At 43.0% G+C, this 126,334-nt stretch overlaps 2 protein-coding genes across 4 annotated transcripts; one reads left to right on the top strand and one right to left on the bottom strand.

The window, feature by feature from the left end:
- Positions 1-25,679: 25,679 nt before the first annotated feature.
- On the bottom strand, positions 25,680-29,878 carry LOC118113297 (prostaglandin reductase 3). Its single transcript, XM_035162841.2, has 2 exons — positions 29,262-29,878; positions 25,680-26,744 (listed from the first exon to the last, which is right to left on the bottom strand). Exons 1-2 carry the CDS (start codon positions 29,555-29,557, stop codon positions 25,814-25,816), a joined length of 1,227 nt encoding a protein of 408 aa, XP_035018732.1. The 5' UTR covers positions 29,558-29,878; the 3' UTR covers positions 25,680-25,813.
- On the top strand, positions 28,907-66,455 carry LOC118113296 (teashirt homolog 1). Of its 3 annotated transcripts, none has more exons than XM_035162839.2 (3): positions 28,907-29,056; positions 31,214-31,786; positions 61,620-66,455. In XM_035162839.2, exons 2-3 carry the CDS (start codon positions 31,747-31,749, stop codon positions 65,153-65,155), a joined length of 3,576 nt encoding a protein of 1,191 aa, XP_035018730.1. In that variant the 5' UTR covers positions 28,907-29,056; positions 31,214-31,746; the 3' UTR covers positions 65,156-66,455. The 3 variants fall into 3 exon arrangements, with proteins under 3 accessions (XP_035018730.1, XP_035018729.1, XP_035018731.1); XM_035162838.2 differs by lacking the exon at positions 28,907-29,056 and adding an exon at positions 30,548-30,999; XM_035162840.2 differs by lacking the exons at positions 28,907-29,056; positions 31,214-31,786 and adding an exon at positions 58,670-59,148.
- The last annotated feature ends 59,879 nt before the right edge of the window (positions 66,456-126,334 follow it).

Genomic DNA, 126,334 nt, shown 5'->3' with positions numbered 1-126,334 from the left:
CTGTGACAAAGTGGAAACTGTGCCACCGTAGTCCTTGCTCCACCCGATCACACATGTAGCGCTAAACTGAAAAAGAAAACTCTCTCTTCTTTGAAACACGTGCTTTTTTTTTTTCTATATAACTCTAGGTGAGAGCAAAGGAGAGGCTCTGATTAAGGCAGCGTATAGTAAAGAGAATCTACGGTGTCGCCCACCTTTGGGGCCTTCCTTAAGTGGCCTTAAATAAGATAATAAGGGCGATGGGCAGAAAAAGGAGGACTTTGTCTGCTGGCATTAGTGCGATGGCCGTGTTAGTGGTGATATCTTTGAGGGGGGATAGTGTGCCAGTAATGAGACAGGGTTGCCTTCCCTTGCCGGCCTAATTAATCCTACATTTTCATAGCGTATAATCACTGCCCACAGTGCAGCCTTCTACTGGCCACAGAAGAGAGATGTCGGAGGAGTCTCTATCTGTTGCCCTATCTTTCTCTCTCCTCCCGCTCTATCTTTCCCTCTCCTCCTTCTTTCCCTCTGCAATTTATTACACTGGTATCCAGAGTGAAGTGAAACCTCCCAGTATGGACCTATCTGTCATCTCTACATTATCAGGGAAACACACTGCCTACCATATTGTGCTACAAGGGGCTCCGGCAAATTACTATTTTTATGGGACATGATAAAGGAAATGCTGTCTTGGTGTTTAAGATTGTCGGCCGTGTGTTTTGATCGTGGCGCTGGCCAGCGCTGTTACAACTGATGGATAATGCAATGATTGATTACAGTCTCGTAAAAATGTGCTTGTAAAGGGTTAAAATTCAATACGATTTTTAAATGTAATAGGAAAATAACACCTTCAATTTTTGTTCTAATACTTCTCTATTTATTAGAAAGTGAGAAAGAGAAATAAATGTCAATATATGCACAGTGATAGAAGAATGTACAGATGCACTCTTCATAGAGATTAATGCATGACAGTGATTGTTTTCCATTTCGGCTGTAGCCCGCGGACGGTGAAATCAGGGAGGGCCGCGGCGTCTCGCTGTTCGGCTGCACTGAACCCATGTTGCAGAACGATCCCTGAGATGATAAAGAGAGGAAAGTGAAAAGTCACATCCTGTCACATCTCATGATCTCCCTCCCTGAAAAGTGAGGCCCGCATGGCCTTGAGGGTGACATCCGCCATATACCAACACGGCACAACACAGTGAACGAGGGCGGTAGAGAAACGGAGGGGATGGATGGTATGGAGGAGAGAGAGAGAGAGAGAGAGAGAGAGAGAGAGAGAGAGAGAGAGAGAGAGGAAGAGAGAGAGAGAGAGAGAGAGAGAGAGAGAGAGAGAGAGAGAGAGAGAGAGAGAGGGAGAGAGAGAGAGAGAGAGAGAGAGAGAGAGAGAGAGGAAGAGGGGTGGAGCATATGGAGGAAAAGAGAGTGGATGATTTAATGGTAAATAAGCCTGTGTAGAAGCAACTGATCCCGTCGCTCCTTGTCTCTCTGAAATCCTTCTTTCCTCTCTCTCTCTCTCTCCCTCTATTTCATCTCTCTCTCTCTCTCTCTCTCTCTCTCTCTCTCTCTCTCTCTCTCTCTCTCTCTCTCTCCCTCTCAATTGCTGTCGGTGTGAGACAGATACCCCAACCTCAAAGTGACAGGCTCTCAAACGACTGGGCGAGGAAACCAAGCATTAATTAAGTCATTGCCGGACTGTAATTTCCTTGAGAAGGGAAAAAATGCATGAGAAAAGGTTACTGAGACCTTTTCTGTGTCAAAATTACCATTCGTCATGAATATTAATGCACCTAATGAAGACAACCTTTGCTTCATCAAGAATGTTCTGGAGCAGGGTGCCACGCTGATAGACTCTCCCTGGCTGTTTTTCTCCTTCAGTCAGGAGGAGAAACTGGCACACACACACACACGCGCTCTCACACACACACACACACACACACACACACACACACACACACACACACACACACACACTCTGAGCTTCACCCGTCTGAGTCACCCGCATGCATCTTTCTCTTTATGTGGAGCAGCGCATCCTTTCAAATCAAAGGCGCCATATTTGACCAAACGTGCAATTTAGGAGAGAACAGAGCGGAGACACTAAAGCGATGTTGTAAGTCATGTATTCAAATTAAAGTTTTGTAATCATGTACATATTATTCTGTTTGTGTTGAGGGTAAAATGCAAACCCAAAGGCAAGAGTGTATATAATATGATTTATGTAGAACATGTGTTTTATCATTTAATATTTTATTACTTTATAATGATTTGTCTTTGGGGTAAAGAATGGGAAATGGAAAATAAACCTAAAGATGCTCTCCAGTTGCATATTGGGAGTTGTAGTTTCCAGCGGTTTTAAACATTAAACTAAACTTATTTTATATGGCAATATATATTTTATATATATATATATATATATATATTTTATATATATATATATATATATGATTAGATTATCATTTAATTAGAGGCAGTTCTGTCTGTTACTTTACCTGTTCAGTGCTTTGGTTTACCATCAATTCCTCATTCCCATCAGTCACTTTAAACTAAGCTAGTGAATATGCTAAATACGATGTAAACATCATTTTCAGCATATTAGCATGCTGATGTTAACATTTCGCTGAAAGTACCACTGTACCTACACAAAGTAAAAGAAAAAAAACTGCTATTATTGTAGTAAACTCTTACGTCACAATGGAGAAAATAAATAAGCTGGTTCATTTTGTTCATTCTGTCGCCACTGTAATATTACTATGGTGTCACTATCAGCTGAATCAACTTTAAGTGCAACACTAGTTTGAATGCAACAAATGAACGTCCTCATTGTTTAAACATTACATAATCGGAGGTTATAGGAGACCAGTAAAGCTTTGGCTTCTTCTATTGTTTAATTCTGTCTCCACTTCCTGTAATTGGTCCCAGAGTCAGGACTATGCTGTTATGTTATGTGTTACGCTGATGTTGTTATTTCATTGTGAGCCAAATGTAAATATGACTAACATGACTTGCTGACTGACACACTCTGTCCCAGACACTGTTTTTAGAGAGATCAAAGCTTTTCTGTACTGGTTTACAGGAACCAGGAACAGATAACATCAGATTTAAATAAGAAACTGTCAGGGAATGAAACTTTAAAGATTCCTCTGAATATGAGTTCACCTGAAATAACCAGGCAGGAAACAATGAAATTAGCCATACATACACACACATACACACACAGACATGCACACGCACACGCACACGCACACACACACACACACACACACACACACACACACACACACACACACACACACACACACACACACACACACACACACACACACACCGTAGTCGCCACTACTCAGCCTCCATTTTTGCTCTCCTTACTCCTCAACGTCTCCCGCTCCCCTTGACACATACCTCTCATTAATTCAGGCCTGTCACGTTGACACACACACACACACACGGACACACACACGGACACACACACACACACACACAGACACGGACACACACGGACACACACATACACACTCATGGTATCTCAGCAGAGGGTGACAGCTCGCTGTTGAGTGACAGCAGCTCTGTCTGTCTGCTACAGGAAGATCTTCTGCTGCCAACAGTTTTGTAAAGTAACCCTCGACTGTCACTGCGAGAGAGGGAAGGGTCATCTATTCATATGTCTGCCTCTTCAAACCGCAAATAGCTTTCAGTGATGTCTTCCCTCATCCATTATTAACTGCTTTTGAATTAATGACAGTCTTTTATTTTGCACACGTAACTCTGGTGTGGTTGTTTGGCATTGACTCATCCATTGGGTAGCAACCCCACTCAGATCTTTTGATCATGAGTTGAAAATTAATGTTTAAAGAGAATTCCAGGATTCCTGCAAACTAACACACAGATGGAGTTTATTGTTTTAAATGTTCACATTGACTTGTTTGATTACTTGCCCTCAAAGCTTTGAGGGCCCAGATTGTATAAAGGGTCAGTTAATTCATGTCATGTTAAACAAAGCAGAGGGATGAGAAAATAAAAATATTGTTCCCAAATCTTGGAAGTGTCAACAGAAATGTATTTCCTCGTTGTTTTTTAGAGATGTGTTCAGGGCCGTGGTTTCATTGGATCTAATGATCAAGAAAAGACCCAGGAACAGTACTTAAAGTCTCTATGTGATCAGTTTACCTTTGGTTGTTAACCAGTGTATCTAAATGAGGACAGTGGAACATGGACTTGACGTGTAAGAAAACTTTGAAAACTAGACCATGTTCTTCTTCATCACCCTGGACATGGTTGACTTGAGCTGTGTCATCTTGGCAGACTCGACCAAGTACTCGTTCGTACTTGTGCTTCCTATGAGATCAAGTGTCACAGTAATGGGTCAGGTTTCACATGAATGGCCGTTTCACAGGCACTCCTCCTCACACCGAGTGTGTGAACCAGCAGTTTCATTTCAGTGTCACTAAGGAAGATTCTTGAGAATTACCTTCACATCTCATGGGGTCAGATTTAGATAAAACTTGTCCCAGAGACACTTGAACTTGACTCAGACAAAATGTTCTCTTTATCCAAGAGCTGGTCATATTTTGTTGCTTGGACACATTTCCTACGCTCCAGCTTCAGGTCTTTTCCTCACACTAACGCCGCTTAAGCTTCCTCTGCTCTTAGATTTTTTCTCGTATACTTGGATTTTTTGTGTTTGTCAAAATTCCCCAACCAATAAATTGCGAAGGTGCCGTCAGAACTTCAATAAGTCCTTTTCTCACACTGAGCTATCAGGCTTGTGAATAAAGATAAGAAACAAAACTCGTGAAAATAGCAAATAGGACTGGTTAGTTAAACAATATCAATTATTATTGCAATATCATTTTCATGAATAGCAATATAACTAAAGCTCAATATATAGATATGATCCTCATGCATAATGCAAAGTGAGGATGTATAACACATAACTGATTTACCTCAGAAGTGTAAAATGTGTAGCTGTTTATGTCGTGTTTGTCGTTCTCTGCTCATAAAGACGAATTCAAAACCACAACCTCACTCAAGAAAAATATCTTTAAACTTAGAATAAATAACAATGTAACATTAATCGTGATAATTAGCACTATTGACTGATATGATATTTATCTTGATATCATTTTGTCCATATTGCCCAGCCCTAATAGCAAATATCATATCAACACCACTTCTTTAAAGTCAATTGTAAATACAGTGGATAACAAGCCAGAGAGAAAAAAAACCACCACCAAACAATACAAAGCACCCAGAAGTGAAAGGTACACTGCCAATTATTTTCACATGTTTTCTTCTCCATTTGTTCCTTTAAGGAGCCCTCTTTATTTGGTGACCTTTGTGCTCATGATGTGGATTTGGACTGAGTTCAAATTTTACCAGTAGGACCGTGGAGGATCTCTGGCATCCCCTCGGTGAGGAGAATAAAACTGTGTAGTAAGAAGTTCTGCCAAGGAAGCCTGTAGCTTGAGGGCTCAGAGACTCACAAGACAGACAAGAACGTACAGTAAACGGGTCCAGCAAACGTCAGAAACACTGTTTTTTTTCCTATCATTTGATCTGTTCCGCATCAGTCTAAGAGAAGAAAATAATTGGTCGTTTAGAGGCACAAAAAGAAAGTTTGCCTTTGTTCTGAATCTGCATAAGAGTCACCACCATACATTATCATGAATAATACATCCATATCTCCTCCATAGCCACGGGTGGTAGGGATTAGATAAAGCGCCATAAATAAGCTTCAAAGCTCGCTGTATGCCGTTTTGTTACACCTCGCCATAGAGGCCTTTCCTTTAATCACAAACTTAGCCTTAGCTGGTGGGGCCCTTTTGTTGCGATTGTGCTGGTGTCGCTATTAGTGCGGGGCGGCCCCGTCTGTACACACGTATTCATTTACCTAATTAACACGGAACTCACACTGGGAGTCAAATGAAAGCTACCGTAGGGGAGTCACAGAGAACAAAGCCTGGCGAGGAAACCCAGCTTCTTACTGGTGCCCGCCACCAGAATCGCAGGGGACGAAAAGAAATGACACCCGGATATGGCTTTGGTTATGTGGTTTATCTGAATGATGAATAGACACTGCAGACGGAAAACTAAGTCTGTCTTTCAATCAGTTGTGGTACAAATGATGCAGATGGGTGACAAATTAAAAGAAAAAGCTGAGAAATGAGCAGGAGACAGGATGAAAATGACCCCATCACAGCCACCAGATCTCTGGCTGTTGTTGGAAGCCTGTGAGAGATTTTGGACTGAGTTGTTCGGCAGTACCACCATCAAAACACCAAATGAGAGAATATCTTGTAAGAAAAAAGTGTTACATCCCTCCAGTAGTTTCAGAGACCTTTAGAAACAATGCCAAGGTGCACTGAAGTTGTTAGTGATACTGTTTTCTGTAATACTACACTTCAACCAAAACTTCCACAAAAAATGTCAGAAGGTCACCAACTTACTTTGCTTCATCTCGACAAGCGGACCATTTTCCCTGATCAGTCAAAATCGTGTGCATGGCTGCCCTGTGTGTGGTGAATGCGTGACATTGTGGATGTAGTTGAAAGCTGTGGCTGGGCCAGGAAAAAATATCAGCGCTGGTCCAGGCTGCCTGGTCTCCAGATCTGTGAAATCCTAATTACACAAATTGTCAAATTAGCACTTCCTTAGAAAACGGCAGCTAAAAATATAGAATATAATAAGTTAGCCAGTGGTCCTGAGTTCTGGAGATACATGCTCCTGGAACTATTTTTGTTATAGCTCAGTTCAACATTCAATACAATAACTTAATCTCAGTGGGAAATACGCATAATTAACAACATACTTTTGGTGACATTTCCAAACGTGCTTAAAATGTGCTTGACAGTTGGATGGAACCAACTTGTGTCTCTATCTGTGTTTACGTCTCTGTTCTTTGCCTCTTCCCCTCTGAGGTGCAGCACTCATCGTCTTGTGTTAATTTAAAGAGTTGAATTTCTTTAAAGACTTATTATCTTTAATTAACTCAGTAAGATAGATACTCATTCTATCAGCCTCTTATCTCCGCCTTGTTCTCTGTCAGGTTATTTTCACAGCTTATCACCAACTGCAGTGTAATAACATGAACTCCCTGACGTGCATTATGGGAAAAGTTATTGTAATTTGGATTTCCCAAATTTTTTTTTCTAATGAACATTAACACAGGTTTTTCTCTGCAGTTCTTTACACAAACTAAATCTTTGTTTTTCCTTCAGTCAAAAAGGCTATATGATCCTGAGGTGACATTTTTAACAGTATATAATCCAGATGTTATTATTTGGCGTATGGAGCCATTTGACAGACAGATTTTCTGTGGCAGCTGTTTGACACAAGAGATGAAATGTAAATCAATGTTTTCTAGTCAGTCAAAGTGACAGATTGGACAATAGGGAAACTTGCCATCGGAATTACAAATAAGCTACATGAAGAATTTAGAAACTTTGCTTTTCAATTATTTCAGGTGAAGGGCCTCCCATAGCCAGTAGGGTTGATGGTACGAGTCAAAATCTAAAAAATGTACTTGATTTACTGTCCAATTAAAGCCCTTCAGTTATTTTTTCCTTCAGACGTTTTTCTTAAAACACAGATACAAATACATACATTCAGGGAAGATTTGTATTTTGTTTTGTATTTACATTTACATAGAATTCAATGTAACTTAACATTCAAGACCATTAAGCAACTAAGTAATCCAGTGAAAAAAAGCTATAATTTCCTGTTATATTAATTCATGGATTACAACTTTTATTTTATGGTTACTTTTCAATAACAGTCATTTAGTGTATTTTCATTGATTTTTAAACTTAATTTAGAAAAAACTAAATATTACATTAGATTTCTCTGAAATATATATTTTAAAGTGTTCTTACACATACAATTGCCTTTTTTTCCCCAAAACTTGATTCTACTTTCTGTGTTTTACTTTTATTATTATTATGCATTTCAATCCTTCATTCAAAAGATAGAATAAAAGCCTGAGAGGGAATAAGTCCTGGTAGAACTGGTTACATTTGATTGATGTTTACTACCTATAATAACGTGTAGCAGGAAGACATTGATTTGTTTCCACAGGTTAGAAAAATTGGGAACCTCCGCCATAGATAACAGGTGTTATTTAATGTAATTGTATTAATTGTTTGTATTATTAATCTTAATAGTAAATATATAATCAAAAAAGAGGCATTTCTTAGACGGAATTGTCACCGATTTTCCTGCAATAATACACTTTAATGTGATCCAATATAAGAACATAACAAACCACTTTACATTATAACATCTCCTTCTCTAAGCTAACTAAATTCTAAAATAGTAAATCTGATGACCTGAGAGTTTTAATGTGATATAATACAGGCACCGTGGAGCAGCTCAGCAAAATATTGAACCAAAGAAAATAAGACACATTACAAATACAGGTTAACAAAGTCAACGTGCATATGCACCATCGATATCAACAGAGCTCTCCTGTTTTTACTGTAAACAGTGTGTATTACATCATGCATTAAGTGGTGAACACATGTTGTTCGGAGATTAATTATGAGGAGTTGGATGTTGCATCAGCAGCCGACTATCACCTGAGCAGAGTTGTTTGGCCTCAGTCAGTTGGCAGCTACACTTCTTTCTTCTATGTCTTCCCCGTAGTCAGCTACCCATCAGCCCCCGGCAAATTAGACGAGGGAGCCAGAAAACATGTTACCACCCAAATACACAGTGACAACAAATCTGGGATCGCAGTAATAAACTCTGATCTATCAGGAAGAGTGAGGGATGAAGGATCCGGGCTGGTCAGAGAGCTGCAGCACACTGAGAGGAGACATGAGGGAGATGAGTGATGTGTGACACCCAGAGGCCGCCTGCAACAGAGAGAGGCCCGACAGACGATCCACCGTACTGCAGCTTCCTACAGCAGCCACCTGTGGAGGAGCTGCTCCAATGACGTAGAGGAACAAAGCGAACTGTACGACGACAGCAAACAGTTGGGACGTTAAGAGAAGACATGATGCCTGTGGAAGAGGAGAGAGAAGAATGTGTGAGAGACGGCACAGGGGACGGACAGACACAGGGACAGACAGAGAGAGCTAAACGTGAAGGCCATTTCATGTAATGTGGATTTCAGTGAACCTGGAGTCGCCTCTCACCAGCGACCTGACCTCCTCTGACTTGGATGATCCTTGTTGCCATGGAGACTGGCAAAACAAGTGTGACACTCTGATGCTTCACCCCTCTGTGTCTGAGTGATGAAAATGAATGTGGCCCCAGGATCAACACGCAGCCATATTGGCAAGAAATCAATACTTTTCCCCTCTGTCTTGCATCGGTCCAGCAAGCTGTAACATATCAATCCATATGTGCGCACACTGTACACTAATCCTCCCTGTTAGTGTGTGTGTGTGTGTGTGTGTGTGTGTGTGTGTGTGTGCAGGCAAGGGAAAAGAAAAATGTTGCATTGAACAAAAGCTGCCCCGTGTGTTTGAACTGCTCCATTAAAACAATCTTTGTTTTTGATACAGAGAAGGAGAAAAAGAGCGAGCTGACTGACCACAGACTGGATGTCAGTCTAAGATGGAGGGTTTTTGTTGTTTTGTTGTGCTTTTCTTCAAATTCTGATTCTCATTACTGTGCCGAGCCTCAAGCAGTGAGGGGGGAAAAAACGCAACCAGTGCAACTGTGCCTGAGCCCAGGGGCCCCCAGGAGCCACGGGGGGTCCCTACTTTGATGGAGGCCTGAGCATCATTAGAACAGATAGCAAGATGGGGTCAGAAGCGCACTGCTACCAATGCACCGCTTCTGCAAACTCCTAGCAGCGCTCTTCACTGACAAACGCAGACACCAAAATGTGTTTCCATCCAGATTTTTCTATGTGACTCTTGATGCATCAGGAAAATATCACAAAACTGTTTTCAAACTTACTGAAGGTGGAAATAAAGAAAAGATGTGCAGCTATCCTCATATGCACCGTACCAGAACAGCCTGATAGATAGATAGACAGATAGATAGATAGATAGATAGATAGATAGATAGATAGACAGATAGATAGATAGATAGATAGATAGATAGATAGATAGATAGATAGATAGATAGATAGATGGATAGATAGATAGATAGATAGATAGACAGATAGATAGATAGATAGATAGATAGATAGATAGATAGATAGATGAACAGATAGACAGATAGATAGATAGATAGATAGAAGATAGATAGATAGATAGACAGATAGATAGATAGATAGATAGATAGATAGATAGATAGACAGATAGACAGATAGATAGATAGATAGATAGATAGATAGATAGATCAGATAGACAGATAGATAGATAGACAGATAGACAGATAGATAGATAGATAGATACGTTAACAGAAAGCTGAAATTAATTATGTAACCCATTGCAGTTCACTCCAAAAGTTCACTGTTCATGAAAGAATTAATGTGAGCTAGCGCTTCCTTTATGGGCATAATAAAAATTATACTGTTGTACTTAAATTTTTTAATAAAGTGACTGAGAACATTTAGGGAGACTGGCATATGTTAATAAGACTGAGACGACCAGGCTGTCCAAACAGCGTTGTGGGGGAAGAGTCCTGCTCTAAACCATCCCTGGTCCTCAAAGGTCAACCATATTTTTATAATAGCAGCCCTATGGCCGACTCTAAATCTGTCCTCGGAATATGGAGGCCGACCAATGAGAAGGTGTGGGAGATAAAGTGTGGTACCTGCGTGAGGCATGGTTACGACACACTCTTTATACCTGGGCGGGGAAGAATGATGGGACTTTATGTTTTATGGGCTGATTAAAGTAAAATTCTGTCAAGTGAGGAAGTTTGGGGCTGTAGCATTTGTTAGCTTCAGTCTTTGTGCCTGTAAGAATATATATGACCAATATGTGTTTTTACAGGCCAATAATAATATCCTGCATTAAAGAGAGGCTATGAAACGTTTTGTGACAGGGGTCACTGTTGCCAAAGGACACAAGTAAAGGTCCTTGCACACCAAGTCCGTATCTTCCAAAAAACTTGTCACGCACAAACCTTGCACACTGACTGATGCACTTTATCTTTTCTATTCCCCCCGAAAATTCGCAGTGGTAGATAAAATGGAGGGGAGCATACAATCCAAAGAGGCCGTCAGGAACAAGGAGAAATTCAACTTCTGATCAAGGATCTGCAAAATTATCCCGATCACTACCAAGTCTATTTCAGGATGTCAGCAGTCCAGTTTGATGCTCAACTAGCAAAACTGGGAGCGCACATTCAAACGAAGGAAACACATTTCTGTGATCCACTTGATCCTGAACAGTGGCTGGCAGCATGTCTATAAGGACACACACACCCACAGAGAAACACAAACAGACAAACACTCGCACTATGCCTGTATGTTATCAGCCTTTATCAGCGCAACTGAAAACATCATGAAATATGTGCTCAGATGACTCTCTGGGACGCCTTGGACTGATCTGAAAAATGAAGCAAATCAAACATGTTCCTAAAACGAATAGAAGTTTTGGAGTCAGTGTGTAAATGTTATTGATACAACTTAAGGTCCTATTTATTTTTAAACATGCAACAATGTGAAATACAAGTCAGGAACTCATTACCCTGATTATTCGAATAAATGCACTAGAAGTGGGCAGTTTTGGGGTGAAAATTCAGGAAGAATTTTACAGTCACATGTTCCATACAACATCCAACTATATGTGAGGAAACATTTGGTGCTCGTTCAAGCCGCGTCCAACAACACTGAGCTCTGAATCCTCGCCTCTATGCCACCTCCTGCTTTCACACCTTCACATGCTAATCCTGCATTAGCATTCAGTTGTAATGGGGATTTTTAATGTTTTAATATGAGTTTATATTCATTGAATGTGGACTTATGTTGACTCAAGTCAAGTTATCCAGTTTCAGCCCATTTGCTACTGTTCATAACATGAGGTTAAGTTGCAGTCTTGATTATTAACATATTCTCTCGTTTCTTTCCCAAGCTCTTTTCGAACTAAAAGACTATCATTGTATGTATAAATGGTGTTTGTATTATTTTAATTTGTCTTGGCTCCAACCAAATGAACCAAACTCCAGGTGTGAACTCACCCAATGTCAATCACATTGTTCATTTAAGTAATACATTTCTCCAGCGTATGTGTGTATGAGAGTATATGTTGGGTGTTGATGTCCGAGCTGCGATCTCTGAAGGGTTGTCTGCTGTGTGTGTGTGTGTGTGTGTGTGTGTGTGTGTGTGTGTGTGTGTGTGTGTGTGTGTGTGTGTGTGTGTGTGTGTGTGTGTGTGTGTGTGTGTGTGTGTGTGTCTGTGTGCTCCCTGGCGGTGATGAGACCCTGTCTCTGACACGATGCTGCTCTGTTAAGGTCAAGCCCTACAGAATGTCAGGGATGATGACACGCACTGAAAGGTTTCATCTAATCCCTCCATTTCCCCTTTTCCCCTCCTTCCCTCCAATATGTCTCCCCCACCTCCATCTCAGGCCCGCTCCCTCACAAGACAAGACAGACATATACAGGCCTTCACCTACAGTCTGCATCAAGACTCTTTGTGGGTGTGTTTGTCTCTGTGTCTGTGTCTGTGTGTGTGTGTGTGTGTGTGTGCACGTAAACAGCATCAAACTGTGCCATCCCGCTAGTAAGGCCAAATCAGAAACGCCCGAGGCCACTGTCTCTGTGTCTGCATGCTTGGCCTGGTCTGTGCAACCCACTGTCAAACATCTCTGCTCCAGTCTCCACTGGCTGCACATTTACTCATACTCAGGTGACACTTAAAAGCTTTAATGTCTTGGTACTTACAGCCAAATACAACAGCAGAGTAACCAGTGGACATTTCCCCACATGCGTGTTCAGAGCGATCTGTATTACGCCACGATAAAGATTATAAAAGCTTTTGTATTCATTCTTTTATCAGCCTTAATTTAACCAGGTTTGTCCGATTGAGATTAAAAGTCTCTTTTGCCAAGAATAGCAGCAACACAGTTTCAACAGGAACAGCAATGAACAGAGAAACACATTAATAACATTAGATCTGGATCATATAAAATACTTGCACAAATAAAACCTGGACTCAAGAGATTTACCAGAGCTTTAATCTCGTTGAAAATCCGTCTGTAACTTATTCCATGCATTAGGTCCCGAAAATTATTTTTTAAAATCTTTTCTCCGTATTCAGTTTGGACTTTGGAAACAACAAGTTGCAAAATGTCCTTAGAATGAAGATTAATAGACGACTATCACAATCCCAGTTTAAAAGAGACGATAAATAGGAAGGGATTTAGCCCAGAATATATGAACACAAACCAGTGGGTTCACAATGGTGATAAGAGAATGGAAATTTGTAATGTATCTCAGTGCCACATGATAAACGCCATCCAGCATGTGAAGACCATGAGCTGAGGCATTCATACACAACACATCTCTGTAATCAAGAGCAGGTCAAACTAATTTCTGTTTCACACAGGAAGAAAAGCAGGATCTTTTTCTGTAGTAAAATCCTTTGTAGAAAACTGAATGTGCCTTAAAAGACAGTCAGAGGTGTGTTTTTTAAGTGTTTTCTGATATAACAACAGACAATTAGTCGACTACTTGCACTACCTCTATAGAAACACACTTGTATATGCACAATGTGTTTGGTTTTAGGCTAAAATGGTTTCTTATACAACCTAGGGTTATGTTACGCTAGGTATTTAAAAGAAGATCACAACTCCAATTGTTGATCCATTTCAGTTTTCAGAGAAGAAATATTTAAAGTCCTGATTTTAACTTTTATATTTAAAAAGTTGATATTGTAAATTTATGTCAAAATCTTTGCTGTGCTACATCAGGCAGGAGAACGAGCTCCATGTGTCTGTGCCATCACAACAATCATGAAAGACCTGAGAACAGGGAGACATGAGGAATCCTGAGTGGTTCTGTATAAATGTACAAAGTCTAATTCCTCCTCTGTTCACCTTTACAAACAAAGCCTCTCGACAATCTTAGGTTGCATGTGAGAGCAAATCTAATTCTGTTATTTCTAAATAGCGTCAGATGAATTCAATTAAGCTGCCATGAAAAAGAATGTTATTTACACCTTATGAGATTACCTGGACTTAATTTCCTAGGGTTTTAAATAATTGACAAACAGCATGTACATACTTAACTAAGCCTCATATTATGCGCACAGTTGAACATGTCATCAGTTAATCTTAATGCTTTTTTACTCCTCCATTTTCTCTCATTTCCCCCTCTTTCCTCCGCTCGGGTTACTTATTAAATTACCAGTCATTCCATGATCAAACAACAAGCCTTTTCCATGGAGCTCACTGGATGACGGCAGAGGTCTCCTCAGCATCTGGTGAGATGCCTGGTTTGGTGCACATGAGCACATGAAGCCGGGCTAATTGTGATATTACAGTTTCTGCGAATGGTTTTGTGTGTAAGGTTTGATATTACGACTTGTAAGCAGAAGTAACAAATGCTGGAGTCAAGATGCCTGGCTTCCCCTGCACCTTCTCAAACTGTCACTTATCCTCTCACCTCTGTGGATTGGGTCTGGAACAGTGGAGGAACAGTGGAGATGGAGAGAGCTGAGGGAAAGGGGGGGGGTAAAGGATTATATAAAGAAGAAGCAGCACTTGACGGTAACTGGTTGAGATTAGCGCCTTAGGGGTACAGCAGTGGCTGTGATTTTGATACTGCGCCCCCAGCTAAACGCTGAAGGCCGCCTTGCCTAGAGGAATCTGCCTTCACCCACAGGCAGTAAAAGATTGTTTTCTTACCAGCAACTCCTCCTCCTCCTCCTCTTTCTCCTCTTTCTCCTCCACCCCACAGACACCTGTCATCTCCAATGTCAAAACTCGGCACAGAAAGGAAAAGACAATGCAAAGAATAAACAACTGAAACATGCTTTTTTTAAAGGCACACTCTGCATACAGATCTGAGGGTGAGGCCCGGGCTTCACCTGCAGCAGCATGAGCCAAATATATTCAAAGTCACGACAAACAGGGGTCTGCTGGTTACTCAGGACATAGTGTGATAGTAAAACAATGAAATGCTTGGTTATAAGCATGGGTTATCTACTAAATTATCACCTAAAACCACATATGATAACTGTTTAATGTCCTGATAATAATTGTATTTTTTAATAATTTGCGTGATTCTTGATCGCAAACACTTTTGAGTCTGAATTCATTGTGTTATATTTTTTATAAATCCTGATCATTATTGGCAGCAAATGAAAAGTAGAAGCATGTAATTATAAATAAAATGGAAAAAATTACATATTAAATTTCTTTTATTTTTATCTTGATCTATGACAACTTTCCTACATTATTCAGATGATTTCTACACTTTTGACAAAATCCACAGGTGCAATTGCTATAATATCAAATTTGTAGAGAATAAAATTTCACATTTAGATCCAGTGCAAGAATAAAATGAATAAAGATATTGTTATCACCCTAACAATAATGTAGTGACTGATGGCTCGGCTTTATCATGAAAAAGTTGCAGTGGATCTGAGCGGGCTCCTTATTTCTCTAATTACCACACAGAATGATTCTGAGGTAAATACCTGTTGTTTGGTTTGTGTGATAAATTAAAGAAAAAGGTCTAAAGAAATCATCTATTTATATTATATAATCAGACTGGATTACTAGTTTGTGGAAAAGAGATGTGGGTTAGAAGTGGAACCAGGCTATTGTGAAATCTAAATAATATTTGCAGGTATGTTTTGTTTTACTTTTTCCTTTAAAGATGAATTAAAATCAACCGGATCTAATTCTTAGGTAAGTAAATATTTGTTCTCATCAAATTAATTGTGAATGACCTCTGCTGCCCCGAGCAAAACCCAGTTACCTGAGCGGTGAGACACGGGGGGTCCTGGTGTGGGGTGGCCCTTGTCGTCCATGTAGTTAAGCAGAAGTATGAGATGACGTGACACTGGCAGGCCTGCCAGGCGGTGTTGTCGCAGCCAATGGGGGGCAGAGGACACAATGGAGAGGAATGGCTGCTACATGCCATCAGACTCACAGCCATAAAACACACACACCCACACCCACACACACACACCGCCACGTTTTCATCTGCCCTGTTTTTCCTCTATTTTAATTCCTTCTGTTTGTTTGTTTGTTTGTCGACCTTGCCGTGTCAGCTGACCTTCCTCCATCCAGGACCCTGAAGAGAGTGGGGAAAGAGAGAGAGAGAGCGAGAGAGAGAGAGAGAGAGAGAGAGAGAGAGAGAGAGAGAGAGAGAGAGAGAGAAGCAACAACTGACATTTCTGTACAGAGAAGGAACAAACAGCACATACAAAACACCCCCCACCACTCCCCTCAGACAAATTTACTCAAAAACTATGTGTGTGTGTGTCTTCTTGAACGTCCGAGGTTGTCCGGCTCTCGGCCACCATTGCCAAAGAAGTGTCAACGGTGTCGTGACAACTTCAGCGACTGCCGTGCGATGGGTGACCCTCGGCTGGCAGAGGGGGGGCACCGAATCCCCCACCCACCCCGGATCCTGACAGATGTCATATACCTCCTCCATGGGCACCTTCTGTTTCCTGTTCACCTTTCTCCATCCTGCAGCGTTCGGGCTCCTGTCTCCACGTCGTCAGAGCGCACACACACACACACACACACACACACACACACACACACACACACACACACACACACACACACACACACACACACACACACACACACACACACACACACACACATACAGACACAGACATACAAAGGGAGGGAGATAGGCAGAGAAGGAGAGACATAAACTTGACCCACATGGGTTTTTAAACACCAATATTTTGGCATCGACTGTGTTCAGACCGTTTGTTTCTGAATCTTTATATTAGCCTCATACATTAGTTTAATTCTCACCCTCTGTTTGCACTGACTCCATCAATTTATGCATTGTGTTTAAATACTGTCTGCTCAACTTAAAAGGCGAACGTGCTCTCTGGCATTCATATCGCCTTCTCCGAGGATGTTTCCTGTTATTTACCAAAGGCTTTTCTCTGAGAACAGTTGGTATTTTAGTCTTTGCACACCCCACTCAAAACCTGTTTGCACAGATTTTCTCCATCATCCCTCAGAGCACAGTTTGACAGAAACACTTCAACAAAATGAGATTCTGCCTCGTTACATAGTCTCATACTGTTACATCAAAAGTGTCACCAGCCCACTCCGCGAATAACAAGTCTAACAAACCAAAAAGCCTGGCAATATTAGATTTCCATAAACCTTCTGCTGGCTGCCTTCTCGTAGGGATTGTGTATCATCCACTCAAAACGCTCTCCTAGATGGAAATGTGCAGACTAAATCTGATCATGGCGCTAGATAATGTTCACTTCTCACTACTGCAACACAGACTTGGGTAGGAAACGGAGGGGATCCTGTGACTAACCCATCAATCACGCTGACGTTGCACTCGAGTGATGGATATTCTAATTTCACTTTTATATACAGGTGCACAGGATGGATGGATGGCGATTAATGGACGGGCAAGGTTGTTTCCGCAAAACAAAGAGAGACGGAGCGCTGCCTTCGGCGTCGCCACCGACGGCAGGGAGCTACATTTCAGTGTTCTTCACGACGATACGTCACATTTGGGACTTGATTCCCTGTAAACATGTGAAGACAAAATATACGTCCTGAGGTGACAAAGGTGTTGCTAACACAACAATTGTCTTAACTCTACAGGGACCTACAACAGGTTCTGCAGTCACTCCTGTGACAGCCGTCGACACCCTCACCTCTCCCCCTTTTCACACAACCTGTTTCTCGCATTCTGTCACTGCGATCACCTCCATAATTATTCCTTAACTTTCACCCGCAGCCTCAGACTTAGACTGTGATTCATTTAAAAAAGCATCATCCTCCTCAGGCCAGCTCCTCTGACACGCCGTGCTTCTCTGTCAAACTCTTCAAAGTCGGAGTTGTGCCTTTTGATGAAATCTTCTGACATATCAGTGCTGCAGGCTTGTATCTCTGAAGATGTCTCTTCGACAATCTCTTATCCTTTCAAGCAATTCAATGTGTTTTCTTCTTTTTGTTCGGATTTTAAGCAAACACCTCTTTTCATATCGGACCGTCTGTTTAACCCTTCTCTTCTCTGACACCGCACACACCGAGTTGGAGGTTGGAAGGTTTGACTGCAACTAATGACCCAAGTCACTGCTGACATGAAGTAAACTAATAGGAAGAAGTATACAAATGAGTGTGAGTTCTTAAGCTTTTTTTTCAAAGGCTGTTTTAAAAAATATATTTTTCAACAGCAAATACTGTTGAAAGTTATTTTCCTCTGAGCAGAGAGGCCCAAGCTACTGTGTTTTTACTGCATTTATTTCTGAACATGCACTGATTTACTGTGGCTATTTTGCCAACTATTTACCCAGTGATTTCCAGGCTTTCGCTTCACAGCTGACATTGAACATGGGCGCCGATAAACCATCCAGCGCTCCAGACTTTTCCTCGGACTTAACAATCCCGCCTGAGATCTCTGTTCCACCTCCGTCCTTCTCCCTCTCTCTCTATCTCACTTTATCTCTCACTCTCCATCCCTCCCTCCCTGTCCGAAGCTGTCCTCCCAGCCATCTGTCATGTGATGTTTATGGGCCCTTTTGCTTTTGTGTCCTGATGACCACTGTCACAGAGAGCTACCCATTACCGATGCGGCCTGATGAACGATGTTACCCAGACGCATCGCTGACACCCCAGTGTCCTTGGCCGCAGAGACGCTGCCTCGCCAGCCAGCTCAGGCCAGTAAAGAATGAGGACAGGGGGGACCTGGGGGAGCTGGACTGAGGACCTGTCCGTCATCCCTCCGACAGGAAGCTCATATTCCCCCCCCCCCTCCCTCCCGCCGCCGTCTTCCCTCTCCTTTTCTTATCCAGCCAATGGAAACATGGGGCCGGTAAGCATGGCGATGGCGATGATGTTGTCATTAATCCTGAGGTAGTGAATAGTGCCCTTGCCTTTCACCTGAATATATATCTACATCTGAACAGACACAGTGAGGGACCCTTGCTCCCCTCCAGAGGCCACGGAAGGTGCCCTAAAGGGTTAATGTAGGTAGAAAGAGATGATGAATGCTGCCGAGTGTGATTTTATCTGTCAAATAGAAACGTTAGTGCTTGTTTTCATCTTTAATTCAACACGTTTGCTGGTGGTACAGACAACAAGAATACAGTTTTATTAGACTGTATCTGTATAGTTTGAGCCTACAGTGGTAAATAAATGCTGATAATACGATCTTTTAATTTGTGGTGAAATTGAACTGGGCCCCCTGCAAATGATTGTCTGTTTAATATTGTTACCACGGTTTGATGTAACTGCCTGGACATTTCCTGCCAGTTAATCATTTATTGATTTACATATTTAAAGATGTCCAGATGTCTGGTTTAAAATCAGGCTAAATTTGAAGGTTTCATGCAGTATGATTATATTTTACATGAAGAGCTTCAAATAGAAATATACAAATTCTGTTGAAACACCTTTCTTACACTTTTCGGCAGATGCTTTTATCTTCACTTTCAAATTATAAATATTTGTTTTTACTTAATTTCATTAGTTATGTTTTCATCTGTGTTTAAATGGTTTACTGTAATTTAACGGGATTACACAAAAACTCACCAGGGAAGTGAAAGGATTATTATGGTGAAAGGATGTGTTATGGATCAAGAAAGAGCCCATTCAATTTTTGTGCAGACCCGGATCAGGGGTCAGAACCAGGTTTCTTTTTTTTTTTACTTTCTATAACATTGCATTTTTTACATTTCCTTTGAGAATAGTTCATGGATCCTGATGAAAACATCAGGCATGTTTAGGGGACCGATATATGATCTAAATAAAACTCCAGATCTAATGAATTTAAATGTAGTTTCATAAGGGTTCTGTTGGGCCTTGGTGGATGCTCCGAGTGCCCTTCTACTTTGAAAATAAACATTTGTTCACAAAAACAACCAAACTTTGGGAGCTGCTGACCAAAGCATCTAGAAACCTTTCAGTTTTTAAACTAATTTAGCCCAGTTTTAATAAAAACCTGCAGAATTTGACCCTTTGTGGATATTTTCTGAACAGATATTTTCTCCTCTGTAAAAAAATATCTGTCCACACAACCTTCATTTTACGAAATATATCCGTCCAGGCGAGAACATAAATTCAAACGTTCTAACAAGCATGCTCGGTCTATATAGCCGCCATTGTTGTTGTGGTTTCTGGTGCATGCTCATTACACAAAGCAACATGCATAAAGTAAACTGAGATGTTATTGTTTTCCAAGCACGTACACATGAATAAAGACGAAGTGGAGTATTTTAAAAATCTACACATAGGAAGACGTTTGTAAAAAAAATCTCTGTTTTAGTGACTTAAAACACTGTTCATGTGTGGGAGGCCCAAACACAGAGGGAAAAGTTTGTTTGGCAAAATATCTGCATTAGCATGGACAGGGTGTTTGTTTAACATATAAGCAGCTCTACAATAGAGTTACTACATTATAACGGCCAACATTCTTGTGTCATACAAGAAATCCAATGAAAACAAATGATGTGTCAAAGTCACCTGATATTTAAGGTGTATTTATTGATTCACTACGCCAACCAATGCCTAGAGTAACAAACAAGAGCACATTCCACTTTCAAAACTGGCGGTCGCTGTTGGTAGCAGCACAGTGAATTAAATCATTTGGTCTACAAAGCTAACGATAACTATTAAAGTCAAATAGGTATTAATACATCCTTTCATCCACCATTCACTCTTCTGATGATTCCTTTAGTGCCGATTGAAGCCAAATAAAACCTGGGAATGAATACCGACTGTATTGTTTCCCATTGCAGAGAAAAGCCTGATGGTTGTTTTTGACGAGTGGAAAAAACACTTTCATAGCTTAACCTGCAGCCTTTCCTCAGAATGGATGTTTTCAATGTGGCTTCATTTGCTTGACACAAGTAATTTAAATCGTTCAAAACACAAACTACTTGTGTTCATTCACCTTTACTGGTTGACGCCACGCTCAAATACTACATGTTTGGTGGACTGCCGCATGATATTCTCAGCTTGATGAAACTACTGAGGTGAGTCTCACATTTGATCCAGTTATAGTTGAGTAATATGAACTTGTCACCATAGGAACAGGGGTTACATGACCTTTGCAACGCTCCGGTGCTTAAAACAAATAGCTCTGCACCTCTGGAGGTTAGACGGATAATATGAAACCAAACAGATGACGCTTACAAAAGAAAACAACAGGAAAGATAATCCTCGCACAATAGTGTTAACATAATGCGAACAATCTGTTGGACTAAATAAAAATCTCATTTATTCGACGAGGCCCTCTCTGCTTTTGTGTCGTCCTCCCTCCCTCTCTCCCTCCTCTGTCTCCCTGTGAACATCTTTACTGGCCGCTGAAGCCGCTGATGAATTCTTAAGCAGATCAACTGATAATTGTATTTCATAACTGTCAGTTGTGCGAAGGCTGCCAGTGTGCCCAGGAGCTATTTGTGTCTCAGTGTGTCCTCCACACACCTTCCTTCCCTCCCCCCACTCTGTCCAACGCTCCCCAATCACCAGGGATGTGCTTACTGTCTCCAGCCCCCCGAATTACTCAATCAGGAGGACACGTTTACAGATGACACCTTTATTACAATTAATCAGGGGAACTTGATTAAGAAAGTTATTCCACCCCTTCATTGAGACTTATACAAGTGGTGCTGCCGCATATTGTAATTTATGTCCCACTGAGCTCTTGTGCTGCTGATAGACAGAAAAACCGACAGATTGCCAGCCATACTGAGACACATGTCGATGCTTCTGTGTGTGTGTGTGTGTGTGTGTGTGTGTGTGTGTGTGTGTGTGTGTGTGTGTGTGTGTGTGTGTGTGTGTGTGAGGGTGGACGTGCGCGTGCTTGCATTCCCCTAAGCACGTCTACGAATCGGGAAGCACGTGCACGGCCGCAAACAAACACATTCCCCCGTCATTCTGTCATGCACAACTCAGGTTTCGTAAAGAGTTTAATAAATGACTTTAATTGGCTGTAGAGATGTGTCCGCTAAAGGAGGCTTGGATATTCCATTTCCCTTTCTTCTTGTCTCTTTCTTTCACTCTCACCCTCTTCAACACACACACACACACACACACACACACACACACACACACACACACACACACACACACACACACACACACACACACACACTCCCTGAATGAAGCCATCTCTTTACCTTTACTCACAGTTCCTGGGTCTGCTGTGGCTAATTAGTTGAGTGGGGTTTTAGGTTTGGTAATTAGGCGGAGGTAGGAGTGACGGGGGCTCGGGGAGTCTGGGAGTTGAGGGGGTCTGACTGACTTGCACAGAGAGAAACTGGACTGTCTGGATCCTGGCAGCACCAAGCAGCCAGCCAGTGTCCCTTAGGCGCCTGGAGGTAGACTACCATCCCACACTATGAGGATGATGTCTTTGTTATGTGCCACATGTTCCAGCATGGGGGAAACTGTGGGAAAAAAAGAGGGTTTAGTGAAGAAAAAAAAAAGAGACACCTTTGAGAATTTCTCTGCAATGAATGTCAACATGCAACAATGAAGACCAGCGCTAAGCGGCTGTCTTGGATCCAAGTTTGAAATGGATTGGAGGGCTAAAACAAGTTGTAATGTCCTAAACCAGTAAGGTAGAGACGAAGAAAGAATTATAAAGTGAGAGTAACGTGCACAGCAGCATCACTGTGGCCACAAAAAACAGGAGGAGACATACATCACATCAGAAAATTACAATGAATATTAGTATTAGGGTCAGTGATTTCTTGAATAAAGTTGTATTATTACGAGAATAAAGTTGGAATAAAGAAGAAAGTCGTAATATTTGAGATTAAGTCATTTTTTATTTTGTTTTAGGAAATAAGGAGCAAAGTTTCACTCCTTCTGGAACCAGGCTCATTGTTTCTTGAGAAAAACAACCCCTCGAATATCACACAGATGTAACCAATGATAACATCACAGTCGACTACTCCAACATTTCCTCCTCCAAAAAAAAGACAATTCCCCTCAAGTCTTTGTGGTTCTTTCTTCCGAGTTGACAGTGTCTTACACAATCTGTTCAAAGTCCTGATACTATATTAATGTGGAGCTGATGTGCCAAAATATTAATTTTACGTTAGCGCTCCACGTTCTTTATTGTATCTTCTTGATAAGTAGCTTAAATTATAACTTTGTTTTTGTAATATTACAATTTTATTTATTACAACTATATTCTCAAAATCTCTGATCTTTTGTTCCTTATATTTAATTCCCTTTTCTATTTTCAGTTTGCTAACATTTGCAGCATTAGCCACCACAAGCTACTGGTTGTAAAAGACCACTGCTGTAGCGGCAGAGCCCATGAATGTGCTGAATTGACAGTTAGTATTATTATTAAGCTTTTCATTGAAAGTTCTTCTGTCAAAGGTAAATCTCACTTTGAGGTACACTGCTGGCAAAATAAATCAAACATCAGAAAAATCGGTTTCTGAGAATAAAAAGCAGCACGTTAACTATTTTTCCTCATGAAGAACCATATTTTGCAGCCAGTTTACAGCAGTTGTTATAACCTAAGCCCGGTATTTATTTCATTAACTCAAATCAGTTCAATAGGGTAAATTTAGTTTACCTTACATTACTTGCATATGAGCAGTAAAATAAGAGTGACACTTTGCTTAATTCCGCCATTGAACAATTATTTCGGCAGTTTCACCCTCACAAAGTCTGCAAATGTGTCTCTGGAAGACCTTGTCTATCTTTAATGTCTTGTTTACGCTGCACAGATACAGGTCGCTTCAATACGTTGCCAGTTAGCAGCCTCCGACTGCTACACAATCCAATTAAATAAAGAGTGTTGTCTCTCCAGGTTGCTGTGTTCTTTTAATTGGGGCTGTGACTGCTCAATAATCAGCGGAGGAACAGGTAGGCCCTGGAGGACACCGAGACGAGGCCTCTCCTGTTAATTGAAGGGATGCTGAAGCTGGCCTCCTCCTCCTCCTCCTCCTCCTCCTCCTCCTCGCCGCGCAACATGGATGCACACGGCACTCAAGCATTCTAAATTCATCTAAACATCCACCTCTCTCACCTCTTGTGCACCTGGCATGTAAGAACTTGCTTTTGCAGCTTAACCCAGGTTGAGCAAACAGAAGTGTGACAGAGTTTGATGCCACGATTTAAAGATCTCCTTTCTTCATTCGGGGATATAGACTCGATACATTTCTCACTGGTCACGTCTCAGTTTTAATTATAGATTTAAAACAGCGTGGTTTCAATAAAAATATAATAAGAATAATTTACAGACATTAACTTTTAATTGCATAGATTGAAACATTTTATTAAAATTGGCCATTTTAGTTAACATAAGCAGGTTTAAAGTATTTAGTAAATTACGGTAATTAAAATACATGGACAGCTGGGAACAAACTGGGCAGCCAGAGATTTCTTTTTCAGTATCAACCAATAAAAAAAGCTTTAACATACATAATTAATAGCTAATAATCACAATGATTAAATGCAGGACTACATTTAAAAAAAAGGCCACTGTCTATGTTGAAGACTTCTGTTCTGACTTCTCCACTACAGACTCAAAACTGTCCCGGTGTGTTTCTGATTTCCTGCACCGTCTGGTGAAGGTAGCAGCTTTGCATGCTGGGGTCACACCTGTAATGTATTTCACACTGGGTTATATTTCGAGTGACCACCTGGATGAGGAAATAACATGTTCACAGTGCATGAGGACATACACCCCTCCCTGCCAGGTAGGAACAGGTGTTTGTTGTAGACAACACACACTACAGTCATACAACATGGACTGCATCAATACATCTCATGTTTATTTCTTATTGTTTTAAGGGAACGGGGTTGCTTTATGTCATTCAGCTTTTAAAAAATCAATCCTGTGAGATCTGGGAAACTTTTCACAGATGGAAACTTTGAAAGTTGCTAAAACCACTTCTCGCCTGAGTCTCATCTTTTTTTTCCTGACAATGATAATCTTCAGGTTATGTATTATCTAAACTTCCTGAGGTGCGTTGCACTGTTTTGTTTCTCGTTTCCGAAACTAAATCAAAGACAAAAAACGGAAATGACAAAAAAATATGTCAAAGAGCATTCCACAACGCATTCACTACAGGGGATTTCTTTTTCTCACGGTGAGGAAAAGTAATGGCATTTTTCTCGTCCAACTCCTGGTTAGCTGGACTAATTTTTTTTTTCTTATATATTATGTGCAGCTCTGGGGCATGTGAATGAAAAGATTGATTGTGTGAATGCCGATTCTGTCAGCCACAAACAGGCAATGAAATACCAAGCACACCTGGAGCAGCATTTACTTTTGACAGCCACATACCAATGTGAGCCCCTCCCATTAGAAAAACAATGAAGTCCATCATAAAACATTTATAGGAGATAAAGTGCCGACAGTGCTAAAAGCGAGAACATTGCGGCAGCAGGTCTAAAATTATTTCAGAGGTGGACTTCTTCAAGAGGGCGAGGGCGCAGGATTAGGATACACGATAAATATTAAGTTCTTGATCAAATTACAGATGTTTGTTTCTAAGATTATATCTAAATGTTTGTGTAATATTATCATCAATACTGAGTTATTAGTTAATCTTCTAATTTTTTAAATACCAAATCCATGGAAATTGTAAATTAGGGATGACTTTTTTTGGACACTTCACAACATGAGATATAAGATAAAAATAGACCATAAAGTTGGATGTAGCTTTATTTTAAATGCCATTTCAATCATCTTACAAAAATAATTAACCTGTGTTAAAAATAATTAAAGTCATAAATCACAGTAATCAAGTATGGTTTCATTGGTGCACTAACAATCTGGGAAATCACAGCTTGCTATTACTAACAGCAGGCGGTGCCACTTCCACCACGACTTTGCCCAGGTTTTTCCCAGAATACATGTAGTCCATGGCCCGGAAGACTGACTCTAAGCCTACAAACCTCCCCCCCTCTGCCTGATCCCCATAATCCACTTCACACACTAACTTCCCATTGGCAAACATCTGCATCATGCTACTCAGAGCCTCCCTGTAGTCGCTGTAGAAGTGGGGCAGGAAGAAGCCCCGCATGCTGGCCGACTTCTGCAGCAGCTTGACCGGCAGTGTTCCTCCTCTGAACTGTGGGATACCCGATGGCGTCTGGTACCCAGAGATGAAGCCGATCACTATGAGCCGACCCTTGTTGGCCAAAGTGTTCACGGCGACTTCTAAAACACTTCCTCCAACTGACTCATACACCACGTTTACACCTTTTGGGTACTCTTTCCGAAGCGTCTTGGCGAGGTCTTCTGTGGTGTAGTTGATCGGCCTGTTACAGCCGAGGGACTTCAGAAAGCCGGCTTTCTCGTTGGACGAACAGGTCCCAATCACGTGGCAACCGGCCTGTTTGGCAAACTGCACAGCAAACTGCCCGGTGCCTCCTGCAGCTGCGGTGACCAGGACCGTCTCACCTTCGGCCAGGTCGCCCAGACGTTTCATAGCGATGTAGGCTGTGGCACCGCTGACCAGCAGGGTGAGGAACTCTGGCTTCACTGCAGGGACGGGCACGCACTCCTTGGCAGGTACCACCGTGTACTCAGCAAAGGCACCACTGCGGAAATAGGCCACGTTGTCTCCAATGGTGTAACGGGAGCTGGCGCTAAGGCCGAGGCCGACAACCTCACCGATACCCTCGAAACCGGCATCGAAAGGAGGCTTCAGCGAGGGGTCGTAACGGCCCGCCGAGTAATTAATATCACTGGCATTGATTCCCACAAAACTAAAGACAAACAGAGAAAACAACAACAGTTGTGGATTAAAAGGTGAGAAGATAAAACAGTTTACTGAGGAAGTTGTGAATAAAATGCATACAATACATTCATGATGGCGTACAAAAGCATTTGTGTGGTCATTAGCGTTTCCTGAATTCCAGTCTGAAGGTCAAGACTTCAGCTTCCTTCTCTAGACACGTCTGCACGGGGCATAAACACTCTGGTTTGTTTTGGCAATGATTCCCTTTTCTCTTGAAGAGAACAGTCCTGCTCTGACAGGGAAAGGCTTGTATCACAAAACACATTGCATGATGTCATGATTCATTGTCTTCAGAGACACCCACAACAAACTGCACTTTAAAAAAAAATCTTAGATAGTTGCTTCTTGCCTCGGCACGACGGCGGCTGTTTTCATCTTACTTCGGTAACATGCAGGAAACAAATATGTGGGAAAGGAATGTATAAATAAATCATTTACCGCCGTTTAGAGCAGCGCACATGCTGCGCCTCATTACTGTGCGTGTCACATGTGTACTTTGAGCTTGTAGATAATGCTTCTGTGGTTTAGAGATGGGCCCCGATGATATAACAAATTACCTTGATTTGTCTATTTTGTCTATTTTCCATCGATGGAATCAGTCTCCCCACAAAAAACGTGTTATCATCAAAGGCACAAATACTTCAATGTGCTTCAATGAAAATACTGAACTATTTCAGTTTTAACAAATTAAATAAGATTATATTTGCGACAATAAAGTCACAACTAGTAAAAAAAAAATATTTGAAAAACCTGAAACTGATAACAATTGCCAAAATGAAGATGTATATCCAGAACAGAAAACTCGAAACCCCACCACTTGTTACACCAACATTATAATACAAAAACACAATGTGATGGGAAATGCTCCAATTTAGAAAATATACTAAATTAAATAAAGAGTGAATACTTTCATTTTTATTTATAGCAGAAGTGAAATTGAAATCTATAAAAACTGTTCTCCAGAACAAATATTACTATTCTCTATAAACATATATCTGACTCCACCTTTGTGCAGAGTATCGTATTGGCTTCAGCAAAGTGACTACATTTAGTAAAACGAGTACACAGAGTGTTCTCGAATGTCAGGCTGAGGAGCACTTAGGAATCTTGGCATTTACAGATTTACATTATGTTAAAAACATCTGCTTCCTTTCACTCTATGAAAACTGTAATATATGGTGACGATAAAAAAAGTTTTATTTCTGTCTTGTGAATTAATCTGCTTCTATCACCGCAGTCGGGCTCTTTTCTATCATCAATTTCTCACTCTAGGTTTGTCATTAAACACATTTCATATGTACATTTGTTTAAGGTTACGCCGGTGCCGTGCCAAACGGAATAGGTGGCTCTCAGATGGCACAAACAGAAACAGATATATTTATTTCCCCTGTTGGTTAAAGCATCTTCTCTGATCTTGTGACGCCTCAGTAATGCACACACAAACGGCCAAAGGTCTTAGTTCACAAATGATCACTGTCTTACTGGGCAATAAGTCACTAACGTGGCCTGATATGTTTTACACTTGGTCTCATGGAAAATAAGTTAATTGGTGATAAATAACACAATAGAGCCGGGAGTGGACTTGTGTTTGGCTAATTTAACTTTGAAAATTATGTCAGACGTGGATTCATGCAGTCTGTGAAGTACAAATGAAAACGAGGAGAGGACACTACCTCTGGGGGAAATCTCACATTGAACCAGAATGTTACAAATGCATTTACGCCTTTCCCACTTTTAAATTACAAAATGCTGAATTGAATGGCATTAATCCATTTATATCTAAATGATGTAGACGATGTCAGGCTACATCTGGTTTGCATCACACACAGTCTGTGGTGTGTGTGTGTGTGTGTGAATAGGGACTTCAGGTGGTTTACTCTGCTTTAGAACCGTGAACACACCGCTGGTTCCTGCTGCTGTGAATGATTGAAATGATGCTGCAATTCCCCGCGCCATGTAACAGCATCTCCCTCTCCATCTCCTGCGTGGTGCCAGTCTGAGCCCCCCCATGACTTTCTGTTTGCAGGTTGGTGACGTAGAGAGAGAGAGAGACAGGAGGGCAGAGGGGGAGAGAGACAGTGTGTGTGTGTGTGTGTGTGTGTGTGTGTGTGTGTGTGTGTGTGTGTGTGAGAAAGAGAGAGAGAGAGATCCCGAGATGGATTGATAGACAAATGCAGAAGAGGGCGGAACTTGGAATTACAGTAGAGCGCTTTATTCCTCACGTATTTTTGCCATCTTGTGATGATGATGATCGCAGGTGCTGGACAAGGGTAAACTGAGGTAAGCGCGGACCTTTATTTTTTATTTTCTTATTTTCACAACTTCTCCACACTGTAGTGACACATACACATGAGATAATCACCCACAAATAGACTCATGACACGCTTTGGCACACGCGTTTGCTTATTCCGCGCGAGCAGAGCAGGAAACGGGAGTCTATTTCTGCACGTCTCTCTCTAAAAAAAAAAAACAACCAACTACTTACCGATTCCTGACGAGCAGCTCCGCGTCTCCCGGGGTCGGCACCGCGACGCTCTGCACACACACGGCCTCTCGGAAATCAGGACTGAGCTTGGTGACGACCAGCTTGCTCATGCTGCTGGGTATGGAGGACCCCCCGAAATCCATGAAGTGCGCGGAGTAGGACAGGTCTATGATGGAGCGCCGCGCCGCCGGATGAACTCCTGAAAGTGAGTCGCTGGCTCCGCGCCCCCCGCCGATCAGCGACACCGCTCTCCCGCCGAGTCTCAGCAGCCGCGGCCGCAGGAGGAGGCTGGACATGGCGCCGATGTGTGACAAAGTTCACGGACAACTTGACGGGCGTGTGTGGCAGCAGTGAGCCCGGCTGCCATTAGCCTGCGCTACAGGCTCTCGCGGTGCACATGCAGGCCGGGCCGGGCCGGGTAGAGCCGGGCTTCCAAACGCGCAGTAGTAAATGCGAGAATAAAACCTTTAAACGCCGCGGCTCTATAATTGCGTGAGCCTCGCTCTACTTAACGCAACGCGCACGGAATCGAGTGTTTAGGATTAAAACGGCGCACTGGCGCAGCCTCGTAAGCAGCCCAGCAGCGCCCCAGACTTGTCGTCGGAGTCCCTCCCCTTCCCGGACACAGCGCTCACTTCCTAGTAAGGTGAAACAAATCAATCCTCATCTCCTGCCGTATCCTCAGCCCCGGCTCGCTTTCCTCCCACGGAAACACACACACACCGAACCCCGCCGGATCTTTGCTACACATCTAGAAACACTTAACACAGCGTGGTGCGTAAGTGCGTAATTGCGCATCCGTTAAAATTCGCATGTTTTCCTCCCTAATCTGGAGAGCTGTTGCTGAACGATCGCGTGTACACCTGTAACCAAAGCGTGTGCTGGCGATCCGTGGAAGTGTGGTTTGCGTTCCACCGTGCACGTTGCATTTAGCCACGCTATAGCAGCCTCATTATCACCGTGTTGTCACCTGACTGTCTCCTCTGGAAGCAGAAACGTTGCACTGTTACTACAACATGTTGGACCAGTGAACACGCGTCCCTCCCCCAGTGGGAGTCAAACCCCCCCCGTGACAGTGGCACGCTTTAATACGCAGATAAAGACTGCATGCAAGTTGTTAAAAAAACACAATGGTCAATACTTGTTGTGGTTTGCAGAAGGTCTACATGTTGATATAAGTTTGGTTTTAGTTCCAACATAACCCTTCCCTTTGTCGGAGCTTTGGGTTTTTAAAAAGCAAAGGCAGAAGGAGAGAGAGAGAGAGGGAGGGAGAGAGAGAGAGAGAGGGAGAGAGAGGGGGGAAAAACAAGACAATTAAAAAGATTGACAGGTAGGCTCCTCTGTCAGGGGTGACGCTTGTGGAGAGGGGAGGAGTAAAAATGTAGCAGGAAAAGCCACTCGATGCGTCTGTCTATCAGTTGAGACTGTCTGAAACAGCTCCTGGATCCACCGCGTTTCCATTTTTTCTCTTTTCCTGTCGGGGAGACCTCGGATCAGTCCCAGGAGTTTGGCCCCCTCTTTGCTTTTCCTAAAAGCGGCAAATATCTGAGTCCATGTCGATCTGATGTGTTGTTGGCGAAGCTTGGATGCGCCTGCGTCTTGTTTGTTTGCCCCCTCTCTCTCAAGTGATAGCCTCTCCACCGCATCAGCCACCCCTCCACACACACAAAAAAAAAACGACTCTTGTCCAAGATGCGATGAGATGAGCGGCGGAAATCGCTTCCACGAGCCCTAAAACGTAAGTAGGAGAGAACCCCTGCTCGCTCCCGCTTATTCATCCATCTGTTTTCAGTGGGAGAGAAGGACGGGAAGGAGGGGAGGGAGGAAAAAGTCTCCGCCGGACTGGTGAGGCTGGATCCGGGCTGAGGTGGCGTGGTGGTGACGGGACTGACATTAACCCATCTAATGCCTGTCTATCTATTTCTCCCCTCTCCTTCTTTTCTCTCTTCCAGGTCTCCGCTAACAGAACGGGAAACAGACGGATACTTCCCAGAGCTGTGCGCTGCGATCACGCGGGACTTATTTGTTTGGTTGCTGCCAGAGTTTATTTATTTTTTAGTTTTGGCGTGTGCGTAAAAGACGCAGCAAACTATCGCCCCCCCCCCCCTCCAAACAGCACTGGAGATTACATGGGGGATTTTTCCTGGTGGGAGTGAAACTGAAAACTTCAAGGTGCTCGCCTGCTGCCTCTGATTATTTATTTTTGACGTTTTATTTTTTTTTACCACGAGAGAGATGAAGGAAGATGATCTTTGATGGACGTGAAGTTGTCAGGAGCTGGCCGAACGCCGTCGTAGTTTTTGAGCTGATCCTCGCTGAAACCGACCCGGCTATTGAGCCCCCCAAAGAGCTGGCAGTTTGAAAAAAGAAGACTTGACATTTTCAGCCCCGGCCCCCGAGAAACGGGATGATTTTCCAACACTGATAAGACTTGTAATTGTGTGTAATTCCTGCATGAGAAGCACCGTGGAACGGGACGGTCACTATGCCGAGGAGAAAGCAGCAAGATCCGCGGCGATCAGCAGGTATTACCCGCCCCTCCATTCCTCATCCCAGTAGCCAAACTATACTTTTTTATTCACATGTGCCAAATACACACATCTCCTTCCACACCATCTTCTTTAACTGTGCTGCATGCTGGGATTTATTTTACTTGTCTGTTAAATTTAATTTTCCTGTGTTACTCACTCACCTCCTGAGCATCACTTTTTATTTTAAAATGTGACCAATTGCGCAAATGACGCACATATCTGCGCAATGCCACTTTGAGGTCTTTTATTTATTTTTTTTATGTTCCCTTTTTGCCAGGAAAGTTCTCTTAATACTGGTGAGATAAACTAAATGGCATGTTATGGGGGATAAAAGGGAGCTTTTGAGGTTCAAGAGTGAGTAATGATGAATAATTGACTGGGAAAGAAAGGGGTAGAAAACTGGTGAGAGCCGGTTTTTCCCCTTCTTTCTATTTTATTAGAGGATTGCCATCCTTGATTTGATACGTGATTGATCGCCTGTCATGTGGCAGTCTTTGATCTATTCATCCCTGATAAACATCAATAAATCCTTCCATGAAGACAGCCATGTCTCTGGTCGGTTTTACCACTCCAAACACACACACACACACACACACACACACACAACCCTCCTGTTGTCTCAACCAGGAGGTGGAAAAAGCCAAATAAAGTTGTGGAAAATCACCTCAATTTGATTTGATGTGAACAAGCAAAAGCAAATGAAAGAACTGTGTGTGTGTGTTGAATAGATCAAAGAAAAGAAAAAGAAATCAACCCCAAAACACCCCTTTTTTAATCAGGTGTTTGACTTCCCTCGTGTGCCTTTTCCTTCCTAGACATGAATGTTGAGGGTTTCTTTGCCGCGTTCCCATCCAAATTCACCCCACATTCCCTGTAAGAATCAGTCCAGTAATGAAATCAATATCCACCGCTGGAGGGGGAGTATAATATTTGCAATGTGACCAACTGATAAAACCAGGTGTTGGCAGAGGACCGACAAGGTTGACTTCAAGTGGTTTGGATTTGGACTCCCCCTTTTCTCCTCTCGTCTCCCTGCAGCCTTTAAACAAATGTAAATGAGTGACAGGGGTTTCTACCTCTGTGCTAATGAGGCCGAGCCTTTGAAGTTAGGCATTAACAACTGGAGTGAACAAAAGACAGTTACAGAATTTTAAAGAGATTTTGAAATATGAGGTGCAAAGCGGGTCGAACAGGAGGGCCAGCCGACGAAGACTTTGAACTCAGCAGGTTTTATCATTTTAAGCAGAGAGCTGGGGATGATAGCGGCGGTGGTGGTGATGAGGAGGATGAGGAGGAGGATGAGAAGGAGTGTGGGATGCATGGGGGAACATTCAACCAGTGCTCGCTGCTGACTTCTTTCTTTCTCCCTTTGCCTTTCTAGCAAAGCAAGTTTTCATGTGATTTCTGGCCCACACTGCGAAGCAAGGATTCAGATTTAGATATTGAGTCTCAGTGCACTTTTGTGTGTGTTAGAGTGTGTGTGTGTGTGTGCGCATGAGCATGAGAGAGAGAGAGGGTAACGGATATCGTATGGGTGAAATGTCCCCACGCAAAGAGGTCAGCCACGGTCGGAGCAGATTGACTCCTGTTAGGTTTCTGCTCGTAAGTAGATGGAGGCATGAAAACATGACATCACTTTGACCCTGTCTCCCCCCACCGCCATCACTGCCACAACACACACACACACACACACACACACTCACACACACACCATTGATCCGTAGCACTGTCCACTGAGTGCCATGCACATCATGGTTTGTAATGGTCAATCACAGCTTGGCAGACGGGATGTTTTCCATTCTTCCATGAACATGACGGTCAGTCAGAGATAACGCCCTCCACGCCACAGTCCCATTGGCAACGAATAAGTACACACACACACACACACACACTAGTAGCTGGTGCTGACCTGTGGCTTTGTCTTAGAGAGGATATTGCTCATGGTGGGACTGAGAATGGAAATCAGAATTAAAACAATAGCAGACTTGTCGGGACAGCCGTCCTTTAATTTCTCATCCTCTGCCTTCTTTAAGTGAATGCTATATGTTATGCTAACTTTTATTTGAATCCTCCAAGATGACGCGTAAAAATGTTCCAGCTAACGGCAGAAATAGCGAAAGATGGAAGCGGATTTTAGTTTCGATTCAGATGTGGAATGTTTTTGTTTATTTTCTTATAATATTTATGCAAAATTTTAGCCAACAGAATTTTTTCATAGAAAAAGTTTAATATTTTTTTTCTTTAATTACTGGTTCGTTAGATAATTTAAAGTAAATATAATATTTGGGCAAAAACATCTGCTTTTCAAACATACAATTTTATTCACACAAATATTGCATGATTATCTCAGTAGTATTTTGAAGCTTGTGTGTACGTGTGTGTGTGTGTGTGTGTGTGTGTGTGTGTGTGTGTGTGTGCTTGCGTTTTGTTAAGATTTTCATAAAACGTCCAAGATTTGATATAATTTTCTACAGATGAAACAACTGTGGCACTCATTCTACGTACAGGAAATGTACATTTAGGAATATAAATAGGAAAGCCCCGATGGCGAAAGAAACTTAAAAACAAAACTGCATTAGAAAGTGTGTGAGAGCATATTATGTATTTCTTTGTGCACAGTTGCATGCTCCTGTGTGTGATATTCCACTTGTGGCTTCACCTCCATCGTGAAATGACTCCATTCAAAGGTGATGAGGACAGGAACGGAAGTCGGGAGCAATTTATGGGCAGAATGGAGTGACGCCGTCTTTCATCCGAGGCCAGGCTTAGAAAGTCGTACAGGGAGGAAGAAAGAAGGAAGACGGGCAGAGAAGATGCTCGCTCTTATTTTTGTGGAGCACGATGGTTAATTATAAGAAGAAGTGTGTGTGTGTGTGTGTGTGTGTGTGTGTGCGTGTGTGTGTGTGCGTATAGAAGGGTGGGGGGAGTGGGTGGGTGGGTAAGGTTGCTTCCCGTTGGCTTCATTAGAGAGAGCCCTAATTATCTGTGCAGCTGATGGATTTGTGACAGGCCCTAACGATTAATGCTGACAAATTCAGTAAGGTGTCAAGTCCGCAGCTGCCTTGATGTAATCAAGTTGATATTATACAGTCCCCATAGCCCCTAGTGCAGCACCAACTCAATTTGCCTGTGCAGGTGACAAATGGACTTTGCTACCTGACTAATCACGTCAGGAGACAATGCCAGTTAATGACCTCGGCGAGCCCCCGCCACCCCCACCACTCTTTATAACCTTGTAATAAGCGAGCCAGGCCGGCTACAGCACATCACAACCTTTTCCTCTGTCCCACTCCCCTTTCTTAAAATTACTATCATCTAATTCCTTTGCTTTCATCTGAATCCTTTCAACCTGAATTTCTGAGTCAAAGTGCATTGTCTCAAAGTTTCCTCTTGTTTTCAGCTGGAATGTGAGGAGGGGGGGGGGGTGAGATTATTTTTTTAACTGTTTCAAGAAGATTTATTTATTTTTATATTAATGCCGCGGCTCAGGCCTGCTCTAACCACTTGATATATCGGCACTCCAGAGTAATCCCAGGAACCATTTTTAAAATCTCGACATTCTGTTGAAGTTTTTACACTTTTGCATGTGTTACAGCCCTGCTAGTAAATCACCAACATATCATAACACGGGTCTCCACGCACTTTGGCTGAACGTCCTCCCCAACTCAGAGCTGTAGCCGCCTCGCTGAAGGCCTCCCCCGTTTTATTCTGAGCTGGAGAATCACAGTGCCCAGGGATTAATGATTTTGCATGCCCGGGGTAGCTAAGATTACACAGCGACCTTTGTGCTCTTATTTGATGATGCTGTTATGTGATATTCTCCCCTCGAAATAATCAGCATGCTGAGATTTATGTGCCCCCACTCCTCTGTCTACACCAGCGTCCTGAGGAGTACAGCAGTGTATAGCCTCTAGGTGTGTGTGTGTGTGTGTGTGTGTGTGTGTGTGTGTGTGTGTGTGTGTGTGTGTGTGTGTGTGTGTGTGTGTGTGTGTGTGTGTGTGTGTGTGTGTGTGTGTGTTAGTATGTTTACCTTTAATGTTGCAGAACACCCTTCATCCTAACAATGAGATCAGTGTTGTTCTGATGAAAACTTAATTTTCAGGAAAGTGTCTCTGGATTAAAAGTTGGGGTGGCTCGTAACTTCCCGATGGCTTAAAGGCTCCACAGCTTCTGAGAAATGAGAAGTTTATGTTAGAATTTGATGAAAACACTGTGTGTGTGTGCGAGAGAGAGAGAGAGAGGGAGAGAGACAAAGGTGAAGAGTGTGTGTGTGTGTGTGTGTGTGTGTGTGTGTGTGTGTGTGTGTGTGTGTGTGTGTGTGTGTGTGTGTGTGTGTGTGTGTGTGTGTGTGCACGCTTGTAGCATAGTGCTGACCGGTGTTAGTTTTCCTGGAATGAATAACTTGAACGAGTGTAACGGTAACCTCGCCATGTTAGTCATCATCTTACGCAGGGCCTGCCTTCAGATCCCCTCTCCGTTTCCCCCACAAGAGCACGAAAAACATACTCAAACAGCAGCTCCGCACATTTCTCACTTCTGACTGTCATATCTGTTCACGATTCACCATCAAACGGAGGAATATCAGACGGAGCAGGAACACATATTGATCCATGCAGCCTGTTTTAGTTTACCCCGTTCAGTTGGGCTGTATCCTTCCTATAGGAGTTCCCTTTGGGGTGTGTGTGTGTGTGTGTGTTTGGACGCGGTTAGAGGTTACGCTAATTGGAGTGGCAGTGTCGTTAGCAGGTGGCATCGATCGACCTCGTCGATGGCCACTTTTGCTCCTGCGCCACCCTCTGAAACTAATAGTTAAATTTACATCTGGGATTTGAGCCAGTCAAAGGTCAGACATGCTCAGCTTGCTCTGCTAATGCTTCGAGTCACCACAAGTGCTCCTGGTGTGTGTGTGTGTGTGTGTGCGTGTGTGGTATTAGTTCCAGGCACGGTACATGCATTAGTTACGTTTATTATCCTTGCAAAATGTAATTCTGTAATTCACAAGCATTTTGCACAAAACACATTACATTCTCATCACTCAAACAGATTCAAGATCAGCATGAACGTTTTTTTTTATTCAGTATTGATCATCAGTGAATAACTAATATAATCAAATGGAAGGTATTAGCAAGGTTTAATCCGCATATGTAAAGCTTTTCCTGTTCCCATAAATACGGAGATATTTCACACCATGGTATTAATGCCCGTCCTTGTCTCTTTCTCTCTCTGATTCTTTCCGGGGCATCCTCAACAAAAGCTGCCCTGAGGGCACGCTACACACACACGCACACACACACATTGTCAACCATAAACACAGACAGTCAGCCTGACAGACAGACAGACACACACACACCTACACCTAATGCTTAAGTGCAGCCAGCATGTCTCTGTGGGAGGTCATAATGGAGGTGGCTTAGTATGATGGGAAATCATATCATTAAAGCAGCCAGATGTGCTTTGTTGCCTGCCTTGCAGCTCATAAAAACAGCAGCAAGTCATGGGATCCAAAAAAGAAAGAAAAAAAAAAAATCCAAGTCTGAGAAAATCAAGTCTGAAACAGATAGAAAGCAGCCCTCTGGGACCGGGCTGACAAGCAGTCTTACTCCTGACTGCCATAGAAAAACAATTTCCCCCCAAATAAAGAATTTTTGTTCTCATTTTTCAATGTTGCAGCAGCATAACAAACTTGTTTTTTTATCTTTTGTGAAATTCCGATTGGACTCAAAGCTTTGATAAACAGCGTGCTGTTGCTGTTATCAGCGTTGTGTTAAGTGTGCTTAATTACTATGTAATATTTGTGTTGTGCTGAGTAATTACATTTTGTTCAGGCTCCACAGTGGGGATGTAAGGCTAAGGAGAGCATTAATGAAAATTTGTTGATATGTTGTGTTTTCTGGAATTTTTCTTTTTCTCCGGCACATAATTTGAGACGTGAGGAAGATAAGAGGGGAAGCGTTCAAGAGAAGTAGTCGAGCAACATTTAAGGCAAAAAATTGACATCTCAAATTTTCTTAAGTATTACATTTGCAGAGGGTAAATTTGCTCTCTTGATCAGTGCCATGCCTCCTCGAGAGGCAATGGGAAAGTCTGCTAGAGCCAAATTTAACATGTTACTTCTATCAATAAAAGATGAGCAATTACAGAATATTTTGTCTAATAAGTATTTGAATTCCTTGGCGCAGGAAAAAAAACATGTAGCTTACCCACTCATTACATCAGTTAGCAGGGGGAGTGAGAGGCAGCTCTTTGATGCCAACAAACAAACAAGACAAACGAGATGGGCCCACTACAGAAGAGCAAAAGCCCTATCCAGGGACATCCAGCCCCTGCACACTCCTCCCTCTCCTCCGTCTCTTCCTCCTCTGCGCCTCTCTACCTCTCTCTCCCTCTCTCCGTCTCTTTCGCATACCTCTCATCTCTTCTTTCATTTCCCGGCACTCCCTCTCTCCCTTTATTTCTTGCACTTTTTCTCGTCTCAGGCATGTTTCTCCTCTTGCATCCCCGTCTCTTCTGGATAAATACTCATTTTTTTGCCAGTCAAAAGCAAAGAAAAAAAGAGGGAGAAGTGCTGGTGGGAGGGGAGGGCGAGGATGGGATGAATGAAAAACGGGGATAACAAAATGCTTTTTTTCCTTCTTTAAAAAAAATTCTGTGCTGGTTTTTTTCTTCCCGTTGGTTCTACCTCATCAGACAAAGTTAGGTGGAAATCGTCGGGGAAATGAAACGCTGAAAGGGAAACACAGTTTACCTGTGCATTCTAGATTTTTGTGGAGGAATTTTTTTTCCGGCAAATACCGAATCAACTGAACACGGGTTAAGTGCCTGCAGGCATGTAACGAAAAACATCTGTTTCGGCGCTATTTGAACTGTCATTCCGATAATCAAATAGCGGCAAGGAAGATTGGGAGACTGCGTGTTGGAGGATGGCAGTGGGCACCAATGTTTAGTCCACCGGCAGCATCAAACACGGCGGTACGAGTGGGTGGGGTTTTATGTGGGTGGATGGATGGTGAGGAAAGGGGTGGTGGGATGGAATCATTTTGTGTGTGTGTGTGTGTGTGTGGATAGGGTTGGGGTGTGTGTGCAGCTTTTAGGACGGGTATTAGAGCTGACAGATGAACGGGACGATGGACAAATTCTCCTGCAACAGCTGTGACTGCCGCCATTATCCTGACAGGTGTCAATTAAGAATTACTGCCCGGCCGGCCGAATGCCCCCTACTCCTGACTCGCACACATGTCCCTCCATCCCTACAGTACACCCCCCCACCCACCCCCTTGTCCAGCTGTCGGCATGCGAGAGAAATAACACTTTACCCTTGTCAGCGTTGTCACAGGCCCCTGCAGTCCCGGTTCTCTCTTCTTCCCCTGACTTTGAAACGTCGGCCAGTGGCAGGGGCTCGCTGATCAATCGCGCGGCGAATTAGTGGTGATCATGGTGATGTGGCTGTAGGTGGACGATAGGGGCGTCGGGGGTGTGGGGTGTTTGTCCATTTTTCTCATGTACAAACTGTGATCCCCGTTTGTAGCCAAGTCTACCCTCGGGTTACCGAACATCGGCAGAAAGAGGCAATGACGTGGGCATCTTAAAGAAAAAAGCTCCTTAATGACAACCTTGGAGTGTTTGGTTGCATGTGTACACAGTGTGTGGTGTGTTCACCTTTTTTCAGAACAGCGGCTGCAGACTTAGTCCTAAACGCTGGTTCTCTTGATCGCCTCTCACTCGGCCTGTTGGCTAAGGGGTGCTCTTATTCCACATTGTTAAGTGGGGAGCTGAGGTCAGTGAATGGGAAAATGAACAGTTGCCATTGCCCATCTCAAAGGCTCCTCTCCAGTAAACCTGCAGGATGATAAACACATTCTGAGGTCGGCAGACATGCTTCTGGCTTTAGGCAAAAAAAAGAACATTTATTTGGTGTGTTCTCTCTTCGCGACATTTTCCTCAATTGTTAGTGGGTTAAATCGGTGCAGTGGCATATACGCTTAAATGTCCTTTTAATTGTAAAAGTGTAATAAGCATTGTTATAAATATATGTGTGTGTGTGTGTGTGTGTGAGTAGTTACTTAGATGTCGTGCCACATACCTTTATATCTAATAATACACCATATACCTTTGCCTTACGTGCACATGCTCCAATTGAATTTTAAAGTCATTATATGCTCATGTGCCACACTGTTGACACTGTGTCGTTATTACTCGGCTCCTGTAATAAATGCACTTTTCAGTGCCGGCGCAGAATAAACATGAGAAGCTTCAGTCAGTGGAAGGAGGAAGCGAAAAATGGCAAAGTGAAAAAGCAACATGAGAGCGAGTGCGGAAAGCTCCCCAGGAATACACAGATGGATTTGCATGTTCACTTGGGAGTTACAGTTTTGGATTTCCTCCCTCGAAATCATTTGCCACAGAAGATAACCGTGCAAGATAATATCAGTGTTATTTCGCTACTCCTGCTTTATTTGCATATCTCTTGTTTTAAATAAGGCAACCCCTCGGAGTGTAATTCGGTTAGTTTTTTTTCGGAGATTCACTCGGCATGTTTTTTTTCTCCCTGTCCTCATCACAAACCTAAGCTCTCTCTCTCTCTCTCTCTCTCTCCCTCTATCCCATTTTATTGCGTTCTTTCTTCAGGCCTTCCCCCCTCTCTTCTGTCTCACACTGGCACTATACTGCTCTGAGCGATTATCAAACCTGAGAATATTTTCCATCCCCATGCAAATCACCCACCATGCTCTCTTATCATTCCTGCTTTGCCCCTCCATTGCAAATGGTTGTGTGTAATCAAAGTAAACGGCAGCTAAAGCAAAAGGGAAAACGCTCTTTGTGGAGATGGATGGAGGGATTAAATATTAACCGGATGCGGCTGACTTAAGGCAAGTGTTTTACATAGCTGCTCCTGCCGCGGATGCCGCGCATTGATCCCCTCGCCCTGGTGCCTTCACTTGTTTAGTTGTCTGCTGTTAATTTTTCACCGTCATCTCAGTGGCCAGGCCGTTAAAGCGAAGGGAGAGAGAGAGCGAGAGAGAGAGGGAGGCCAATGACTGGTTCACACACACCAGCCCCCCCCCCTTGCTTTTAACGGGGGCAGGTGAGATGGATGATAGCAATTTGAAATTTTGTTTGTGCGTGTGATCATGGAGATTGTTTTTGGTATTACCATGGTGTAACCATTCCCAGTGATTAATTGGAGCCAATGCTTTGCTGGAATCGGAGGAATCTTTGGAAACGGGAGGTTGCAGGTTCTCCACCTACCTCCCGTCTCCACTCGTGAATGTGGTGTTTATCGGCTGACCTTGGAGTCCGACAGTGCTGCCTTCTTACACACACACACATGCAACAACACACTCCCAGGATCCTGGCTCCACACACTGCCCCCCTTGTCATATCACTTCCTTCATTTCCTCATGCCTCCTTCTTCCTCTCCTCCAGCTGTGATTAAAAGAAAAAATCAGACCACTCAAACCGAACCTCGGGGCTAAAAGGAGACTAAACAAAAACAAAATGGCTACAGTGGCCACACTATCCATGTGGATGGACATTAGTGGTAGGAATGTTCTTTCACCGTGTCTTTTCAATGTGTTTGTTGTCTACATGTGTATAGCAATATCCTGCGGGTCACAGAGACAGCTTGTTAACAGGGGGCTCATACCACTGGTGGTTTTACACCCTCCTCTAACAACTCAACACAGACACACACACACACACACACACACACACACACACACACACACACACACACACACACACACACAGTTGCACTGGTGCAGTTGACGGCATTGTGAAGGCCTCCTGGCATTTTTAAGTGCAGTGTGTGTCAGTCCTGCAGCGGAGCTCTACCCCTGCAGTCGTCAAACATGGCCACCACTCATCACTCAACCCTAATGATGCCCCCCCCACCACACACACACACACACACACACATACACACTCACTAACTCAAGCACCTCCCCTCCCCACCCTGGCCAGAGTGCACATCTGACAGGGTCGTAGGCAGTTCGTGACCCCCAGGTGGCCGCAGTCTGGCCGCTCGCTGCACTCCTCTCCATGTTTTTGTTTCTTGTCTTTCTCTCCCTCTCTCTCTGGCTCTGTTTCTCAATGTTCCTCGGCGAAACTCCACATTCCATTTAGGTTCAAACAGATACGAGTCCCTTCGCAGCGAGCGTCAGTGTTTTGGGGCGCTGTAAGGTGCAGATAGCTGATATTTATAATGCTGCATGGTGCTAATTTGACAATTTGCATGCCACCTAAAAATTCCAAAATATTTTGTGTTTCAACCAGAATGCATGCGACGGAAATGCTCTAAGCCAATAAGCCAGTAATAATCGCAACGATAATAATAATAACACTAAAAATATTGTTGCCTTGTTGTTTAATCCAATCAAAGTGCGGCATTGCTATTAAATATGGTTAAAAGAGCTTCCCTAAGGAAAGTGTGACGGTAAACATGAGATTGGAATATATCCATCATATCAGACTAACAGTCATTATTTCAATAAACGACAAATTTGCAATATGTCTGACCCTCCTCTTTCTTTTCCTCCTGTGTCTCTTGGATCCTCACCAACTTCTCCTCCCTTTACACGCTGTTTTCTTTTTTCTCTTCTCTCTGTGTCTCTCTGTGTCTCTTGCTCTTTTGCTCTCCTTTAGTCAAAGTAGCCCTGGTCCCCATAGCAACACATAGTGAACTCTTACTCATTAGTGTGTATGCAGTCCCACTGAATGGCCTCAATCCCGTTTCCTCTCTCCTGTAGTTTCTCACCAACACGCAAACCGTCACCTCCCCACGATTTTATCTGACCGGGCCGAGTGTGACGGAGTGATGAGATTTTAGACGTTTGCTTGATTTTAAAATCAGTGTGTTTGTCTTGTTGCAGTGGCTGAATTTTATGTGTGTGTAAGAGATTTCATGAAGATTGAGAGGCGACACTGGGAAACGTCCCTTCGTCACGCCTGACTCACGCTGGGCTCTGTTTTATTTATTTATTTATTTTTGCTGTTAAATCTCCAGAGCGCTGATAACAGGTCAGCCGTTGAGAGAGAAACGAGACAGGGGAGGGGTGTAAAGAGAGAGAGAGAGAGAGAGAGAGAGAGAGAGAGAGTAGGGGTAGAGTGAAGAAGAGAAAGAACCAGGATATGATTAGAGAGGGAGAGAGAGAGAGTAAGAAAGTGTGTATGCAAGAGAAAAAAAAAGAGAGAGATTGGTCTTCTTTATGCTGGCTCACCCATTGCGTGGGCGGCGCATGGAATGGAGGGGTCAATGGGATGCCGTGATAGGCTAATCTGCCAGGAAGGGAGGGTTAGGGCAGGCCTCATGGGAGCAGCTCATTGGCTAGACTCATTTGCCCTCTGAAATAAAATCTCATTGCGTCTTTGTTTTCATTTTTTTTTCATCGTTTGAAGATTGATAGTGTGGGTATTTGCTCTGAAATCTCTTTTCGAGTGTGAATATTTATCTGCTTGCATCTGTACTGTATGTGCCTCCATAACAGTGTGTGTGTGTGTCTGTGTGTGTGTTTGTGTGGCATACTTTTCTTAGTTCATCCCAGTTCCTGTGGGAGTGTGTGTGTATGTGCAACGTTTCCAGAGCTGTGTGTGCTCGTCCTCCAGTCAGACACATGGATGACAGATGACCCAGTGGGAGACACCAGCCATCCTGCCCAACCGGAATCTTACCCCCACAAACTCTCCACCTGCCCCCCTCCCCACTTGCCTACTAAAAAGTGCATACTTTTGTTTACTTCCTCGGCTCTTGGCCATAAATCCTGGATCCACCTCCGATGTGGCGTTGCCCCCTTTTCCTCGGGTTACAGCTTTGTACACGGTCATAATAGCTACGTCACCGTGAGCGTGTGTGTGCGGGAGAACATGCCTGTCTATCGCTGTAGGCTGGCTGCGTAGGTAATGTGGGTGGGTGGGTGGCTTACTGGACCAGAGGAAACCTAAATCCTCATATAAGAAGGCCATGCACTCAGCCCGGGCCGAGGGAAGGAGAGAGGAAGAAGGGAAGAGAGAGAGAGAGAGAGAGAGAGAGAGAGAGAGAGAGAGAGAGAGAGAGAGAGAGAGAGAGAGAGAGAGAAGGGAAAAAAGTTGATTTCCTTTTTCAGCAGAGCCATACATCACAGGGCCTCCCAGCTGCAGTGTCACAAGCTGACAGAATGACATGTGTCATTTATCAAAGGGGCCAGGCGGGGGCCTTGGGAAACGTGCACCACAAAGCCTGAGAGAGTTCATTCCAACGCTCAACCCTCCCTCTTTCCTCCCCTCCCTCCCTCACTCATCTCTACTCCTTCAGCCCGCCCCCGCCGTTCACTCTCCTCCTCGTTTTCTCTCCTCTCTGCACCCCCCCACCCCCTTCCTCCCTCAGCCCCGACCACCTCCACCACCCTCCCTGCTCACTTTGCCATGGTGCCAAAAAACCCCAGTGAGTACAGGCGGCTGCTTTACCTTAAAGCCAAAGTCACTCCAACTTTGAAGAAATAAATCACATTAAAAGAACATTTAAAACCGACGTTTCCCTGCGAGCTCATACCTCAGCAGCCTACACAGAAATTTATTACAGTCATTCACAGCATTATCGCCCAACGCTGATAATTATTATACTTCAGACCCCAAAGTTTTGGTGTTGAAACATATTTAAAGCCGCACCTCTTGGATGAATAAACTGACATTTTAAGGGAATGTGTGTGTGTGTGTGTGTGTGTGTGTGTGTGTGTGTGTGTGTGTGTGTGTGTGTCGAACTCCTCCAGGCTGCTCCTGATCTGATCTGGTAAACGGCTGCCACTCTTTTTCTGATTATTATTATTGTACTTGTACTATTGTACTTTTAGCACTACCCTCATATCATTCTCTACTTATTTTTCTATCACTTTTATTCAACTCCCTGTGGTCTTGAACACACACACACACACACACACACACACACACACACACACACACACACACACACACACACACTTTCCATACCTACTACTGAAAAGTTGTTCGACAGAGAGATTACAGCTCTCGGGCCCCCTGTCAGAGGTCTGCGGGGTCACAGCACTGAACGCTCGGGGCCCGTTTAAGAACACATTACGTCGCGGAACAGCTTGTACATAGGAGCGCCTGTTGTAACCTATCTGTCAGCTACTATGGCGAGCCGTGTCAGTCCAGTTGTGGCGTGCCTATCTGCAACTTTTTGTGTCGATGTCTTACCTCACCGCGTGCACTCCATTTCCAGCTTCCTCTCATCCATCATCGGCTCACCTTTCATCCCAAACCCCCATTCACCCCCATCATCAAGCCCCTGCTAGGGTTAACTCTATCCCAGCCACTTCCAGAATCAATAAACTATCTCACCTGGGCGCCCCTCCCTCCCTCCACCATAGACAGATTAGACGCGAGGAGGGGGCAGAGTTTTAACGCTGTAATCGGCCTCTTGTTTAGCGTTTGTTTTAGTCCCCATATTTGTGCGACGTATTATTATATTATAGAACATGCTCTTGGGTCCAATTAATAAGCAAAGCTCAAGTCAAATCAATGTAAAATTATTGAGGGGGGGATACACTGAAATAAATCACATAATTCTAGAGCAATATTTTAATTTACTGACCAGCTTTTTAAATTGATTGCATTGAATAAATAACATTTGTACATCTTTTAAATTCAAATTATTTCTATTTAACGCAGGGCCATCTTCATTGATAGAAATTGATTACAATTACATTACAGATACATGTTAATTCGGATGCATTTTGAAAAATGTGCCCACTTTCTTACTATTGCCAACACCAGGCAAAAGACAGTCCATTTGTACTTCTAGCCAGGGCTCCACAGATCAGACTGCCTGAGGAGCAGCTGCAAAATTCTGGGTGAAATTCTCTGTTAAATAATTAAAAAATCCGACACGGGGCTGCACGAGGTGGCGAGCAGACAGAGGGGGAGAGAGCGTGGGTGAGGCGACGGCGGGGAGCGAAGAAGATGTGGGGCGGGGGCGGTGGTGGTGGGGGCGGGTGCCCTCCTGACAGTATTATGTTTCCTTGCTTTGTCTGCGGGGGTTAAAAGATGTGGTACATCATTAAGAAGAATATTCAGCGGCGGTGTCACCGAGGGGTGACCTTTCCAACAGGTCATGGATAGTTCACTCTTCACCCCCTCCACCCCCCACCCTCAGCCCACTAAATACTCCCCCCTCCATCCCCCCACCCCTCCCTAGCCTCTGTACACAAAGCCGTAGGTGTGGGTTCAGGGCTTGAGTTGTAGGCGTCCGGCGGTGGCCATTTTGATACTTTCCCGTTTTCTTGCCGAGAAAGGGGTCATCGGCAGTGCGAGCTTTTAATTGATTGCAGTGCGCGGCCAAGGTTATCTACAGCGCGACAAAACCCCCGCTCTGCTACAGTTCTGAAGAACATTCTGGCACCTATGGATGACTCAGCTTATGTTCGACCACCCCAACATGTGTTTATATGCAGATCAAGAGACGGAACTTCGAGATTGAAAACTCGGCACTATCCGTGAATCATGATGACATTACTGAATGTCGTCTGTCTCTCCAGTCTCCCCCTGTTCCGTGTTTGTCCCCTCACCTCCTCACTTTGTCCGCTCCGTGCATCTTTGGCTGCCTCTCTGCGAACGAGTGTCAGAGTCAGAGGGAAGACGGTCCCCGGTTCATTTGTCTTCATAAGCCTCATTTATTTTTGCAGCCAGATGTGAGCTGACAGACATCACTCAGTGCCCCCCACCCTCTTCCCAACTCCCTTTCTTTCTTCTATCAGCACCCTAGAACACGCCCCCAAATACCCATCCACCGGGAGGTCAGGCAAGCACCCCACCGCCGCTGCTGCCGCCTCCTTCCCCCTCTCCCCACCATCAGCATTACAGAAGATGGATGTGTCTTTAAAGCAGAGATTGATTGTGGATATCAGAGTTATGGCGCCATTCATCACGGCTGATATTATTCAGACGAGCGGGATTGAACAAGGAGGTGGGACTCACTGAGCCCATGGGTGGGAGAGTGTGCGCCACTTGTGTGTGTGTGTGTGTGTGAATGAAGGTGTGTGTGTGTATGTTTATGCTCATGTACTGTAACGCGCTTTTAGCTCCTTAAGTCGGCTTCACTTGGGATTGCTGGCATGTGTTGGCGTCTGGCTGTTTCTCGTCTTTATTCTCATTCGTGTGTGTGTGTGTGTGTGTTTGTGTGTGTGTGTGTGTAAAGCTGTCTACATTGATCTCCAGTGATGTGATCCTCCTTCAGAGTCCGTTCTCACCGGACTCTGATTTACGGCTTCATTAAGATCCTCGTGCTACCTCCCCTTCTTTTTGTCTCCCTCCTTTCGCCAGGTCACTCTCTGAGAGACACACACAGACACACACACACACACAGACACTTACATGCACTCTGCGGAGGGAAAGCTGCAACTAAAGGGACTTTTCATCCCGACACTTTGTATAGTTTGTTTCTGTTCTGTTTGTCATCTTTATGAATAATCTCTTATTATTCATCAAGGGCTTAGCACCTCATTGTGTGCCCCCAAGAGTTGAAGTGCTGTGGTGGTTTTGGAGGTGCTTCCCTACCCCCAGGCAGCCCCACTCGGCTGAAAAGAGCCCTCATTGTGTGTGTGTCGTCTTTTATGGCGCTGTCTGAAAGAGAGGGATGCACTCCAGTCGGCATTCAAATGCACGTGGTAAAGCAGCCAGCAGAGCAGGACAAACACCACAGGTTGTAAACGCATTGAAAAGGAGTGTGTGTATGGGAGTGTGTAAGGTGTGCATGAGGATATGTAAATGTAGGTGTGAGGGAGTTTGTGTGAGTGTGTGTGCAGGCTCTTGACTGAGAGGTTTTCACTCTCTTTACCTCCACTTTTCTCTCCTGATACACTTTGCCGCTTACTTTACTCCTTTTTCCTCCTCCCTGTCCACCTGTCTTAGTCGTCGGGAAATGACTGCCTCGAAGTTTTTCTGTTTTTAAACCGCACCCCCCTCCACCACCACCACCGCCATTATCAGGAGTCAAGTCATGCAGAAATGTAAGAAAAAAGGAAAAAAAGAAGGTAATCACACTTTGTGCTGGTGCTTTTGTCGTCAGGCCGTGATGGAAATGGGTCTAAATATGAGATTAGAACCTGCCGGTGACTGATGCTATTAGGCAGATATGCCATAGACTTTACTATCTCCCATGAAGGATTAGCGCAAATTATACTGGGAGACAGGCTTGATTTTTCCTCTGCCTGGCTGGATGTGGGCATTTGAGGCACTCTAAGTTGACAGCGTCTGTCTCTGCTTAGTTCTCTGAGACAGGTTGTGTGACAGCTGATGCCAGGCGAGGGCTTAAAAAGTGTGTATGTGTGGGTGTCTATTTGTGTATTGGACGACGCCTGGTCTGTGTGTGTGTGGTATTGTGTGTGTGTGTGTGACAGTAGGAGAGTTATAAACTGACAGGCGAGCGTGTTTGAATGTGATTGCGCGTTAGTGACATTTTTTTTTTTTTACAGAAAACAGGTTCTCTTTGAGTAGGGTGACAATTGGGAAAGGCTAATTTTAAGCTTGGTAGCTTCTTCTTTAATTCTACAAACTCTTATCTTGTGTTATTTTAAATAATTAAACCGTCTGTAAGACTGTCCAGGTGAAGCTGTATTTGTAGCTATGAATAAGTAAGAAAGCCCGGCAGACGTCTGACCAAGTGCTGGATTTCAGCGTTTAAAACCATTTGTAGGAACGCTGATGGAAAAAAACAGATAACAAGACTCACAAGTTTCTTTTTGTATCCAAACCCTCACTTTGCGTCAGAGAGGTCCGTCATGGCAGCCATCACGTAGTGCGTAATCTGAAATTTGTTTGAAGTATGATGTTGATATAACTGGGGGGAAGGTGGTCGAGGGGTTTGTTCACCTCCCAGGAATGTTTGAGGGAACATGCAAATGCTCCCTGTTTTAGCCCTGCTGTCTCCTCTCGGCCCGCTGATTTAGGAGGGTGACATGTCCTTTAATGTTGGGTAGTAAACTGGAGGGGTGGATTTATAGGCTCAAGCCTTTTTTTTCTCCCCCACTGTCTCTGTCCGCTGGCTCCTATGTCGACTGTACAAGATACACTCTTACTGGATTTCAGGTATTTTCAAGGCTACAGAAGATGCCTTAGCAGAGTTGTTAGTTTCTGCTTTGTGCCATGGCCACGTGCCACACAGAAGTTGGACAAAGGAAGTTTGAATGGAAACTCACATGATCCAGTAACTTGAATACAGCAAACTGTGGGTTAAACCTGTCATGAATAACAGCTCAACCCCAGAACAAAGACCTTTCCTGCATCAAAATGCTGATCAATGAATGGAATGAACTTTCTGTCTGGCTGTTGTTGATAGATTTTTCATGCTTGACATTTTAACCTAAGCAATGCTTGCAGGTAAGGGTTAGCGTGGCACTCAGAGTGCAGGCCTCCATCAAGTCCCAACAGTCCCCGAATGAAACCACAAGTAATATCCCCAGAGCCAGACTTTATCTGGACTTTGGATCTGCACCAATTTGCAAACACTCATCAAGATCAAATCAACGGGAAATGTTGCAAAAATCTCTCAATGTTAAAGAAAGTGAAAATAAATCCTAACTCCACCCAATTCCCGATTCGCATCAATATTTAATGTGTTCTTCCTTGTGTCATGCCCACCCCTCCACAACCATCATGGAAACTGGTTCAGTTGTTTTTGTGTAAAACTTCTTACAAAGCAACAGACAAAGGGACAGAGTTGAAAACTCCTCGGCCGAGGTAATGATCTTTACTGCACATTATACACCACTCATATCCACTCACAGCTCATATTTGGATTCAACGGGCCCTCACCTCTTCCTCACCTTTTTGCTCGGTCTTCCCACTCATCATCCTCGTCTCTGCTCTTTCCTCCTCCTTACTTCATGAGGCATGATGCACAGCAGTGCTTCGCAGTAAGGGCAGGACTGTAACAGGTCAGAGTGTAAAGTTACTCAGATAGCTGTATTGTCAGATTAGTATGGTGTTCACTGTTTCCTTATATCGTCTCCATGCTGGATTTTGGTAAGACGAGTCTGTCCACCTCTGATACGATGTAGGCCGACTTTCTGCCTGACTACAGCAGGTGAATATGAAAGCGTTAGTAATTTTTTATTTCAGGTGGCTGACTAGAAAATCCTCCTCAGTGAGGTGTGGGAGGATTTACTCACCACCTCGAGTGTGCAGATTCTGCAGTGCATTGTAGAGCTGCTAAATCTCAAGTAACGTCATAAGTTTGGTTTCCACTAGACTTTTGGAGTTACATAATAAAAGACATTTTATTGTCTAACCTCACAATAATAGACCAAGAGGGGAAACACACAGCAGTGAAATCTTTTTAGCATGCGAAAAGTCGTAACGGCACCAGTATCAGCATCTTAGAAGCCTGTATCGGTCTTCTCTATACATGATGCTCCAAATCAGTCTCCTCCTCTCCTGGACTCAGTTTGACTGATCAGTCCGAGGCCTAGTTTACTGCTGCCAGCATGGGACTTGATGTTCACTTCTCTATTTATTTCCACGGCCCGTGTGTTTTTCCCCATATAAAGACAGTCTATGTCCAACCGTGTCACTGCGTGATGGATTGCATAGTCCTCTTCTCTCAGGAAGAGAAGGGGGGGGAGGGGTTGGTGGAAAGAAGGGAGGAAAGACGGAGGGAAAGAATGAGTGAGAGAGCAGGGAAGCGGAGTGGTGTGGTGCACCAGTGAAGGACATGGCAGCTTAGCACTGGCCAAAAAGACTGTGCTGAACACCTGCTCCTGTCTCCAACGCCCCTTCAACCTCCTCATTACCTGTCAATCTATCACAAGGCAGCCAGATCAAATGTCTGCAGCAGCCAGGACTCGCACAGGGAGGGAGCGAGTGAGGTGGGAGGGGGTGAGCCAGGGAAGACAGAAAGAAAGACGGGAAAGACAGGGACAGATTGCTTGTCTCGGAGAGCAAAAAATGAAGGGGAAGTAAATGGAGCATCTGCGTGTCCATATCAAAGATGTGTTGATAATTAGGAGTTAACTTTGTTCTGAGCGAAATCATTTAAAACTTCTGGAGGTAGTTTGTCATGTTGCTAAATTTAGAATTCTGTGTCGGATGCAGCTTCATGTCGAAGTATTTTAACAACGGTCAATGGGAACTTCAAATATTACATAAAGGTCTATGGAGGTAAAATAAGAAATAAAGTAACACAGAGAAAGGTTCAGGTTCAGAATATCATTTAACACATAGAATTCCAGATTTATTACTCTGACTGAAAATCAATAATAATTTGTCAGGCGTCACAAACAGCAGTTTGGAGTTTATTTCAGTGGTACAACACTTCACCTGCTCTACAAAGTAGTGTTCAGACCCACACTAAAGCACCGTCTGGCCTTTGATTGGCGCCTCTGTGTAAAAGAGGTGAATCTGTGACAGACAAGCGCCACTGAGTCGGGGCCCTGCGGTTTCAGATTACAGCGACAATGCTGCCAGTGTGTGTGTGTGTGTGTATGTATGTGTGTGCTTTATACACAACAAAGTGTACCTGAACATTAGTGTGTATGCAGATATGCTCACACAGTTCTATAGGTTTATTTTGTGCCAGCAGTGTATGAATTGTGTGTACTGTATATATACGTGTGCGTTGATACATAGCAGTACCAATTTATAGTCATCATTGAACGTGTGTGTGTGCTTTAAAAGTCAGATGAATTTGAGCTCATCAAGGTGCATCTGTGCACACATGACCAGTCCCAGCCCTCCATTTCTGATCCCTTTCTCTCCCTCTCTCTGCGTTTCTCAGTGTTTCTCAAGCTCTCTTGCCCTTCTCTTTCCTGTAGTGTGTGAGCTCTGGTGATTTGGGGTAATTATCTATAGTTGGGTCATCTATCAGGCTGGCCGTTGCTAGGAGATGGAAGCAGCTGGTGCTTGTTGTCATGTCAGAGACGGTGGATTTGTGTGTGTTTGTACATGCTCAGTGTATGTTTGTGTGTTTCCCAGGATTTAGGTGAAGATGTGAAGATTGCACGTGTAGGGTTAGGGAGTGTGTGTGTGTGTGTGTGTGTGTGTGTGTGTGTGTGTGTGTGTGTGTGAAGTGGTCCATCCTGATGTTGGGATTTAAAAGCGCAGGTGCTGTCGGAGGGAAGGAGGAAGAAAAGGAGCCGATAGATGGAGGGAAGGATTAAGGGGAAGGAGGGAGACTCAGGTGAGGGTGGGGTCAAAGGTTGAAAGAGGCCAGGTGGACTTTGAGTGTGTGTGTGTGTGTGTGTGTGTGTGTGTGTGTGTGTGTGTGTGTGTGTGATGGACAAGGGAGCTGTATGATAAATTTATCCAGGCAGATGGAAGTTGGAAGAAGTTGGGCCTGGGGGAATAGTTTTAGTGCCTGTGAAAATTGCAAGATTGAGTGTGTGTGTGTGTGTGTGTCTGTTTGTGTGTTGGGGCGTTGGGGCAGGGGGTGTCTATTTCCTATTGGCAGGTGATGGTTCCACAGATGGGTGCTCGTTCAGATCCCCGCTGTGGGGGCTTATTTGCCCTGTTGTAATCCATTGTAACCCATTGTGCTGTCGCTGTCTCAGGTTACATGATCTAAGCACGCCATTCATGTTCAAGCAAACATGAACACACCCCCCCATCACAGACACACCCACCTTGAAAGGTCAAATGCAAACGTCATTGTCTTAACACTGCGTTTAGTGAACATATGGGAGATTTCAAAGAAGGAACGGGAGATTATCATCAGGTTGTTTTTTTTCCTGCCAATGTGATCAAACGCCAAAAGAAGCAACACTGAGAAGACACTATACTTGTAATTCCAGTAAATAAGCAATCATGGTAATTATCATATTAACATGAAAACTAGTGCAAACAGTGGCATCATAAAAGTAAACAACTATGATATTATGATTAGCTAATTTAAATTACAACCAATAAAGAATTTATTACAGTTTTTTTTTTTTTTTTTAGCAGGGAAGTAAAATAAACTGATTATAATAATTCTAAAAAATTATGATAACGAATTCACAGTTATCAAACTAATTACTAAATGTTTGGAAAAATACACACCAGGACTGTTTAGACTGTGGAGCAGCTGACGAAACTGTAGAGCTCTTCTTTCTGCATCCCAGTAGTTCCACTCGAAGTTTTATGTGCTCAACCTGTTGGCAGGTCTGTAAGCGGCAGCTGGATATAAGCCACACATCCATAAGAGCCGCGGTAACTGTAAATACAACCTCCACTCTCAGCGTTCCATACCGGCCTAATTAGCGCCACTTAGCATTTGTCATTGCGTTTAGGGGTGAAGATTAGAAACACCTCTCAATTAATCTGCAATCAGCCTGTTTGTTAATTAGCTAACCTGTTCTAAGTGGCCTTCGGGGCTCTTGTGTAATTAGCTAAGCTGCTGGGAAGCAGGCCTGTGTATTGACATTGACCTAAAGCACACACACACACACACACAGACACACACACTTACACAAGTACATATATACTGAAAGACACAATTTTGTAGTCATCACCAATCATGGTCAAGAGGGACAAGAACCTCTGGCTGCCAATAAATTAAAGACAAGCACACCTTCTGCACTGTGTTCCAGAAAAACAAACAAATGCACACACACACACACACACACACACACACACACACACACACACACACACACACACTTCCTCACAGACTTTATTAGCAGTCGCAAGTGTGCCAAGCTCATCCAAATATACATATTTGCACATCGTCATGCTCGCAGCGATACACTTACCCTGATTATTGCTCTCCTCACTCTAAACCTGCCTCCCTCAAAAGCATTCGTAGACGAGGCAGTAGGGGGAAAAAGAAAAAAACATACTGTACTCCCCAATGCACGTACACTCTTTTGAACATTTCATCCTTTTCAAGTGCAACAACATCCCCACCAAAATGAACAGCTTCTCCATTGCCGTGTTGAAGCACTTTTTTTTTTCTTGCTCACTTCAAAGCCATTTGTTTACTCTGCTGCCTCCTGACATTGTCTGTGGTAATTAAAGGAGCGCACTGAAATTTATGGTTTAATTATACAGGCCTTGTTATGCAGAGAGGACCAGGATGGGCTGATATGCTCAATAAAAATAAATAAATTCCATACGGGTTTATTGAACCCGCGTTCGCATGCGAGGTTGCACTCGTTCCAGCCACTCAGGTGTGTGTTTACGTCTTATTGTGTTTGTGTGTTCATGTGTGTATGCATATGTGTGCTTGTTTATTTATGTATGTATTGCCTCGCAGGACAGCAGCAGCAGCAGCTTGGTGCACAAGTGTTGAGTGGGTGAGGATGAAATTAAAAAAAAAAAAGAAAAAAGAAAAGCCAGATGAATTGCAATCGATTGGCGCTGGTTCACTGTATTGATCCCCCAGCATGTTAAAGCCTGCTGTACTCCATGAAACACACTCAGTCAGTCAGTGTGGGTTCACCCCCCACCTCCTCACTTCACTTCCCACCCCCTGCCCCCTCTACCCCTTCGCCAGCTAACACACGGCTGGATACTGTAAATGTCTCTCTGTGTTGTTACCGCATGCATGTGTAAAAAGCAGAGACGATAGTGCTTACAGCCGAAGCTTTATAAGCCAGAGAGAAAGAGAAAGTTTGTGTGTGTGTGTGTGTGTGTGTGTGTGTGTGTGTGTGTGTGTGTGTGTGAGTGTGTGTGAGTTTTGGTTTTGTGCATGCACAGTAATGGAGAGTGATCTTGGCTGTGGCCCACAAGCTGCTTCTCTGAACTGATCTTTGAGTTGGGTATAAAAAGCGCTTGCTCTATAAATAAAACAGCAGCACCTTTCACACTCGCTCTCTCTTACTTGCACATGCACAGACACACACACACACACACACACACACACACACACACACACACGCTTGCTCCACTATTCCCGTGGGGACACCCATGAAAATAATGCATTCCCTAGAACCTTTACGCTAACCCTAACCACCATGACTAAATGCCTGACCTCAACCCTAACCCTCAATGTAACCTAAATCTAATTGTAACACAAACCCTTAAACCTACCTCTTTTACACTAAAATCTGTGGGTATACACAGGTTTTTTAAATGCGAATAAACCAGCTAAAACGGTGATGTTTTATTTTTTTGGATGTTACTGGGTGTTGGTGGGTGTTTTAACCAGTGGAAAAGGGGTTATGGTCTTAACCCTCAACATTCCTCTTGGATTTGCCACCTGCTCTTGCACAATCATTTACACAAAAACATTCACATAACCCCCCCATCAATCCATATATCAATCTCTACAGGTCAGACAGAAGGATGTCTGTGGGACATATTGATATATTTACATGAGAGCATGACCTCTACAAGCTTAGCACTGGACACCTGTCCGACCTTTGACACCACCTTGCTTTACAGAACAATAATCCAATTAGATGGATGCCTCACATGTTTAGATATTCAGCTGATGCTAGTAACTTGTGGCAAGAAGCTGATCAATATATTCCTCAAAAGCTATTTTAAGGCATGAACTCCGGAGAATGTCATCACAATTCTCCGGTCAGATGTGTTCACAAAATCACAAATCTCAGTGTTCATTACAGGGGTAGCGCATGTGTCTACAGCAACATTGACAGCGGCATCTGCCCTTAGTACTAAAAACTTTAAAATGTCTTTGTCTTTCTAAGTTTCCATCTTTGTCGGTGTCTTATAGCACTTCTTTTTCATCCAGAGATATTTGTATTACTTTCATTCTTTTCAGTTCTTTGCATCCGTCATGTCTTAGAAACACAAATCAACTCGCCCACCCGCTCGCGGTGAATCCTGCGAAGAATCTCCTCTTGTGTTCTTACATTGTCTCCTCCGGACATTATCCAGAGTTTTAAGTAGGGGGTTGGCTGGAGAAACCTGGGAGAAAGTCCGGAGCTTCTGACTTGGCCATTTGTGTTCTTAAATACAGCCCCTCCGTAGAATGTCATGAGATTATCCAGAGTTCAGTGGATATCTTAAATCTTATATCAGCTTAAGTGTTGCTAACAACACTGAACCTGAACCTCTTTGGTGAGAGAACAGTCTTTTCTTCCATCTTAATCTGGCCAGGAATTGTCAGGGTACGGACCAGAGTGTTGGAAGGAGAAGATGACAGATAATCCAACATGCTCTGCTGCGAGCAAGGCCAAACCCACTACAAACTGCTCTCTAGAAGATCAGCGCTGTGACTTTACATAATACCACTGGGCTACTGTATCTCAACCAGACTGAGAGTGTTTACATGGAGCCACCAGTGCCAACCATCACCGGGAAGCCTGGTGGTTGACTCGCTGAAAATCTGCCAATAACACACAATTTCAACACTTAGTCCCGTTTGCGCAGCACTTATTCACATCCACACTGCTTTCTGCGTCAGTCCATTATGTAGCTATATGTCTGAAGAACAACATGTCCCATCCGCTGCCGTCTGCTCCGCTCAACTCAGACTTGAAGTGTTTTGAAATGGGGTGGAGAGGGGGGCGAGAGATAAATTGGTACAGCGAGCTGGAATGCTGCAGCAGTTATTTAAGGCCCTGTAGGTGCTGCCTAGGCCATATGCTCCCATTATTCCGCTTGGGAGGGGCCCATGTGGGCATGTGAGCAGGGCTGGAGATGAGGAGGAGGAGGAGGAGGGTGGGAGAAAAGGAGAAAGAGGTTTTGATGGAGGGGAGTGAAAGTAGGAAGGTAGCTGACGAATTATTTTAAGGAGAGCCCCCCTATCAAGCACAGGAGGAATTTTAAGAGCGGAATACTTGGGAGAAGCCTGAGATGAGATGAGAACGAATTAGTTTCCAAAGAAAATGATCGCCTTCACCCTCAATATCCGGCTCTTTCACCGTCCTCTCTGCATAATTCATCTCGTCAAATTTTGAGGTGTGACAGAGTATGATTCATGAACTCCTGAACTTTTCAGGTTGATAGCTTCTCTTATGTTCCAGCTTCTCAATCATTTTCATGTCATGGAGCTGCCCTTCATTAGATCCTGTGCGATGAGCTTCCTTCTGAATATGTGTTTTGTTGCTCGTTGGTTTTTCCACAACTTAAATGTACTAAAATAAGACTTTCCCAGACCCTGGTTTTGTCGGCTGCATGGGTGGAGTTTAAAAAAAAATCTTTACTCTTCCACGTAGCTTAATATTTATCCCTTAAGAAAACAAAGCCCACATACAGCTTTGTTGTTAGCGCCGTATCTTTTTCTCTCTCTTGTTCCTCCTCCTCTTTCTCTCTTCTCCTCCCTATCTGTACAGTCGCTTGTCAAACTGAGGCCTGTGTTCCTGATCAGGGCATTGCTCTCATGTTAGACGCTTCACGGGAAGCACATCCCAGCATTCCCTCTGACACGCCGGCAGCAGCATTACCATAATTGGCTTTTCTACATGACGGGACAGAGGAAATAATAATGTCATTTTATTTACAGCCCTCTTGTCCCGGTCCGAGAGCTATCACCCCCCTCCTTCCTCTTCCATCCTCCCTCTTCACCACCGCACTTTCTCCCCTCTGCACATTCACTGACATACACGCCTCCTCTGCCTCCCCCCTCCTCCTGTATCTCATCTCTCTCCCCGTGCAGGGCGCGAGTCTCGTTCTGCCACAGTGTGTAGGTCAAGCGATGGCTTTTTGATCAGCTCCTGTCCAAAGCCATCAGGGTTGAGAGGCACGTAATGGAGAGCAGGGTGACAAACAGAATCTGGGGAAGGAATAAGACTGCCAGTTTCCTATTAGAGGCCGGCCTAAACGGCCTCTGCATCCCCCCTCCCGAACCGCCACCACCCCCCCGCCATTCTCCGCCGCGAACCCTCTCCTGCACTGCCTAAATCACATGAGTGAAGGGGCCTGTGATTGGACATTAGTGCCGCAAATGACTGCCGTGATTGCCCCTCTTCCCAAACTCACATCAAATAAATAAAGAAATGTGTGTAAATAAATAGAAGGAGGGGTGTTGGAGAAATGGGGCTGGTGGTGGAGGTGTCTGTGAGGGGAGGCTGACTGGTCTCATCCCCTTCTTTCCCCTCTCTCTCTCTCATTTCATCGCCTTTCTGCCTTTCTTATCTGGTTTGTTTGGCTTTGACAGCGGCCAAATGGTGAAGCTCTGTGAGCCTGACAGAGAGTTTTATTGATTTAACAACCAGCAGACTCTCAGCAAAGAAAAGGGAGAAGGCGAAAAAAGGGGTAGGGCAGAGAAAGATAGCAAAGTTTTGAAAAGGAGTGATATGTTTCTGCTTTACTCCCTGCCAAAGTGCTGACGTGTCCGCTGGTTGTATTTCGTTTGGTATCATTTACAAAAATCAAGTCGTACACAGTGTCAAGCCGTGTGAGGGAGAATGTTTTAGAGATGATCTGTACTCATAGGTCGATCACGTTGTCCCATTATGAGGCCCGGCTTTGTGCCGAGGCGGGACACAGGGCGTTTACCACAGTCTTTTCATCAGAAAACTGTCTGTCTGTTCTGCACAGCAGGACTGCACACTCTCAGCTCTGTCTGCTCCCTGAGAACCAGTGTTATGGGAGCAAACCCGGTCACAGATTGCGAACGCAAAAACTGTGATAACACATGCAGCATTCTCTAATCTTTAGGTACAGATCAGAATCAAGGGTGTTTCATCTGTACTTTACTTTAAAACTCTCATTTGAATTATAATAATAATAAATGAAATGGAGGAGAACAAAACACACACTTGAGCTTTTTAAAAGCTCTTATATTAAATCAAATAAGGGTCTGTCGCCCAAAGTATATTTGGTAGACATGAAAACCTTTGATAGCGTCTGCTTTACAGCATGATAGGTGTCTATGTCAAATCAATTTGCATTATGAATTTTTAAAAGGACTCTTGATAACATCCAAAGGGGCTACTACAAACCCTCGACGTGTTTTATGTTCCTTTTTATTAATGGCATATTAACCGTATGTGTGGGTATTGGGAGATCAGGGATGCACTTGGATGCTAATTCCTGCTTCCTTGCTTCATGTAGTCGGTGATCTGGCGTGGCTGGTGCGGGTTTGATCACTGCTGCTTCTGACAGTGAGTCTGCAGTGCTATCCTGGCCACGCTGCCGCCTGTCTCCTTGATGGCAGCACGTCCCCGAGCAAAAGTGACAGGCGCTTTGGCGCCCGTGCAGATGGCCCTGCTCACAGCCATCACCCACTCGGCAAACCAAACCGCCAGGGACGGCACGCCAGCCCTACCCCTTCTAGAGCCTGCCCCTTGCTGCTGGTGTTGCTCCGCATATGTGCATCCAGGGCAGGAGAAGGAGCTTAATCTGATCGCCAGTCAGAATCACACATCTTCAAGTTGCACTGAAAGAACAGAGAGTGTTGATATGCAGATCTTAATATTTGTAACGTCCTCACGCTCCAGATTTGAACATCCTGTCCGAATGAAAGCAGCATCTCAAAACAGATGGTGAGATCATTTATATATCAGACTAATGTTAGCCACGTTTGTCACTAATATTGTGCATCTATGGTTTGCAAAAGCATCCACTTGCTGCCTGTGATTTTTACAGATGTCTGTGTCTGCCAGTCTTTTGTCTGTGTGCTTTTGATATCTCCCTCTTTGTTGTTTCCATGACAACATGGCAGGACAGGCATTGATTGACAGGGATCGTCAAAGGGTTCCCTGGCGACCTGTTCATCGTTCGAAGCCCCTCCCTGCTGCAGTCTGTGTTTTGTCACTCACCCAGGGATATTTCTGATCTGCTGCTTCTCATTCCTGCTGTCTTTGTGTGTGTGTGTGTGTGTGTGTGTGTGTGTGTGTGTGTGTGTGTGTGTGTGTGTGTGTGTGTGTGTGTGTGTGTGTGTGTGTGTGTGTGTGTGTGTGTGTGTGTATTAAGCACTGCCAGCTATTGGGGTTTAGCTACTTTTTGGCTGCAGCTGACATGAGCGACTCACATAGGTAATTCCTACTGTATGTTTGCACTGTTAGTGATTGGATAGCCGTTCTGCAGGATGCTTTGTATATTAAATGGCTGATACGTATTGATAGCCTCCTGTTCCGGAAGCGGGTTAGCGAGGGGGAAGGCACTGTAACAGAAGACACTCTGCAGATGTGTTGTAGAGAGTACAGCACATAATGCTAATCTGCTGTGTTAGGGATTTTCAGGAGTTTTAGAAACTGTCTCGGTCTCAGTCTGTCAGTGGGATTGAAGCGCAGCCAGGTTCTCCTGTAGTGCTCTCATTTCACTGAAATCCTGTCAGGCGTTAGGGGAGTATGTTGCTCATTTGGCGAAGAGTGTATCAGTAGCGCACAGCAAACTCAAGACTTATAGGCAATATTATGGTCGAAGGGTTCGGCTTTGCACTGTACGAGCAAACATGTATGAGCTGAGCAGAGTGCAAAAGGTACACACATAGGCATGGGGAGGTGAGCATGCGGGCAAACACGCGTTCGCAAACAGGCACTTACTTAGGCACACACACACACACACACACACACACAGTCACAGTTGATGGTGCAGCTGCTCACCTCCCCCCACCCATCTCCTCTCAGGCAGCAGTAAATGGTGCCAGTGTATATATATCAGGTATTATGTCCACTTAGATTATGATATGACAGGTTAGCGTGCCGTTTGAAGCTGACAGCACATCTGTTTCATCAGGAGAGACTGATACTGGCATCTAGGACACACATCTCACCATGCAGGAAGGAGATAAAGGAAGAAGCTAGGGGGCCGTCTTTCCTGTCTCCCTGCCTCCCTCACCCTCTCTCTTTCTCTCTCTCTCTCCCTCTCTCCTTTTCTCCATTTTCTCTTACAGCCCCTCTGCCCGCCCACCAAACCCACCAGCTCCTGCTCACTTTTTCTTTCTCCTCCACGTTTCCTTTTCATTCACTTGTTCTCCCCTAACCACCTCCTGTCTCTCCTACTTACTGATGCTCGTGGTGTCCTCCCCAGCATACACACACACACACACACACACACACACACACACACACACACACACACACACACACACACACACACACACACACACACAGACATACAGACACACACTGTCTAGCCTTCTTCTTTATACTGTATGTCTTCATATATTTTACTGGTAAACCTGTTACATCTCAACCTTCCTTAGTTCCCTTTCCCCACACCCTAAATTTTCATCACTATGTGTTCCCTTTCTTCTGTCTTCTTGTTAAGCATTGAGTTTGCCATTTTGGATCACGGAACAGTAGTAGATTGTGCAGATGCATAAACTCTCTGTCCAGGAGTCCTTTCTTCAACAGTCACTCTAGTAGTCTCAATCTTAGCACTATTGTTTTACTAGTTCCTGCTTATTAGCCGAAAACAAAATGAACCTTTTGTTTGTCAGAGTGGGTTAGAAAAAGACGTGTTATCTCCAGAGTAGCATTTTGTTTCTTCCCCTGCTCAATCAGTTACATAACCTGAACATGTGAGAAACTGAATTTCATGGACTGGATGAGTGAGAGGCAATAAAGCTCGGGGAAGAGAAAAAAAAGAGGGAGAAAGGGGGAGTTGAACATGTAAGCATGCAGCTGGCTAACAAGGCCAAACAGCCAGTCATTTCCTGGGGAACATGAGGCATGTGTGGAGGAATAGGGAGTTGGGAAGGAAAAGGACAACTGTCAGAAGCTCAGTGATTTATTTTTCCCTTGGAGGCTTTTTTCACCACTGGCTTTCAGAGCCACATGTGTGTAAAATACACACTAACTCATGCATGCATGCATGCATACAGACACATACACACACTCAGTGGATGAGAATAAAAGCTTACATTTCCTATCACTGAGTATTCACTCCATGTTATTTTGACAGTGGTCCTGTTAGTGTGCTGTAAATCTTTAATTTTACTGAGCTGACCTCTTTTTTTCTCTCTCTCTTCCTTTCTCCTCTTTTTGTCTTCTTTCCCTCTGTGCTCCAGCGTACATGCCCGAGGACGAGCTTAAGGCAGCCCCTCAAGATGAGGAAGAGCACCTGCAGGATGACGGCCTCTCGTTAGATGGCCAGGACAATGAGTTCCTGTGCAACGAGGAAGAGGAAGATGTGGATGGAGGCCAGCCGCCGAGCTACAGAGACTCTCCACTCAGCAATGGCACTAACCCTGATGCCGGGTATGGGTCTCCACTCAGTGATGCCAGCGACCGACTTACGGACTTCAAGAGCACCTCTTCCACAGACGGTCAGGAGAGGGAAGGCACAGCTTTACCCTTTCGCCCCAACAACGGCCTCTCTTTCCAGGATAGCCTGGCACAGATGAAAGCCGTCTATGCAAACCTCATCTCAGATGCCTCTTGGTCCAGCATCACAATGGACATCATGAAATCTAAGCCTGCTGCGGCAGGCAGTGTCAACAGTGCCCTCACCTCTCCGGAGCCAGCCTCTACTGCCTCTGTCTCTACAACCCCAACCATAAACAAAAGTAGTGTGGTCAACATTGTTAGCGGTCACCACAATGGTAGGAGCTCCAGCACCACTGTTAACCACACAAGCAGTGCAAGTGGCAATACGAATGGCACAGCAGCTAGCTCTGTTGGCAGCCACAGTGCAACCAGCAGCAGTGGGGTCAGCAGTGGTGCAGCCAGTAACGGTGGTGGTGTAGCCTATGACTGGCACCAGGCAGCACTTGCCAAAACTTTTCAGCAGAACCCATACCACCTTCTACCAGAGCCCAGCCTCTTCAGCACAGTGCAGCTCTACCGGCAGAACAACAAGCTGTATGGTTCTGTTTTCACTGGGGCAAGCAAGTTTCGCTGCAAAGACTGCAGCGCTGCCTATGACACACTGGTGGGTTTGACAGTTCACATGAATGAGACGGGCCATTATCGAGATGATAACAAGGACAAAGAGGAGGATCAGGGAAAGCGATGGTCCAAACCACGCAAGCGCTCTCTGATGGAGATGGAGGGGAAAGAGGATGCTCAGAAGGTGCTGAAGTGCATGTACTGTGGCCACTCATTTGAGTCTCTGCAAGATCTCAGTGTTCATATGATCAAGACCAAGCATTACCAGAAAGTGCCTCTCAAAGAACCAGTGCCAGCCTTGGCCACTAAACTGCTGCCCCATTCAGCTAAAAAACGAGCTCTCCAAGATGCTATAGTTTCTCCATGCTCCCCAGACTCTCTCCATGCTGGTATCGGTGGTGGCAGCATATCCCATGGGGATGTTGGCAAAGACACAAAAGCCGTACCAAACCCTTATGTTACGCCAAACAACCGCTATGGCTACCAGAATGGTGCGAGCTACACATGGCAGTTTGAGGCTCGTAAAGCCCAGATCCTCAAATGCATGGAGTGTGGGAGCTCCCATGATACACTGCAACAGCTGACTGCCCATATGATGGTCACAGGTCACTTTTTGAAGGTCACAAATTCTGCATCTAAGAAGGGCAAACAGCTAGTCTTTGATTCAGTGGTGGAAGAAAAGTTTCAGTCTATCCCATTGCCACCGACCACGACCAGACTCCCTGTTCCCAGTATTGTAAAGTCACAGCCTGTGTCCCCTGCTCTCTCCTCAGGCTCAGAGGAAAAGAGGGAAGGAGGTGAGGATGAAAATGTTGATCGTAGTGAGTCATTGGAGAAAAAAATTAAGGAGGAAAAAGACGACTCAGGTGAAAAATCTGAGAATGACGGCACATCATATAAATATCTAAGAGAGGAAGATCTTGAGGAGAGCCCCAAAGGGGGTTTAGATATTCTTAAATCACTTGAGAACACAGTATCCAGTGCCATCAGTAAGGCCCAGACAGGGACACCCACATGGGGTGGCTACCCTAGCATTCATGCAGCCTACCAGCTGCAAGGTGCAATGAAAAGCTCAACTACTGTCCTGCCCCCAACTGTCCAGAGTGTCCACAGGCAGTCAATGTATAACAGTGGGTTACGTGGCCTGGTGGTTGACCCCAACTCAGTCATCCACTCGCCTCGGAGCCCTTCCTCCCCGACCCCCCTCAGGAGCAATGTCACTGCCATGGAGGAGCTTGTGGAGAAGGTGACAGGGAAAGCTGCCACTGTGAAGAAAGAAAAGGAGGAGAAGATGGTGAGCCTGGAACGATGCCGACCCTCATCGTTAGTAAAATCCCCCTCTCCTGCACTGAGAGAGCAAAGAGAGCAATTAATATCTCCAAATGACCTTTCTGTAGGTAAACCCTCTGGTATGCGAAGTAGAAGCCCAGGCAGTGTAGACTCTGAGCTCATTTGCAAGAGGGAGCCCAAAGAGAGCCTAGTAGATGGCCACAACAACCATTCAAAGAATGGCTCTGAGGCCTGTCAGTCCCCAGTAACTAACGGCAACAGTCTTGGCATCATCACTGATCACTCACCAGAAATTCCTTTCATCAACCCTCTCAGCGCACTCCAGTCAATCATGAACACACACCTGGGTAAGGCCTCCAAAACAGTAAGCCCAGCTGCTGATCCGCTATCTATGCTTTACAAAATCAGCAACAGCATGATGGAAAAGCCAGCTTTCAACCCCACTCCTCAGGGCAAGCCAGCTGAGCCCATCAACCACTATCAATTGTATGATAACTGTGACCAACCCATAGACCTGAGTAAAAATAAGTCTGCCACAAACGCCAACAACAATAATAACAATAATACCAATGTGCTCTTGACCAACAATAGTATAAACGGTAACAAGCCCCTCATTTCCCTCCCTGACTCAGTCTCCTCACCTCTCAGAGAGAATGCTCTAATGGACATCTCTGATATGGTAAAGAACCTCACCGGCAGACTGACGCCCAAATCTTCAACTCCCTCCTCCATTTCGGAGAAGTCAGATGCTGATGGCAGTGCATTTGAAGACGCCCTAGAAGACCTCTCTCCGGTGCAGAAGAGGAAAGGGCGGCAGTCCAATTGGAATCCCCAGCACCTTCTCATCCTCCAGGCACAGTTTGCCTCCAGCCTGAGGGAGACACAAGAGGGCCGCTACGCCATGACTGACTTAGGCCCTCAGGAAAGGGTCCACATCTGTAAGTTCACTGGACTCTCCATGACCACCATATCCCACTGGCTAGCTAATGTCAAGTACCAGCTGAGACGGACTGGGAGCACCAAGTTTCTCAAGAACATGGACTCATGCCAGCCTGTGTTTCTCTGTGGTGACTGTGCCTCCCAGTTCAGGACTCCCTCCTCCTACATCAACCACCTGGAGTCTCACCTGGGCTTCAGCATGAAGGACCTGTCCAAGCTGTCAACTGAGCACCTACGGGAGCAGCAGGCTGCCTCAAAGGTGATCACAGACAAAATGACATTCGGCAGCCCCCTGTCAGCATTGACCACGCCAGAGGACGACACAGGCTCTGTGTACCAGTGCAGACTTTGCAATCGGACATTCGTCAGCAAACACGCAGTCAAACTGCACCTCAGCAAGACCCACGGCAAGTCTCCAGAGGACCACCTGGTGTTTGTCACTGCTTTGGAGAAACTGGAGAAGCTAGACAAGATGGAGAAGGTTTAAGCGGAGTCTCATGCTGACGGTAGAGACTGACAGCTGTGTAACTGACTAGAATTTCATTGCACTAAAATGACATTGTTCACAGTTACTGCACTGGGCCAAACTGAGCCGCCAGAAAAAAAATCAGTCTTATTGTTTTTCGTTGTGATAACTGCCTGACTGGACCATGTCTTTTCATGTTGATTTTGTTTTTGTTTTGCCAAGCTTTTTTTTTACACTTATTTTGTAATATATTTATATGCTATTTGTCTGATCTGTGCATGTATTTTAGTGAATCAAGGTTAAACACAAGATTTTAATCTTTTCATGGCAAAAATACAACTACTGCTTCAATGGTTAAAGTTGTGAGTGGAGAGAATTGGTGGAAGAGAAAACTGTATATTACTTGATATGAAGAAGATGAAAATTAAATGTATACACCAAAAGAATGAAAGACTACCCTGAAAGACTGAAGTAGCACCTTAGACAGTTGAATTTTGAATTTGTAAAGAGAACATGTTTTGAAATATCTTGCATTTGTCAAAACCAGATTGATTTTTAAAAGATCAAGGATTATCATTTCTCCCCTCTCTCATTTCTTTGGTTCCTGTCACTGCAGTGTTTTTGATGATGAATGGCCTGCTCATAAACCTGCCAATGTATTAGAAAAAAAAAGACCACGTGAACATTTGGAAAAACGGAAATGCTGCTTTTTTGGTTATGAGTCAATCAGTGAAAATGAATGGCCGTCAGTATGCAAGTTTGCTCAAAAAACTTTTCCTTGTTGTGAAATATCACCTTATAGCAATTTTCCAGTTGTATGGTTTGTTACAACTTTCTCTTTCTAAATTGTGTCGCTTTATTCAACTGTAAAGAGAAAAGTCTGTTACATGTAAATGATTAGCAGTGAACTGTCAGTACTCCATAAAACATATCTTACCATTTGAAACTGCTCAACATTCTTTGTATCTTAAGGTGTGTGCATTCTCTAACTTTTATATCGTCATTTTATATACAAAAATGATTAAAAAAATAAAAACAGATGGTGTATATAGATATATGCTGTAGAGCTACAAATGTCCTTTTTTAAAGAAAAATACAAATTTAGCTTCTTTGGCTTGGTTTACAGAAATGATTTTAATTATACTTGCATCCAATTTGATGCATGAAATGGTGTGGAAAATAAATAAGCGATGCACAATGACTATACATTTCAATGTTTTATCAACAATATTGTAAAGAAAAAAAAACTTTTTAGCACCGATTAGTTTGTTTCATTTCTTTCTCAATTGTAAAATAAACCCCAAAGCAGTTGTTAACAGTCGTACATTTGTGGTTGTGTGTTCATTTGTCATGGTGGTGCACCGAATTCAACGTCTATAAAACTTAAAGCAATCACAGCCTTATCACATCCCCACTCTGTGCTGGAGGGTTGCTGTTTTCTTCCCTTCAGCTGCACTTATCGTTGCAGAGGTGAGACTCCTTGTGTCACTATTTTTACATATTTTGCAACAGACCTGCTTTTATGTTTGCAAAGTTTTAAGAGGAAAAAGAAAAAGTCACTGGTGTCATACTTGTAACTGATGACTGAGCCACATCATACTGCCGATGATTATAATGATGAAGATGACGGGGATGATAAGCCTGTAAGGGTGTCTATTGTACTGTGAGAAACCCATGCTAGGCTTGTGACTGGCCTTCGGAGGGCCAGTTCTGAAAGAATCAGTGTTATACTGTATTAATGATGGCAGTGTGCTTTTGCCTGTCTTCTTGGAACAAAATCAGATGGGTGTCTGTTCTGCTTGATATAGCCTCCTGACTGGCCACACTGAACCAACCAATAATTTACACAACTATTCATTTGATACACGAGCAGCAAGCTTTCCTTTTATCTCATCAGCTGCAAGGGAAAATACACTGCAAATCGTTGCACTCTACATTTACATTTGTTTTAATATTTTTCATCGGGATGCTATAAGTTATATAAAGTTCATGTGCTGGCTATAATTAAATAAAAATGTGGTATTTCAGAGACAGTTTGTCAACATTGGCCAGATGTTGGCTGCTTAATTCATCATATGTGTACAGTAAACACAGTTTAACACAGGTTTGTGTGTATATATTAAAAAAACCCGGATGAAGTGTCACTTTAGTGTTGTCACTATTTTACTGGCTGAATCCCTGTGGTTATTTGAACTCAGTCAAAAATGATGCAGCCTGTTGGAGACAACCTTTTCCTTTTCCTTTTCCACTTCATTGACTTTGTTTCCATCTCCTCAAAATGGATGTGTGCATAGTTGCTTGCAGAGCATGACAGATTACTGCACCTTTTCGACAAATCAAAAAGGTTCTTAATCGTCAGAGTCTGGTCGTCTTTTGTTGCACTTTGTTTGCAGCTTTTCCTCTTTTCTGTGAGCTGTTGCTTTTTTAACATGTTCCATTTGTCCAACTTATACCACAGACTTCACATAGAGCTGAATTGAGAGCTGAATGTATTTTATTATCTAAACAATGACCTCTAGATGACCCTGAACCAAAGGTAAGCAGCGAGTTGTGGGGCTTTCTTCCTCGGGCAGCCCTGCAGGTACGGCGTCCACATCAGGAATTTGATCTCTCATCTCGCCCTCATGTCTCAAGTTTCTGATTGAGTACTTACAGAACGAGCCTTTGTGTGGATGAAGCCATGCTGCAGTGTTATGACTTCCATTCCTCACACTCACAACATGTCTCGTGTTGGCTGAGTCAGTCACACACACTCACTCGCGAGGCTATATTAGCATGAGTGTCTTTGTGCAATTACACACCTCCTCGATCTGGCTGCACCTCGCTGTGTTGATACACGGATTCAGTGACAAAGGAAACACAGGCAGAGGGCAGATTAACTCTGCTGAAGATGCAGCTTCCTCAGAAAGGGGCTGCTAGAGTTGGGTTATAAAACAAACACGGCAGATAAACAAGCAACATTTGGAGGAGATAGTGTTCCCTGCGCAGCAGAAATAAAAAACACCTTGTAGGTTTAATACCCCACAGCTAAACCTGTAATTTTGCTGTGCCGTCAGATAGCTGCTCAGCCGATAGAGACTCCTTCCTGCTTTGTTAGAGATCAGTGCACTGTTTCCTGTGCGTATTCTATGTAAATTACATGCGATAATCGCCACGCACGGCACAATGCTGGTTCCCGTGGAGCAAACGGAAACCGAGGATAGATAAACGCAGGCTGGGCAGATTTGCATAGCCTTTGTGTTTTGGGCGCTGCTGAACGTGAGCCCTGAGGATTGGTAGGGATTTCCTCAAGGTTTTGTATAAGTAAATGCCTGCTTCCTCTCAGGGCTGGGACCATTATGTACAGCAGACAGGGGTGGGTGTAGACAGAGGGCACAAATGGAATAACAAAATTACCTGGGCTGGTGGGAACACGGAGAGGGAGTATTAACCTCCATAACTCGTGTCTGCCTCTGCCTAGATAGAACAGGGACACATTGGTGTTTGCAATGGAAGGTGTTCTCCACTTTACACCGTGCGTTGCATCAAGTATGCTGTTTATATTTGGGTCATATGTCGGACACGATAGACATGATAGAAGGGTCTCTACCGTGGTTAGGAGTCACAGACGAGTGGAGCTAAATAAAGGAGAGCGTGTTGATCCCAGTGCGTGTGATGTTTGATCTTTTCTCTGGGGGTTACCTCTCCACATTCAAAGAGTGTTATTGCCTCAAATGTACTGTATGTATGCTTGAGTGGCAACACAAACTCACACCTGTGGTTCCCCGGTAAGCCTTTTGTTACGATTCATATGTTCGTGGTTGTTGTTCCTGGTCTGCGTGTGATAGCGGCACGCAGATCATTGTCAACCATGAAACAAAAGCCGGTGCTCCCGCTGAGGATCCCGGCGTTCATCCGCCGCATATAAAACCTCCAACTTTGCACACAACTCCCGACGTATGGTTTAATACCCCTCCAAAATACCTCAAAACAAACAAACAATGTCTGACGGAGAATCAACAAACAAAGCAACAACGACTGAGAGCCTTTGTGCCGGATCAGAAACTAAAGTCGGAGGAATCTGTTTGGATCCTGATAAAACGCTTCATTGTTAGAAATTGCACCCGGGAAGTTATCAGTGTTGGTGTTTTGCAGAAGATACCTGCCTCTGTCTATTTTTATGTTGATTTAAGTCAGTTTGTGGACTTGATTCAATTATGTTGCTCAGCTTTAAAATGTGCAGGATCTGTGACAGCTCTATTCTCTACACACTAACCAAAAACAGGTTCTGTTTAGAACCAGAACAGGTTCTGATGAACTTCCGCTTTAAGAACCTCAAGTCTACATCCTTTTAACTTCCCTGAGGGACTTCAAACATTTCAGTTGGAGACAGCGCATTATCACAGACTCTTAAAAAGGAGATTGGTACACAATGCTCTAATTGTGTTTTTATGTATTTTTAGTCCGTTTTCAAAGCAAAACCATGTTTGGTAACTAAAATTACACCATGACCTGATACAAGCAAAATTACAGAAGATTTAAAAGGTCTTTAATACTTCATTTCCACTGATTTCATTTAGTCCAACTGTTTCTTAGAATTAATAAATCATGGTTTTTCATACAGCATTGGATTCGAATAAAAGCAAAAACTGTTGTGAATTTTTTGCTTAAAAACTTTAGTTCATGTACAATTATATTCTTTCTTTGCCTTCCACTATGACTACCATACTTTTAAGAGTTATAGAAAAATATCAAAAAAGGGAAAATATATATATATAAAAAATACGAGGTGCAGGAAAAGCATTTACTATATAATAACGAATTAAGGAGTAGGTACATCAATGCAGCTTCAAAAGCAGCCCTCTAACTATTATGTGTAGGATTCACAATACAGGTAATTTGATGTTCCATCACAATCACCACACATTTCTTTTAATCAAAACTCTTTAATATATTAACATTATTAACATCTGTTAGACTCTCATTGATTTACATACAGCAAAGAAGCTGATAGGTTTCACAAATGTATGTTACATTTAAAAAATATTTGAGTTATAATCAGGTTATTTCAGGCACAACAGTGTGAAAACCAATGCCACTGGAACAGAGTGCAGGACTCCAGCTGGTGTCAGTGGCAGTGTATTTGTATTTCTTGTGATGGACACGCCGCAGTCTTTCATCAAGGTGGGTTTATTTTGCTGTGGGAGTGTTGATGTGACAGTGTTGTCTTTTGGAGAGTGACAGTGTTTGACAGCGGCAGGCTAACGGATGTAGGAGATCATCTCAGTCTGCCAAGCCCTTTAGTTACGACGTGATGGTGGATGAGGACTGCAGGTGTGTGTCGCCAGGCCCTTCATCCATCACAAGCCCGGACAAAACACAAAGCATACAGGGGCATGAAATGTTTCCTCCATCTTGGTGGATGAGGGATGTGGTTTGATGAAACAAGATACAATAGCTATTCATTCTCTTCTTACACTGTTTTTTTTCCTTCTTGTTTTCTTTTTTTAAGTGGGGGACTGTTTTTTTTTTTATCGCATGTCTTTATTTGTAAGTGTCTTTGTCTTTCATTAAGTTATACATTATAAACCATGCACAAAAAGATAATGCTCTATTTCTGTAAAATATTTTTTTTGGCGCACACCTTCTTTATGTAGCAGCTAATCCATCTCTATTTGCCTGATAACCTGGGGACATGTCTATAGCTACAATAATAATTCATATATGAAAGATTAATGGCATATTTTCCATTATCCAGTGTGTATATGTATGATTCAGTCATTGACCTCTCAGGGGTTTTTTTTGAATATGAGATCTACCATGTCCCTGTCATTTCCTATTTCAAATCAAAGAGGTCAACGCAGGAAATATCTCAAAACCAATTTGTGTTTCAAAAAGACCCGTGAGAAATAGTGACTTGTGTTGTGTTTGATATGCACAAAGACACTTATCCCTTATCTATCTTTTCAGAGCGAAAGAGAGGGAGATAGAGGGTGAAGTGCTCCAGGAATCAGTGCTGCCTCCGTGAGATATGATGCTGCTTGATTTTGATCATTGACATTTGCTTTTTCATGCATCCCGAAAAAACAAGGCCTCCCTTCCATTAAGGAATTATTCAAATGACCTTCAACAGTGCATGTTTTCCTACAGTTTTGTTGTGGGAATATGAGAACACATACTGACATCTCAATTACTTATGCAAGGCTCAGAGTAGGCCCAGTGGATGCAATCACCGTGTGTGCAGTCTTCAGTCACTCCGAATCACTGAGGCTCCCGGACAGACACACATAATTCAGACAAATCAGACAGGATTTGCATACAAAGACTAAAAACAAAAAAAAAGAAGAAGGAGAGAAAGAGGGCTTAAATAAAAAATGCACCATCTTGTACAAGGAGAGTAGGTAGAGGAGGGGGGGGAGGGGAGGGCGAGAGCAGTAAATTGTTTTAAAAAGGTCTTACATGTCATATTGTGTATGTAGAAGGTTGAGACCGATATATACTGCGGATACTGGCCTATGGCATTTTGGTTGTATTGTAGGCCTCTGAGAAAAAACATATATTCATTGATACACATTTTATCGCACAACCTATATTATTTATGTAATTAATTATCTAACCTAAACTTTTCTGATAAAAAAAATTGGAAGCAAAACAGTATTCCTAAAAAATAATTTCAGCAAGCAAATGGACGGATTTTAAAGATGCTGCATGACATTTAATAATAATAACACGGGTCAGACCATTCCATCCAAAGGCCCTCAACCATCAGCCTCCACAGTCTCACACTGGACCAGACATTGTTGTCCATCTTTATCCCCTTAAAACCTACGGTTTTTTTCTCTCGCTTCCGCCCTTCTGGAGGTGACACGCTGTCTCATCGTCGCGTGATGGGTGGGGGGTGGTTAAGAGGAGTGGGTGAAGGGGTAGAAGGGTTGGGGAGGTTGAGGGCAGGGGAAGAGGTGGGGTGGGGTGCATGGGAGGCTAACCCGGCATCACGTCATTAGCGTTGCACGGCGGAGATGCAGGGGCACCCTGACACATGTCACGGACAGCCAGCCGAGAGCCCACGTATGAAGCTGACACGCTGCGCATAATTTATCCCGTGACACGATCTGCATGCCGAGTTGTTGATCTGTTGTGTTTGGTTTGGACATGGGCGCTCTGGCAGGGAAGACAGAAAGGAGGAGGGGGGGTTATTATGCAGGTGGGGGTAGGCAGGAAGAGGAGAGCGAGGGTGAAGAGGTGGCAGGGTGTGTGTGTGTGCGTGTTTGTGTTTGTGTGCGCTTTTCAGTGGCGGAAGGCGGCGTCTTGGTGTAGCACACACTGAAGGGGCGACACATTTGTCATGTCCACTGAGAAGCAACATATACATAAACAAGAGCATTCAAATTCACTAATGCAGACACCCAGTCTCTCTCTCTCTCTCTCTCTCTCTCTCTCTCTCTCTCTCTCTCTCACACACACACACACACACACACACACACTCTGCTCATCCAGGCTTGGGGGATATGCATGTTGAGTCACAGCCGTCTTGTCCCTTAAGACATCTGTTCATGAGTGAAAATGACTAATACTGTTGAAATGACCCTCTGTCATTCCACTGGATGTGATTGTTTTCCAAGCTTCAGCTGCAGTGTGCTCTTAAAGCACCGCTGACACCACATTTCATCAGCTGCGCCATTTTTGTAAATCAGTAAATACACAGAAACAACAACGAATTGCTGTGGCTATAAAAAGTGCAATAGGCTACATATGGCTAGATTTCAGATAGGCCACACTGGAACCTGGAGTGTGTGTGTTTGTGCTTTACAAATCAGTATATGCATTCAAATTTTAATAAGCTATCACTTCAGTCACAGTTAGCTTTTACTCTTATTTGTGAATTGCTGCATGTGTGTGTGTGTGTGTGTGTGTGTGTGTGTACGTGTCTTAGAGCAGCAACCATCAACCACTCCTGCCCCCCTCCTTCCCTGGCTCGTTTACATGAATTATGCATAATGACCAGTCTTGTTAGAAGAGCCCCCCCCCCCTCATCACACTCCTAATCCCTGCCGTTGCTGCAGTAACCAGATTAGACATGACCGTGAGGTACAGTACGGGCCCTCGGGGCCTGTATCTGGACAGGCCTCATCTATGGCAGGCATGAATGAGGATCCAGAGGTCCTATAGGCCTGTAGGTCACCTGTCCACTGATATTACCGTACTGATGCTGGTGCTTGATGGGAAATATTAATTTCAGTTCAGCTCAGTGTGTTGCCAGGAACCCTGAGGGCTATAATGGAGTAACGGCATGGGTTAAGACAGAAATGAAGGAAATGATCTGTAAGAACTATGATGTGTTGTTATGCTATGAAGATGTTTTAAAACTAGGATCCTATTGTGTCCTGTCCTGCATCTTGTCCTGTCATTTTCCAGATACATATTGTTCATAGACTGTAAATAAAGATGGACGATGCATCTCCACTTCCTCCCACTATCCAGAAATGAAGCCAAAGTATATGCCGGATAGGAGTGGTGCCATCATTTGCAGTCAGCGCGCAGTAAAAATTGTTGGATGGAGCCAATCATGAGTCAGTCTTAGCCGTTAATTATGATGTTTCACCCTGTTTTTATAGCATCAATCTTACCCTAACTAATTTAAACCAAATTTAGCAGAGACAAATGTGTAAGAAAGTTTACTTTGACATTTAACTTTGGTCCTTGTCCCGTCCAGTAACATGGAGGAGGCAAAATGTATGACCTATACTGCAACCAGTCAACAGGTGGCAGATCAAGACACTTCAATTGTCATGTTGTTCATTTTTTTACACAGTCTGTGATAATGCTTGATACCAATTCTGCTTTGTTATCACGTTTCCATCAAGTTTTAGTAGGGAAACGACATTGATTATGGTTAATGTTATAAATTAAGATTAAGATTTGGGCCGTATTAAACAAGAGAAAGCACCTTGTCATTAGTTTGGAGTTGAACCAGGTCAGTTGCAGGTTGTGTGTGATTAACAGGTATGTTTTATACATGTGGCTCACACTTTTATCTCAATCATACAGCTCAAAGCCTGATCAACATTTATCTGGATCATGAAACAAAGCTCCAGCCATTGGAAATGCACAAATTGCAGTTTTTCAAAACAGTACAGGTGGTTGTAATAACTTATGATAATCATCACTGAATTCAGATATAAGATCAGATGTTCCTGCCTTGTTCTATGGGCCTTTCATCCTCTGATGGCCATTGGTTTGTCCTGACACATCTTTGTAAATTGGCACTGCAGCCACTTACCTTAGAGATTATGTTTATATTGGACGATTCTGCAGCACTTCACTTACACCCAGTGCCAATGGAAAAGAAGAGCATGGAGATCAGGGTGCAGGATAACACATCCAACTCTCATGTCAGAGACCAAAACAACTCACACAGTGAATCTTTCATTTGGTATCATAAATACAGTTCTATCTTCACCCTGACCATGTGGTGGTTACCTAACACTTACAATACATTTTTAAGAATTTGTAAGTCATAACAACATCATTACCAAACTGTTATCGTGGTTGTCATCGGCAGACACTGTGGAAAGAAAGAAAGACAGTGTAACTAATGGTGATTGGCTATTACGTCGAAATTGAATAGTAGACGCATTTTTTTATTGACTATGTTATGAGGATGTGGTTGTTTAAGTGCGTAAAAGTGATGCGAGCAGAGTAAAAAGTTTGCTTGTGCTGAACAGAATATCCATTTAGTACAAGACATTTATTAAAAATGACAAGACATTCAGTTTCACGGGACAGGATGCAGATGATCTAACCTCGTTCTCCCCTGACCACAACCAGTCAGTATATTTTTGACAGCGTGTAAAACCTGCAGAGCTTTTTTTCCACAGATTTTAATGTGAGTTTTAGTGTCTTGTAAAAGCCTAAATGCTTTCCCCGAAACTGGTATAAAATGATCATTTCCCAGAGGATTTGCACCTAAGGGACATGCATTGTTCATTCATTCCCGTTCTTTAAAGAACTACAATGTGTTTGTTTGGAAGCAGTTTGCCTGCATTACCCAGCTCCATCACTGCTCCCTTGTGACTCACTATTAACATTATTGGTTCGAGTTTTTTTTGTAGCCAGAGGTTGCTGACAGCTTTGTTGGACTGCAGTGAAGACAGGAGAGAATCAAGAGAAGCCTTTTTGTTGTTGTGATAAATACGTGTTCGGCATCAATGCCATGGTTGTTACTTCTGATTCCATGTGTTAACCATGAATCCTATGTGTCATGATTCCACAATCATGTCAGTCTTTCTGTCCATCTGTATGTAGAACGAATAGCTTGCAAGGTCGCCAACTGGGTCAAAGTCAATGCCAGATCATTTTGATAATTTGAATAATTTTGAGACACAGACACACACCACAGGTGCTGATATCCTTCATGGCAACAAGATTTATAAAATCACCTGTTTGACAATTTGTCTTCAAAGTAAAAGCCCAAAGTTCGTTTTGTTGCTGTAATCCTCTATACAGAGTCCAATCAAACGATCAAATGTATAGCCCACTCACAACTCGTCTCATAGGGCTTAACAAGGTGCAACATCCTCTGTCCTTAACCCTCAACAAGAGTAAGGGAAAACTACCAAAATAACACAACAGTTGTATGCATCTGCCAACCAGTGCAGTTTCCGTGTACATAGTTCGACATACTTTCTTTTTCAGATTCATATTAGGTCACTGTGACCTTTGACCACTGAAATGGAATGAATGAACTGGTAGATAAATGCAGAAATTCATGACGGACGGACTGACAACCCGAAAACATAATGCCTCCGGGTGACGCTGGCGCAGAGGCATAAATAATATGTAGAAACTTCAGAGAGCCACATGTGAGGGATTCCTCTCCCAGGAAGGATCCACCATCAAGATTTACCACCAATTTTAGGATCCACCATCACGATCCACAACACACTATCATGATGCACCATCACGATCCACAACACACCATCACGATCCACCACCACTATCACGATCCACAATGGGAGATAATTCCACAGGAGAGGAGCTTGATAGCTTAAGGCTGTGACTCCTACTGTTGAATTAAAGAGCTATTATTTTGAAAAGTTGTGAGCACCAGTTAAGTTGTGAACACCAGTTAAGTCGATCATTCAAACTTATATATAAGCCACACACATGGACAGTAATAAAGTAGATTTAGTTTCATATCATGAAAAACACTGTATAACTCTTCAGTGCAGATATCCAGGTAGGATGAATGCAAAGCTTTCTCACTTCACTCTGCACCATAGAGTTTAAACCCTGTACACAACGTCCAGCACACAAACAATAAAAAGTGACAGTATATTGCAGAACGGAGGAGGACTCACTAATGACAAGGAATAATGCTGAAGTAGCGACGCAGTATTAACAGACCAAGCAAACAGCTCAATGTTAAACATGCAGGTTTAGAACAGGCCCTGCTCTAGTCAGTTTTAAGAAACAAAAGTAAATTAAAGTGAAGATGAAGCAGACTGCCATTGTAGGCAGCTTCCATGTAATCTCCCCGTTGTTATTTCAAGCTTGTTAATTTCTCAGCGCCAGTTGGAGTTGTCCATCTGTTTATTAAAGGTTAACTGCCTCCGCATTTATGAAGCGTAAGTTTCTCACGATCCTCCGAGTTTACCACAAGCACCGGCTTGTCTCTGGCGCATCTGAAAAGTTTATCTTCTGCTCTGATGAAAGAGTAAATGACACAGTATTGGCACAGTATGTCTGGCATAAATAACTGAGGAGAAAAATGTGTAACTCTTACCTGAATTTGAAATCAAGCCACAGGAGAGGAGTGGGCAGTAGGAAAGTAGAAAATATAAAGACATAAGAAATTGATGTCCACTGGTGAATGTACTGTATGTGTATATGCCATTACAGGCGATTTCAGCTGGAGTTGGCTGGTTCAGAAGTATAACAAGGCCACCCTTTCTCAAAGTACATTTATTTAGTAACTGTACTTAAGTACATTTTCCAGACTTTTTCAGGTATCTATACTTTACTCCACTACATATATTGGCAAATATCTGTACTTACTACTCTACCACCTTTATATTACATTTCATGTTCATATAGATTTTTTAAATTAACCAGTAACGAGAAGGTAATTGGTTCACTGATCCAATAGAAGAACCACGTTTTCTTAATAGAGATTTTGATTATCAGCCAAAATATTGTAACCATCCAAAGTAGAGCTACAGGATTTTGAAACAATGTTAAAGCTGCTGTAGAGCCCACAAGTCCACATGGTATCAACAGCATTTTGAGAAAAACATGTTTTATTCGCAACGTCAATGAGAAATACTACCCTACCCAGAATCCTCAGGTGTAATAGCGAAGCCTGTGATTGGTGAGGCTTGTTGTTACCATGTGAAAATGTTAACCACAACCATGAATTAATTACATTACGTTAACCACAGAGCAACCCTGATTTCACTCTCTGCTGAAGAGAGCAGGAGAGATGAGGAAAAGAGTCTGAAGGAGTGAAAATCACTACAAGGTTAAATTCAAGAAGCGTGCTGGGAGTCATGCTGCCCTTCTCATTGGTTTATGGGATTTGTAGTTCCTTTGCTCTTATAAAAATGATGTACACAGTGTTGTATCTTTTCCTTTTTAGTTTTTTGTTTATTTTGCTCTGAATCAAGTGCTGGTCAGGTCTGGTCCCAGGTTTAAAACTCTTTTATACTGATTTTCTGTCAAGCCAATGGAGAAAGTAAATGGAGAAACCATTCATGTAATGAAAGTGGGTGGTTACTGTTATGTTCTATAAGGGTGGGCCAATAACATTAGACCTCGCCCCAACAAGAGCAAAGCACATCTGCAGCAGTGAAGTTGTGAAGAAACACCTCAAATAGTTTCAGAAGAGCTCACTGCTGAGACTCAGCCAGAATGATGTAGTAGACCGTTGCACAAGGGAATAGGATTCAAACTACTTGGCAAGTACTTTTACCTTTAATACTTCTATATTTCAAAGCAAGTACTTACTTTAACTCAAGTAGAAATGCCCATGTGGTGCTTTTAATTTTACAATTGTGCATTTTGGTCCATTTATTTGTACGTAAGTAAAATGTTTGAGTACTCCCTCCAGTGCTGGTAGTCTGTCTTGAGAAATTAGGCCTTCTTGGCGTGTTAATATTATAATTAAATAATAAAATATTAAACCACTAATGACTTCAAGAAGTAAGAGTTTTTTTCCAAACCAGTTTTTCCCTACCTTTGTTTGGACAGAGATTCATGTGATCGGTTGGCAAAACACACCCTGAAAAGTAGCTTGAGGCAAGTTTTAAAAGAAATGAACTCTCCCCTTGTACCAAATTTCCGACCAGAGTAAGAAATGACTGCTCCCACATGGCACTTCTAGAAACTGCTTCGTATTTTTTTGTGAGACACAGATAAGCAAGTGCAAGAATTCTGTGAAGGTCTTAGTGCATCTGATTTACTCTCTCGATTCTCATGTGCCAAAACAGCCCTGCAAGTTACTTCTGTAAACACCTTAAATATGACTGATAGTCCAACATCAGTGAGCTGTGCTTTTACTGACGCAATATGCAAACATACAAGAGTTTAAAAAGAAGCTGGTTGCCATGGTGACTTATTTTGCCCCAGAGTGTCTGTGAATTCTGCTTCCTGTTCCTGAGCCGTAGATGGAGGTGACACCATGTGACTGCGCTACCGACACATTTTCTCCACGGCTGGCCCCACCCAGCCTCCGACATCCGGCACCAGCACCCCCACACACACACACACCCTCCCACCTCCCCACCCTTCTTCTCCTTTGTTAAGCCAAGCTCGCAGTGCCATAGACACAGATGAAGGCGTGGAGAAAACACATGCCAAAAAGGCCCCCCTGCCACTCTCACTCTTGCACAGCGACAATGATAGGCTGTCATCACACAGCGATCAGCACTGTCACCCACAACATTGCCGTGCACAAACACACACGCGTATACAAGTGTGCACATGCTCCCAGAGACACACACAGCACAAACATGCATATACACAGGCATCACACACACACACACACACACACACACACACACACACACACACACACACATACAGGACCCACGGCTGTGAAAATCCGCACCAGCCTCGACAACACTGACAACCAAGTCACTGCTGTCACTTCAGTTATTTTTACACTGGGGCCTGACAACACATCAAAAATCCCTCTCGCTATGGGAACAACATGAGACCACTGCATCAAGCCCATTAGACGCCACGTGTCACATCAAATATCTAATTATCTGCTATTCAATATTCCCAATTAAGTTAGAGATGTTCATGATGCACATTCACACGATAATTTACCAGTGTTGTGTATGCAAACTGAGACGATACGACTGGCCTAGCTGCACCAAGAAAAAAAAGAGAAGAAGAAAAAACACAGCTGCATCGCTGTCCCTGTGACAGTGTGAAGGCTGAGGTGGATCCTGGAGAGAGAGTGATCACTTGCTGTGGTTCAGTCCTGTTCTCTGCAGATAATATCTGACCAGAAACAAAGAGAAAGACAAGGAAAGAAAGACCCAGTTATTCTAGTATTTTTTTATTTATTTTTGTCCAGCCTGGTGGAGGAAGAGTTAACTTTTTTGGCCCTGGCTGCTGTCAGCAAGCAGAAGGCAGCTATGTGATGAGTCTGATTGGCGGCCGATGGCGGTGAGATCAGTGGCAGGGCTGTGCGATGGATGCCATCTTGGCCGGCTTGTGATGTGCAGTTTGTCGCCCGGGCTTTAGGAAGGAAAGCCTTGAAAATACTGCTGGCTGTCACTCAAAGAGAAATGTGGTGTAGTTCCAAAAAAGCCCTTCACCAAATACCTTTTTGTTCACTATCGCTCCTTTTCACAGCCACTAGGACGTGATGTACATTGTTATAGTAGTTGATAAAGAGGCGAGTAAACCAACCAGAAGGATAACAAACGATTACTGAGCAATTACTGCAGATTTTTCTTCAAAAGACCACATCCTTGTTGCGATACCACCTAAGAGTGATTTAAGAACAGCAGACACAATTTATTTGGTTCATCTTTAGCAATACATTTTTGTCTGTTTGGCCACTTAGCTTTAGAAATAATTAGTTCAACATAAGAAAATATAAGGCCTTACACACTACCTCGATGAAAATATACTTTCAAATCAATATGAAATGAAATAGATATGAATATTCCAAAACTAACACATAACATTAACATTTCATGACCATTCATCTCTGGGGTTAAAGTTTGGTCTTCGGTGATGAAATGCAAAAGTATTTTAAGACTTGTTAAGACTTGTTTAAACCTAGCTCACAAAACAAGTCACAGACAACTTTTGCAACTTGCTGAAGAAAGCCCCTGATCGGCGCTCGATTGGGAGTCGCATATCGCTATGAATGAACTCTGCAAAGACATGATCAGAGAAGCTCGCTGACCCTCCTGCTGCTGGAAATCTAGTCGGAGTCTGCGACAATCAGAGCGCAGGGCAGGGTGAAGGTGGTGAAGGGGCATGTAGTGGTGAGGGGCCCCCAGTGCAACTTATATTAACTACATTGGGTTCAGAGAGGATGGTCGAATCCCAATTATTAAAACTGATGCCCACTGAAGCATTTCACCTCCTCCAACTTGATGTGTCATTTTGTGAGCAAGACGACACAGGAGAGAAGAGATCAGTAGCACTCACCGTGTCTCTTATTGTGTGTGTACAGCAAGTCGCGTAGTGTGACCCGCGCAGCGATCCGACAATTTTGAAAGTCATGTAGTGCAACTCAGCTAAAAAGTGACCAGTTTTAACCAGTGCATAGTAAAAGGGATGCAAATTGCGAAATCAGGTGTTGTCACATTATTCTTAGCCCGACTCTCCACCATGACCACTTCCCCATGAGGTTTTAAATCAGGCATCTTTAGCCTTTGCTGCTCAAAGAAGACAGTCCGTGTTTGCATAGTCACAAGAGGCCGCTTGTGAGGAAACTGTACACACAGGTCATTCCAAGGTTTTGAGCAAACAATCAATGTGCCATTTTTTGGGTGGGGACATTCATAGAATAACTAATAAACGGGTCCATACATTACCAATCATTGATTTTCCTGACATAAAACATGCAGGTTATTAACCCAAATCCACAGCACATTACTTTATAAATTGAATGTGTTTGTTCCTATAATAAATGCGTGTTTATTTGGCCGTGGCGAGGATACAAATATCCATGCAAACCACCAGTCAACTGGCTCCCCACACTTCAGGGAAAACCTCTAAGCCACCCCACCCCCGGCTCCCTCACCACATTTTTCCCCATTAGCCCCTTGTTTGCCATGACAGAGTGGGATTAAACACAGTGTAAAATGTTACACTTCTGAGCAGCTCCCTTTTTAAATTTAGTGACAAAACAGGCAAATTAAGCCTTTGCCCCATGCAGCCTTGCTCTCCCCCTCCCTCGCTCCATCACACCCCTTGTATGTTTGTAGCCTGAAGCGAAGATCACCGCCTCATTGCAGACAGTCAGAGGAGGACAGTGGGGTCAGCTTTGCCTGCAGGCACGGGGGGGCCCTCGGAGCCGCAGCAGCCGCTCATTTCAACCCTCAAATAACATCTACAAGAACAGAGATGCAGATCTGCTGACCAGGAAGTAACACAATAACATCAGCAAGCCACAGCAGACAAATGAGCACAGGATCAACGGCTGGCAAAGTGAAAGAGGTTACTTTGCCATTAACCTAGGATGGTATGTGTTTGGACGTTCTGACATTTTCTGACAATATTTGGTAATACTGCTTAGCAGTAAGCAAGAGAAGGACCACCACGCTTCATGTGGCCATGATTCAACTGTCGTGCATTCGTGCTACAGACCATCACATAGGTTCCAGTGTTTCTCCAGTGTTTCAGGGACTGAAGTGGGGATATTTTCCAGAGGAGTCGTATGCGAGAATGAAAATGCCCGCGTTAGTTGCTGTGGACATTTTCCGGAACCTTTTCCTGCCACCCCCCCCTGGTAAAATGTCCATAAGTGGAACCATTAAAAAATGGCAGGAAAATGTAATTCACAGCGAGTGAGTGGGCGTGTTGATGATGTTTCTAGCAGGCGAGCGATACAAACACAAACAGATCTATAGATATAAAACAAATAAACTAGTTTCCGCAGCAGATTCCATACGTTGTGTCCTGGCTACTGCGTCCTCAACCCAGGCACCACCCCTTGCCAGAATGTTCCGGTATTGTGAAAGGCAAACTCTGGAGTTCATGTCTATACTGTTACAATTCTAAAACATTGAGGAAAACCTTAGTAATAACCAGTTTAACCAGTTTGGGATTCATTTAATATAACATTTTGTCCCCCTACAAAAAATATTTTGCAAACAACGTGCTTCTCAGCTCAAAAGATAGTTTGATTATCAGACAGAGTTTTCATTTTGCTGTGCTGCAGCCAGACGTTAAAGTGACAAGTGACATATCTGTCCCACCACAGTCGGCCTTAGTTGACACAGAAAATGTGACAGAAAATGTGATAGTGGTTGTCAGAAAGAAGTTATTAGATAAGTTGATGTTTCTTCCTAAGTATTCATCTCACTGTAACTTATGGCTGCATCAACATCCCCTTATTTGTTACGTAGCACGATGAGGACCCCTTCCTGAATTTCTTTCTACAAATTACTGATTCATCAACTGTCAACAGCATCAGACATGTGGCTTGTGTGTCACAGGAACAAGGCTTCTGGAAAAGCACTTGTTTCTTTCTCTTGTACAACTGCAACATGTTGCTTGAAATAAATGCAATGTTAAGACTTTTAGAAGGAGAATCTAAGGGAAATGATAAGCTCTGTTATACATGCAGCGATGGAAGATTATTGTTAATCAAAACAGTTAGTCATCATCATATGCTAAATATTCACCAAAACATTACCCTAATTTATATTTTCTACTGGTAAAAACCCTAAATTACAACAGTTGGCAACACAATTGGCAGTTGAAGTGTTCTCATTGTTTTTTGTTGCTGGCTATAGAATGGAAACCAGACAAAGGGCATATCTATATGACTTTGGCTCTTAATGAGGCCTGTTCTGGCTTTTTAAAAACCGAGACAAGGTCCTTATCAGACGCTTTCTCCCTGGGGATTGTCACCCTTTGCGGAGTATGTTTCCACGTAAGAGAGATTTCCCTGACACAAAGGCATCTCTCGTCTATCTGCAAAGCTTCTTGAAGTGTTTATCCACCAGAACTGACAGAGAGCTGACTTTAATTAGCACCATCTCCCTTTTAGCCCCCCCCTCCACCCCCCCCAACCCTCATCATATTGCATAACTTCGAAATGAACCGTATATTAGGTTTTACTCACTGATGTTTTTGAAGGAGCAGTTCATAGAGAGAGGGAGGCGAGACGGCTGCTCCCCTCATTTATGGCACATAATTAAAACTAAATGACAATTCCACTCTGCTATTTAATTAACCACTTTAGATAAAGCAAACACACATACGGTATGGTACAGAAATGCACGTACACACACTTGTGAGTGTGTACGTGGATACATGCTCACCCAGCACATCCACACGGCACAAACACAAACCATCGCAAAGAAGCAGGTCACACCTCCAAGTCTTATTAAACCCCTTAATATTTCAATCTGGGGCTTTACTGACTTTGATAATATTCAAAAGGGAAAGCCGCCCCTCCCTCTGTGCTTTTTTGGGGTGGGGGGTGTCAGTCAACTTGACACCCTGTAAATACTCTTTCAAGCTCCTGTTTCAGCGATCCCCCCCCCTCTGTCCAATCATTTGTGAGTTTTCTCAGTGTTAATGATGAAGGGTTTAATTCATCATAACAGTATTCGCACAACCTCTAATTAGCAGCAACACTCGTACAACAATGCCAGCGTTATCTCCTCATGCAAATGAGCTCTCAGTCTGTTGCGTTTGCTAATTTTATGAAACGGCAGGGCGATAACTACGCAGCCTGTGTTAATCTTTCCTGCATTTAACCCTGGTTTTCTTTTTAATCCGCCATCCATAACAAACAAACAACAAACAATAATCCTATTATCAGCTCGATGATTCTTCTTCTTTTGACTTTTTTTCTATTTTACTCTAATTTAATCTCAATTATGGGCAGAGAGAAACATTGACAAACACGCACTTAGTCTATACATTCAGCTTACTGAGCTCATCAATGCAAGTCCCTTGATAGAGGCCTGGTGATAACATCCATATAATGTCACTGACGATGAATGGTTAATTATTTGCCATGTTGTGCCCTATACCACGTTGGAGCCTGGAGTGTAATGAATAGAATTCAATTAGCACCAGACTGAGGTACAACACGCTGTGTACAGTCAACATAATTTATTGACATTTTGTCGGATAGTCCAAAATGATATTCATGATGGTCATGTATGTGATCAAAGTCAGGTATGCGTCAAGCCAAGGATGTGTGTGTATTGTGTAAATGTTGGGTGTGTGCGTGTGAACGGTGGTGGGGGTCTGGCTTGTTATGACCCTGGTTCACTAAGCTCCTCAATAATGACAGCTCCTGCTATTTGGGGCCACAACTGTCAGGGATCCCTGTGGTTAGTTCAGTGAGAGATAAATGCTCTATGTCTGAGCGTGCATGTGAACGTGCTTTTGCTGCTGCTGATTACCCACTTTACCTGTTGTCACTGTTAGAGAAAATATTAGTTATATTGTCTAATTTGCCGCAGTGATACAGCAATAACAATATCCGTACTCATGCTAGTTCATGCTCTAATTTTGGCCTTTCTATTACACTTAGATTCACAGTGTGATCTTAACGTAGACATGGAAACATCAACAAGTCACACTCAATAGACATTTCATTAATATGGCAACGTAAATTCTGTGTGTGCATGTGTGAGTCGTTGTGCTTTGAGGCCTTGTGTCTCTGCTGTGACAGGTCATATTCAGTGATAGAGAGAACCATCAACCCTCATTTCACAGACAATAAATGGCCGGGTAGAAAACACACGTCCACTTCATGTATATATATGTACATAACGTATATATTTGCTCCCTACTTGATGTAGTTTAGTCTTTAGAATAGGGTTTATCATTTAACATTTACATATCACTGAAACACCCATCTTTAAGCCCATGACGAGTTAGTCTCTGGGGTCAACGAACCAAATTGTGGGGCTTCGTGTGTAAATGGATGGACATTGATTATTTGTTTTCATCACACTAGTCAAATGTTTCTCAAACAAAACACAAACAACAATGATTTTGTTTTAGGTCCAGGTGACATTTTGGCTAGTCTCTATTAACAGCTATCTCCATATAGAAGCAGACAAATTAAAAAGCTGACAGCCGATACATTTCTGTAAATATGTTCCACCTCTTTTGCTCTTCACACGGACTGCTTACCTACAAAAGCAGTCACAAACGTGAATGGTCAAACTAGAAACAGAAACCAGAAGACTTCTGGCCTCAAAATCTTGTCCCTCATCTACAGCATGTGAATGTAAGAGATGACTGAACCATATGGAGATTGTGTTAAAGTTACGCAAATCTAATATTAGTGTAAATATTAAGGGTTGTCAGGTTGTCCCAGAATGATAGGTTGTGGGAACCTTTGAGGTCTGTTTGACCAACATGTTGGCACGATGAAATAGCAGCTCTTCTTTCTGCCTAGTCCCTCTCTTCTTTGTCCATCTGTCTTTGATGAAAAGTCAAAGTTCCTTGTCTGTGTACATAGAAACTTTGGGCCAGGAATTAAATCCAATCTACACCCAAGGTGCTTTTGTGCAAAAAACTTCCAGTCACAGAGCTTAGAATTCCAGCATTCAGCAAGACTACAGTGCTGAGAAAACTGGTTTTAAAATCTACATTTGAAAACAGCTCACTTTTAATGTCTGTTTATGTATATGAAACTGTCACTTACATGCTTGCCGTCATTAGTATCAGTCCTGGTGAGGTGAGGGCTTGAGATATGACATAGCACTGGTGTATTTACATAAATTGGTCAGAGTAGACACTTCCAGGGCTTTAGGGTGCTGGTGTCATGGACAAGATGCTAAAGAAGGGGGCAGGGGCGGTTGTTGGGGTGAGGAGCGGGACATCTAATGGATTGAGTTTGTGTTGATGTGGCTTCTGCTGACATCCTCCCGCCAAGCCCACCAGCCATTCCCTTAAAGATGTAATGACATCTCATAATTAGCATAATGTCCCAACTTGTCTGCTGCTTTTAGCTGTCACACTGTATTTGTCTGATCCTGGCCAATTACGGCAGTGGCGTGGTGGTGGTGGTGGGGGTGGTGGGGGTGGTGGGGGTTACAATGGGGCAAATAGAGGCTCACATGATTGTCCACATCCCAGTGCCGGCTGTTACAGACAATAGGAGTAATTCTCTGTTGATAACATACGACTTGACAATAGACCGTTAATCAACAGAGAGAACCTTCGTTCCTTGTACATGTTGAGCTGTTTAAAGGCGTCTGGAGTTTAAGTGGCACAAAATATCCCTCTTGGTTTTCACACGGTCCCTATCAACCAGCACTGATTGGATGGATGTGATTTTTCTCTGATTATTTACAGCAAACCTTCATATCACATTTGTCTGCTAAAAGAAAAAGCAAATAATCTATTTCCTCTGCCGCCTGAGGTCTTTTGGGGCGAGTAGACAAATTCCTGTTTTGTTTTTTACTTCTGTGATTATGAGTGTTTTACAGTACTGTAATAGAACATGGTACAAGTGTCCACTACTTTGAAGTCAAAACTGCTCAACCAAATTAAAATCTGCTCAAAGATTGTAGGCCAACCTCTGGAGAAAAGCTATGAATCAGCTTACCATAGTAACATATTAAGATTGGCCAACAATAGCCCTAACAATATTGTATCATCATCATCATAATATTAGTAATAGATAGAGATGTTCCTATACCGATACCAGCATTGGAAATGCCTGCGATACTGCGAAAAAATGCCAGGAAAATACCATTATTATACTATCAGTGTCACTCATTTAGCAATATATCAGGCCAATACACAAAGTCCAGATATATGTCTGGATTTTGAAATGTCTTTATGAAATTGTCTTTGTAAAGATTTTGTTAAATTCTATAAATGTCAAGTCACACCACAAAGAGGCCAAAAGGTATCCGTGTCAAACGTGTGACCTAGTGCCTTCTCCCAGGGCTAACTAGATCCGAAACTACTGTAGCTAACGGACGAACACCAGCGGTAGATGTAGCGCTACAAGATTTTGTTTGTTTATTTCTTAATTGGGTGTTGTCTGGTACTTCTGTCAGAACTGTACATCATTCCATGCAATAAAACTGTGATAAAATCAGAAAGGCACTTGGAATAAGCATACGCCCGCCAAGGCCCAGCAGTCGACTTGTGAAACCACTTGTAAATTCACTACATCCAAATTTTATTGGAATCTGCACCAAATTACACACACTTGAAATCAGTCCCCAATGCCTGAGATTGTCAAAAAAAAGCCATATCCCTCAATGTTCAACAAAGTGATAAAAGATTCCTCCATCCGGATCCAGGCCAAAATTGAATGGGTTCTTTCTTGGCCTGTGTCCCATCCTTCCATCAAGTTTCATTGAAATGTGAACAAACAAACAAAACAACTGACAGGGGTGAAAACACAACATAACCTATGTCATAAAGCGATATAGCTAGCAAACTGCAACCTCCTTAACACAATTTATTAAATAAAACATTTGTACTACAGTCTCACAACTACCTGCAAACCAGTTCTCCTTTGCGGAGCAGTTTGTACTCAAACAGAGGAAGATTAAATAAAAGTGGTGCTACAACACAGCTAATATGCTACAATTACACTTTACTCTACAATTACATTATTCCAGAGCTTCTGGCTCTCCATTCACTCAAAGGTCAGCACTGAAAAGACAGCTTGCTATTGCTCAATGGTGCAAATCCACATGTCAGCAGTCAGTGTTAATATATCATGTTTAAATTGGCTGCTAAACTTGATCATTTTAAATGCTAGTTTGCATGTTTCAGCCCAACAATGTAGTGTCAGAATATCAAACACAGCAAAGTTTGCTCATATTTTCACACCCGGCATTCTGAGATTCACTGTTCTGTAATTATATGATTTCAGTTTAACGTCTGAAAAACATCTAAAAGATTTGATTACTGCGATACTCTCCACACTGTCATGTTTATACAGAGAGACAACCAGCTTGTCAAGAAGCTAAATAAAGCGGCATATAACGTGTCAGAGGCGGAAGCTGCTCTATTCGTCAGACTTGTTTTAATCCATCTCCATATGATTCCTGTTCACTCTGCCATACATCCAAGTCTCAGCAGCCTTATATATAATGTATCTGAACAGAAAAGAAATGGAGGTGACAGAGTCAGTAGTTACTATGATCAAATATCATAGCTGGAGGCTAACTGGGCATCAGGGCCCACTGACAGACACGATCCAGAGGGAATGAAGGGATAGAGAGAGAGAGAGAGAGGGAGGATGTCTGTAGTATAAGGTAAAGGATGGCTGTGTGTCGGTATAAATCACTATTGCGGAAGCTAATCTCTCAGGGTCTCTGGCAGGATAAATACTTTGCTTATAGATCCAACACGCCTCAGTCTCTGCCACTCATTGGGCACGCTCAGTAGGCACAAGGCCTCCCTGGGCACGGTGCTGGCTTTCCCCCCTTAAATCATCCCTCATTCTCATCTTTTTTCACTCCCTCCTTTCAATACTGAGAGAGGCTGAGAGGCCGGCGACTGGAAGAGGGATGAGAGAGATATCATTCTCATTTATCTTTATTTCCGCACGCTTCCCCTGCACTGCAAAATAAATAAATAAAAGTCTCAATAAGTCTTTTAATCACACATCTGATCTGAAAGTCTTTTTTCTCTTCAAATGAGAGGGTAATTTGGACAGAGGGGATGAGATGATTCCTCAAGCTGTCTCACCCGTCACAGGATTATTTTCCTTTGTCAGAAACGAGCCACAATAGCTTGAAACATGGTAGGAAATATGCAGATTTTTCTACGAGAATCTTAAAAAGTAAAACAAGAGAGGTTCTCATCTCTATCTTACCTGATGACAGATTGTTTTCACAAAAAATAGACCTCACTGGAAAGACTTGTTGAAAGAGATACCTTTAGCTTCCCCCCCTCTCTTTACTTTTCTGGCAACACTGAAATAAAATTAGCCTCACTCCATTGTCTCTGCAGTGACAGGGAGCATTTTCTCATTTCCTGTACATTTCACTCTATTGTTCAGAACCTTACATTTCCAACTACCTTGCTCTCCATTTTGTAAATTTGTTATTTGCATGTCCCCTACTTCACCCCTTTCATCTATGCGATGGTGAGGTAAAAACACCCCCCACCATTGCCTCCCTTCCTTCCCCTCACCTCCTCCCTTTCGTCCTCCTCTCCTCCCCTCTCCATCCCTCCCTTGTTCCCTCTCTTGGTAATCTGGCCCTGTCTGTAACAGTGGAGGTGCAGCCTGATTGAAACAAACGGCCGCTGATTGCTGATCAGCCAGCTGTAAAGCCTGGCAAGGATATGAGCTAATGAAAAAATGGACCTGATTTGAGAGGCACCGAGCGTCGCTCACCCTGCTAGCCCTGCTGTCCCCTGCTGTTACCCTCTATCCTTCCATTCCTCCCTTGTCTTCCGCCCATCACCCCCTCCACCTCACCCTGGCTGCCTATCATTGTAAGCTATCTTTAATGGGAGAGGAAGGGAGAGATGTAAAGGATGTGTGGGCTGGGTGTTATACAGAGGAATTAGTAGACCTGCAAACAGTATATGTATATACTGTTTGGCCACATGTCCTCAATGTTATACAGAGACATTTACCCCTGATACCTTTATCAGAGATGGTGTTGGAATGGGTTTGCTCATCAGTATGTGATAGTAAAACATAATTCATCAATTAACTTTATCCTACTAATGAAACTGCTCAGAAATATTACAATGAACTAATTACTCATATTCATGTTTTTGCTTTAACATCCAACAAGTAATTTTTTGTAATAAAAGTACAAAGGATGCTATAATAGCGTACAGAGGGAGATCTGTGCACATAATGGAGCACTTAGGCCACAATGAACATCGTGTGTTTGTTTTTGCACATTTTGATAATCTCCCCTCCCCATTCTGATGCATACAAAGGCACAAAGTAGCACACTCTGACCCCCTCGTCTTGTAGGGTCAGTGCTAAAGTGGGCAATAATTGCCAGTGGCAACTCATTAGAATTGGTGATTTGGTGAAAGTAAAGCGGAAAAATAAGAGAAAAGGCACAAATAAAATGCATGTACATGCACATGCTGCACAGGGAGCTGCTCATACACTCATGCACACGCACACACGCACACACACACACACACACACACACATGCACACACATGCACACAGAGCTACAATGCCAAGACGATAGATTCAAATCTTCATGACCCTGTGTACACAAAATTAGCCATAGGGCTAAAAGACCTGTATTACAGCAGTGCATAGTAACAGAGAAGAACTCTAATTGGGGGTCATTATTTAAGCTGAGAGAGGGAAAAGGCTGAAGACTCTCATTTTCACCCCTCGTTCTCCTTTTTTTTTTTTTTTTGACAGGCGCAGTAAATTAAGAAAGTGGTGATATTTAATACCTTTTAACCTCCCCGAGACAGTTTTCTGATCAATTACTAGAGCAGGCTATAATTGTTAGCCTGTATAATGATTCCACATGTGAGAGAGCAGCGCTAAGATGAAGCCCTGAGTGCAATTACCTTAAACCCCTCAAGTGTACTGGTGTCTAGAGAGGACATTATGGAAAGAGACAGTTGGACAGGCAGAAAGAACCTGTAGACATATGAAGTAGAAGGTGATGTGAGCTCATCTGACAGTCTGGAGCAAACCCTGCACAAATACACTGCCTAAAACACTAGTAGTTACTGATCACATCAAGTTACATGCTGGAGATCAGCATATGTTGATATAGTATTGGTCGCAATAAAATGAGGATTGGTTATTATGCGTTTTTTTATAATGAATTATAACAGAATATGCCATGTTAACATTAGTGTTGTTAATGCACTAAATCAATTCCTTTATGGATACATTGTAAAATAATATTGCATTTACATTGTTATTACAAAGAGCTCTGTGCTTTATTGCCATCTTTTACAGTTGTTCAATTATAAATAAAAATAAAGTTAACAAAATGTTTACACCCCCTTTCAATTATTCAACCTTGAGTGGTGTCTGCAGAGTTGCTCCCATGGCTGAAGCCTCTTAATGGCAGAAAAACTAAGTTAGCTACTATCTGATGACCAAAACCAAGGGAAAAAGAACATTAGACATATTGTACATTTGCCAGTTGGGCAGACTCACAACTCCAAAGGAATGCTAATCTTGCTCAATATCTGCTGAATGGATGAAAAGGCCACTGTATAATAAGTTCGCCACATGAACAAGGTGCTACTATGTCAATGTTGTGTTCACAGCTTGTTTCCCCGAGCCGCAAATGGCTTGCAAATCACTTATTGCAGGTTCAATGTAGGGCCTGTCAAGTGATTGAAAAAGATAAATCTAATTAATGACATGCTTTGTGATTAATTCATCTAAATTAATCAATATTTTGCGTGAGAGGCAAGTTAAATAGAGCTCCAAATAATACGTTTCCAGTACCATCTGACACACTGTCGAAAAGCTGAATAGCGTTTTACTGTCGTTCTCTATGTTTACACTTGGTACAGTTCCTAAGGGATCCAGTGACTCTTTGGCAGTAAATGAATGAAAGAAAGGGAGTTATGCACAAGACGAAAATTAGGTTCTGTAGATGACGAGCCATCACTTCTCCGGATGTGTTGCTGCATGCTGGCAGGTTGGCATGTATAGCAATGTGTATGATATGCATACATTTGTTCAAGCTCCGTCTGCCAATGGACAACTTCTGGGTTGTGTTGTTGGAATGACACAATTTTGGACCAAATTAGACCCTGTGAAAACCTTGTGCTTGGCCTGACAGCCCCCCACACACCAAATAAAGCACCTTTTTATGGTGGAGGAAACTGAGTGGCTCAGCTGCACATGGGAGCACTCCCATTTTAAGCAGCATGGTTTTACACAACATATACCTACAACAGTGGCTCTGTTTTTAACATTGGTTCCTTCCAATGGTGACCAAATAGGAAATGCTACCATTTACACAAGCAAGAATTAAGCTAGAGCTGTAATTTCGAGCACCCTGACTGTGGTGGAGGATACACGCTTCCTCACTGATGTACATGAGTGTCTGATTTGGGGAATACATTGCACTTTTGAATATTCATGATAAAAACAGCAACCGAAAAGTCCTAGTTGAATGGAAGCCACTTTGCTTAACTTAGATTCCCATACTGCTTTAAATGCCAGGGGCACATTTAAAATGCACTTAAAGTAAAAGTAAATCTGATTCAAAGGATTTTATTTTCCAGAATGTTTGCGTAAGGCTGCACATATCATTTCTATGCAAATGAACAAGAGGAAAGCAAGTCGGAAGCTTGGTTTACGCCTATCACCAGACGGCTTCTAATGCAAAACCTCCAAAATGTGTATTCAACGAGGGATGGGTTTTGAAAACGTAGCAAAAATCAAGAGTCACGGCGAACACTTATCTTCCCTCAGAAAGTACAATAAGACAAAAAGAGCTGCTACTTTACAGCTCTCACAAAGCCTTAATTTGTGACTCTCCACCCTTGAACTGCGCCACTGTTTTGCATAAAGTCCAAGATTTATCAGGGGAGGTGGAAAGAATGCAAACAAATAGTGAACATATCAAACAAACAGAATGCTTGATTTCTTCAAATATTGAACAGTTGGTGGTGTTATCTGGCTCGGTGACCCAGCGCTCACAGCAGGCAGAGCGGAGTGGCATGGCCTGACCTCCTGTCTGCAGCGAGGCTGGCTGCGGGCTGAGGAGAGCCGAGAGAGGGAGAGAGACAGAGGGAGAGAGGGAGAGAAGGGGAGAAGAGACAGGCAGAAAAGGACGAGGGCAAATAAAATACCAGACGCCTGCACAAGAAACACACACAAAACTAAACTAGCATGAACCCGCCTGCCACCCTCCCCGCCCCCCAACATCAAATATGTTAAGGCCATCTGTTTTTTTACACAAGTAAACAACGATGCACTGTCAATACCAACAGGGCCGCACGGGTACACTTGTTTAATATTGAACGGAAATAAATTACCGTGGTTGTAGAAGCTAAAGGTCTTACATTCAGTATTTTTGAATGGTATAGCCCTTTCTCACGCCAGCACTTTTCAACTTAAATCCACAGTTATTGAAAGGCTGTGTTCTCTCTTGTTCCCTCCAATGCATTTTTGGAGTTGATGAAGAGGACAAATATGTTGTGGAAATATTTTCCCATCAGCCTTCCACGTCCCCCTCCATCTGTTGTTATCAGAAAGTCAAAAAGCTTCATACAGCAGACTCTTCCTGGTTTTGCAGTAAAGTCGCCTCTCTCTGTGCTGTAAAGGAAAGCCCCTTTTCCACTCATCGAAAAACCCGCTAACTCCCGCTAACACCTGGCTCTTGTGTGCAATGGGAATTGATACAATTGGCTTTCACTCCCAGGTCAAACGACATAGGTTTTTATCTGCGCTAATTTGACAAGAAAGCGGGGTGAGAGAGCTTCTCAGATTTTCGGTGGATGCGTTCGTGACATCAAATACGAAGCAGCGGGGGAAAAAAATAGAAAGGCAAACTCCTCTACTGGCAATGGGAAAGGAGTCAAACGCCTTTTTCTTTAGCAGGTTTACCCATATTTCAAAAACTCATGTATACCCACTACTTTTGATGTAAAAGATGTAACACTGAGCTGGCAGATACAATAAGGGTTCCACCTATCTCGGCTTATTGTAGATATCAACCTGCTCCTCAGCAGGACAAGGGAAGAATGTCACATGGTTCCCATGCAGAAAGCACCAACACATACATTCACTTTATGCCCATTATACATCACATATTATACATTTAACTATTAAATAACTTTAAAAAGCTGCATATTATCTAATCTGCTCCCTTTTTTGAGTTGTTGAGCATTCCTGAACTTTTTCAAATTGCTTTTACCAAGTGAATACGTTGTCAAATGTTATATATATGTCATAAATAAATCAAAACACTTAAACTGAAGTGAGATATTATAGTCCACTATAATATATACATAGAAGCATTGAAAGAAATTCTTAAGTATAATTACAGGATATCAGAAAAATTCACCTAATTTAACATCAAATGCTCCATAAAGCATAAAACTGGGGGTATTTTTTCAGCCTTGTGCTCATTATAGAAAACCTTGACTTTTGACTCGCTCTTGTGATGTGGATCTAATACCTTGTGACCGCCAGTATAAGTGGTCAAAGACACAAAAACAAGAAGAGACAACAATTCACAGCTTCAGTTGCTTAAAAGTCAAGTGACGTGGTGGAAGGAGTCGGTGAAGTGATGCTTCACATTTAGCAGGGCTGAGGTCCCTCGACTGTGCTGCCTCTGTAATAGAAACAGACGAGGATGATTTACCTTCACAGCCACCGAGATGATCCACACAGCAGATGTTTTACACTTTCTGACCATTTATTTGTGGAGCGGGAAAAGGAGGGGGGACTTGGGAGGGGTATAATTAGGATTTATGGAGTGAATCTGCAGAGTTGCAAAGGCGACTGATGATCCCTCCTGTAAGAAGTGTCTTTGTCTGCCAGGTGAGGGATAACGGACGGCGCCATGTTGACAAGGGCAAGGACAAGAAGCGAGATGTTTTAGCGTTACTCACTGGGTCCCTCATCCGCTTAGCACAGATGAACACACCGATATGCACCTATGCACTTGAATGCCACACACACACACACACACACACACACACACACACACACACACACACACACACACACACACACACACACAAAACAAAAACATGAACATTTATTGAGACAAACACACACTAGTATTTGAGTACATGCACATGCATGCACACTAACACATGCACGTACACCACACACACGGATGTGTTCTAAACAAGCACCCATGCACATGCATTTCAAGGGTAAACGTATGTACGGGTAAAAATATGCAGTATAATACGGCACAGCCACATCATGTGTACGATGTATTTTTCACTATTCTCATGTGCATATATAAGAGAGACACACACACACGCGCACCCCAACTTTAGTACATTGCCTGATGTCCTCTGGCCATGCTCGTCACTCTTGAGGTTATGGCAGCAGGAGATCACCCACAGTCCAGCTCCAACACTCAGCATTTGACTAAAGAGGAAGTCCTTCTTATGTAAATGTGCCACTTTTGTTGGAGGATTTTATTTCATGGCCAAGTTTCATGGCATCACATGAGCACGGCTCCAAAGTACCTCAGCTGAATTTGCCTAATGGGGAGTCCACCAAATGACTCACTTTCGTGTTTCAGTTTCTCTCTCTGAGCCCCTGGCCTGTAGCCTGAAGCCTGCCAGCGGTCATTAAATTGGTTATTTACAGTAAACAGTGTTATAATCCTGTCACAACCTCTCCCTATTCAATGCACAAAGCATTGGCCAATGTTTGGTGGCGAGAGGGGCGACTGTTAAATGGGTTTTGAAGTGACGTTATCTGGATTTCTTTCTCACTTTTTGTTCTTCCTCCGATGGATATGGAGCAGGGTTTGTTTGTCTAAATGTTAGCGCTTTGGAAGAGCTCCACAGCTGTGGGCCCCTAGATCACATTAGAGGTTTGACGGCGGTGTGTGTTCAAATGCACGCGCGCACACACACACACACACACACACTCGCACACACTCACACACACTGCTCACTCACACTCTGACAGGCAGCCATGTTGGGCTGGCAGCTCAACAACACAAAGCTTTTATCTGTCAGTGGTCAAGCCTGACTGAACCCCCGCTACATTATAGGCATTCACACACACACACACACACACACGCACACACAGACCCACACCCATACACACACACACACACACTCTGAGTTTCTCTCTCCCAAACACACGCACTTTGAAAAAGTGCCATTTCTATTTTTTTCTCTTTAAAACCTGGCTCAAATCTGCTCTTTTCCGGAAATTAGCCATCTGTGCTGCCCGTGAGTGACAGAATGTTCATATCAATCCTTCCAGGAGATGATGAGCACCCCGTCTGCATGGACAACACCCCCCCCCCCACACACACACACACACAGCCACATTTTCAGCAGTCATTTGTGAATTTGTTTCTACTATGGATAATGACATGAAGTGAACCCTCCCTTTGAAACAGATTAATTTGGTACTGATTACCATGGCCACTCATACAAATACAGTACACTCCCACACAAACACACACATATGACCACATGCTACACGAGAAGGAGAGTAAGTGGAAAACAGAGCAGACAAACACACAAACACACTTCCAAGATTCCTGCAGGACAAAGATGGCTGGTGGTTAATGAATCTTAGTTAACACCATTAGATTGAAAGATGAGTGCTGTCCGAACGTGCCTTTCCTGTGCGGGCGTTTCTTTTTTTTTCTCCTGTCTCTCTTTCTTCTTCCTCTCTGCCTCGATTTTTTACGCTTGAATTTCGACAAATGGCTTTCATCAGCAAAGCGCATCTCATTAGTGGCGATGATGCGCCGTATGTTGATCATCATCATCTGTGAGTGGACTGATGAGCGATGAATGTCAGCCGTAATGGAGGCGACAACGCCGCGTCCCGTAAACCCACCGCAACACACTCACATGCTAATTACTCCATATAGCGCCATTACCGGCAGCAAAACGGCTGCAGCGGCACCAGTAGGAGCAGCAGTGGAAATGAAAACCATAAAGAACTATATCAGGTGCATCAGTTCACTAAATACAAGCTGTGATTTGAATACATGGAATAATCACCAGGACTGAGATTTCTGGGATGAACATTGGGGGAAACAGTATCACTTGTGACTGGCATGCTATTTTTTTTCAGTAAGTTACTAAAATACAATATAACCTATAACATAGCAACATTGATCCTAAAAGTCCTTATTTGCAATGGTGGCATGTAATTAAGTACATACTCATATATATATAGTACTTGTAGTACCTGAGTACTTCCATTTACTACTTGACTTGTTAGTTACTTTAAACTTTATTCTAATGTTTTTGCTCCATTATATTTTATACATTTTCCTTTACATTGACAGCAACAGATATTGGTTAATTTAACACATTCTCTCCAGCTTGACCAACTGTGATGATGCCTTCTTATTATTGCGTCAGAAATCCAATAATTAGATACATGTCAATATAACTGAAGCTGTTTCTCTGTATAAAAAATGCATTTATTTATTTTGAGCACATTTAGCTGATAATACTTTGCTATACTTTTACTTTTAATGCAAGACTTTACAGGGAGTTAAGCGACCTAGCCCTTTGGTAGCAACGTTTACTGACTGCTCAGAGCCCTTTGGCAACTGCAATAAAGCAGAAATTGTTTGAATTTTCAATCCAATTTAGCTACTTTGTTTAGAAGAAAGTCCGCACTGCAGAGCAGAAACTTGGAAATGGCTTCAAAGTGACTTGTGGATATCATCTGGATCGTCTTCTTAACGGCTGCCACCACTATTTCTTATGTTCCTTTGACCACAAAAACAAACACATTTACATAAGAACAGCTTAATGGGAATTGCTCTGTATTCAAATACTGTGAGCACAGAGAACAGGAGAGAAGAAAACAGATACAGGACTCATACAGGTTGACAATGTTTGTCTTGGCTGGGTTGACCGACACCTGACTTCACAGTTTATATATTATATATATATGTTAGAATCAGCCTAATGAATAGTTTAGAGTCATCATGTCCCCACTGTGCACTTGTGCGTCACATGTGCTTCTTTTCACAGGTGACAGAAGGATGCCGAGATGGCAGTATATTTTTTTTCTAATGGAGAGGGCGTTTGTTTGTGATATCGCACCTCATGCTAACTTGCAAATTATTGAGAGTAACAATAGCAGACGACTCCTTTGTCCTCTCACCACTCACCGTGGCTGCTGATGCTGTGATTTTCCTGAAATCCACGTTGGCTGAGACACAAATGAGACAGAGAGAGAAAACACTGTCTGGAAAACATCCTGCAGGCTCCAGTGGTCAGTCTGGAAGCAGTGGGACATTTTGGCCAAAACAACTGTTATTGTGCACAGTTCAAAGTGTGTTCTGGTTTACGCCCAACACCATTTCTCTACTCTCATGTGAAAATGTCATAATAGAAATATTACCTTTGGGAGCTTGCATGTTTTGGGTGATCTATTTGACAAAGCAAAAAAAGCAAAAATTGAATGTACTGTACATATGTCTTCTAATTTTAATGGACTATAATCCACATTGCAAGATTTCTTTATAATTCAAAGCAAACTGCTCATTTCTTTGTGTTGCTTCCACATGTGTAAACTCCACTGTGATTTTTGTCTAATCTGAAGTCTCCAACTTCTGTGAGAGAGCACTGGAAAGAAAGCAAGAGTGTGTACGTCCGCTCCAGTTTGGAGAGATTTATGAGTGGACCAAACCAAAGAGTGTAAGGGTGTATACTCAGAGAGAGTTTGGGAGGAGAGATTTACGATCCGCCGTTTGGGTCATAATTCAAAGTTCACGTTCACATATATCACATTTTGAATCACATAGATTATGAGAGAGAACAGATTTATCATACACACAGGTAGCACATGTGCTGGCTCCAAAAAGGCAGAGAAAAGCAAAAACAACACACGCTCAAAAACTCATACACCAGATGTTTTCTCTCTTTTTCATTTTAAGGCAACGTGATCCTCACACACAGTAAACCTGGTAATATGATGACTTTAAATTAGTGTTGTTGATTGCTTTAATCTATTAAAGGCTGTGACTGTCAATTTTTCTTTTCCTGCAAAAAAAGTACGAGTGCAGACTATTTAATAATTTGTCAAAGCTTGTTTTCTTAATGCTACCAGCGGCTGGTAGTTTTGAATAATCTCATAGCATGAACATCAGTCACCCATGTGTGACATTAATATATAGTTTTTGAGAGCAGTGAAATCCGGTTGGGTGGTATATTTTTTACCTATAGAGGAAAAAGAGGGAGAGTCACATCCATGTCTCATCCAGCCTAGTGCGAGCTCTTTTAAAAGCCTATCTTGATGTAAACTTTACTTTTCTGTTTCCTATGATTTACTGTTTGGACTGTGTTAAATGTTTCATGTGCCACGGAGGCCAGAGGCCTCCTGAAACCTATTCTGCTCTGAACACACAAGCCCATCTATTTCTGTTCCTGTTTGTTAAATATTAACCACACATTCCCGCTGTCTCATCCACTGTGTATAGGTGCATGCGTGTTTGTGTGCTCGGCAGATAGAGAGAGCTCCATGCTTGACCTTTCTATTTGCGTCCATGCGTCTATGCTCGTATACGTGTGGATCAAATGTTTGTGGGTGTGGAAAAGTTTGATGATGAGGAATTTTGCCTCCGTGGCTAAAACCACACTATAAAAATCTGTCTCTTAACTGCTCTGTTATCAGTCCTGTAGTCTGCCAGTTCTTCTTATTTGTAATGCAGCTCCAACTTTCACGTAAAACACCCCCCCTTTACTCAAAAATGGAATCTGAATAAATTCAGGATTTTAAAAAGAGGGAGAATGCAATTTTAAGAATTTGTGATTATGAAATTGGAGTTTTTGTGATTCCAAGGTGACAATTTGTTATAATTTCAAAGCATTTCCGAGGGGATCTTTACAAAAATACTTCAGCAAATTGATGTTTGGCAAAGTACATGTACAGTCCTTCCTTAAAATTAGACCACTTGTGAGAGCAAGATTAAAAAAGATTGGTTAAAATCAAAACAGCAATCTTACCTGACTTTAAATCTTCAGTGTGTTAAGCTCTAAAAGTGCTACATCCCTCATTTCCCATAATGCAACTCAGTCGTGTTTTTTCTATTTGACTCAGTGCCCTCTTAATGCCGACTCCTTTCCAACCACACACCTCCAGTTTTTAAGAATATTTTATGCAATGATTTTCTATATTTCAGCGTGTTCTATAATGTTCAGTGAGAAGGATCAAATGCATGCGGGACAAGATAACCCCGATGACACAATTCAAATTCTTTACAGGTTAAGTAGTTAATTTAATGCATTCACTTTTAATGCATAAACTAACTAATTGTAATGCAAAAATGTTGTACACACAGTGTAAAAACTAATGGCCGACTTAGAAAGAACACTCAAATATCCAACAGATGGAAATAATATTATTGAAGGTCTATTTTTTTGTCATGCATAATTCAGACGTGATGCCTTTTACTCAGCGTAACCCTGACGATAAGATCCGAGGCCACACACAAACTCTCAAGTGTACAGTACTTAAGTTTTGTTTCGAGTGCTTCATTCAGGTGGAGGGAAACAGCGAGCATTCCCCATTTTGATGATGCAACATTACTTTTTTTGCCTGAACCTTCACTGGCCTGTGCGAGACAATTAATGAGAATGTTTTGTTTTCTGGAGGCTCAGTTCTTGTAAAAGTCAGTGTGATGAAGCTCTTGTTTTTTATCTTGACCTTGTTGGAGCCTCCATCACCCTTCCAAATTAATATTCAAAAGCCCTTAATTAAAAACCCGCCACCCCGTCCTCCTCTCGAGCAGGATAAACAAATCTGGGGCTGTGTTTGTTCCCTTCTGGCCCATCCTATACTCTATTTTAATGATTTCACTTCAACCAAAGGAGAAAAAAAAAAGCAAGAAGGCGCGATGCAGCAGAATGTGACATAAAAAGACGAAGACAAGACATAGCTGGGGGTGAGTGAGGAGAGAAGTGGTGGCAACAGAGGGAGGTGACGGGAGGGGGACTGTATCTCAGAGTTGTGGTTAATTACCAAAAGCATTAATGTTTTATTAACCCCTTATCAGTAATTAATCATGGGTCTTTGATGTAAAGTTCAGCTTACAAAAGCACCAGGAAAAAAAAAAATCTCTCATCCATATTAGCCCATTAAGCGGGCTGCTATGGACCAGTCTCGCTAACTGCAGAGTGCAGGACAGCCTCTGCAGGCATTAAAGCATTTGTTTTGACAGCACTGTTTGTTTTCTACTCCCAGAAGCCATTGCAGTGCACCTCCAACTCCCACTAGTCTCTCACCAAAAGAGCCAGTTTGCATTTCAAATATGATGGAGTTATTGCATATAGTGCACAAAAATCTACCCGCCCCCCATGTTTTGCTGCATTCCTGTACTATTTTACACCTGACTGAAAGACAAAAAAAAAAAATTCTTATTCATACATGTACTGTATGTTTGTTATCTTTAGTACAAGACTGCTCATACAAGTTTCATAGGAGCATCAATAACACCACAAGTTACCAGATTTGCAGCTCATTAAAAGGTGCATTAGCAACTATTAATTACATAATAACTTGTAATTAAACATGAACAAATGTGGTGGTTAAACATTTAAGGGGAAAGCTCTAGAGTTAAAATAGATATGAAAAATATTATGTATTTTAAGAACAGTTTGTTTCTAACACATTTTTTTATTAAAAATAAAATAGAAGAAACCAAATATAATTCCCTGGCAATATTTTTTTGCCCTTACTTAAATTATCTTCTCTTCGATTTTTGATCAAGGAAATGTGTTAGTGACATTATAAACAATCAGATGCAACTGACATAAGTAACAAGCGACAATCCTGCCAGATTTCTTCAGCTGAAAACTATTTTTATTTTCTGCCGACCAGGAAAATGTTTTTTTTTTTTTTTCAAGAAAAGTGCAATGCAATGAAATTATGTTTCATACATTATTTTGTTCCTGTGGTGTGTTTCAGAAACAGACAGTTACATTATTAACTCGATCATTTTGTTTTTCATTTTATATCTATATTTTTTTAATTTTGTATTCATTTATTTTGTTTGTTTGCTTATTTATTTTTTACTTTGCTACCTAATTAGGTTGTTGGGCCGGTTAATAACATTGTGCTACATTATATCTATCAGTCTGATTTGGTATTATTTATTGTGTTTTTGTGTTACTTGTTTTTGTGTTACTTGTTTTTGTGTTACTTGTTTTTGTGTGTTCTTTGGTGAGTTATGTTAAGTATCTGTTAATAAGAAAGAATAAATAAACATATGAGTACTAAATAAAATAATAGAATAGAAATTCTATTTCAAACTCACAGTGGCTCTGTTGAAACCTGCTGAGAGGAAGATGACCGTAGCCTTTCCCCTTTCCCCTTTCCCCTTCTGTCTCTCTCCGGGTGCTGTCTGGGGTGATCCAGAGGTCAGGGGGTGAAAGAGAGGCCAGCTGGACTATGAGCGGGTGATCATGAGGTCAATAGACCCTATAAAGACGGGTGTGTGTGTATGCAAGTGACTGTGTGTGTGTGTGTGTGTGTGTGTGTGTGTGTGTTAGAGAGAGAGTGTGTGTCGGGGAGTTGGGAGTGATAGTTGGGGTGAGTGTCAGGTCAGGTTGCCTATGTACACTAAGGCTGGGTTGTGCGGTCGGGGTCAAGCAGTGGTCACCGGGGCTCACTTTGAGGAACTTCTATGCTGGATGGTGTGTGTGTGTGCGTGTGGGTGTGTGTGTGTGTGTGTATGTGTGTGTGTGTCACCAGCGCTAATCATTCACAGTATCCTCCTCACATGAGTTAATCAGTTAGCAGATGATAGATTGATCGATTGATTATAAGCACATAGAAACTCAACTAAATATCATCTCATCTGTTGTTTTATTCTCACATCTTCCACTCTCACTCTCTCACACACACACACACACACACACACACACACACACACACACACACACACACACACACACACACACACACACACACACACACACACACTTATATGACTTTTACCCCACGCATCCAGGCGTGTTCTCTGCTCTGCAAAAGTACGACAAGACACTGGAGGCCATGTTACCATTGCTGATGCGTTTGTTGTTATTGTTCCTGCCCGTGTTGATTAAATTAGGAAATCCTTTAAGTCGGCAGAAAAAGAGGGGAGCGTTGTTTTATTATTAAAGAGGAAAGAGACACCCCGGCAAACGTTTCGCCGGTTAATGAGAAGTACAGCAGAGTGCTTCAGGACTTGGAGATTTCAATAACATGGCACCACCACCCCACCCCACACACAAGCCCCCTGTAAGGATGATAATACAACAGCCCCCTTCGTCTGGTTGCTCCTTCCTTGTTTTGCTCGCTGGCAGAGCAGACTGTAGGTGCTGTCTGAGAGACAAATGTAGTTCAACAGCCTTTAGGTTTTCGTGTTGTCTCCCCCCCAACCCCATCCCATTTTTGGTTGTTTTGTTTGTTGTTTTCTCTTTAACAAGTCATACCGAGGCTGTGAAGATCAGAGCGTGAACAACATGGAGTTTGAAGAGCCGATACAGATACTGATATTTTTGTGGGATGTTCAAAGTAGAAGTGTTAAATTTGACTATTTAAGTCTGCAGTCATATTCACACAGGTATTTGTTGTCACGCACCAAATGTTGTTTTTGACAGAATATGACATTCCCACTGTCCGCTGAAATGGAATTGGAAATTATGTTCAAACACCTTTTAGTTTGCAATACAGGCAGAAATGTAAAATATACTGTGAATATCATTTGTTCCTTGAATTTAACCTGTTACATAGTAGAACATCCACTCGTCGTTCTACTCATCAGAGCTCCTTACAGCCAGTTTACATACTATTCATTCAACAATGACTACATTTCAAAGTACTCTGTCACCTGGAAGTTGAAACGTCCTGACCCATCTACTCCCAAACACCACATTGTGAGTTAATTCTTCAACTTTTCAGCTTCTGCATTGTTCGCTTACAAGAAAACGGATTCCTGCTCCAGTAACTTAAGGATGGAGTGAAGTATCAGTGCCAGGAAGAAATCCAACAAGAAATAACATTTCAAGAAGAATGGGCATTCTCATCTTCTTTTTGCTTTCCACTGTCACAGATTGTAGCGTAGGTGGGTGCCATTGTCAGGGCAAGGTCACATACACTATATAGTGCATACAGTTTGTCCATGTGTGGATTTTTTTTCTTGCTTCTTCTGTTAGTTAGAGTGGGTATGTGTGTGTCTGTGTTTCATCGTGTGTATGTGTCTTTGCCAGAGTGTGTTCGACTGCATCTGTTGTTTAGAGGATTGTGTCAGAACGTGGCTTCAACAGACATACTGCAACTGCATTCCCTCCTACACGACTGCTGTTTTCCCATCAACGCTGTGCGTGTGTGTGTGTGTGTGTGTGTGTGTGTGTGTGCGTGTGTGTGTGTGTGTGTGTGTGAGTGAGTGTGTCTGTGTGAAAGAGAGCACATAATGTTTACATGCACACACTGAGTCTTTGACCAGGCAGGGCAGTAAACAGACAGCAATCACAAAAAACATGCTGTTGATCCCTTATTGTGTTTAATCAGTGGAAGCCAGCAAAGGAAAGTGAACGTACAGTGTATCATTATAGCTGTCTGTTAAAGGTGGCATGGCAACATTGCTTTCATTCACACTGCCGTTTAATATTACAACTTGTAGTTTTCTGAATGTATTTGCGTTTGTAAAAGCATCGCCTTATACCTTCAGAAGAATATAGATTTATCTCTGTATATCTGGAGAGCTTTGAGAGGATAGCAGCCAGTGTTTCATGTCTAAACTTTGTTTCGGTTACTTGATATATGTTCCTATAGCCACCTATATCTGACTTTGTGTTTGGACTGAGCTATTTATCGCAGTTGTGTTACAAACTGCAAAATGAGCAGGCTAATGGGTCGTGATGGCTAGTTAGTCAGGTAAAGATAGACCACATGTTCATCGATTAACAGAGAGTCCAAGTATCAAATAGTTTAGCATTATATAAATAAACATATAGCTCTCTTGCCAAGAGTTGAGATATGTCTAAATGCCAAAATATGAAGCTTCCTGTAAAATCATCTTTAAGGGACATGAACTACAGAAAATGTCTGGGTAATTAGGTCCAAACTCTTTCTGGAGTTCGTCTTTCACATAATAAGAACACAGACGGAGATTTTCTGGGTCAGACATATTCACAGCAATGACAAATTCAGACAAGGGATAGTTCCTGGGTAGAGCATGCCATGCAAATCCAGATGAGGCAACCACATGTTTTTGTTTACATCACATCAACACTGCTGTTAGCCCTCATCACCAAAAGCTCTCCGGTCTCGTCGTCTTTCAGAGTTGACATCTGCATCAGAATCTTCTTCGTGTATGGCTCGTCTTATTCGTCTTTAGATATTTGTCTTTTTTTTTCAAGTTTTCTTGTTAGGAACGTGATCAACATGCCCAGTTCCTGAGGTGACTTTTCTGTACAGTTCCCTGCTGTATTCTCACATGGGCTCACTCTGATATTGTGGAAAATGTCCAGAGCAACTGACTCGGACATTTGCATTCTACATACAGCCTTTACCTCGGGTAAAAATTCTGAAAAATGTCTGGAGCAGCTACGGCCAAACTACTGAAGACTCAAGGCGCTAATGGTTCACTTTTACTTTCTTTTAACACCCTGCTTCCTCATTCCTCAGCAAGGTTATCAGTGAGACACGGTGCCAAAGGTCAGACTGGAGTCCTCGCTGTGACCCCTGACACTGCAATGACCGACTGACCTCAGATTCATCAGGGCAGTGTTACTGCTGAGTTCACGGAGGTCATCTACTGTTCAAAGACACAGAAACCCCAACAGCCATTTACACACTCACATCATTATTCCTAGAAGTACTGTCCTGCTGGCTTAGCAACCATAGGCCCAGTCGCCCCAGTGGAGAGTAAGAAACTACAGCATGAGTGCCAAAGAAAACATGTCAACGCAGTCATCTCCAGACTTGCATTTATACCATTCTGAAAAAGAAATCAAATGTGAAATGTTGACTTCTCATGATGAATTATCCCTTTCTGCACCACTGATTCAGAGTTTATGGGTTTTTCTTGTGCATTCAGCTAGCAATACCATACGGACATTTACATAAAATAGATAAATGTCACCTGCTGACAGTGATACAAACATTTGGCACTTCCCCATGGTGTTTCAAGCGGACAAATTTACAGAGGCCACCCCTTGACCTTTTGACCGTGCCGGGCCTTATGGGTAATAATGATACTGATGGCCTGACAGCTAACTTGCCCAGTGGCCATCTGGAGCAGCTGTCATGGTGGCTGATTGAGAAGGAGACCCACCACTGGCCATGCATTGATTTTTTTTTTTTTTTGTGGGAACCCAGCCCTCCTCTCAGGCTCCCTCCAGTCAGATCCTTTAGAATCATGCTCACCCTGAACTTTGACTTGAGAGAGTGAGTGGAGCTGGAGGTCACTGTCAATGCCCCTCTCGCCCACCTCCACCACCAGCACGCATTTCATTTTCCTAAAAGACATAGTCGACACTAAAACATCTATTTAGTTTCCACTTTAATACTTCATCCAAAAAGGAAAATTCACTCATTATCTACTCACCACTATGCCGATGGGTGGGTGGTAGAAGTGTTTGAGTCCACAAAACACTGCTGGAGTCTCAGCGGTAAACTTTGTTAGAGCAGAATCCAATACAATTGAAGTCAATGGTGAGTCCTTCTTCTGACGTAATAAAACAACAGAAAAAACAACACATGCCTCCTCGTGTGGTTTCATCCAAGTGTCCGCAAGCCCCGACATTCATATTCAACTCCAAACAAGGTCATTAACATTGTGTTTTAATCCTAAATGTCAGCTGATATCTTCCGATGAGGTGCATTCAGGGACCACCGGAAATGCTAAGTCCGCTAGCTATGCCGCTTCTGGTGGACTTTAAGGCTTAAAACTCAGTGGAAATGACCTCATTTCAAGTCAAATTTAAATGCCGGGGCTTGCAGACACTGCATTTTATGTTTTTTATGTTGTTTTATTACGTCTGAAGATAAGTCACTAATGTCTTCAATTGTATTGGATTTGCCTGTTACACTGTTTACCCCTGAAACTCCAAAAGTGTTTTGTGGAATTTTCATTTCTGGGTGAACTCTACCTTTAGAAACCAAAGACACAGATGACACAAAGACACGAGCTTTATATGATAGGCAACAAGAAGACGAATAACCCAACAAGGCAACACTCATTATGTCTGTATAATAAGTGCTATTTTCCTGTTGATGCTTTATGAATGACTTGAATATTTTGACTAAGTTACTGTACTATCTTTACGTTAAGATATAATTTATAACAATTCTAAAATGTCTAATACCAACTTTTTATATATTGTGTCGACTAAGGTACTTACATTATCCAAAATGTTTCCTACAATGTTTAAACCCAGAAAAATCAGCAATTTTTTCTTCGTAATGGGACGGTTTGTTTTGGTTTTCTTTTAATTGCTTCATATTCACTTTAGCCGTGGCTATGCCATTCTCTGCTATAACTTCCGGGGTAAATCATGTATGACGAAGGAAAAACACACCGCTAGCCAGTTAGCCAGTCTGCAGATTTGTTCTACTCCCACCATTTGTACTAGAGCTTGGATTGGCTCCAGTACAAACTGCTCCCTCCTGTCAATGGATAACGGGTATGGATGGATGATGGATGGGTGGATGGATGGCTTTTTTCATTTGTCACTTATAATGGATGATTTATTCATGGCCGTTTGCTGTGTAGTGTGAATAAAACTTTAATACATTAACTCATCCGTGAACATGATTAGTGACCGAGTCGCATCAGGTCGATTATCATTGGCAATGGTGTTGAAGACTCCCATGATCCCACGCTGCTTCACAAGGTCATCAAACTAGGTTATTTGTTATTATTTTTAGGATTTAGAGTTTAGAGTCCCCTTGTGGCGAAGTTGCATATTGTACATTGAATGATTGGAACCTCCCATCACTGGCTGTTAAACAAATAATAATATCAATTTGTGAATTTTTGCAAATGATTAAAACTATCTGTAAAAAAATACTCAATGTCAGTGAATTGCATATATTTTCAGTTTGATTCTAGCTGTTTTCTTTTGGTACATGTTATCTCAGTAGTGTCAACTGTTCAATAAAAGTTAAAAGTGCTATCCAACAATGAATACTTCTGCTTTAATAGAGTGCCTTCATTCTCCTTCAACCCCTGACCCAGGACACACACTCATATACAATAGCATTAGTCTGACCCACAGGTTTGCGTTCTTGTCTTGCCATGCTGCGACACGAATGGTCATGTAACCAGGAATGGTTATGTAACCAGAATGATAGTGATCTAGTGTTTAGACTGAATGTTGAGAGGAGCAGAGCAGCTTGTAACCATGTCCAGCTTTGACTACAATACCCAACCCCCCCCCACCACCACCCCTCCAAAAAACCCCACACCCCTTAAACAGACACCTACACATACCGCCGCAGCCGTATAGTGATCCGTATAATCCGACAGGCTTGGGGAGTGAGTGATAGCTATTGTTGTGTTGGAAAGCTTTTGTCACCTGACAAAGAGCTGTGGCTTTGGCCCTCATCCCTCTGCATCATCCTCTTCCTCATCCTCTCTCTCACGGGGATATGGAGGGGCCTCAGTGCCCCATCATGATGACTGATGGAGTCTCAGGGACAGTGTGAGGAGGAGGAGGGTGGGGTTGACCGTACACTCAAAGGCTATCTTCATCACGAGCAAAAGTAAAGGACTGTTTATGGCGCTGAAATGGTAAAAATACTTTAAATACAGTTTATCCGCTGTCAGAAAACGAGACACAAAACCATTAAATCTCCATTGACAATTACCAGCTGTCTTGATTAACACACTGAATAAGGTATCGACATCATAGAAGAGACTCTAACCAGCCACCGGCACGTTTCTGCTGCTCTGACAGTTTTATTTTTGCTCATTTCGCTTGTTTATTGTCATGATAATGAAGTCACAGTGTTGGTGTCATCAGGAGAAATCTAGCGTTTTGGCCTGTTTCCACTGCTAATGTATGCAAGAGCTACTTTTCCTCTCTCATCACTGTCAGCGAGCTGCTCGCCACCAAAATGGCTCCTAATTGAGCAAACTGGAAACAGCAAGCCAAGAACTGAGCTGTTAATATATGAGATTTAGTATACATGCGGTTTTAGATTTAGCTGTGAAATATGCTGCTCAATATGTTTCTGTGATCACCAAATCATTGCATGTGATAAAATGTTTTTTTTCTGTGACAGTGAGGATTTCAATGTGATGAGTGGGAGTGACTGAGCTCTGCTGACAAGCTTAAAGCATTATAATCGTTGGGACAATACAAACCGGCAGACTGAAACCCTGAGAGTTCTGTTTTCTTCTTTGAGGCAAAAGATGCGTTTTTCTCCTCCTTCCCTCTCTTCTTTTTCACTCCTTCTCTTGTATTCATGCCATTTATCTCAATGGCCTCTCAGTGCTCTGTGGGAATAGCAGCAGCACTTGCGCCATGTGTGAGACAAAGAGAAAGGTCTGTTTCAACACCATCAATCCCACAATCCCACACAGTAATGAGCAAGAGATAGTCACCATCTGTGGATGTGTTTCTCATCACTTTGCCGAAAAGTAAGATTGTACCCAATAAAAGTTAAAGTGTGAACGCCTCAGTGTGGCGTTCCTCTAGGTGTTTTAGAGATACCTCCCACTATTTTCTATATCGCCTTATTTTTAAACCGCGTGGCATTTGCGGTAGCCGTCCACATGCCACGCTGCGTTTAATAATTTTGTAATGGTAAAAATACAAAGACATTTTCTTCCTCCGTGTGTCTGTGTCACTGCCTCTGCTGTTGCTGTCTGTTTTTCCTTCCTTTCTTCTCTTTCTCCCTTCTCTCTATCCCTGTCCCTGGCTGCAGCGCAGCAGCCATTAGCTTTACAAATCCAGCCTTTGATCTCTGATTTGGGTGGGTGCCTAGGAGAGGAGGGGTACTGGCTGCGTGTGTGTGAGCGTGTGTGTCTGTGCGTGTGCATGTGTGTGTGAATAGCTGTCTATGTAGGCCATTTGAGGGCTAGCTGGCACTGCAGAGGAGGAGGGTTCACGACCGGTCCACTTCTGCCGAGGTATTACAGAGGGAGTCGATTTCCAGGGAAAGGGCCGTGATGATAATGCCGGTTCATTTGCATTTGTACTGAGCGAATAAGCTGCCTAATGGTTTAAATATAACTCACTTACTGCTCACTCCAAACTCCACTTCTCTTCCATTCGTTTCTCCCAACACCCCGTTCCTCATGCTACCTTTCCTCTCCCCTTCACTTATCTCACCCTTCAGAGCCTCTCGTCCCATCTTATCTTCGCCTCATCTCTTCAGAGAATATCTCCTTTCCACGGCCATGTGCCCAGATATTGCATTATTGAACAGAAATCACTTTTAGCTCTTTGGCAACGGTCAGAGACTCCAAATCGGTCTAGGCCACTGTTATCATACTTACTAAGTATTTTTGCCAAGGCTCATTATTTAGATGTTTGAATGTGCTATTTTATTGAACCAGTAAGAATGTATTGTTGTCAAGGTGGAACACTACTTAACAATCTGCAGCAGCAGCATTAATTCAGTTTGCAAGAGGAATCGGATGAAATATTTAACTAGTGATGTAGAAGGTTTTTCACAGTTAACCATCATTTTATTGATCTCATCGCATAGAGTAAATCATCAATCAAGCTAATATTTTATCCTTCAAATCAGACTGTGGATGACTGGTGATTTGAAATTGTGTCTAATGAGTCTGGGCTCTGAACAACCAGAATGCAGCTGTGCTCCCTTTGCTCTCATCTCTCTTAATTCGTCCGTCCACTTGTCCATCCCTCTGTCCATCTACCTGGCCTCTCCTCCTCTCGCCCCCCCCCCCTCTCCTGGGAGGTAATGAATGGCTTCCCTCACTGCGGCGAATTCACCTGTTTCTGCTTCAGCCTTCCTCAGCCGCATTAAGTGGGGATTTATGGAGGCGGCTTCCCATTGAACAAAACCATTTGTCTTCCAGTTTGGTTTAACGGCACTCTTTATTCCCTGCAGATTTAAGGATAGGAGGCTGGGGGGTGGGTGGAGGGGGCCAACGCCATTAAGGGCTGCGGCCCTCCCAATTTCTCTCACACTTACATCGCGAAGGCAAACAGCCCTGAGCGGTCTGCTCCTAAAGAGACCTCTGTGAATAGATGGATGCCTGATGGATCAAGTGGAGCGCTAACACATGCAGGAGGACTGTCCCATTTCTGACTCTTTTACATGGCAGCAGCTGCTGGAATTCAAGTTAGGGCGGTTTTTATTCCTCACCTAAGAATAGAAATGTATAAATGAAATCAGAGGCAGGTCTGATCCACTGGGGATATTGCAGATGTAACAGCAGGCCTCAGAGACATTTGTCCCTGATGGTGAATCTATTACTGAACCCTTTATTGAAATTGAGCCGACATGCTGGAGACCCTCTAATATCATCACCTATAAATCTGTGATATTTCATAATTATTCTGTGGCAGTGTATTTGGTTGAATATTTTAACTGCCAATGACAGTGTCACATGTAGCTGCATTAGCGTCTCATTACTTTGGTGATAGGAAGAAGATTCCTTAATGCTTCTCGACAGGCCATGATGTAATTACACAGTATTTGTTGCAAGTCAACATGATAATTTGTGTTTCCAAGGGATCTGTCACACGCCCGGGACGCCGGGCGCATAAATGATTCAACCCCTCATAAATGTCCTGACTGAAAACAAGCTGTTGCCCAAACCAACACAACTATCTTGTCATCACGACACCTCGTGGCCTCAAAACACACGAGCAAAAACAAAGAGGAAAAGAAACAAAAACTTCCCTGTGAAAATTCATCGTCATATTGGTGCCGTGAGGCAGAATTATGCATGAAACCAGAAGAAAAGCTTACCTTTCACTTCTCCCTCTTTGTGTGTGTATGAGAGATGGAGATAGGGAGAGTATTATGTGGAGAGAGAGAGAGAGAGAGAGAGAGAGAGAGAGAGAGAGTTTAGTGTTGTGTGAGACAATTCTGCAATTCCCCAGAGGCTGCCATGGTACAATTTACCCATTCCCACCCTATGAGCTCGACCTAACAAGACTACAGAACATCTGCATGGGGGCTGCAGAGTTTATGTACACGGTTAAGGGTGTGTGTGCCTGTGTATGTGTGTGTTTGTGTGTGTTTGGGGGCGTTGATTTTTCTTTTTGACTATCTGTTTTGAAATCTGTGCAGTGGACAGGGTATATTAAAGGCAGAGCGAGGTGTTTCTGCGTAGCCGCTGGCTCCGCTGCACCTCTCTAGCATTCTGACTGTGACCCCAGCCTTCGGGTGTGTGTGAGTGTGTGTCTGTTTTCATTCTCTTTGTACACACTCTCTAAGATGTTCTTGCTCCGCTCCTCTTTTCTCCTCTTTTTTCCTCCTCCTCTCCTCCCTCCCTCCTCCTTGTGTTCCTAACAGAACAGAGCCCCAGATACTGAAGATATTGCCCCTGGTTTATTTGGCCTGTCTCTGTCTCTCTTTTTCTCTCTTTCTCTTGCCATATATATCTCCTGATTCTCTTCTCTCATCTCCTTTTTTTTCTCCTTTTATTTATCTTCTGCAAGTCCTCTCGCTTTGCGATCAATACGGTTTTTACTTGAAGCCTCGCGGCCAATATGAGAGGCGCTACGGGATTTTTGAAGTTGGAATGCTAAACATGTTAAACAGCGAAGATGTTTTGAAAATTTGGGATCATCGGAGAGATGTTAAACGTCTGAATTTGTTTTTCCCAGTTCCCAGCTGCATACTGTACGTGCATCAAATGTTATAGCTTTTTATCAGCTGTCTTTGATCTCTCTGTGGCTTTTTATATGATATTTCTGATTCATGCATTTGAATCTATTAGCAAATCACTAAATCAGGGATGTAGCAGTTATCTTTACAAAATGAACATGCGATATGCATAATTATATATTTATAAATCTACTTTGAAAATCACTTTGCTTCCTTTGAAACCAACACTGCATCAGTAGCTCTTCTCACTGTATGTGAGCCTTTGAATGATTCCTGTAAAGATATAGTAAAAAAGAGGTCAAATCTATCCAATTTGTAGTATCTAATAGTATTTCTAATTGAACAAGTAGTTTCTAGTATCTAATTGAACTTCTAATTGAATAGGTAATTTCTAGTATTAAATTCCCATCCGCATCATGTTGTAGGTATGAGGCGTTTAGGTGTGGCATGTTCAGTTCCTCATGAGGCCAGATCTATCTGTGTATTCTTCAGGAAGATACTTAACCCCTGACAGGTGAATTTTCCTCCAGGGGGTAAAGTTGCAAAGAGTAATAAACCCAAAATCAATAACTTGATACAGCAAACAACAACGAGTATAAGCAAAGATCACATTGTTGTTTTTGTCTCCATATACTGATCCGACATTAGTGCAGTATTGTCAATTAGAAATTAACAATACAAATGAACAAAGTAGAAATGAAAGCAACAAATATTCTTGACAATTTATTTTTTGTTCGTTTTTAAGTTTTAATTTAAAAAAAAGTTATAAATAGACTGGGACCCATTGATGAAACTAATTAATTAGGATATTTATGCACATTTGGTTTTAGCTATGCTACCTTTGTGTGTAGAGACAGTGCCTTGTTGACCACCTTCAGATTTGGAAATTGGGTTGACTAATCAGCTCTGGCTCTTCCACTAACCAGAGGGTTGTTGGTTCGACCCCCAGTTCCTCCAGTCTCCTTATATCCTTAAAGGGATAGTTCACTGAAAAATTTAAATTCACTCATTATCTACTCACCACTATGCAGATGGTCAAGTGGCTGAAGTGTTTGAGTCCACAAAACACTTTTGGAGTCTCAGGGGTAAACAGTGTTGCAGCCAAATCCAATACAATTGAAGTTACTGGTGACTCCTTCTTCAGACAGAAAAAACATAACATGCCTCCATACTGTTCCTGTGGTGTCATCCAAGTGTCCTGAAGCCTCGACATTCATATTCGACTCGAAATGGCTTCATTTACACCGTGTTTTTAGCCTAAAGGTCTTCTGATACGCACGTTCACGTACACACAGGCACACTGGAAAACCGCACACACTCTGGCCCAAGGGCACTCGCGGGGTGGGCGTTCATGTAGCTACGTCCGCTAGCATCGCCATTTCAAGTAGTGTAATTTTACGCTTAAAAACACGGGGTAAATTACCTTGTTTCGAGTCGAATATTAACATCGGGGCTTGCAGACACTTGGATGACCCCACAGGAGCAGTATGGAGGCATGTTACGTTTTTCTGTTGTTTTATTCCATCTGAAGAAGGGGTCACTTTGGCTGCAACACTGTTTACCCCTGAAACTCCATGGACTCAAACACTCCACCCACCCCTCCATCGCCCTGGTGGTGAGTAGATGAGTGATTTTAAATTTTTCAGTGAACTATCCCTTTCAGCTAGATACATTGTGTGAATGGCTGAATGCGGCTGCTTTGAGTGGTGGACTGGAAAAGCACTATATAAATACTGTCCATTTGCTTTAATGATCAAGCACATTTAAGCCTGGATTTGTTGTATTTCACTGACCTTGATTTGAGTCCAGCATTACCTGGGGGAACATGATGATGCCCGGTAGGAAGAGGGGTCTCTGCTGTCCTCATTTAACCTCTCTCTCTTTATCAGTCTCTAAACTCACTCCTTCCTCTTTGTTCTCTGTTTTCTGCACCTGCTCCTCTCGCTCCTACTGTCGAACGGACAGGCGGAAGGGCTGCTACATCCCTGATGACTGTCATCATCATCGTCTGTCTGTCCGACCGGCGTTGACGAGCCAGGAAGGCAACGAGCCAGCGAGCCAAACAGCAGGGCTGCGGAAAACAAATGCAAACTGCCCCGTGCCCCTCGTTTGCATCCAACTGTCAAGCAGGTTTCATCTGAACTTTTGAAATGTCACAAAAAACAATGGTGAGTTTTTCCTCACGTGGGTGGGGACGGAATAAATTGACTTCATGGATGAATAAAGCACGATCACTGGCCGTTCAATAATTGAGGATTGAGAAACTTCTTGTTGCCGTATAGGGACAGATAAGGTTATTCACTTTTCATCCAAATAAAGCACACAAATGTTTAACAATAATATAATACCAAAATCACAGGGGATAGAAATCTGGTTCTTTATTTCATTTCTCAGGATTGTTTATTTGAAGTGAGCATTGCAGCCCATCATGCAATCGTGCTTTTGACAATTTTACATTAGCCCGCATGTACATGTGTTTGCACCGTTTCTCTGTGTGTGTATTTTGCTCCACACTTCCACATCCAGACTATTTATATACACACTTTTACTGATGGACCACAGACGACAGGAGACAGAGAGGTAAACATCAAACCTCTTCTCTGGTGGTCGTTGGTGTAACGTCCCTTCAGCAATCGCAGGGATTATTAAACATTGTGTTTTAAAGGGTGACACTGTGAGTGATGCAGCGCGGAACAAAGAGAGAAGAGTGAAGGAATGAGGATGGGTGGGGGGGGCGAGAGAGGCAGATGAGACTGAAGAGTGACGGGGGAGAGAGAGGGAAAGAGAGAGAGAGAGATATTCAGGCATCAGTGCTTTTCCTCCAGGTGTCTTTGGCCTGCATGATTTCATCTGTGAGGCCATAATAAACTTCCTTAATGAAATAAGTAATTAACATATTATAATTGTGCAGCGGATGATTTTGACAGAGATCATTTTCCATATCTAATGCTATGCTAATTTAATCTGTTCCCCTCCTCTGCCCGACACGACCCTTTCTGTGATTAAGTTTCATGGCATCTCACTTTTGCTTTTCCTCACCTCTGCTTCTCTATGCACCCCCCCCACCCCCCATCTTCTCTCTCCCCTTACTTCCTTCCTCTGTCTCCTTCCCTCGTTCTCCAGTGATGGATTGACTCCTCAGCGGAGGTTCAGGGCCTTGTTGTTGTGGAGTTGCAGGCAGAGGGACGTGCACAGATGGCGGGGGAACTGGAGGCTGGGGGTGGAGGGTGGAGGCCTGGATCTGTATGTGTGGTCTGATCTCTCTCCTTCCTCCGCCTCCTCTGCATGGAAAAAAAAAGGAGAGCGTGGAGCAGGAAGCGTAGGAGGTGGGGGTAACAGCGCTGATTGAAATATAGCCATGGGCTGCTGGTCATGTGGACTCCATGCCTCCATTGTTTTTGGCCTTGAGTTTGCTAACCTGTGCATGTGTTTTAGAAGAAAGTGACTGATAAAGAGACAAATCACATCTTTGACCTCCATATAATGTCTTCAGGAAATCTCTGTGATGTCAAAGAGGAGAACTAACACTGTCACAAAGAAAGAAGAAAGCATTATACACCTATGAACCAAAATGCAAAGTTTACACATACATTCTTACATTCTTATTCTTATTTGGACAGAGTTTAGTTTAGTTTAGTTAATGTGTTATTGACAATGAGTTTCTTTTCTTACACCCTCAAACAAAGTGCTTGTTGTAAGACTTCGCTAGTGCCATGGCTTTGTCGATGGTTGATCAATCCTCCACTTTGGTCCGTGATTGAAATATCTCAACAACTGGATGGTTTGCTCTCAAATGTCATGTTAGCCGATAGTTAACTCTTTGGAGATCATCTGACTCTACTTACCAGGGAAATATCTCCATGTACTTGATTGATTTACATAAAATGTCCACATATGCTTTCTTCAAATTGGGTCATGTTTACTGTGTACACAAGAAAAGTCCATACGCCTCTCGTGGTATTTATGAGTTGAACCTCAGAATTTTGCTGACATTTTCAAAAAGGGCAAAGGACAAGCCAGGAAAACTGAACCAGTGATTCCCTTCAATGCAAATTAATTATATTTGTTTTTCTTAATGCAAAACTCAGATACATGCAGTTCTCATGGGACATGCAGTTAAAGATCAACAGGCCAAATACAGAAAATATTGTTGTCTCCTCTTGTCCACAGCTTCTCAGAGAGAGGACAGAGAAATGGAGGAAGGAGCATCAAGGGGACGGAGGACTGGATGGGAAGAGAGAGAAGCAAGGTACAAATGAAATCATCCAGCTGTGGTCGTGACCCCCACCCCCCTCTCTCTTTTTTCTCACTCTCTTCACCTCCCTCTCTCTCTCTCATTCACTCTCTGAGTCCAGGAAGGCTGTCTCCCCTGGCATCTCTGAGCAGAAGGAGGCACCCACTGGGGGCTCTCCATCTTCTGTCACCCATGAAATGATGTGTGCACCACAGCCACTCCACCCCTCTCATCCCCCCTCTTCTTTCCCCTAAATCCACAGCTCCAGCTTATACAGAAGACTGTCCTCCCACCCCTCCCCATCCCGTCCCAAACCCCAAAACATACAAACTCTGCTCCCCCTCTCCTGCATTCAGTGATGTGGACTTCGCCACAGAGGAGCCTACATAAGCTCCTGCTCATCAAAGACTCAGTATCTCATATAAACACTTCCAGGGGCGTTTCAAAGGACGTTGGGGGCCCCAGGCAAATGGTATCTAAGGGGCCCTACATTGAACCAAACCAAACCTCACGTTGTCGTCTTCAACAAATCCTCTCAAATTAAAAAAAGCTTGTTGCAGAATGTTAGTGGCATGGGGCTTTGTATGGGCATTTCAGACCATGGTGTCATTGCAGTCTTCTGTACATGGCTGATCATAATTTAAAGTGTTTCTCACAAAATGCAGTCTTCAGGGGACCTCTCTCATCTCTGGGCCCTAAAATTTGGCCTATACTCTGTTGTAATGCTCCTGAACACATAAACAACTCTGGCTGGAACTCTGTATCTGAATACTTTCTGAACATGTATGCTCTAAGCGCCACACTGCCACGTTTCCAACTGATGCTGAAGCTATTATTTTTTAGCAACTTTTTTCTCAACAGACAAACAATCAACTGACATAATTAAGGAAGGGAGGGGAGAAAAAACAGAAAACTAAAATTTTACACAGCTCGAGTAGGCAAAAAAGTTCATAAAGGGCTCCCATGTTCTAAGAAAGGCCCAACCCTTACTTTCCAGGGTAAAGATGGCATGGACCTAAGTTCTGAGAATCTTATGGCTCGTCTACCTACAATATAAACGCTTAAAAAAGACTTGCACCGTAATGTCTTAGTTGATTAAAAAGCTTGATAGTCTACCAGGACATACACTGTAACACTGCAGAATTTTATGCACTCATGTTCGAGACGTGGTGCTTCAAAGGAAGGGTGAGTAGAACAAACAAAAGGAAAGAAGGTAAATAATGTATAAGCAGCATTTTGCAAAACGATTTCCCCTATTCTAAGTTGAGGAGAGAAGAACAACTGAGATGTATAAATATTGTAGAGCAGAGAAGCTTTGTCTGCCTGAATACTCAGCTGTACTGTATGTTTGTGTGTGTGTGTGTGTGTGTGTGTGTGTGTGTGTGTGTGTCACAGAGAGGGAGAGAGAGGTCAGGTGGGGCAAACAGAGGATGAGTAATGTGAAAGAGCTCAGATGTGAACGTGGCCAGTAACAATGGATGAGTGACAGGACACATGCCACTGGGTAATGAGAGGTTCACACCTGCATGTTACCCTTTCCTTTCTGATACCAAGAGACCCCTTCATACACACACGCAATCACACACATCCATACAGTGAGTACCCCCCACCCCACGACGTATCACCATCTCCATCTCTGCAGCTCACAATGAAGGTTAAAACCTTTCTCAATGTCAACCTCTCCACTGTGTCTGGAACATGGCAATACAAAAAAAACTGTAAAAATGCAGTCAAGCACCAATGATGCAGTCACCGTCGGTCAATCAGTGACTTGTTATACAAATGTGAAAAGGTCAAAGTATCAAGAATATCATGTTAAACCAGACCTACAAATGCAAATTGTATTTCCTTTTTGATATAGATGGTGTCCTACCACGGCGACCGATTCAGTCCATCCTGGGTCAAGCGATAGGGGGCATGGATTAAGTAAGTGCTTGTTGACCCATACAACAATGTTTTCATATGAAAACTCATCAACTCTGATACAGAGAGACCTGGGGTCCACACTACTCCTGGGTTGTAGCTGCTAAAACAGAGTTGTAGTTTGGAAATGCGGCTGGCCATGTTTTTGTTTGAAATCTCCGGGGCAGCTTTTTAGTCTGGATGGGCAGAAACGGAGATGCTTGGAAACCATCAAGTAGACACTCACAACCACTGGCTGATTGGGTCGGTAACGGCATTGGCCTTGGCTACCACTGTATACTGTAACATGGATAATCAATTGCAAGCGTTGCTGACCCTGTTGTCTTTGCTAACATCTGTTGTGCAGTTAAATTCTGCATTTTACAATGATATAACTGTTTACACGCTAAGGACGAGCTGTTATTAAAGGAATCTGCGATAATTCTGCACAACCAAAGGCTTCTTCTATACACCAGCACACACAGGCCTTACTGTTTACACCGCCACGAGCACACCCAGTGTATGTGAGCAGTCACTTGATATGTGGTGTGTTAGTATGGAAAAGGATTGAAACTGATATGAAGTCATTTTAGATTGAAAACAAAAACATGGTAGTATGGATGTAGCCTGAATTTGTGAATGTGTCAAACTGATTTTGCTAAATGTTATCATCTAATCATGTGTTAATGGACCTTGCCGGATGGAAAATTGTGATCAAAGTTTTTATTGATTATCCCTAGACATGCAATATGATTTGTGCAAGAACAAACAAATGCCATTCCTCCTTTCACCACTCAGAGTAGATGGTGTAACTTTCATCACAAAAGCACTGCAGCAGCACTGAGAGCTGACATGTTGGTTTGGCGATGCACCACAGCACCTTTTTCTAAAGTAAAATGTGAACACAATGTGAGCACAGTACGTGCTTAAGATATCAACTGTTCTCACAGATGCTCTTGTAGAAACAACAAAAAATAGAAATGGCCCTTCTCAAGACCAGAGACTACTTCCTCTGTGAATGTGTCAAGCTGAGCACACACTGTCTTTTTTCATCTTGGAAACATCTTCATGCCAAACAAACAACCTTTACAAACCACAGGTGAAATCAATGGTGTCAGAGTTGACCTCCTTCTACTTCTCTTTTTTTTACCCAGGGATGGTAATTGATAAGATCTTGTTGATACCAATGCCACCATTGATTCTGCTTATCAGTCCGATTCTCTATCGACTACATTACGGACCCCTAAACAATACTGAGTGATGAAAAGCAGCCGTTGTATTATCTCTGAGTCTGGACACAGTGTAACAGAGGACCAAAAGATGTGTGTGACTCAGATGCAGATTTACAGAAATCACAACTAACGTCCTTCGTCATCTGTCTTGGTGAAATTAGGCCACATTATGGACTTGTCTTCCCGTCCACCATTGCTCCGTCTAACCCTAACCCTCTGCAGTGTATAGTAGATATCATTGTGTTTCGATGTGCAACTGTTGGAAAGGCAATCAATTAAAGCCACTGATAAGCCTGGAGTCATACGATTCCAATATTCAGACAATATGAAAGTGGTTCTCTACTGGTTCTCAACTGTTCTCGATTCCAATCTCTACTCTAACCACAGTGTCCTCTTGTGGCAGCACTGAGACCAAATGGGAATCTAGCGTTGTCTCCTTAAAAGAAAGCATAATCCTGCTTGTCTCTTATTGGCAAATTGGTTCATTTGCCATCTTTTTGTATGAAAAGATACCGATAATGAGCAGTGGTGTGCACAGTTGCCTCCCAGCAAGAAGGTTCCTGGTTTGAATTCCAAATGTTTGTATGTTCACCCCAACAAACTCCAAATGACTGTAGGTTTGAAAGTGAGGGTGAATGGTTCTTTGTCTCTGTATGTTGGCCCTGCGATACACAGGCGACCTGGAACTAAGACAAATATATGACTGCCAATTTAATTTAACACCAAAGACATTGTATACATTGTAACAAGGAGTCCATTAGAAACACAGATAGAGCACAACAGAATATGATGTAATGGAAAGTTATTAACTTTACAGCTGCAAAGCAACATTTCTATTGTGTAACATATTTTTGCACAATTACATTTAACAGCATGTTGACTTGAAGTGTAATCACAGATAAATAATTGGGGAAAACAATGTTTTTATTGAAAGCACGTGAAAATAACAATTTATCCCTTCTGTTTCTTTCATCGCAGCCCCTCACCCCACACCCAAAACCATGTTTCACTGTGTCTTTCCTCTTTATCTCGGTCTTACTGTTTCTCTCTGGCTCGCCTCTGATGTTCATGGGGAGATCTCAACATCCCTAAATCATCATCAGAATGAGACAGGAGTCCCAGGGCTAATGCAATGCAGATATGTTGTCTTTTGTGTCGGAATATGAGAAAAGGAATTTATGTGAGGCGCTCGGCGAGTCAGAATTCATTTCTTGCTCGAGCTTTTGCCCTGCAGTCAAACGTAAACTGACTGCAGACTCAGCTGGCTGACTGAGTGAGGACACACACAGGCACACAGACACACACTCCCCCAGACACACACACACACACACACACACATAAAGAGCCGTGCAAACTGAACCCAGTCAATAAACACGCATGGACTCCCTGAACACTCAGCACATCCATAGACTCACATCTACCCCGATAGAGAGAGAGTGTGTGTGTGTGTGTGTGGGTGTGTGGGTGTGTGTGGGTGTGTGTTTGTATGTGCGTGTGCTCGGAGTGGCCCTGTTCATCCTTGAGTGACAGGTGTACATGGGTGGCACAATAGCTGCCAGTAAAGTCTGGCGACCATGGTAACAATGGCCAGTTTTCAGGAAAGTCTCCAGAAAATGGTGGAGATGTGACAATAGAAAATTTCAGGTGACAGTGAGAAAAGAAAGAAGGGGGAAAAAAAATGTTGGCTTTGTGCTAATCAACATTGCCAGTGGCAAATGCTTTGATAGGCAAAATGAATTTTGACTCTTGATTACAATGCAGGGTACAATCTGAAACGGCTCAAACACACACGGAGCCTCGACGAGCAAGCTGAAAACACAGAAAGTGTTCCGTCCCCTGACCGTCGGAGACATCACTGTGATCATTGTCAACATCTGAGTAATTAACACGAGTACTACAGCCCGCTATATTCTCACTGGACGCAGATTAAACATCTGATTTCACCAAACACCCAAAGGCTGCATAGAGAGCAAAGAGCACATGATGGGGTGAATACCAACAATGGACAGGTCTCACTTCAAACAATGCGATGCTGTTCACGATTGTGCTCAAACACAGCTTTGATGAACTTCACTGATGCTACAGGGTATTGCTGGCAATCGGTGTGTGTTTGTGTGTAATGTGCTCGTGTGGGAGAAAGACAGAGAAAGACGGATAGAGAGAGGGAGAGAGACAGAGGAGTGATGTACTCTTATCAGTCTTCCCAGTCCTCAGCAGCAGCAGATAAACAGAAGTGTGAAGGGCAGTTGCGCTGCAGGGGGCTGATTGACATGGCTGCCGCCCAAAGAATTACTCACACACACATTACACACATACAAACACACACACACACACGCACACAAACATAAACAGACCCTGTACACATACATTTGCCTTTTGCTGTCTTTACAAATATCCACAAATGCATCATCTAGTGACTGTAAATAACACGTTCCGTATTGCTGCTGTCCAACAGGAAAATTATAAGAGTGGATGTATGATTTATGAGAATTAGTTTAATTTCATTCAGTCCAGCAGTAATATATCATTGGGCAATTACCCATGCTGTCTTGGTGTGAATATATAAGTTATGTGAATATTATAAACAAAGACTGTTGCCTAGACCAGTGCTTCCTGATCGATTTGGCATATGACCCCCCCCCCCGCCAGAAATGTTCTTTTTCTCACTTCTAATGCTTTAAAACAGCGACACCCTCTTTCTGTTTTCTCAGCAATCCTCTTTCAGGTTTCCTACGAAACCAGACTCTGGCCTCTTTACACTGTCTGCAACCTAAAGAGGCCATGTCTTATTTCTTTGCTGTTGTCAAAGAAATAGCCCAAAACCAGTGTCACCACGTTTTATTTCTGTGTGTGACTTCAAAGTTATATAAATAAAAGTATTGCCACTGAAATCAATCACTCAAAACCTAAGCTAATGCAGGCTACGTGTGTATGAGTGAAGATAAACACTACCTCAGTACCAGCAGCTGAAACCAAATAGGGGATTAAAGCGGAGGGGAAGAATAAAGGACTGGCCCATGTCTCAGAGAAGACAGGGGAGAATGGAGATGGGAGAGTATTGATGGACAGCCAGAGAGAACCACCGAATATCAGGCTGTATATATGTTTGTGTACTTTTGCGTGTATATTCGACTTAACATGTGTGTCACATGTTTGTGTGAATATGTTAGACTGTGTGTGTGTACTTGTGTGTGTGTTTTTCCCAATGTGTTTGCAGATTATTGAGCAGCCATGCCCCGTGGCTCCATGCTGTTCCACACCAAACAGTGAAACCAATACCTTTTTGTTGCTGATAAAACTGGATGGCCAGAGATAGGCATGCATATTATCACACACGCACACACACTCTCTGCTCAGTCAGAGACCCTGCATGCTCGTGTGCACGCGCTGAGCTTACCCGGGTTGGCTTTGTGTGTGTTATCTGTGCATGTGCGTGAGTAATACACTCCTACAAAGACACCATACACTCTCTCCTCCTACTCTCCAATTCCCCGGAGACAAAGTCCCCATTTCTCCTTTGCCTGCAGTCAGGGGGGTAGACGAGGGGGGAGGGCTGCAAGTAAGGGGGAAGCAGGAGAGTATGGAGAGGTAGCGAAAAGAAAGCCCAGATGCTATCAGCCCTCAGAGAGTCGCCGGGGTCATTGTCATGTGTCAGTCAGTGTAACACAACTCTCCCTGATAAGCCGGGGCCGATTGCGGCGATTGGCCACGATGGGTGACAGTGCGATACCGCTCTGTGCCGGCGCTCCTGACGAGACACGAAATTAACCCCCAGCGCTTTGCCGATAAACATCTAAAATGGTTTCGAGACCCCGGGGGCTAATGGGAAGAGACGGGAAGCTATCAAAATATCAAATGCGCGTGACAAGCGGCACAAGGACCAGGTCTGTCAAACACCTTTCCGAGTGCGTTTTTTAACTCCACGGCTTCTCACAAAGCAGAGCGCTGAGAAATGAGCCACTCATCCCCCTGTCTGTGCACGAGGAAGATATATTTTAATAGACATATTTATTTAGGCAAACCGATGTGAGGTTTCTAGTTTTAATTAGGTAAACAGCTTGTTAGGAGGAATCAATGTCGATCCGTTAATGAGGGTCGGCCCAGGCTAATAGCTGAGGCCTTCTCTGTCTCAAAGAGTTGAAATTCTTGTGGAGAGGACTGAATGCAATCGTCTCTTTTTTTGGTCTGGTGTTGGCTGGGTAACAGATAGCTCTATCTTGAGTAGAATGTGTACAGTGTGTACCTGTGTGTGTGATTGTGTGTGTGTGTTTTAGATCCATGTCCTTGGTGAGATGTTTGAAGGACAGGGGAGCAAGTGGTAGCGGACAGCGAGTCCTGTATGTGTGTGTTTGTGTGTCTGTGTGTGTGTGTGTGTGTGTGTGCCATGTGTCTCAGCTGCGTGACATGTGAAGGTGATGGGTGTCACCGGTGTCCCTGTCGTCTGAGGGCATGTCTCTGCCTGCTGGCTCTGACACCAGCCTGACTGACTTATGATCAGGATTTATCATCTTGATTTATGATGAGCCTGGTTTGTCCCTCTCACAGTCAGGGAGATGGGGGGATCTGAGATTGCGTGTGTGTGAGTGTGTTCCAGGTATTATTCATGTTGCAGGGACCTAAATCTGTTTATGGGGTTATGGGGACGACAATCAAGTCCCCATAACATAAATCATTACATTACATACAACAAAGGCCTGTTTTAAAGTTAGGTTTGGGTTAAGATTAGGTTAAAGTTAGGGTAAGAGTTAGGGTGAGGCAAGTCATCAACCATTTATCAAACAGCTTGGGGCAGAATCGTTACTATACAAATGCTGATTGAATAATTAAAATAATTTGGTTATAGTGCTCAAATTGTCTGTAGTACAGTTTTGAATGGCTCTGTCAGTATATTACTGCTCCTCTCTGTGTCTCTACATTTGTGCTGCACACAGTTGAGTGTACCGAGCCCACCCCACAAATTCTGTTGTTTTAACCCAGTCTGAGTTTACACGTGTCAGATCACACTGTTTGTGTGTGTGTGATTGTGTCAGTCTCTTGTTCTTTCGTTCTTTCTTTCCATCTCTGTCAACATGAGGGAAGTGTCAATGAGAGGCAAGCAGAGAGAGAGATGAGGAGAGAGAGAGAGAGAGAGAGAGAGAGAGAGAGAGAGAGAGAGAGAGAGAGAGAGAAGGACGGACTGATAATTGTACTGCTATGAAGAAAGATTTAACTCATTTAAGAAAAGTATCGATCATTCTGTGATGATCAGTGTTGATATTGTGGCGTAATTTCAACCAAATCGATGTTCAAACTGTAGCGGGTCAGAGACATCAGCTGAGTTGGTGTCTATGTGAGAGAGAGAGAGAGAGAGAGAGAGAGAGAGAGAGAGAGATAAGCTGAGTCAGTGCGCAATGTTATCCATCCCTCAAGTTGTGGGATTATCATTTAGAAGCTACACAATTCATTAATAGTCATTAACCGCTTTTAGTGAACATTTTGACCCGGGACAAACGTAATCACTACAAGTCTTAGGTAATCAATGTACATCAATGTAAATCAATGTAATGTCCTCTAAAGTCATGACCGTGCACGCAGGAGGGAGGATAAGACAATTTTTTTTCCGTTACGAAAATCACAATTTGGTTTACGGAACATTGACGATTCTTATGGCCGAAAGCTCTTGAATATTGTTGTCTTTCCAAGTTAACATGTTCAATGACATCCTCCATGTGTATAGCACCTCTTTTTCAGTTCAGCATCTGTCGTGTGTTACAAAAATCATCACACCCACTCGCTCGCTGTGAATTCTCCGGACATTCTCCTGCTGTATCCTCACATGGGCTTACTCTGACATTCTCCGCACAATATACTAGGGGCCTTTGCTGGAAAATGTCCAGAGCAACCAACTCCAGGGTCAAGTGTATGTCTAAAAGCAGTTAGAGAGACATTAAGAGTTTGTGAGATTACCTGGCTGCATAAATTAGTTCCTCCGCCTAAAAAAACCTCTGTCTTAACAACCCATTAACATCCATTCACTATGTACAACCAACAAAAGTGTGACTCTGGGAAGTGAGTGTGCAGTATAACACTCCTGTCCCCCAGCAACTAGGAGGCACTGTTTATCATCCCGTGTCAACGTCAGTCACAATGAGCATGACGCTGAATGTTGCAGGAAGTGAAAATGATTCTCAACTCCCTTAGGTTAGACAACATATTTCGAAACTGAGTGTTAATTGAAATATGGAATAAAAATATTCGAAAGCTGTGAA

Source organism: Hippoglossus stenolepis, chromosome 8 (genome assembly GCF_022539355.2).
Source record: "Hippoglossus stenolepis isolate QCI-W04-F060 chromosome 8, HSTE1.2, whole genome shotgun sequence".
Lineage (NCBI taxonomy): Eukaryota > Metazoa > Chordata > Actinopteri > Pleuronectiformes > Pleuronectidae > Hippoglossus > Hippoglossus stenolepis.
This window is presented reverse-complemented; position numbering and strand designations above follow the sequence as displayed.

Excerpts from the sequence above, each read along its gene's own strand:
- LOC118113297 (XM_035162841.2), bottom strand. The coding sequence starts at position 29,557 with ATGTCCAGCCTCCTCCTGCGGCCGCGGCTGCTGAGACTCGGCGGGAGA. Across the intron at positions 26,745-29,261 it reads GAGCTGCTCGTCAGGAATCG|TTTTGTGGGAATCAATGCCA; the intron begins GTAAGTAGTTGG and ends GTTTGTCTTTAG.
- LOC118113296 (XM_035162839.2), top strand. The coding sequence starts at position 31,747 with ATGCCGAGGAGAAAGCAGCAAGATCCGCGGCGATCAGCAG. Across the intron at positions 31,787-61,619 it reads AGATCCGCGGCGATCAGCAG|CGTACATGCCCGAGGACGAG; the intron begins GTATTACCCGCC and ends TCTGTGCTCCAG.